Source organism: Engystomops pustulosus, chromosome 9 (assembly GCF_040894005.1).
Source record: "Engystomops pustulosus chromosome 9, aEngPut4.maternal, whole genome shotgun sequence".
In the NCBI taxonomy this organism is placed as follows: domain Eukaryota; kingdom Metazoa; phylum Chordata; class Amphibia; order Anura; family Leptodactylidae; genus Engystomops; species Engystomops pustulosus.
The window spans coordinates 86,747,293-86,891,471 of record NC_092419.1 but is presented as its reverse complement, the minus strand read 5'-3'; the positions used below and the strand labels follow the sequence as shown (position 1 = coordinate 86,891,471).

Below are 144,179 nucleotides of genomic sequence, written 5' to 3'. Positions count from 1 at the left end.
TGCCAATCGATGTCCCTTCTGTGCCCCCGTGACATTATTGTTACTAGACAGTCTTCCACTGTAGATCCTTTGTAGATTGTAAACATTAATAGATAATAATGTCTATAAAGTTTGTAGTGGGCTGTCCTTGAGTACAGCACATGGATATAGCACTGGCACATACCGCATGTGACAATACACCTTAGAGGGGTTTTTCCACAAAGAAAAGGTAGGCCCTATCCACGGTATAGGCCCTAACTTGCTGAACAGTGGGGGTCTCAGTGCCCTATCCACAGATCGTGAAAATGAGTGGTCCGTCTGACCCCTTGTCACTCCGTCAGCCTAATGGAGCAGGCGGCCGCGCATGACCGTTTTGCTCCATTAATCTCTATTAATCTCCATCTGCTCCATAGAGATTAATGGAGCAAAACGGTCATGTGCGGCCGTCTGCTCCATTAGTCTGAGGGAGCAACGAGGGGTCCGACGGAGGTACAAGGGCCTCCATCGGACCCCTCGTTTAGCTCCATTAACCTCTAATGGAGTCCCTCGTTTCCATGATCTGTGGGGGTCTCAGCACTGAGACCTCCACTGATCTACAAGTTAAGCCCTATCCCTTCTACAATATCATTATGTGTGAAATCTAATACAACACAAAATGCCCTTTGTCATGATGTCTTTATGTCAGTGGGACTTGGTGGCTTACACTTCTGTCAGCACAGAGACTTATTTACTTCCTCCATGCATCTCTCTTTGATCACACTACATACATAGGGGCAAATTTACTTACCCGGCCCATTCGCGATCCAGCGGCGCGTTCTCTGCTCTGGATTCGGGTCCGGCCGGGATTCATGAAGGCAGTTCCTCCGCCGTCCACCAGGTGGCGCTGCTGCGCTGAAAATCATCTCCACGCGCCGGAATGCACCACCTCGGACCAGGTGAAGGTAAGCGGTCACCAAGCGACACTTTTTCGGGTTTTAAATGCGGCGGTTTTTCCGAATACGTCGGGTTTTCGTTCGGCCACGCCCCCCGATTTCCGTCGCGCGCATGCCGGCGCCGATGCGCCACAATCCGATCGCGTGCGACACAATCCCGGGGCAATTCAGGTACAATCGGCGCAAATCGGAAATATTCGGGTAACACGTCGGGAAAACGCGAATCGGGCCCTTAGTAAATGACCCCCATAGAGATCTAAAAGCAACATACATGGAAGTGTCAGTGTCAGGTGCAGATAAAAAGCTGAGAAAGGTCAAGACATTAGCTTCCATTCCACCAGGACTGACAGCGTACCGTATAATTTTCATTCCTTGAATAAGAAGTTCCCAAATCCCAGGGATTTGGAAATATATTTTTCCAACTCATTCTATTATGTATGAATCATTCTTGATACAGTTGAATACATAATTTGTTTCCAAGGTAGTTTATTAAGTAAATTGTTAACACAAGAAATTGTGAAAAACAACCAAATTATATCCTATTAAATGTCAAATAAATAAGCAATATCTTATTGCTTTCAAAGACTTGGTGAAATGTCCACTCTAGTAATCCTGTAACACTTGTTTGTCTACAAAATCCATATTTGTGATGAAGGAGGTGTTTCATCTCGTGTTGTACACATAAACTTGGATTTACATGTATACTTGTAATTGTGATTCTTGCTTATACATGAGAATGATTATACAACCCCTAACTTTTCTCTTCTTGCACTTGAATCCTAATTCAGTCATATTTTGCATCAGATTTGGCAAATATCTTCCACCAAATGTTTGATCTAGTTTAAACTCAGTTTATCTGACTAACTCTAAAAAGGGCATGGCTTAAGATGCAACCATTTGCACCAGAATTAGAGAATTATAAGGAAATGCCATTAAAACAAATAAAGAGGTGCCGGTCTTGAGCTAAGTCATGACCCATGTCCTTGCCTACCTGCCTGGACTGCACTAACCCACAGGGGACAACTGGACAATAGTCCCTACTATGAGTATGTGCTTAGAATAAAGACAAAGAAAAGACAAATAAATAGACAGACAAAAACAAAGTCAGAATAACTGGGTCAAAACCGAGCCAACAGAACCAGCTGCTAGAGTGGCATCAAGAAAGTCTTCAAATACCTGATCCACCCCTATACCAGTGACGGTTATAGTAGTCACTTGATCATTGTAATTATGCCTTTTTTCTGCTATTGCTTTATTTTAACCCCTTGCTTTGTTTTTGGACTACTCTTTACCTTGCAATTCTGTACTTCCCTGCCGTCATGGTTTTTAATTAATATATCCTAACTGGTTGTATCTGTCTGTCTGCATTCTCTCTTCTGTTCTATGCACTTACTCAGTAGGGAACGTCATGTAGAGAACGTTATGTTGTTTTCCCTTCTAGGTAAGCACAAAGAGGCAGGATAGGCGTTGTGGGTAGTTTAGGACCTGCACCTAACTCTCTGCTTTGACCGCATGTTAAGGATATTTTCACACATTCCCGACTGTTTTGCCAAAACAGCATCTAAATTGGCATGGTTTTTATATGATGATTCCATGCAGATTTGTGTTATTTTTATTGTGTTTTTGAAGTGGATATCAGTGCTGCATTTTCTCACCTTTTCTTATCACCTGTTGTCTGACAAAATCAATACAATAATCCAAATCAATACAAAATTTATTTGGGGCAATTTATGCAGACTTGTGAATATTCACTTGCCCGAAGCCTTTCATGTAAAAAATGCACACAAACGTCTGCAAAGCCGAAGTAGAAAAGTGATATGGCCATTCATATTTTCATGCATCACAGGACAGTTTCTGTGCTTTGTCTATATTATATTTCCAAAATCTCATTCAATTTAATTATTGCACAACGTGTGAAGATAACTTAAGAGAACTACAAAGTGCGGCCATTAATTACGTAAGAGGCCATTACTTACGTAAGAGGAGGATTCCTAAACATTGGGGTATATTTATCGGGCTCTCTGCGCCACATCAGAGAAATAATAACGCAAATGCTTGCTTATTGCTAGCACTTGCGATTATTTACCCTAATCCTCCACCTTCACGCCAGACCTGCTGAGCGGGGCGTTATTGTCTCCAAGCATGTACACTGGCTGCAGCCGGAGGCTTTTCACATGTGAAAATTTGCCGGCTATGTTTATTTTTAAATTAAATATAAAAAAAAAAACGTTGCGTGAGACCCCACTGGATGCATCAATAGGCTTCAGCGCACGAGCGCCGGCGTATGATAACTATGCCCCATTGAGTCTGTTTTTCTACTTTTTTTTTATGATAAAAATATATTTTTATTATTTTATAACTGTGCATTGGTAATTAAAAACAACACCTATAGACAATGTGATCTATCACATCCTTCTTCGAATAATATCACATGTCATATTGTGACCCACACTGGAATCTTCCTAAGAGACCTAAATCCTAAGAAATATGAGACTATATATAGTAAAACAAAGGCTGTCCCAGGAGGATTTTATGAATGATTAATGAGTCCTGCGGCCATTATTTATGAAAAATCTATTACATGTGATGACAGCTGATGTGACATTTTGGATGATCGCAGGGAGATATGTAAAGATGCTGATTTTGCCAATTTAAGATGCATTTAATGGAACATTTTATCTGTAAAGAATAACTAACTTTTTGGAGAACTTTTCAGGATAAGCTGGCTTGTGTATGTGTATACTGGGCAAGACATGACTTGTTTCTAGCATTTTTTTTTTCAGTTTTCTCTTTTGTAAGCTACATCTGCAAATCTCAGTTCCTGAACTAATAGCTTGAGACTCACTGCTTTCATTTCTCCCACATCCTGTACACCCACAGATTAGGATATCAGGAGCATTTTATTGCTGACACAAATAAAGTCCTTATTCTGAGATACAAAAATGACTTGGCATATATAGTAAGGGTCTTCATGTTCTTCATGGCTAAAACGACTTGCATAGGTATTTAAGAAATGCGTGCACTGAGATTGTGTCGCGTGTGACCCTTTTGGGGCGCAGTTGCACTGGCCTCCATGTGATACAAATTAGGGGCCGTGTCATCGGAAGGTCCGACTGATTCGGACCGAGCGCCGTATTTATCTTACAAATTGGGGGTCATTTACTAAGGGCCCAATTCGCGTTTTTCCCGACGTGTTACCCGTATATTTCCGATTTGCGCCCATTTCCCCTGAATTGCCCCGGGATTTTGGCGCACGCGATCGGATTGTGGCGCATCGGCGCTGGCATGCACGCGATGGAAATCGGGGGGCGTGGCCAACGAAAACCCGACGGATTCGGAAAAACCGCCGCATTTTTTAAAAAAAATCTGTCACAGAGCTTGCACTTACCTTCACTCAGCCCGGCCCGGTGAACTCCAGCGCATTCCAATGCTTTTCAGCGCAGCAGCGCCACCTGGTGGGCGGCGGAGGAACTATCTTAATGAATCCCGGCCGGACCCGGATCCAGCGCAGAGAACGCGCCGCTGGATCGCGAATGGACCGGGTAAGTAAATCTGCCCCATTGTGTCAGACGACCTATATTAAAGATGCACCACAAAAAAGATGGTGAACTCTGTCGGACCAGTGCGAGGAAGCCACAGATTCGTAATTTCTGGCGCACAATCTTGTATCAGTATTTTTTTTGCACAACACTATTTGTATAGTTTTTATGTATGTGCATCCACACCACTGAATTTCTACTGAGACCAATCTCAGACTGGTTTTCGATGTGTGTCACTCTCTATCAGTGAGAGGTCTGTCCTAAGATCAACCGCAAATGTTTTAGCACTATGGAGAGTGTGTGTGTGGGGGAAAAGGGCCCAATATGTAAGGCATTGTTGGCAGGCCACAATAAGGGGGTACAATAGTGGGGTATGTAAGTTTTAGGACCACAGGGAGATTATAAAGGAGGCACAGAGAGGAAGTGCAATACAGTGGGATCCTATACCTCATGGGGGCCGCCTAAGTGAGGCATTATACAGTGTATGGGCTATGTATGGAGGTACTCTATTGTGTTTGCCCTCCTGAGGGGATTTTTTTTAGTGTGAAGGTCACTAAGGAGAGGTATTATACTGGGCGGGGCAAACAGCATGACTGAATAAATAAAGATTTGGCCCCATCTTTAGAAAATTGGCAGTTATGCACAATAGGGTTTTCCTACAACAGGTTAGAGTCTGATGTTGGGGGGTCGTGAATGAGAACCCAACTTTCACATTAGAATTGTGATCCTGTGTCACGAATTTGAATTGAAGCAACAGAAACTTCTCCCGCTAATTGAGTCCCCAAAATATCCATGGTAAAATTCATGGTGGTTGTTGACTAGAGTCTACTTCGGAGTCCGGCCACATGCACATAGTCCATGATTCAACACCCAATAAACACCCAACGTGTATTGACCACGGCTTCCCTATGCACAATGTCAACTTTACCTTCAGGAATCTGGCCACCAATAAAATGAATTTTGACATATCATCAGTGGCGTAACTAGAAGCTGATGGGCCCCAGTGCAAAGACAGTGCCAGGCCCCGACTATAATGTTTGGTTTATGGTAATAGTCTTCTCATATGGGAAATGACACTATAAGGGCCCCCTAAACCTCTTGGGCCCAGGTGCGACCGCAACCTCTGCACCCCCTCAAGTTACACCCCTGCATATCATTGGTTATCTTTAAACTATATACAGGCGGTCCCCTACTTAAGAACACTCGACTTACATACGACCCCTAGTTACAAACGGACCTCTGTATATTGGTAATTTACTGTACTTTAGTCCTAGGCTACAATAATCAGCTATAACAGTTATCACAGGAGTCTGTAATGAAGCTTTCTTGTTAATCCTGGTTCTTATGACAACCCAACATTTTTAAAATGCAATTGTCACAGAGACCAAAAAAGTTCTGGCTGGGATTACAATGATAAAATATACAGTTCCGACTTACATACAAACTCAACTTAAGAACAAACCTACAGACCCTATCTTGTATGTAACCCGGGGACTGCCTGTATTGGAATATAGCTCATAGTTAATACAGACCTTTGCAAAATGTTTACCATTTATGTTATAGTAAATCTGTATTTCCATGGCAGGTCCCATTTTTCTTTCCATTTCCTACTCTTCTAGTAAACCTACGTACTTCCTGAAAAATCCTGCCCTGCTCTAATAAATTATCCAATTGACCAAAAATATGCAGATTGTATTGTATTGTATTTGGTCTCTGGTGTATCTATAGGCTGCTTGCACTCTCCTACGCTGACCATTTGCTGTACTTAATGCTATAAAAACAGATCAGATAAGGAAATTCAGTTGTGAGCTCCACAGGGGAGAGAAACTGATAGGAGGTAATACATTTTGTTCACAGCAAAGTATAATATGTTGTCTCCATATAATTGATAAAGTATGATAAATAAGGACACTGCTGATATACTCAAGTGGGTGACGTTACAGTAGTAGTAATTTGATTGTTGTACCAGGAAGGATTATACTCAGTGGATTCATTATCTGCATCATCATGGACACAGTTATTATTAGCTTACTGTTTTAGTTGATACAGTAACTGGCCTTGGCCCAAAGGATTTTATAATAAGTGGTATGTTACACACTAATAACTAGACGTGTCATCTGGTAGAACAATATAAATCTGCAATAATTCAGTGTCACAATGTTCTAAATTGTTCTTTCAGTTCTACTCGTATGAAACTAGAATAGGTACACTAGTATGGATGTACTGGGGACCCTCTGTCACAATATACATGAGGGTCCAAGGTACATGGCTCTGTATTTGGTAAAACAGATTTAAAGGACATCTACCACCAGGATGAAGGATTGTAAACCAAGCACACTGACCTACTGGTGTGGGCCCCCTCCGGCAGGATCGGCTCTTTTTTTTAGCTTCAAAAATTATGCAAATATGCCTCAGGGACTCCAGATTCATTTAACAGCTATGGAGCCCCTTAGGCTAATTTGCATAATTCTCCATAATCCTTTTTTTTGAGAAACCAGTGCATAAGAAGCTAAAAGAAGAGCAGATTCTGCCAGAGGGGGCACACGCCAGTATGTAAGTGTGCTTGGTTTACAATCCTTTATCCTGGTGGTAGATTTCTTTAAGTTATGGCCATGTCCCCCACTTATCAGCACCACAAACTGTACAGAGTGTAGTATCTGTTCCATATTCAGTTCACTTGTATGGCCATTCTGTCTCCAGCTCTGTATACTATTTTGATCTGGGGGCCATGATAACTAAGTGGCCAACTCAAAATTATAGAAGCATAAAGAAGGGGCATGTTGTAAGCTTTTTGTATACACTATAGATGAGGGTAAAAACTTGAAAATGCAGCTCGGCATTTAGTAACCAAACTTCTCCCTGCTCCACAGAATTGGATTGAGCAAAATGGCACAGATTTACCATGCAGTCTACGCCAATTCCGGCATAGCATTTTGTTGCGATTTTGTCCGACAGAAATGTGGTGCATGCCCCTGAAATAAATGCACCAGAAAAAAATCTGGTGCACACAGTTCAGCTACTTCGGGCGCATGAAACATGTGCCACATTCATGAACACCGAGATCCGGTTTTAGTGAATGTGTCACCCACCAAACAATTGTATGGAAACTGCACATAGTGCCTTACTAATAGTATATCTGGCCCAATGTCTCTCTTGCAACATCAAATTTCAGCTTTTCAAGTATAAAATTAGCATTTCACAAAATCCTTGCATGCAGCAGGATAACCATCAAACACGTCCAATCATGGGTTTCGCACAATACTTCAAAAGTGTGAACAAAGCACAATAAAAGGCTTTTTACTTTATTCTCTGTGCTCTTCCTGTAGAAAACGGACCCCAAGGGTCGCTGATCAACGTGTGGAGGAATAAAGGAGAAATAAAATGCATGGCAGGAATGTCTGAATGGGGACCTGTTTTCCAAAGCCGAAATCTGATGCTACAAGAGAGACCTTGTGCTGAATCCAGTAGTGTGGTGTAGTGAAAAGTCTTGTTACCGGGTATCGAGCTGCATTTTCCAGTTTTGCTTTCATCTATAGTGTTCTTTAGTGCAGACTTTTGGGATCAATCCGAAAACTCCACTGAGGGGTACAAGAGGTGCTTTTACAGTATAATCGTCTATTGAGCTTAACATATAAATGGGTTTTAATGGGAGTTGTGTCGCAATAAATATTATTTGAAAATGGGTTAAAAAATGAAATATCGCCTTGCCAAAAATTCTGGCTCCCCGCAGAATGCATAGAACAGAATGTTGCAACAATTCACTTTTTAGCATACCTTCCAACTTTTGTAGCAGTGAAAAAGGGCCAAATTGTTTGCTCTAAGCCATTTGCCCTATGCCCTTTGCTCTACCCCTTTCTCCACCTCCACCAGTGTCAGCACTGGGTATACCTGGACAAGTGCCTGGGGCCCAGACCTTGCTGGGGGGGCCCATAAAAGGCTGTACATAATGAATCCATAGGGGGTGAGGGGGGCTTTATATAATATAATCATGAGGGGCTTATTTAGTATGATCAACAAGGGAATATTTTAGGGAACAGAAGTTTCTGAAGTTTCTGAGCACTGTCGCCCAGTGGCCTACTGATACCTGGAGCTGACCCTGACCTCTACACACTCCCTCTTAGTGCCCTCCATCTCCCCCTCTCTTTGTGCCTCTGCATTATCTCTGTATTCAACTGAAGATGTATATACCTCCCGCCAGGTGTGAAAGCGGGACAGAACCCAAAATTCTAGAGTGTCCCGCTAGATTTGGGAAGGTTGGGAGGTATGTTTTTACTATGTGACAGTAAAGAAGAATTATAAAGTCTAACCTAATTTAATAAATAAAAAATATTTTTAAGACGTGGGTTTGCGTATAATGTGATACTTTGGGTTTATGGAAGTAAAGTTATTTAAACCAGACCTGTGAAGCAGGAAAGTGTTATCAATGCCCTGCAGTAATTTTTTTTCTAAACTTTCTTATTTTCATGAATATACATTTTTTTAATGAATATTTTTGTTGAGTTATTTGAGCACCGACATTATATGGGCAGGTGTGTACATACGTTAGCTGCAGATTATGGAAAAAACATGAAATATCCTGATGAATATGCATGACAATGACTCAAATACTACACGAAATTACATTCTGGAGGGAAAGGGGCTCAATCTGAAGCTTAGTGTCAGCGCGGGCTTCTCCTTCCATCACAACATTGACTCCGTCCTGACCTGATTATCATAATCATAAATGATCCCCTTCCATCATCACGTGTCCCCCCCTGCTGTGACCATGGCAATGATGTGACTGGCTAATAAACAGGACGCACATAAATCAGGGCAGTCACATGTCATCTCAGAGATAAGCCCCTATATGTTATCCGTGAATAATGGGAATTTCATTTAGAGATTATTACAAGAAGAACTTGATCCCTGCATGGACAGTAGGTAAATGTAGAAAATATAAAATAATTTCCTCAAAAATTCTAATGTGTCAGTGTGAAATATAGTTTAACCATGTAATCAAGTAAATGAAAAACAGAGATAAGAAAACAATGAATTATCCAAGACTTTGGTTGTTAATAAAAAGGACCATATAGGGTAATTTATCATATGACGATGTTCCCCCTGCTGCCTGCACATGCTGGATCTGTCAGGAGACTCTAGGCTGAGCCACAGGGTTGTTCTACATCAGGTGCAATAGGTAGGTAGTGCGAAGGACTGTGGGCACGGCCTCCTTCACACCCCTCCACCCCTATAACGGGGATAATACGTGAGATTCTTGCCTGTACGTAAGAAATTGCAACTTTTTCAGGGGTTATATGCCAGAAAACTGGTGCACATTCTCTGATAAATCTCACACATTGGGGCTCATTTACTAAGGGTCCGCGGAGCGTATTTTTGTCGGTTTTCCCGACGATTTTCGTTTTGTGTTGAATTGCCCCAGGATTTTGGCGCACGTGATCGTTTTTTGGCGCATCAGCGCCGGCTTGCACGCGACAAAAATCGGGGGGCGTGGCCGTCGGACAACCAGACGGATTCAGACAACGCGCAAGATTTAACATTTAGAATCATGTCGCAAGACACGCACTTACAAGTACCAGGAATAAGAAGGTGAACTCCAGCGGAACTCGGGCGCACGACCTTAGTGAATCGCGGCAGACCCAAATCCTCTCACAACGGGATCGCGACAGGACCGGGTAAGTAAATCTGCCCCATCGTGTACAACAGGCTAAGTAATGTTTGCATTTTCTTTACATGAACTTCTGGTTTTCCTTAAAATATTCAATTACAATTTCATATAAGGTTCATGGTGCCTTTTCTTTAAAGAACAAATAATTATGCTAATGAGCCCGAGGGTCTCTGTGGGATGTTTCAAGAGACCTGTGCTATAGCTTCACAGACTGTTACAATGAGCAGAGGAGGTCTCCCCTCCCCCTGCACTTCTTTATGCTGCTAGATTACACAAGCAGAAGAATGGGGGAGAGATATTGTAACAACGAGTGAAAAAACATCACTTAGGGGCTCTGAAAACACCCCCCCCAGAGCCCATCAGACTCATTAGCATAATTTGAAAAGTTGATTTTAGAAAATAGGAGGCCAGGGATATGAATTATAAGATGATTACCATAGTCACAGTTCCTGGAGCTATGAGTAAGTGTCCCTGGTTTATCATGATGGATTTTTGTAGCAGATTTTCTTTAACCCCTAAAGGACTACACCACTTTTGTCTTTATGTTTCCATTTTTCATTCCCCTTCTTTAAAAATCTTTTTAAAACTTTTTCTTACTTGATGTAAAAAACGCATTTGCACCATTTTTTGTGGACACAGTGTTTACGGCTGGCACTGTGAACTACAAATGACACCTCTACTTTATACCTTAGGTCGATACGCTCACTATGATACCAAATTTATACAGGTTTTATTAAAATGAAAACCTTTCGTACAAAAAAGCATTCTGTTGCAGAACTGGTCAAAATGAGTGTAGGATCCTCTGCTCCTGGCTACTAAAGAACACTGGGTAGCTGCTGGTGGTCTTTAAAGCAGTAAGCACAAGAGTTCAGCAGATTGATGACAATAGGACTAAAAAGTAGAGTACAAGGGGTTATTTTAAATACTGATGCCTGTTACTTTGTTCATTAGCCTTCTTTCCTTACCTTTATGCTGTGTGGGGCTTCAAATACACTGCTCACTGAAGGAGAAAGAAGTAGACAAAAAAGGCACAGAGAAGCTGTTTTATACATTAAAGTATAGTGCAAAGTCTACTATTATCATCTGCACCATCCAGATGATATTCAGGGTTTTCCCACAAAGACAAGTTTCTTAAATATACTCAGGATAACAAAGCAACACATTCTCTACTTGTTATTAACAAAAATACAGCATTTCACAGATATAATTCCAACCTGTATCTATCAGTCATGTTATATACAATTTTGGTTGCTCCTGGATCTGACCGTAAATCTTCTATGGTTAAGCAGGGTAGATTCTTCTCATGTATAGCTTCTCCTGTCTACATGATGCAGTCTGATCTCTTCCCCTCCATTACAAAACTGGCTCACACACAGACACTCATAGGCACATTTTGCCAGCAAGCAGCAGCATACACAGACTTAATCTATGAGTTACGGGCAAGATAAGATCTTTTTTTGCAGATTAGAACCATGATGATCTAACCACAATGTCAGCAGCATATCACAGCACTAGAGGAATCATGAAGTGTCTGCTTAGAGATTAGGGGTTATAATTTGAGAACTTTTTTTCATGGGCAAACCCCTTTAAACATACGCTTTCAAAAAAGTCCCAAATGGAACCTTGGGGCTTCTATAGAAAACAATAACTGAATCAAATGACACATCATTTATGATCTAAATTATGGGCCCATATTCTTTTCTAACTTTAGATCTAATGATGGTGATGATGAGATAAATGGATGGAACACAATAGGTATAATGATTTATTCCTTAAAGGGGTATGAATATAAACATTTGATACAAAAACCCTTAATGCTTTAAATAAACTAATAGAACAAAATTCAATGGCTCACATTTATTAAAGCCCCTGCACCAGTTTTTTTTATCTGACTTTGCACATTGTTTTTAGTGGAAACTGCTTGCACATGCACTATACCCCACGTGACACAAGATTCTGCACTGAAGGGGTCATTTTGGCGCAAAGTCGGGGCATGTGCCACATTTGGTGTAGTGTCCGACAAAATTGTGTTGCACGCCCTATATTAAAGGTGCACCAAAAAAAGTTGGTGCTTTTTTTCGGGAACACTGGAGGGGGTGCCAGATTCATGAAAAACGTGTGCCAAACTTCATGAATCTGGCACCTTCTGCGCACCACCCAGGAAAACTGCACCTAGTGCAATTTTAACTGTTTTTGCTAAATGTGGGCCAATGTCATTAATCACAAAACAGAGCATAAATAGTTTGCTTTAATGATTCACCAAATTTTATGGGCTTTCTAATGCGGCTGGGGTTTCTCAATGACTGGGGTTGCTAGACAATGGGGCTCATTTACTAATGGTTCGAATCACGCACTTTCGTCGGGTTTCCCGACAATTTCAGATTTGCGCTGGATTGCCCCGGAATTTTGGCGCAAGCGATCAGATTTTGCCGCCGACTTTCACCCGACAGAAATCGTGGGGCGAGGCCGTCGGAAAAACCGCGGAATTTAAAAAACGTTTTGTGTCGCACTCACTCAAGCACTTACATGCACTGGGGAGAAGAAGGTGAACTCCAGCGGACCTTGGACCTGGTAGATATCGGACGCACAACCTTAGTGAATCCCGGCAGACCCGAATCCTTGTCGGACAACGCGCCGCAGGATCGCGACTGGACCGGGTAAGTAAATGAGCCCAAGTATCTTAATAAGGCAGTCCGTTGCCGGACACTACGTATGCGGTTTATGAGTACGGTGCTGAGAGTATATGTTGGTGTATGTGCTGCGCGATTATGAGTCTATTGGGGCCCTGATCCAAAGTTTGAATTAGGGCCCACTGGAAATTGCAGTACTACAGGTAGGTGGAATCTGGGATCGTGGACACTTCCACACTACAATCTGATGATCATCCCTAACATCAGGTTTTAAACCTGAACTCAAAATGGTTAATTCTCTCTATAGATGTCGGTTCATATTAGATCAACGGAGTGTGCACTTCACAGAGAGATAACATGTCAGGTACAGAAGATTCCTGCACATCTACCTATAGTCCGCTCTGCCAGCTCCTTTTAATTAGTGTTGGAGGTGTGATCTTGGCTCTCACAGGTAAAATCCAGGATGGAACATAAGGGTGATCTTCCCGCCCAGGTTCTTCAATTACTTAGAAATTCTAGAACACTATTTCAACTAAAAATAACAATGAATAGCAAATCTTTCCAGGAGTTACATGAGCGACAATCTATATTCACACCTATAGAAGTATATATCTAGTAATCTGCTATATGGGAGAATCTGGAGCTTTTTGGTTTGTGTCATACCGTATATACTCGTGTATAAGCCGAGTTTTTCAGCACAAAAAATGTGCTGAAAAACGTCCCCTCGGCTTATACACGAGTCAATACTTTACAAAAATAATTAAAAATGGACTAAAAAAAAAAACTTATTTACTCACCCTCCGGTGGCCCCGATGCGCAGCGCTGCTCCCCCGATGTCATCGCGGCTCGTCTTCAGGCTTCCCGGCTCCTCTTCTTGCTTCCGCGCCGTCTTCTGTCTTCTTTAACATCTTGCTGGGCGCCGCCATTGTTCTTCTCCTGTACGGTGCCTAGTATGACGTCAGCAGCGGCGCGCCATACTAGGCGCCGCACGGGAGAGAACAGTTGCGGCGCCCAACGCGATGTTAAAGAATACAGAAGACGGCGCGGAAGCAAGAAGAGGAGCCGGGATGACATCGGGGGAGCAGCGCTGCGCATCAGGGCCACCGGAGGGTGAGTAAATACGTTTTTTTTTCTAATTCTGGGCTGACTGTATACTAGTGGGGGGACGCTGTATACTACTGGGGGCATGCTGTATACTACTGGGGGGCAGGCTGGGGTGGCTGTATACTACTGGGGGCACACTGTATACAACTGGGGGCAGGCTGGGTGGCTGTATACTACTGGGGGCATGCTGTATACTGCTGGGGGGCAGGCTGGGGTGGCTGTATACTACTAGGGGCATGCTGTATACTACTGGGGGGCAGGCTGGGGTGGCTGTATACTACTGGGGGCAGGCTGGGGTGGCTGTATACTACTGGGGGCAGGCTGGGTGGCTGTATACTACTGGGGGCTGGCTGGGGTGGCTGTATACTACTGGGGGCTGGCTGGGGTGGCTGTATACTACTGGGAGCAGGCTGTATACTACTGGGGGCAGGCTGTATACTACTGGGGTGGCTGTATACTACTGGGGTGGCTGTATACTACTGGGGGCAGGCTGGGGTGGCTGTATACTACTGGGGGCTGGCTGGGGTGGCTCTATACTATTGGGGGCTGGCTGGGGTGGCTGTATACTACTGGGAGCAGTCTGGGGCAGGCTGTATACTACTGGGGGCAGGTTGTATACTACTGGGGGCAGGCTGTATACTACTGGGGGCAGGCTGTATACTACTGGGGGCAGGCTGTATACTATAGGGGGCTGGCTGGCTATATACTTGGCTGGGTCTGTGACCAATGCATTTCCCACCCTCGGCTTATACTCGAGTCAATAGGTTTTCCCAGTTTTTGGTTGTAAAATTAGGGGTCTCGGCTTATACTCGGGTCGGCTTATACTCGAGTATACACGGTAATTCATATATTAGTTTAGAGAAAACTGTAGCTATGAAAATGCAGTAGGTAGAATCAGGGTCAGCTCCAGGTTTTAGTTGGCCCCTGGGCGACAGAGCCTCAGTGGGTCCCTTTGCAGTGAACTCATGTGGCGGTATTAAAACTTCAGAGAACTAAAACAGTCCCTGTTCCCATACTAATCAACCCCTCATGGTTATCTTGTTTACAGCCCCCTCATTATTATTTTATATAAAGCCCTACTCACCCCTTATGGATTTATTAGATGCAGCCCCCCTGGCCCCATGGATTCCTTATGTACAGCCTTATATGGCCCCCCAGCAACTGGGCCCCGGCACTTGCCCAGGTATGTCCAGAGCTAGTGCGGGCCATAGGTAGAATGTTATAGAGCAGGAGAAGCTGAGGAGATTGTACATTATGTCCTATCTGCCGGCAGCATATTATAGAGCAGGAGGAGCTGAGCAGATTGTACTTAATGTCCTATCTGCAGGCAGCATGTTATAGAGCAGGAGGAGCTGAGCAGATTATACACAGTGTCCTATCTGCAGGCAGCATATTATAGAGCAGGAGAAACTGAGCAGATTACTATTGCACACAGTGTCATAGCTGCAGGCAGCATGTTACACCAAAGATTGTAGATAGTGTCCTGTCTGCAGGCAACAGGTTATAGAGCAGGAGTTACTGAGCAGGTTGTACAAAACATCCAATGCTCCTGATTTGTAACAGGACCATTATCCATCATGTACCATATATAATACAGGTTCAGAAAAGACTTTTCATCCCCCAGGACTGTCACTCCTTTAGTTATGCCCCTGACTTGGTGCTGTCTTCCGGTGTAATTATTGTATTGTATACCTGTTTTGATAGAAGCAAATGGAAATAAAAATAGGTTTAATTTTTTTTACTGGAAACCGACTCCCTGCTATGCTCTTATCTCTCATCACTGAAGTGCTCCACAGCCTGTCCCCTCCTGCCTGCTACACAGTACATTGTGTGCGCCAAGCACACTGACATACTGATGTGCGCCCCCTCTGACATGTTCTTTAAGCTTCTTATGCCCTTGTTTTCAAGAATAAAGGCTTTAAAAATTATGCAAATCAGCCTAAGGGGCTCCAGGCTTCATTAAACCCTATGGCAAGGAGGATTACACACCAGTATGTCAGTGTGCTCGATTTACAATCCTTGATCCTGGTGGTAGATTACCTTTAAGCAGCCCTCAGGACGGTTACCGAGCCTTGTCTATGCTCTGCATGATCAAAACAATATGGTGACAGCATTCAAAACGTGAACCAGACTACTGTAGCCTTGTAAAAGGTTACCATAGGGGTCAGCTCTGGGTCCTAGTATTTTATAGTATATTTATAATTGATCGGCATTTCCCAGAGATACATATTAATTACTCCAACAACTTAAACCATTCTGCTTCAGTTCTGAAACTTGGATAGCCCCCCCCCCCTCCTTTCCCTCTACAACAAAAAAAATGGGGCAGTTAGCTTTTTCGTGATCAGCAGTGCAGGAAAATGGCTAAGCTGTCTGGGCTACAGTATGTTACTATGCTTTCTGTATCCAAGAACACTGTTAGTCGCTGCAGCCTGACTATAATGCAGATCTGAAGAGAGCCTTTGTTTTAGATTTTAATGTAGATTTTTTGATACACTTTGATTTTTCATGTAGATTTGAAAACCAATTGTAAAACATGGAAGAGAATATATTATCAAAATTAAGAAGGCACAACTGATGCGAGACACTCTGCTTCCTCCTCAATTCTCCGCTGCCTTATGCTCCTCAAGCATTGATTAATAAGTACGTCACCTGCATACAGAATACCAGGACTTCTTTTAGGATAATTTAACACTTACCGTACATGGATCCATGATTTATAAGCTGTGAGCGTGTCCTGTGTAGTTATACTCTTACAGGTAGTGGACCTAAGTAAAAACAGATATAGTAGATAGTAGATAAAGTAGAACCAGAATATAAGGAAATATAATAAGACCACAACCTTGAGAGCACAGATTTGTCCGTAAAAAAAAATATCCTGCTAAAGATTTTTCGTTCTTATCTTTTATTCTGGACACTGGTCGTCTCCATTAAAGGGGTTTTCTGAGCTGTAGGTCCATATATAGATAGGTTATACCTGTCTGATTGCTAGGGTCCACACTGGGCAATCCCACTGATGAGCTACTGGGAGCTGCTTTAAGTGTTGGATGCCATACAGGGATCACAGTCCGAAGTTATTGGACACATTGGGGGTCATTTACTAAGGGCCCAATTCTGGAACGGTTAACCGAATATTTCCCTGAATTGCTCCGGGATTTTGGTGCACGCGATCGGATTGTGTCACATCGGCGCCGGCATGCACACGGCGGAAATCGGGGACGTGGCCGTACGGAAACCCAACGGATTCGGAAAAACCGACGCATTTTTAAAAAAAAGTGTCGCTGGACTTGCGCTTACCTGCACTCGGCCCGGCTTGGTGAAGATCAGTGCATTCTGATGAACTTCAGCGCAGCAGTGACACCTGGTGGACGTCAGAGGAACTACCTTAGTGAATCGCCGGAAGACCCGAATCCACCGCAGACAACGCGCCGCTGGATCGCGAATGGACCGGGTAAGTAAATCTGCCCCTATGTAGCTTCTGTGTCAGAACAGAACTCCGCTCCTATCCAAGTAAATATGGGTAGTAAACACCTGTACTGCACTCCCCAGGGACTTATCTCTACAGAGGAAGGATGTGTATGCCTTTCCGGAATGAGCACATTCCCAAAGACATAAACAGTTTGACATGGGTTTTGTTAATAGAAAAAAAAGGTGCAAACATATAGGGGTTTATTTACTAAGGGTCCGCAGATTGCATTTCCGTTGGACTGTTCATGGTATTCGGGATTTGCGCCGCTGGGATAGGTATTTAGAAGGGGATTGTGTCGCACATCATTGGATTTTGGCGCATCGGCGCTGGTTTTAATGCGACAGAAATTGGGGGCCGGGCTGTTGGACGATCCGATGGATTTGAACTTAGCGGTATTTAAGATAAAAATTGTGTTGCAACCAATGCACTTACATACAGCGGGAAGAAGATGGTGAACTCTGGCGGACCTGAGCAAGGAAGCGACACATGCAGGATATCAGGAGCACAATGTTTGTGAGTCGCAGCACAGTGCATTGCCACCTTACAATGCACTTTCGAGAACTCCTCCGGACGGGTAAGTAAATGTGCCCCATAGTGCGAATGCAGCCTGAGAGCAGCATATCATATTCGAGGGACAGGCAGTCAGCAAATACTGTTTAAGAAAGGAGCATACCATGGCAGAGAGTTTTACAATGACTGGATCTGGCTTCGGCAGAGAGTACTTTCTACTCAGACTCCACATCATCTTAGACATGAGAAGAACAACAGACTTCAGTCAGTTTTGGGCAATTCTGAGTTCAGCATGGTGTTGGAGGGGACAGCAGAAGACAATCATGCCCCCAGCTACAGTACCAATAGATATAAGATCTGCCCATGGGGGTGTCTAAATGTCTAGTATATTAGCCAAGTCTAGATTATGTACAAAAAGCTGCTCTTTCTGGAGGACCAGATGTAGATTATTATAAAGGTGGTTTAGTCGATAGTCGAGTCCAAACCTTCCATTGACCCATGGCCACCCAAACCTCCCACCAAATTTGAAACTGAGAAGGTCTATCACCCATGAAATTCTTGTACATCTGTTCATGTTCCTAATACACATGTATACAAGAGCCATTTCAAGACCTTTGAAGGTCCTACAAAGGTCATGAAACAACAGATTTATAGCAGGCAGAAGGGACTCATCCTCCATTCCCCAAGAAACTTGATTCTAGTTCCATATGTAGGAAGAGAAGTCCGTGTAGGGAAAATAATATTTATACAGCCCAGGGTCCATGGCAGTCTTAATCCGCCCCTGTGGAGGACTCAGTATTCTGTTATACAGACACAAGTGATTCCAATGGGATCTATACTGTGTGATGCTTCATTGTCCCTCTGATGTTGCTTTGGAAAAAACTAAACTCTAACTGCTGGACCCTATAGTTTACTGTACAACTGATTACTCGGGGTCCTTGGAGCTGCACACCATTAGGATACATTTATTATCCACATTTCATATAAAAATGATTGTCTAGAGAGGACAACCTGTTAAAATTCTGTACTAATTCTTAGTGAAAGGTCGTTGCCTGATTCTGGTAGAGGAGTCTTCATTGATTATTATGAACAAATACATTTTAAATAACGAATGTGTTGCCAAAAAAGAAATATTTATTATAGGTAAAATTATAAAACATTTGAAAAATACATATTATGTAATTTCTATTTTTTTATTTGAATTTCATTGCCATATGTGTTTGTCCTGTAAATTATAACAATACTAGATCAAGATCACATAATATTCTTATTTCCTATGACATCCGGTTGCATTATTCTAAATATCTTAGGTTTGATGTGAGCAGAAGGAATTTTCCTGGATGAGTCCGTGCAATTATTGATGTTGGTGCATCTAATTAACGGGTGAGGGTCTACGCGTTATTTCTTGGGCTCTGGACCCCTCTAGTGGCTTTGTGTAGATAATATTTATTGGCAAGGATATTTCATTTCTTGTCTTGCGCTGCCACACACTGGTATAGTTGGGAATAAAATAAAATAAAGGTAAAATATATCAGGAATAGAATAGATATCGAGGTCCAACTTATAATAATTGGGGGAGATTTATCAAAAGTGTCTGAGGTAAAATTGTACCAATCAGAGCTCAGCTTTCTTTTTCCCACAGCAGTTTTTAAAATGAAAGCTGAGCTGTTATTGGTTTTCCTGGGCAACTAGAACAGTTTTACCTCAGACACTTCTGATAAATCTCCCCCTATGGGGCACATTTACTAAGGGTCTGGACACCACATTTCCGTCAGGTTTCCCAACTATTTCCAATTTGCGCATTTCACAGGGGTTTTTGGCGCACGCGATCGGATTTTGGTGCAATCAGGCCGACTTTCTTGCAACACAAATCGGGGGACGTGGCCGTCGGACAACCCGACGGATTCGGACTAAGCGCGGGATTTAACATTTAAATTGTGTCACAAGACAATGCACTTACATACACCGGGAAGAAGAAGGTGAACTCCGTCGGACCTGATCGGGGAAGCGACACATGCAGGATATCGGGCGCACAATCTTTGTGAATCGCGCCAGACTTCATCTTCGTCGAACAACGCACCTCGGGGATCGCGACAGGACCGGGTAAGTAAATGTGCCCCTACTGTATGTGTTTGTATATATAAAGTTGGTCACCAAAATCTCTTCTGTAGCTTCTGCAGGAATCTGCTATCTTTAGTGCGGCCCTAGTCACATAGGCCTCTAACTCTCATGTAGGCAAAGTTGGGCCTCAAGCATTTGACTGTTTATTTAGGCTGAGAACTAGCCACACGAACAGTGGCCAACTCACAGTCTTTACGGACTTGTTTTGGAAACGGGAAAGATGAGGTGAGTGATGGTGCATGCAGGTCCTATTCTTGCCCCCATTTGCAGCATGGCCTCCAGGAGTGCACTAGCCATGAGGTGAGTTGAGCTTCTTGCCCCACTGGCTGGGGCCTTCTGCACAGAGCCAGGTATCAGGGCCCACCGGGGGATTCTCCAGTCTTCGGGTGGACCAGTCTGACTTTTTATCCACTTTCAGTAGAGCTGATCACATACATCTTAGGCTAAAGATGTGTTCACAATTTTGATTTATTGGCCAAATTTTATTTTGCTTATGTTAATGTTGTTTGTGGTAATTTGTTTTCCTTTAGCTTTGATGTGTTACCATAAGCCAGTAGTGTCTATTGATCTTTAGCCGCATCATGGCCCCGATATTAGATGGCACCATTACCGGAATGGCTTGTACTTTTGCTCCTCACTAGCTAAATAAATATATAATAACTATAGTTTAGCCAGCTAACTCCTCATTGGAGTTCTTACGTATCTTTGCACATACTCTGGAGTGTTGCCAGATTCTATGGTTAAGCTTTACCTTGCATCAATAGCTTTATTACTGTATTTTTCAGACTATAGGGCCCACAACAATCCTTTGATTTTCTCCGAAATCAAAGGTGCGCCTTATAGTCCAATGCGCCTTATACATGAACCGTACTTACAAACAAATGTTGCCTTGAACAGTGCACAGGTCTGCCACCTGCTGGTCATTCATCCTTATAATCAGGTGCGCCTTATAATCTGGGGCGCCTTATATATGAACCTGGACGTTTTAACAGGCATTTATTGATGGTGCGCCTTATAATCCGGTGCTCCTTTTAGTACGAACAATACGGTATATACAATAAGAGAACCTTGAGCAACTAGGGTTTAAAATACAATAAAACAAAAAGACCAACACAAAGGGGCACATTTACTTACCCGTCCCTGGCGCGTTCTCCGATCCAGAATGTCCGACCGGAATGCCCTGTGCCGCAATTCACTTAGATCATGCGCCCGATTTCCTGCATGTGTCGCTTCCCCACTCAGGTCCGCTGGAGTTCCCCTTCTTCTTCCCGGTGCATGTAAGTGCATTGTTTTGCGACACAATCATTTCGAATTCGACAGATCCTACGACGGCCCGCCTCCCGTTTTCTGACGCATGAAATCCGGTGCGATTGCACCAAAATCCGTTCACATGCGACACAGTTCCCTTCTAAAAAGCTGTCACAGTGGGGCAAATCCCGAAAATTTTCAAAATTCAACTAAAGTGCGATCTGGGGGACCCTTAGTATATAAGCCCCAAAGTGTCTCTTAACCTTCTAGCTTTAATGGGCTTTACACACAATCCTTTGTTTTTAATAAAATAATTGTAAAATGAGTTTTTAAATTGATGAAACCGGAAGGAAATCAATCAATAGAAGTATGTACTTTCTAACAAATATAAGTCTTAATAAATATTCTATGTTCACTTTGTTGATGCTTCCGGTCTATTTCTGATACTCTTTCTAAATTCGTTGTCCACCTCCATTCCATCCAGCCATACAATTATAATTAGTTAACATTTTCCAACATTTTTTATATGTTCTTTTACATATTTTTAAATGTTTGATTAAAATTTCCTAAGCTAAGAGACTACACTGCAATACAGAAGGAGCAGGTCTGCATCCTAATGTTAGTACTATGTCTGCTGTAGTGGTCATTTGTAGACCATGGGGCAGATTTACTTACCCGGTCCGTTCGCGATCCAGCGGCGCGTTCTCTGCGCTGGATTCGGGTCCGGCAGGGATTCATCAAAGCAGTTCCTCCGACGTCCACCAGGTGGCGCTGCTGCGCTGAAGTCCGCTGGAATGCCTCAAAATACACCGGCCTATCCAGGATGAAGGTGAGTGAAATTTTCGCGACACAATTTTTTTTTAAATGCGGCGGTTTTTCCGAATACGTCGGGTTTTCGTTCGGCCACGCCCCCCCGATTTCCGTCGCACGCATGCCGGCGCCGATGCGCCACAATCCGATCGCGTGCGCCAAAATCACGGGGCAATTCAGGTACAATCGGCGCAAATCGGAAATATTCGGGTAACACGTCGGGAAAACGCGAATCGGGCCCTTAGTAAATGACCCCCCATGTGTTTTCATCCATTGTAAATCAAACATGCCTTGAGAATGCTGTAGCTACACTGATGCAGAAACATATCTTGAACCGAGTGGTTCTGCTCAAAAAAACTATTATAAAATTCAGGACCTGTGGGAAAGCTGGATGCAGACTGATAAACACTGTCCAGACAAAACTAATTAACCTGAGCTGGATGACTCATAATCAGCACCTGGGGGATTGATTAATTCTGCCTGTCAGGGACAACACAGTGATTACAGTGTTTTCTGAAGCAGTGCATAATTAGAGTAAGAGGAGAAGCGCCGAGCAGCCACAGGAGTGACAGAGCCTTATTAACATAATTTTATAATAGTTTTTTTCAGAAAAACCACTCAGTTCAGGGATTAAACAACATATGTTTCAGTGTAGCTACAGCATTCTCGAGGTATGTTTGGGTCGAAATGCATAAAAGCAAATGATAGATTTTCTTTAAGGGCCCTTTCACATTGGCATTGATTTCTATGGGTGTTTTCATATTGACTTGTATTTTCACTGTCAGTGGTAAAAATTATGAAACATGTCCTATTTTTCACTGATGCAGATCACAGAAGGCAATAGAAGTCTATGGGTCTGCAAAAAAGCAATGTTAAACATTCAGTTTTTTTGCAGACACTGAGGTTTTTTTGGAGACAAAACGCAACAGATGTGAAACTAAAGCGGAGCATCAACATCATTTTGAAAGAGCCCTAGCAGTGATGAATTATCTCTGATCCTGGCCATTACAATGGTGGCCCAAGCGTATCACACCACCTCTACAGGGGATTGTATCTTCATTGTCGGGTATACAGAAGTATTCTCATTTGAGCATTCACACTTAATTTAATTCATCTGCCATATATATACATATTTCTTCAATTGGATGTTATTAAAAAAATTTACCCATGTGAATACAATTTCCCATAAATGCAGTTGTCCTTGGATACGACCACTCCCCACTCTGGTGGCCATTTCGTATGCAAAGACTAAACTACAGTATAAAAACTCCATGTACACACATAGAGCATATACACACATACATACAGTACCATACACAGATATAAAGCATCACATACTCTTCTTATCCCAGGGGAGTCAGAGCTACAGATCTGACTTCATGCAGCCCAGTAGCCTCTACCTCAGGAAAGAATGAAGTATAAGTGAAAGATTCCTAGTCCTGATGACCTGCTCTCCCCTCCCCCAACATTTCTTATCTGAGCTCAGCTGTGTATTGTGGAAGGTGTGCATTGTGCTATACATATTATGGTTGCATTCACACCACTTGTTCCGCTTCATATCGCTCCGTGCGCCCATTGTCGGCCTATGGGGGGCATATGTACAGCCACAAGCTTGCGGCCATGCTGTACTTTGTACAGCATAATTGGTATATAATAGTGCATATCCTCCATTCTTTACAGTGTGGAAGGTCAGGTGCCAGGCCCCCTGACACTATGGACCCTGTAGCAGCTGCAATGACTGCTACCACTCTTGTTTACTACACATTTACAAAAATCTCTCAAAGATAGTGTAACAAATGCATACAAATAATGAATAGCAATAATGGCCCAGTTATAATAAAAGTGCATAATAGCTTCACTAATGCAAAAAATGTATTCTAACGAAAAAAGGGAACCTATCACGAGCACCGCGGTGGCAGCCAAGGTAAAGGATATCCAGGAAACAGACCGAGAGTGGGATGACAGCAGGGACACAGAGGAACACTGGTAACGCTGGCACAGACTGGAGACACCACTGGACTGGAACCCTGGAAGGCACAGCAGGAAGCACGGAGGCAAACTGAAGACTAGACACAGGATGTCATCAGGAGCACATGGAGGTACCCTGGTAACACTGGAGACAGGAACACGGAGGCGTCTGGGAACGCAGGAGACAGGAACACAGGAAAGTCTGGGAACGTTAATGGGCTTTCTCCTCCACAGGAACTGCTTAGGCCTCTTGCACACTAGCGTTGCGTTTCACGTCAGGGTGCAATGCGTGAAAAACTGACGTTTTTGCTGCGTTTTTGTTTCATTTTTGTTCGCGTTTTTTTGCGTTTTCGGTGCGTTTTTCACGCACGTTTTTTTAAGTCAATGGGACTTTTTCAAAGGGACCAAGGTTCGGGAATAAAATGTTTTATTTAATTGAAAAATAATGTCTTCTGATAAGTTGCAAACATCTGCGATCTATTCTTCACTGTTCCGCGCGCGTATATTATCTCCCGACAAGTTAGCAGATGTGAAGAACATTGAAGAATAGAATAAAACCAGTGAACACAGTGAACACAGTGAACACAGGATCATTTAAGAGAAAAACACAGTGCAGAACACAGTGCAGAATAGATTACAGATGTTCGGCACATCTGCTTACTTGTCGGGAGATACGCGCGGAACGGTGCGAACAAAATAGCATGTGAAGAACAATATATATGTGTGAAGAAGACATTGCAGATGTATGGAAACATCTGCAATGTGTTCTTTACACACATATATATTGTTCTTCACATGCTATTTTGTTCGCACCGCTCCGCGCGTATCTCCCGACAAGTAAGCAGATGTGCCGAACATCTGTAATCTATTCTGCACTGTGTTCTGCACTGTGTTTTTCTCTTAAATGATCCTGTGGTCACTGTTTTCACTGTGTTCACTGGTTTTATTCTATTCTTCAATGTTCTTCATTGTGTTTTTTTAATTAAATGATCGTTCGCGAGCAGGGGAAATACTGTTATACTGGTCACCTAGCAACCCTTACGTTTAAAACGCATTGCACTCGCATTGCACTTGCAATGATTGCGAGTGCAATGCGTTCTTGATGCATCTCCATAGACTTGAATGGGGCGTGAAAATTGCGCGTGACTCGCAAAAATAGAGCATGCTGCGATTTTGACGCGCGTGCAAACGAACGCAAGCACGCGCGTTGAAAACCACGCAAATGGAGAAAGACCCATTGAATACAATGGGACAGAGTGCAATGCGAGTTCTGAGCGTCAAATGCACGCGCAGAACTCGCGCGTGAAAAACGCCAGTGGAGAAGGGGCCTTAGGGAAGCCTGGCATGGAAACCATAGGAGATCCTAGGAGAAGATCTGGCGAGGAAGGAAGGGAGGTGCCGGATTATAAAGGCCAAATTAGCGAACTCCATTCAGGAGGACACTGGCCCTTTAAGTCCTGAGAAGTCGGCGTGCACACCCTAGCAGCGGAAGCACGCGGCCTGGAGAGAAGAGGTGTGCGGCCTTTATGCCGGGACGCGAGCAGAGCCAGGAGCCTGGAGAGGGGAGTAGGGGCCGGGGGATACCGTGCAACGTAGGAGGGCGCGGCCGTGACAATGATCACTTTGAGGTAATTTAAAAATCAAACAAAAATATATACTATACGTTACAAAAAAAGTATTTTTTCCACGTTTTGTAACATTAACCCCCCCAAAAAAGTAAAAAAAAAAGTCTTTTAACACTTTTAACACTCATTTTTAGCCGTATTTGTCGTGAAAACAACGCCAAAGAATTTTTAAGGTAGCACAACAAATTGGGCAAGTTATGTCCCAATCTGTATGAAAATTTGGTAAAAATGCCCCGGTTATTAAAGTCTCGTCATTAAGGGGTTAAGGTTTCTTTAGAAAGCTTCATTGTTTACTACCAGTGGATAGAAATCTGACCATGGTCACACAGGTGCACGGCTTGTTATATCACACGGTTCTGATTACTCTGTGATATAACAAGCCGTGCACCTGTGTGACATCACATGACCAGGTATCTAATGAATCGTGCACCTGTGTGACATCACATGACCATGGACAGATTTCCATCCACTGGAAGTAAACTTAGAAGCTTTCTCTAAAATGACAGCAAGCAGAGATCAAGAAAACCGTGAGGAATTGATACAGAAAATATATTGGAGAATTGTCTAACCTTTTATCATACAAACAATAACATTAATTTGCTGAAATTGGAACAATATCTCTGTATATCTGTATATCTAGCCAAAGGCTAATGTTTTCTTCATCTGCCATGGCCCTTATCATCTTTAGGGTGGTAAGGGTCAGGTAGGGTTTAAAAGCAGAAACAAATTATTGTGGGAGAATTCGCAATTTTCATGTTATGTTTGCAGTTGTCTCCCTCTTGTGGATTGACAAGGTAATTGTTGAGAACTGCAAGTTGACAATTCGCTTCTGCCTGTATTCTGGTTCTGGTGATTAATGTGCTGGAATATTGCTGGTTAATATTGTCAGCCCACACTGAGTTTCTTCTGCCATCTTGTGGTGGCTGCCTGTATTACAGCCCAAAATATATCATCCATAGACACTTGCCCTACCTCTGTGCTCGACTGTTGCAAAACCTTATTGCATCTCTGGTGTCATCCTGTGGCCAATGTCTGTATTAAACACCAGCAAGTATACATCTGCCGCAAATGTCTTCTGTACATCGCTACTGCTTCATGTGCTCAACTCTTGTTTATTCTCCATAGCCCACATTAAACCTCTGATGCTACCCCGTCAGAGCTGCTTGTGCTTCAGAATGGAATTACACCTCCCAGCCATCCCGAATCCGGTGCTAGATTTCAGTCCTGGATTTCAGGTTCTGTCCCACTGTCCCAGGGTGGCGTAAGGTACGTCCATAGGATGCAGAATTGAATACAGTGATCATACAGAATGGGGCCACAACATAAAGGGGGAAGAGGAAAGGGGCCACAATATGAGAGGAAGGAGAAGGGGGACCACAATGTGATGGGGAGGAGAGGGACCATAATGTGAAGAAGAGGAGGACAGGGGCCACAATGTGAGGGGAAGGAGGAGGGGGCCACAGTGTGAGGGGAAGGAGGAGGGGGCCACAATGTGAAGGGGTAGGTGAAGAGGGGATGCAATGTGATGGGGAGGAGAAGGACCATAATGTGAAGAAGAGGAAAGGGGCCACAATGTGAGGGGAAGGAGGAGGGGGCCACAATGTGAGGGGAAGGAGGAGGGGGCCACAATGTGAAGGGGTAGGTGAAGAGGGGATGCAATGTGAGGGGGAGGAGAAGGACCATAATGTGAAGAAGAGGAAAGGTGCTACAATGTGAGGGGAAGGAGGAGGGGGCCACAATGTGAAGGGGTAGGTGAAGAGGGGATGCAATGTGAGGGGGAGGAGAAGGACCATAATGTGAAGAAGAGGAAAGGTGCTACAATGTGAGGGGAAGGAGGAGGGGGCCACAATGTGAGGGGAAGGAGGAGGGGGCCACAATGTGAAGGGGTAGGTGAAGAGGGGATGCAATGTAATGGGGAGGAGGAGAAGGGCCATAATGTGAAGAAGAGGAGGAAAGGGGCCACAATGTGAGGGGAAGGAGGAGGGGGCCACAATGTGAGGGGAAGGAAGAGGGGGCCAAAATGTGAAGGGGTAGGTGAAGAGGGGATGCAATGTGATAAGGAGGAGGAGAGGGACCATAATGTGAAGAAGAGGAGGAAAGTGGCCACAATGTGAAGATGAGGAAGAGGAGAGATTCCACAATATGCCACAATAGGACTCCGAATGGGAAAAAGTGGATTTGTGGTAATGGGTTAAAGAGCTACCCAAAAGAGAACCAAACTTTGGCTATGAAGAAATACTTTAAAAAAAAAATCTCCCCGCTTGGCCTATAGTTATAGGTGTTTTCATCCTTTGGATTTAATGACTCTGACTAAGTATAAGGAATGTTCATGTACCTTGGTTGAGCTACTTATTGAAAAAATCACTTTGTCAGATAGAAAAGGAGATCGATTCAGTAAAAGAGAAATGTCAGAATTCCTTGTACCCGGAGTATTACAATTTATTTATTTTGGAGGAAGAACTAATAAAATAGCATAAGAGATCCAGTTGCTAAATAGTAAACAATGTCAACATGATTTGTTCCACTTCAAGTTCTTCCCTGTTATAGAGCAGAGAATAAGTAGATAAAAATACAGCTGCCATGGACCCTGGGCTGTAGGAATATTATAGACCCTACAAGTCTGGAATCACAGCTTCTTGGGGAATGGAGGATGTGTCTCTTCTGGCTGCTTTCAATCTGCAGTTTCAGGACCTTTGGAGGACCTTAAATGGGATGGGATGTGTATTTAGAGTATGAATAGAGGTAAGACTATCTCTTGGGTCAGTATAAAATCTGGTACTGGTTTGGGTGGCCATGGGCCCCCTAGAAGGCTTGGTCCCTGGGCTACTGCCCAAACCACCTATATTATATCCCACTACTGGTGAAGAGTCTCTCAAAATCACATCATTTCGTCAACTCATAAGGGTTGTGGGTGTTCAACTGTGGAAATTGCTAAAATAAAAAAAATTAAAGGATTCATTGGCAATTATTGGTTTATTTTAATATATACATATAATTATTTTTTTTAGAATGTATGTATACACTCACCGGCCACTTTATTAGGTACACCTGTCCAACTGCTCGTTAACACTTAATTTCTAATCAGCCAATCACATGGCGGCAACTCAGTGCATTTAGGCATGTAGACATGGTCAAGACAATCTCCTGCAGTTCAAACCGAGCATCAGCATGGGGAAGAAAGGTGATTTGAGTGCCTTTGAACGTGGCATGGTTGTTGGTGCCAGAAGGGCTGGTCTGAGTATTTCAGAAACTGCTGATCTACTGGGATTTTCACGCACAACCATCTCTAGGGTTTACAGAGAATGGTCCGAAAAAGAAAAAACATCCAGTGAGCGGCAGTTCTGTGGGCGGAAATGCCTTGTTGATGCCAGAGGTCAGAGGAGAATGGGCAGACTGGTTCGAGCTGATAGAAAGGCAACAGTGACTCAAATCGCCACCCGTTACAACCAAGGTAGGCAGAAGAGCATCTCTGAAAGCACAGTACGTCGAACTTTGAGGCAGATGGGCTACAGCAGCAGAAGACCACACCGGGTGCCACTCCTTTCAGCTAAGAACAGGAAACTGAGGCTACAATTTGCACAAGCTCATCGAAATTGGACAGTAGAAGATTGGAAAAACGTTGCCTGGTCTGATGAGTCTCGATTTCTGCTGCGACATCCTGCCTTGTATCAACGGTTCAGGCTGGTGGTGGTGTCATGGTGTGGGGAATATTTTCTTGGCACTCTTTGGGCCCCTTGGTACCAATTGAGCATCGTTGCAATGCCACAGCCTACCTGAGTATTGTTGCTGACCATGTCCATCCCTTTATGACCACAATGTACCCAACATCTGAAGGCTACTTTCAGCAGGATAATGCGCCATGTCATAAAGCTGGAACCATCTCAGACTGGTTTCTTGAACATGACAATGAGGTCACTGTACTCAAATGGCCTCCACAGTCACCAGATCTCAATCCAATAGAGCATCTTTGGGATGTGGTGGAACGGGAGATTCGCATCATGGATGTGCAGCCGACAAATCTGCGGCAACTGTGTGATGCCATCATGTCATTATGGACCAAAATCTCTGAGGAATGCTTCCAGCACCTTGCTGAATCTATGCCACGAAGAATTGAGGCAGTTCTGAAGGCAAAAGGAGGTCCAACCCTATACTAGCATGGTGTACCTAATAAAGTGGCCGGTGAGTGTATATTATAGTTTATACATTGCCTTGCGAAAGTATGAACATTTCTACATTTTGCCACGTTTCAGGCTTCATATATAAAGCTATAATTCTAAAAAAGAACAAAATGTATTGAATATTTTAATCTTTTGTAAAAAATAATAAACTGAAAAGTGCAATATTATTCGGCCCCGGGATGTCGCACTTGCTTATGTGTAGATCTAAACAAAACCCTGGTGGCTGAGTTTCTAGCTGAGAAAAGGCAAACTATTTTCAACATATTGGGGCTTATTTACTAAGAGTCACACTTTCGTCGGACTGTTTTAGGGATTTGCGCAGCTTTGACAGGTATTTAACAGGGATTTGCACTCGGATTGTGTCGCACGTGATCATATTTTGCTGCAGACCCAACTTACAGACGACCCTAGTTACAAACAGACCTCTGGTAATTGGTAATTTACTGTACTTTAGCCCTAGGCTACAATAAACATCTATAACAGTTATCACAGGCGTCTGCAATTAAGCTTTATAGTTAATCCTGGTTCTTATGACAACCCAACATTTTTATAATCCAATTACCACAGAGACAAAAAAAATTGTCTGGGGTTACAATTCTAAAATATACAGTTCCGACTTACATACAAAATTCAACTTAAGAAAAAATCTGCAGAAACCTATCTTGTACGTAACCAGGGACTGCCTGTATATCATTCTATCATCCAAAAGTTTCTTGCATTCACGTGAATATAAATCAGTATCCAATATGAAAATTGATCCCCCTTTGTCTGATTGTCGTATTGTTATATGTTATATGTTATTTTTTAAATCCGTTAATGCCTTTTCTTCAACAATGGAGATATTTTTCTTGAAAGTAGAAGTTGGAACATCTTGGAATTGAGCTAGATCTTTTTCGACAAGTATTTGGAATTTGTCCATAACAGGAGCTCTAGAATTTATAGGGTAAACACTTGGATTAGGTACATGTATCATATCAGACAAATCAATAATGATGTCATCGTGTTCTGATTTTTATGGTAATGCATTTATTAAAACATTATACAGTGTATATTTTTATATACTATTTACTTAGAAAGACGGAAACTGCACTAAAAGTGCTCTGCCCGTGTGCCCGACACATTTTGTGCGCCTGAAATCATGAATCTGTCGCTTCCCTGCACCGGCCTAACAGAGTTCACCAACTTTTTTTTTAACATAGGGCATGCAACACAGTTTGCAAGTCAAATACGGTACGTGGTCCAACTGAGCATCGGAACGGCCCCTAATTTGTGTCATAGGGAGTCACACCACAGCTGCACCACAAAAGGGTCGGGTGCGACACAATAGTGGTGCAGATACCTGTGCACGCAGGTAACACTAGAAAGAGCGTGCAAAGTCCATCAGAAATGCGGCTCAAAGACCTTAGTAAATATAAGTTTTACTATATTGGTGTATACATAAGGGTAATCAAAAAGAATAGCCCTACCACTGAAGTAAAAAAGGAGCTTGCGGATATGACAAATTCCCACCAGGTGGCACCAAAGTACAATATTTCAATGAAATTGCAATTGCAATGCAAACTTTCAGCTGTGAGAAGATGCCAGAACATTGGGGCTTATTTACTAAGGGTCCGCGAACACACTCTTATCGGACTTTCCGACTTTTTCGGGTTTTGCACGGTTGTGACAGGTATTTAACAGGGAATTGTGTTGCACATGATTGGATTGTGGCGCAGCTGCACCGGCTTTCATGGGACAGAAATCGGGGGGGCGTGGCCTTCGGACGATCTGAATGATTCGGACTGAGCACAGGATTTAGCTTTCAAATTGTGTCACAAGATCAAGCACTTACATGCATCAGGAAGAAGAAGGTGAACTCCGGGGACCTGAGCGGGGAAGAGACACATGCAGGACATCGGGCGCACGATCTTAATGATTAGCGGCAGAGTGCATTATCGTCGGACAACGCACTTTCTGTGAACTCCTCAGAACGGGTAAGTAAATGTGCCCTATTGTCTGGATATGCTACAAACTGTTTAGTAGATTGGACCAGAGAATAACCTGGCCATCCTAGACTCAGGGGTGATTCTCCAGGAGGCGTCTTTAGAAAACATGTTGGTCTGTTTATTGGGTAATCCCCGTGCTGTAGATTTAAAACAGTCTCTGTGACACCCATCTGTAAAAAAAAAGTGGATATTATTTGTAGGTTAACGTTAACATATCATATGTCACAACTTTTATGGAGGCTACAGAGTGAGAAAAAGATGCATGGAGTGGAAATTCCTCCCTAAGCCTTTGGCAATGCCCCTACTCCAGCCTCACACTGTACAAATCCCCCCTTAGTGTCCCTCATCTACCCATCACATTGTGCCTCCCTCAGCTACCCCCCCCCCCACACTCCCTGTCACATTGTAGTCAATGTCTCCCCCTCATATTGTGCCCTCATCTCCCCCTAACATTGGGCCCCTGAGTCCCCCCCACCCCTCAGATTGTGCCTCACTCCCCCAGCCTCTTCTTGTTACTGCATAATTAAAAAATTGTTAAATACCCGTCACAGTGGAGCAAATCCCGAAAACTTCGAAAATCCGACAAAAGTGCGATTCGCTGACCCTTAGTAAATGAGCCAATACTGAAGCAACATCTTAAGACATCAGCCAGGAAGTTACAGCTTGTGCACAAATGAGTCTTCTATATGGACAATGATCCGAAGTTACTACCAAACTGGTTACAAAGTGGCTTAAGGATAAAAAGTCAAAATCACAAATCCCAAAGATCTCAATCGTATTGAAAATTTACAGGCAAAGCTGAAACTCTCTCTCGTTATTCCGGCATTAGGAAAATATAAATAATTTTGGTAATTCTAATTTACCTAAAAACAATGTTTTGTTTAAAATCAACAATTTTATTAAAACGAGGGTGGATTACAAGTCGTACAAGGCGTCACTGCTGATAAATTCTACATGCGTAATACAAGACATTTTAGGTATCTGTCTATGATAGTATAATATAATACAATGCTCTCAGAGAGAATTCTCAATGCCCACATAAGAACAAAGGACATATGGGTTATACATGGTTTGAGCTGTTTGAACCTCACAGTGTTCCTCTAAAAATGTTGTGCTGGGTAACAGAAATGCCACATAAGGGCAGAGAAGAAAAGCTTTCACTGCACTCACAGCAAATTGGGTCCAGGGTCCAGGTGTCAGAAACATGGCCTTGCCAATAGAGGATGTGGCAATTATTAGGAGCCAGATAACGGTGACTCCTCAGTGCAGCCAGCGTCCAAAGCCTAAGGCTGCATTTACACAAACCAAAGGGGGAAGTATGCACGGCTGCAAGCTTGCGGCTGTACATACAACCTCCATTGATGGCAGTGGCCGAACGGAGCGATACAGTGCCAGACACATGGGGCACTGTATTGTTCCGTACAGGGGGAAAAGATAAGACATGTCTATGTAGAGGGATAGGACCACCGATGCTCCTCTCCAGCATGCCAGACGTATGAATTCACCCTTAAAATGTATTCTGGATATTTCAAGTTATCCCCTATTAACAGTGCTTGGCTATCTCTGTCTGTCTCTTATACTGTACATCAATTATCCCTGTAGCTGGCAGGCACCATGTCATGATGTCATCTGCCTGCCGGCTTTAATGCTTCTTACAGCAGGAGAAAAGAGAGAAGCTGCTGCAGGGATACAGGGAAAGGTGAGTTTATGTGTTCATTGTTTTACTTTGGAAGCATTATAAAAACGGGAGCTGCTAGGGGGCAAAATAAGAAGGGAGCAGCTGTTTTGATGTGTCATTCGTGAACGAGCCGTCTCTCAGAAACAGCTTTTTTACATGAACAATGGGAGTTTGCACCCTGTAGTGGCACATGGCTCACTTAACCCCAGCTGTAGGAGGGTAACCATGCCCCCTTTAACTTGAATAATAGCATTATAAATGGTGTGGAGAGGGGTGTCTGACTGGACTGAAGTTCCCTATTATAACTTTAATTAGGAGACGTTCAGGAGCCAGAAGAGCCAGCTCTTTTTAGTGAGTGGAGCCTAATGATCCAGTTCACTACAAAGAACCAGAATTCCCATCACCGCTGGGGCAAAATAAAAGGAGAAGCTGGGGGCACAATAAGAGGGCATAGCTCCCAACAATTCCAGATTCAGCGGGATAGTCCTGGTTTTCAGCCGCTGTCCTGAGTGGTTGGGATAATGTCCCGTGCTGGCCCTCTCTGTCCCGCCTCCTCCTTGTCCTGGTTGAAGTAGGAGTCATCATGTGAGGAGGCAGCACTTCCCCTTGGCTGTCCATGCCACCTCCTCCAAGTCACATTCAGAGCCCAGGAAGAAAGTGAGACTGCTGCGAAGAAATGAGAGAAGGTAAGTAACAGTTTTTCTTTTGTTTAATACCCAAGATGGGGAGAGGAGGACAGCAGGCCACACTGCAAGATGGAGGACAGGAGTCCACAGTAAAAAAAAGAGGATGGAGGACAGGAGTCCACAGTAAGGATGATGGAGGACAGGAGGCCACACCAGAAGATGGAAGACATGGGAAGCCACAGTAAGAGTCATGATAGAGGACAGGAGGCCAAACTAGAGGATGAAGGTCAGGGGATCACAGTAAGAGAAGGATGGAGTACAGGAGTTCAGTAACAGGAGGATGGAGGAGAGGAGGCCACATTATGAAGAAGATGGAGTACAGGAGGCTAATTTATGAGAACGATGGAATGCAGGGGGTCACAGTATGAGGAGGGTGGGGGGCCACAGTATGAAGATGGAGGACAGGGGGCCACAGTATGATGAGATCCCGCTTTGCTATCCTGTAGTCCTCTCATAGTCCTCAATACTATGTGCCTTTTGGATAACTTTTGGTTCCAATACCCTCAGCTAAGCCCCTGATAATAACCTACATAACAGATGAAACATGTAGGACGAGGATAGAGCACATAATAGGGCCAGAAAATGGGATTTCCCTTCTAAAGGAAAGAGCTATTTAATTCAGGGTCAGGTTCCATATAGGAGTGAACTATGGACATTTCCTGGCACTGGGCTTCAGAACAACACTATAAACATTCCTGACTGGCCCAGCCAGAGTCCTGACCTAAACCCAACGGAGCATCTCTGGAGACTTGAAAATGGCTTCCGCCAATGTTCACCATCCAACCTGAGGGAACTGGAGAGGATCTGCAAGGAAGAGGCAGAGGATCCCCAAATCCAGGCGTGAAAAACTTGCATCATTCCCAAGAAGACTCATGGCTGTAGCTCTAGCTCCAAAGCTGCTTCTACTCAATACTAAGAAAAGGGCCTGAATACTTATCACCATGTGATATTTCAGTTTATCCTCAGGGTGTTCACCCCCTGGAAAATGTTTGGATGTAACATTTTAATGTATGATCGGGCAGCACTGACTGCAGTGGTGGATGAGTGACCCAGTGTTGGCCGGTCCGGCAGTGCACACGGTCATATGAGTGACCCCGGTGTTGGTGTGGCCAGCAGTCCACAGTCACATGAGTGACCCCGGGCCTGCAGTGCACACAGTCACATGAGTGACCCCGGTGTTGGCCGGGCCTGCAGTGCACACGGTCATATGAGTGACCCCGGTGTTGGTGTGGCCAGCAGTCCACAGTCACATGAGTGACCCCGGGCCTGCAGTGCACACAGTCACGTGAGTGACCCTGGTGTTGGCCGGGCCTGCAGTGCACACAGTCACATGAGTGACCTCGGTGTTGGCCAGGCCTGCAGTACACACAGTCACATGAGTGACCCCGGTGTTGGCCGGGCCTGCAGTGCACACAGTCACATGAGTGACCCCGGTGTTGGTGTGGCCAGCAGTCCAGTCACATGAGTGACCCCGGGCCTGCAGTGCACACAGTCACGTGAGTGACCCCGGTGTTGGCCGGGCCTGCAGTGCACACTGTCACATGAGTGACCTCGATGTTGGCCGGGCCTGCAGTGCACAGTCACATGAGTGACCCTGGTGTTGGCCGGGCCTGCAGTGCACACAGTCACATGAGTGACCCCGGTGTTGGCCGGGCCTGCAGTGCACACAGCCACATGAGTGACCCCGGTGTTGGCCGGGCCTGCAGTGCACACAGCCACATGAGTGACCCCGGTGTTGGCCGGGCCTGCAGTGCACACAGCCACATGAGTGACCCCGGTGTTGGTGTGGCCAGCAGTCCACAGTCACATGAGTGACCCCGGGCCTGCAGTGCACACAGTCACGTGAGTGACCCCGGTGTTGGCCGGGCCTGCAGTGCACACTGTCACATGAGTGACCCTGGTGTTGGCCGGGCCTGCAGTGCACACAGCCACATGAGTGACCCCGGTGTTGGCCGGGCCTGCAGTGCACACAGTCACATGAGTGACCCCGGTGTTGGCCGGGCCTGCAGTGCACACAGTCACATGAGTGACCCCGGTGTTGGCCGGGCCTGCAGTGCACACAGTCACATGAGTGACCCCGGTGTTGGCCGGGCCTGCAGTGCCCACAGCCACATGAGTGACCCCGGTGTTGGCCGGGCCTGCAGTGCACACAGCCACATGAGTGACCCCGGTGTTGGCCGGGCCTGCAGTGCACACAGCCACATGAGTGACCCCGGTGTTGGTGTGGCCAGCAGTCCACAGTCACATGAGTGACCCCGGTGTTGGTGTGGCCAGCAGTCCACAGTCACATGAGTGACCCCGGGCCTGCAGTGCACACAGTCACGTGAGTGACCCCGGTGTTGGCCGGGCCTGCAGTGCACACAGCCACATGAGTGACCCCGGTGTTGGCCGGGCCTGCAGTGCACACAGTCACATGAGTGACCCCGGTGTTGGCCGGGCCTGCAGTGCACACAGTCACATGAGTGACCCCGGTGTTGGCCGGGCCTGCAGTGCACACAGTCACATGAGTGACCCCGGTGTTGGCCGGGCCTGCAGTGCACACAGTCACATGAGTGACCCCGGTGTTGGCCGGGCCTGCAGTGCACACAGTCACATGAGTGACCCCGGTGTTGGCCGGGCCTGCAGTGCACACAGTCACATGAGTGACCCCGGTGTTGGCCGGGCCTGCAGTGCACACAGTCACATGAGTGACCCCGGTGTTGGCCGGGCCTGCAGTGCACACAGCCACATGAGTGACCCCGGTGTTGGCCGGGCCTGCAGTGCACACAGCCACATGAGTGACCCCGGTGTTGGTGTGGCCAGCAGTCCACAGTCACATGAGTGACCCCGGGCCTGCAGTGCACACAGTCACGTGAGTGACCCCGGTGTTGGCCGGGCCTGCAGTGCACACTGTCACATGAGTGACCCTGGTGTTGGCCGGGCCTGCAGTGCACACAGTCACATGAGTGACCCCGGTGTTGGCCGGGCCTGCAGTGCACAGTCACATGAGTGACCCCGGGCCCGCAGTGCACACAGTCACGTGAGTGACCCCGGTGTTGGCCGGGCCTGCAGTGCACACTGTCACATGAGTGACCCTGGTGTTGGACGGGCCTGCAGTCCACAGTCACATGAGTGACCACGGGCCTGCAGTGCACACAGTCACGTGAGTGACCCCGGTGTTGGCCGGGCCTGCAGTGCACATAGCCACATGACTGACCCCGGTGTTGGCCGGGCCTGCAGTGCACACAGCCACATGAGTGACCCCGGTGTTGGTGTGGCCAGCAGTCCACAGTCACATGAGTGACCCCGGGCCTGCAGTGCACACAGTCACATGAGTGACCCCGGTGTTGGCCGGGCCTGCAGTGCACACTGTCACATGAGTGACCCTGGTGTTGGCCGGGCCTGCAGTGCACACAGCCACATGAGTGACCCCGGTGTTGGCCGGGCCTGCAGTGCACACAGCCACATGAGTGACCCCGGTGTTGGTGTGGCCAGCAGTGCACACAGCCACATGAGTGACCCCGGTGTTGGTGTGGCCAGCAGTGCACACAGCCACATGAGTGACCCAGGTTTGGAAATTTTTTTTTTTGGGTGCAGCTGGCCCCTGGTTACAAAAAGGCCGGGGACCGCTGCATTATACATACAGATATTTATTCACAGAAAGTAGCCTTCTACAAGTCATAAAACTATTTGACAGTGTAACTATATTAAAAGGGTTGTCAGACTATTATAAAAACTTTACAGGTTGGCTGTACCTATTTATTTACAGGGGGCACGGCCCCTCCACTTTATCAACTTCCTGCAGCCTGGCACGCTTCCTGTCTCATCGCCTGATACAGCGTTGGAACAGGGGAGTGATGGAGGAGGAAAAATAAAGGGATTTATTTTTTTTTATAGCCCTCTTCAGCTCACTTGCAAAGTTTTTAAAATAGTCAGACAACCCCTTTAAGGATAATCTTTGCAAAAAACAACTGAACAGTCCTTCAGCTTGGGTTCGGGGATTTTTCTTTACTTTCTATATTATTACACATGAAGTTAATCAGGAGAAAAGTGATTTTAAGAAGTTTTTATTTTTATTATTTCATAAAACATTGCCTGGCCTTTTTTTTTTTAAATCTTGGTATAGGGGACATAAAATGGTTGTCCGCAACATAGGAATATCTACCCAATAGCAGGGGAGCGTCCTCCTGCCAGCAGGTCCTAGCCCCTGTTTGCAGCGGTGACGTCATGATCCACTCCTGACCTCAGAGATGTTTGGCATATAAGGCTGCAGCAGACATGACATCCCTGCCGCAGCCTCTGCAGCAAACAAAGACCAGAAGGTGCACGCAGGAGTATAATGCAGGGGAGAGGCAAGTATAGGATCTTTTCCACAGGATAGGGAATAGCAATCTGACAGGTGGGGGTGTGACATCTGGGACCTCCACCAGAATGTACATCTAATTGATGGAGCAGTAGGTCAACCCTGTGTTCTGCAGCTCCATTAAATACCATTAACGTTTTGGAAATTGGCGAGCACAGCGCTTGGGTATTTCCGGCACTGCCCTGAACTCTATGACAGAGCCAGAGATAACCAGGCGACCTTTGACACTAGGGCAATGAATGAAGCAGCAGGACACATACTTGACCTGCTGCTCCATTCGTACCAGAGAAGGGAAAAACAGTTATTAGTGGGGGTCCCAGCATTTGATCCCCACCAATCAGATTACTACCCTCTATTCTTTCAAGCAGGTTTTGTTCTGGAATCCCAGTCCATGTTACTGTGATCCAATAACACAAATGCTCCATTCAGGATCCAATACAGAAGAGAATCTAAAGGGATCAAAAAAGAAAACATACAATATTACCACACAGTCATACAAGTAGGAGGAGAAAGAAGAGACATACACTGTGTGGGAGGCGAGGTGAGGGGTCATAATGGGGAGTCACAGGGTGAACGTGGAGGAGAGGGAGGTGAAGGGGCCACAATTCGATTGGTGGGGGATTATAGGTGGGGAACAATTGATAAATAAAAGGGGTCATTATATGCAAGAAGTCAACAAAATAGGGTTTTACGAGTTGAGGGGCCATAGAAAAGAGGTGAGAAAGTGTGTTATAGACTGCACCCCCACAGCATGGGCCCCCCCATGTTATAGACTGCACCCCCACCACATGGAACCCCCCTGTTATAGAATGCACCCCCCACACAAGGCTTTTTTGCATATCACCCCCTTTCCACACTCACAGACTGCAGCCGCCCGCACATACTACACGCAGCTCCCAGAAGCCTCCATTAGACCCTGGAGCTGATGTGCTCACCCTGATAATCCCTCTACACACAGCACAGTGCAGCCCAATATCTCCACTACACACATACATATAGGCGAGAAACAGGAGGCTCCGCCCCTTGCCTAGATCATCTCGGTCACATGATCTGGAGTGACATGTGACCAGTGACATCACGCCTCAGCCTGGTATCTCCATTCTAGCAGCTCCCCTCAAACTTGTTTACCACTATCTCGCTGAGCCTGCTGCTGACGTCACTGGCTGGCGAGACTCCGCCCACTATCACGTGACCTGGCATGTCACTCAGTCTCTACCAAGGACTCTTCTATCACATGACCGTGTCCAAGAAAGATCATGTGACCCAGGGCAATACCATTTCCACCACCGGAGGGAGACGATTTATTTTTTCTATGTTATGAATTAATTATCAATATTGTGAGGGGCTACTGAGGGGGGCACTGGAGATAACGCGGTGCGATACGCGCGTCCATATACCAGTGTGTACACGCACAAGCAGCGCCCGGCGGTTTACACAGGAGATTCATCCTGTGGGACTTCCCTGCCGGAGACAATGTGCAGGTCTTGCAGATTTATTATCGCTATTGCCCCTTCTTTCCTGAGTCAGCCTGTTCTGTAGAGATAAATAGGTTAGAGTGCGGCTGGGCTGTGAGGAGAGGAAGAAGACGCAGCCGTACCGCAGCAGTACCGCAGCCGCCCACCACCATGACTCTGCAGCTGGAGCGCTCGGAGATCAGCCCCAGCATGAGATCCGCACTGTCAGACCTCTACCTGGAGACCCTGCTGCAGAACCGGGCGGCCACCCAGGTAAGCCCGGGGGCGCGATGCTCTGCTCAGTCTCTCGGGCGCGATGCTCTGCAGGGTGACCTTTGCCCAGCCTTATCTCCCCCTGCAGGAGCTGTAAAGGGCAGAGGTTTTGTTACAGTTGCATTTTGATGATCGGGGCTTTTGTCATTTATGGCTGATTAACCCCTGCCAGTAAAATGGTGGACAAGCAGATGAGATGGCAGGGGGTGGGTGATGACTCAGGATTTTTCAAAAAAATCCTTGTAAGTGATGTGTTACTAATGTACGTGTTACGCTGGATCCAGATGTTTCTGAACTGACACTGTACGGATCATCTTCCCGTTTTTCTACTCCGTGAAATTGGTTCTTTCTAGGATCTGAAGCACCAAGAACTATTTGGGATCCTTTCTGGCTACTCTTTCTGGTATTTTTTTGCCCCTCTCTGGACGGGAAATAGAAATCAACAGCAAATACAATCGCAGTCGCCCCTTATCTGCTCCATTAGTTGCGATGCCCCAGGGAAATCGGGAAATTTATGATCCTATACAATATCCCCAGCGTAATGCTGAGCACAGAGTTATTTTTCTCTTCTATATAGCGCTGACATATTCCACAGCGCTGTACAGAGATTGTCAATACTCACATGACCCCAGCCTTTGTTCTCTATGTAAATGAGCCTAGCAGAAGGTTTTGGGAGTGTGGGGGTAAACTTAAGTAGACAAAGGAAGGACATACAAAGCTCTTGCCCTTTGTGAGGTCAACCTGTGTGTCTGTGAAGTGATCCTGATCCTTACTACTAGTAGGAAAATTAGCCACTGCCTGTGGGCTGCCATGGTCTGTACCTCTTTAAAGAAGACCTGTCAGGTCCATTTGGAACCCTACAGCACAGGTCCGTAAGGGGCTGTAGTTAGTTAACACATGTATGAGGGCTAAAAAAAAAAAAAAAATACTTTTATACTATGAGGTACATCGGACTCACATCTGAAGACCCTGCTCCAGCGCTGCCTCTCGTGAAGCAGCAAGTGAGGCCGGGAATAACCAGTCTTCATTTTGCATGCGCCATAAATATGGCACTTGTGCAGTGAATCCGGGGTATACTACACTCAGGGGCGTAACTTGCGGGGTTGCAGAGGTTGCGGTCGCACCTGGGCCCAAGAGGTTTAGGGGCCCTTATGGTGTCACTTTCCCATATGAGAAGACTATAACTATAAACCAAACAATATAGTCAGGGGCCTGGCACAGTCTTTGCACTGGGGCCCATCAGCTTCTAATAACACCACTGACTACACCGTACAAATGCCTGCTTAAAGAAAAAAAATCTTACTGTGCAATTTGCGACACTGAACCACCAGTCCATTAGAACCTGTGGGTGGTTGTGTCCCAAATTGCCATGCCAGGTTTCCTTTAAAGAGAACTTGTCACCAGCAACCTCCCCCCTACAAACCACACACAGCACCTTCTAGATGTCTTCATACATTTTTGCACTGATGCCTCTATCCATGGGATAAGGGCCACCATAACAACTATTGTTAATGTCCTCAAAAAAGACAGGGCAGTACAGTGAACGCTGCATATACCGGACCCTATTATTATCATTGGACCCCCACTATACCAGATCCTATTATTATCATTGGACCCCCACTATACCAGATCCTATTATTATCATTGGACCCCCACTATACTGGACCCCATTATTATGATTGGACCCCCACTATACCGGATCCTATTATTATGATTGGACTCACCTCAGGTAAGTTGCAAATAAGTTTACAAACTAATTTAACATTGCAGCCATGGAAAGGGAGCATTTAGAGAGAAGGGCAAAGCTTTTTAATCCCAAGTATTTATTTGTTCTTCTGCTCCAATAATTTTCCTCTTATGTTTATAGGGATTTTCCTCCGCTACTAACGTTTTAACAGAAGAGTTTTACACCAATGGATCTGCAGGACCCGGATCTCCAGAGGAAAAGAAGAAGGTTCGGCTGGTGCAGTTTGAAAGGGAAACGGAGGAGCCCATGGTGAGCTGGGTGCACTAAGTAATAGGAGGGATCTGTTTAAGAAGTTTTAGTCTAGATCATTTATAAGGCTATAGGGCTCAATCGCATCTTCTCTGTTTCTTTAAAGGGAAAAAAATAATTTATGATGATCTTAAGAGTTCTTGCATTTTTTTTGCAAGGTGTCATTGACCTTTTACCCAATAGGGAGACTCTGGTGCTGCACCAAAAGTCTTGACTCGGCGAAACTAGGAGAAGAACATGATGAATTGCATAATAACCGGATTGCCTCACTTAGTTAATCTCTTTGTTAATAGATGTCATACACTTGGGCTGCAGTGATTCATCTTATCCACAGAGAACATGATCAGTCTCCCTGCTTAGTAGCCTTCTTCTAGTGCCCTTACAAGAGTTTCCTGTGGTATGAAGAAGTCTGTAGAATATTTGCCACACAGATTACGCAGCGCTGCACAGATCTTTCCAAAGCAGTCCCTGTCCCCATGGGGCTCACAATCTAATCAACCTATCAGTATGTTTTGGAGTGTGGGAGGAAACCGGAGGACCCGGAGGGAATATAAATTTCTATTGCACATCTTTATTAAGGAGGTTGTTCCAAGTTTAATGGTTATTCACCATCTAGGGGCCACTGTCAAGATCTTTCCTAGAGAATGAACGGGGGGGGGGGCGCAGGGCACATGGTTGACCTGCTGTTCCATTCATAAGACTGTGTAACTGGATACACATGATCAATAAGGAGCCAGCAGCCAAATCCCAACCAATCAAAACAGAAGGGTTTACATCGGGTATTGGATGGGTCGGGTGGTACATGATGCTGTGATTGCCTATTCATGGAAGCTTATTATTTACCTGTTACAGGGCATCACCCTAAAGCTGAATTCACAGCAGAAGTGCGTTGTTGCACGCATTTTACATGGCGGACTTATTCATCGGCAAGGTAATAGCTTTTTTCTTTTATTTCCTGCATTTCTTATAAGCTTTTTTTTTTTTTTTTTTTTTTTAGGTATAATAAAACCCAGTATGTTTATGTCCAGTCATAGCGAATTCATTGACTAATCCATGGTGCAGGGTCTGGAGGGAGGAACATGACTCATTCCATTGTATTCATAGAATCTGGGGTTATGCTCCTCCCTTCAGGTCCTGCACAAAGTGTAATTCACTGAGTCTGTTGTGATTGAGGTGTTCCTTTAAAATAATATTTTACATGGCACACTTCCCCCAAATCGGAAGCTTTAACCAAAGAACTCAAAAAATTAGTACCACAAACTAAATTATTACATTTGCATGTTTAAAACTGCACTGCAACAGAATGGGCAGAATTGTTGGTTACTATGGTTTACAAATGACCTGCCAAGTAGATAAATTCTCCTGTTTTTCTGTATACGGCTCCTGAGCACCTCCTTGGTAACTAACCACAATCTCTGTGTAGTCTGACCCCACGGTCATTCTTCATTTATGGCAGAAAATACAATACCTGAGGGTATGATAGCAGGGATGACTGCACAGGATTTGTTTGGCGTTACCTTGGGGATTCATGCACCTGAATAGCTGCTACAGACAATGTAATAGAAAACTTCTAATGTAGCTCATTTGCATTAGAATAAAAATTTAAATACCATATTTTTTTGACTATACGGCGCACCAGATTATAAGGCGCACCATCAATAAATGGCTGCTAAAACGTCTAGGTTCATATATAAGGCGCAACTGATTATAAGGATGAATGACCAGCAGGTGGCAGACCTGTGCACAGCTGAAGGCAGCTGTTGTCTAAGTGCAGTTCATATATAAGGCGCACTGGACTATAAGGCGCACCTTTGATTTCTGAGCAAATCAATGGATTTTGTGTTCTGTGATTTTGAAAATGTCTTTTTCTTTGATTTGAAGGATCTCTTCATGTGGGTGATGAACTTCTTGAAATCAATGGGAAAAGTGTCCAAAACCAAAGCGTGGACCACCTGCAGAGCATTCTGGTGAGGAATTCTAGAACCTTAGTTTTCTTTGTGGCATAAGGTAAAATATTTCAAGGGGTTGTCTGACTGCAAACAAAACATCAGAGATCTGTGCCAGGGCTGACGTGCTGTATGGGCACATCACGGAGCACATGACCACTTACTATTTACAGGCTGCCTGCACGAGGCTGTGGAATCTGAGAAAATCGGTTCAATTCAGAATCTGAAAAAAAAAAAAAGGCAAAACAATACTTTGTGGTTATTGCATTCCTGCTGTGTCCATAGCATGTGATCTTATCTGCTGATACATGAAGTGTTTTATTTCTGGGGTCTGTAAATGATGAAATAAGAAAGTTTACAGGTTACAGATTTCAGTTACCATCCAGTTCAGTGAAGTCACTATTTGCTTTCATCTGATGTGATACAGATGTCACCATAGATATAGAGCATCTTCTCTTTCCTTTTCTAGAAAGAAAGCAAAGGAACGGTCACCCTCAAGGTATCACCAACGCAAAGTAATCGTAAGCCCCCACTTCAGGTAACTTTTTTAACTTTTTTTTTTTCCATCTTATGGGATCTGTGGGTTTTTTGGAGGAAGATAGAGAGGTCAATAGTGCATGTTTCTAGTAGAGAACCTCATCACATGGTATGTGTGTGTGGTGGTGGGGGGGGGGGGGTTGCGACTCCTCCCTCCCTTATGCTACCTTCACGCCAAGTGGGCAGTCCAACTATAGCCTGCACCTGGTGCTGCCGCAGGTTACAGCGCAGTGCTGGAAGGGCCTGATGTAGGATTATCTGTCCGTACAGTCACACACCACATATACTAAGAGGCTGAAGTCTCTTCGTATATCGGGCACGTACAAGGCGCCATTGCTTGATTAACCGCCACCGCCCATGGTTTTTCTCCTTGTAGCTGTATCCTATTGCTAGTATAGCAGATAAAAAGGGATGTCCTCTAATCCTGGCCGGCGCTGGTACCATTTGATGAAGCATATTGCGAGCCCAGTGTTATTACTGAGAATCCTCCATCTTTAGGTTGAAAACCCAATAATATATTAATAAAATGGGGCTAGAATCTCCAGGTTGGTGGCAATGGGTGATGTGTTGCAGGGACTTTGGCAGCAGATATTTCTCACAGTATGTAAATTGTAATATTTTGTTATAAGACTATATATATATTTTTTTCCTCCAGATGTTTGTTCGAGCTCTATTTGATTATGACCCGCTTTCTGACCCGCTAATTCCATGCCGAGAGGCAGGGTTACGCTTCCGCACTGGAGACATTCTGCAAATCATAAATAAGGATGACTCCAACTGGTGGCAGGGAAAGAAACAAGGAGAAGAAAAAGCCGGTCTTGTACCTTCACCTGAACTGCAAGAGTGGTAAGGCTTGTACATAACATTGATAGTGCGGCAACACGCTCCTGTTATGCTGGGTTTATTGACTTGCCCAAAAACCTGTGCGGCAAGTATTGTGGGGCTGCCAGTCACATCAGGTTATCGCCCTATCCTCCGGATAGTGGAAATCTTGCCAATTGGTGATGGTTCCAGGAGTTGTACACCCCACAGATCATTGAAAATGGGGTAAGTGTACCCCCCAAATGAATAGAGCAGCTGGTCACACAATCACTTGTTGCTCTGTGCATATGTATGGGGGTGACTGAGATAACAGAGATGTACTCTGCTACTCCTGACTGTGCCATAGACGGTGAATAGAGTGGCAATGCACATGTCCAACCTGCTGCTCCACACATATAGGGTACAACGGACCCCGTTCTAGTGATTTGTTGGAGTCCCACCACTGAAATCCTCACAATCAGAAATTTGTACCCCCATCATGTGAGAAGGGGAAATTTGTTGCTGGATAACTCCTTTTGAAGGTTACAGAAGGGGAAAAGGTTTTTCATTGGTTCCTTTCAAATGGATAAGGCTTTTATTTTACTAGAAATATGTTGCAATCCATTTTCTAACCTACTCCTGCATAAAAGAAAATCAACCCAGGACTCTTACTCATACATCCAAGCACTGTGACTGTGGTAATCTTCTTATATTTGTAATCCATGCCTTCTAAAATTAACTTTTCAAATTATACTAAGGAGCCAGAAAGGCTCCTGGGGGTTTTACCAGAGCCCGTCTGTGCTGCAGATACATAGGCTGATACACTGTGCAAGGAGCACTTTGCCTTCCTACTGTATGTTCCCTGTTGCTGAGATTAGAAGAAGTGCAGGCAGTAAGGTGAGACTGAGAAGTGCTGCTGCAGTGTAAGGACAGCCCATGAAGCTACAGCACAGAGTGACTCTGGTAACATCCACAATAGCCCTTCAGGCTCATAAGCAAAATTGTAAAAGTTTATTTAAGGAAGGGCGCCATGGATAATAAATATAAGACAATAACCACAGTCCCGGTGCCTGCATCTATGAGTAAGTGCCCCTGGTTTATCAGGATGGATTTTGATGGTAGATTTCTCAACCTTTTTTTTTTTTTTTTTTTAATACATTCCAATGTCCTGATTTACCCTCTTTACCCCTGCTCATCTCTGTGTCTAAAACTCTAGCATAGAGCTGGGGTTGATAAGAGGTTCCTCTTTAACACTTGTTTTGACTATTCTCCTAAATGGCCTTCCAGCTTATCTTACACATTACTAAGAGGTCATCGGGGCTTCTGGAATACAATGTTCTTTTCTGGCCTACATTCCCGGGTCACATTCCTTAGCCAGGCCTGATGTAGTGGAGACATCACTAAGAAAGCTATTTACTTTGTAAAATCCCCGAAATTAACTATTCTCTCTCTCTGCTTTCTTTTAGGCGCGTTGCAAGCACCAATACAAACAACCAAATACCTCAGACCTGTAGTCCCTTCAGCAAGAAGAAAAAATGCAAGGATAAATATTTGGCAAAGCATAGTTCCAGTGAGTATACAGCGTAGTGTCTGTGGTGTCCTATGCACTATAATCAGTGTTTCTTTACATACAAAATCCATGAGATATTCTCACTGAATGTCCTTCTCTTTGCAGTTTTTGATCAGCTGGACGTGGTATCTTATGAAGAAGTGGTGTCTCTTCCTGCTTTTACCAGGAAAACCCTTGTGCTTATTGGTAAGCATTTATTAAGTTACAGTACAGGATGCCCGACTTACAGACGACCCCTAGTTACAGATGGACCCCTCTGCCCACTGTGACCTCTGGTGAAGCTCTCTGGATGTTACTATAGTCCCAGTCTGCAATGATCAGCTGTAAGGTGTCTGTAATGAAGCTTTATTGATAATCCTTGGTCCCATTACAGCACAAAAACTTTGAAAATCCAATCTTCTCTGGGACAAAAAAAAATTTAGAACTACAATTCTAAAATATACAGTTCCGACTTGCATACAAATTCAACTTAAGTACAAACTCAAGGAACCAATCTTGTACGTAACTCCGGGACTGCCTGTAGAAGGTTTCTTCACACAAGCTATCCATTCACGTACAGTTATTTCTTAATGGGAGGTAAACTTTAAAGGATTCTTTGTCACCAAGTGTAACACTAAAACCCTCCTGAACCCGTCACCCTTGGGATTGACCAATTCGTCATATACTACAATTAGTTTCTCTTCTATGTCATGTTCTGTTATATTGGATGTAGATTTGTCTCTTATTTTTCACAGGTGTCAGTGGAGTTGGACGTAGTCACATAAAAAATGTTTTGCTTACCAAATATCCTGAGAGGTTCAGCTACCCCGTACCACGTGAGTGTACTGTCATCATATCCGTCCACTAATGCAGGATTGTATAGAGCAGTCCGCCCCTCCAGACCTTCTTTCCCTTGTGCAGTAATGTCCATTGCTTTACCGAGAGGGTGAACCTGTTCTTTTAGACAATGTAGAAAAATTATTATTCTGAATATAAAATTTGCAATAGTGGATAAGAAAGAAAATGGGACAAAAGAAAGGAAGGATGGGAAAGTGTAATTTCAACAAGGAAACTAACCCTGCGACCAATGGCTGTGTCACTAAAATAAAGAAGCAGCAGCTTGGAGTGAATGCAATAAAGGGAGAACAGGGATGCCCATGGCAGATGCTTGGGATTGTAACCTCCCTCAAGGGACCCTGGAACAGGAAGCATCAAGTAGGAGCTCCAGTAGCTGCTGTCAAGTTCTGCCCGTGTTCACACAACCTCAGGATCTCTAATGACTCACAGAGTTAGCTCAAAGAAATCACACCAAGAGAAAGTATGGAGCAGCGTTGCCATGAAAGGCTAGGCACATGTGAGATGGATTATACATAAATTTCAGTGGGGCAGGACCTGGCCTTGGTTAGTTAAAGATAAGAAGTAATGTCCATAAGTTCATTGATTAGTAAATTATCACATGGGCATCGCAGAAACAAAGGCTCTGTTTTTTTCCTGGAATTGGTAGTATCGCAAATCAGCCAAAGCCCACATTCTCTTACTGCACAGGAGTGTGTTATCACACTGTCATCAATCTTCATCCACAGCATATATAAAATAAAAGCATGTTCATTAAACACATAACAATACTTCAAACTCCAATGATGATCTTGTACTGTGTAAATCTTCCCAGTCTTCTTACAGTCCCAGGGAGCCCATGATGTGATGAGTCTTGTCTGGCAAATGCTGTACTGGCCCGTGTGCCCACAGAGAGGGCTCCGAGTACCACCTGTGCCATAGGTTCACCGCTACTGATTTGGAACAATTGTGACCTATGTGCAAGACAACCAGAAAAGAGATTGGTGTGGGTTCTGGGATGACCTATCCTACTGATGTAGATGTGTCCTAGTAGGAAGTTCCTCAGGATTTCTTTTATTATAATTTTAAAAATCCAGTTATAAAAGTTATGCAAACTAGCTTGAGGCAATGTCACGCCATGACTTATGTACTGCAATCCTTTGAGGATACCTCAGCTATCACAAACTATTGGCCAGAAGCTCCCTGCAATGCTCTGTAGCCATCCTAGTAATTCTATATTATGTCTTTTTTCATTTAAGACACATCTCGTCCCCCAAAACGTGGTGAAGAAAATGGAGCAGCGTATCATTTTGTGTCTGTGGAGGAAATGAGCCAAGGGATCTCGGAGAACCAGTTTTTAGAGTTCGGCAGCTTTAGTGGATACATGTTTGGGACAAGGATCCAGACTATAAAGGATATTCACAATGAAGGAAAGGTGACTGTACTGGACATAGAGCCACAGGTAAGATGGTCACCCTTTTGTATATTGAGGGGTGGCGGAGGAAATAGTGTTTTGGGTATATAGTCATCTACAGATATTATAAGTCACATAATGTCTTCATTCCTAGACCTTGAAGATGGTTCGCACAGCAGAACTGGCTCCATTTATCGTGTTTATATCCCCCACTGATACGGACAAGGTGACTTTTCCTCTTTACTTGTGCATGACATGGCTTGGTAAAAGATTTGTTCCTAAAGTAGAATATTGTGTAACGTGAAGAACTGTATCCTATAGACCAGTGGTGGCAAACCTAATGGCACAGGTGCCAGAGGTGGCACTCATAACAATTTCTGTGGGCACCCAGGTTGTCGACCCAGGACAGAGTTCACCAGACAGGAACAAAGCCACCAAATCTTCCTGCAGTCCCAGGCAACTTAAGAGATGCTGCTCTCTGCGCCATTTTAAAGCGACACTTTATTGGCTGTTTGGAACTGCAGGAAAAGTGAGAAGGTGATGACAGAACTGCATTATCTTTGGAGGTCATCCTGCTGGACCCACTGTTCTTCCTCTACAGAGAGACCCTGGTGAGAAGCTATAATGATAGTCTGAATTAGCTCTCCTTCTTTCAACTGTATTGATTGCCTCAGGGGGCCGATACGATTGAAAGATGTGGAAGAACAGCTAGCAATTAGTTACTGCTTAAAATGCCATGTTGGCACTTCACGGAAAATACCGTATATACTCGAGTATAAGCCGAGGCCCCTTATTTTACCACCAAAAACTGGGAAAACCTATTGACTCGAGTATAAGCCGAGGGTGGGAAATGCATTGGTCACAGACCCCCCCCCCAGTATACAGCCTGCCCCCAGTAGTATACAGCCAGCCAGCCCCTAGTAGTATACAGCCAGCCCCCAGTAGTATACAGCCAGCCCAGCCTGCCCCCAGTAGTATACAGCCAGCCCAGCTTGCTCCCAGTAGTATACAGCCCAGCCCAGCTTGCCCCCAGTAGTATACAGCCCAGCCCAGCTTGCCCCCAGTAGTATACAGCCCAGCCCAGCTTGCCCCCAGTAGTATACAGCCCAGCCCAGCTTGCCCCCAGTAGTATACAGCCCAGCCCAGCTTGCCCCCAGTAGTATACAGCCCAGCCCAGCTTGCCCCCAGTAGTATACAGCCCAGCCCAGCTTGCCCCCAGTAGTATACAGCCCAGCCCAGCTTGCCCCCAGTAGTATACAGCCCAGCCCAGCTTGCCCCCAGTAGTATACAGCCCAGCCCAGCTTGCCCCCAGTAGTATACAGCCCAGCCCAGCTTGCCCCCAGTAGTATACAGCCCAGCCCAGCCTGCCCCCAGTAGTATACAGCCCAGCCCAGCTTGCCCCCAGTAGTATACAGCCCAGCCCAGCTTGCTCCCAGTAGTATACAGCCCAGCCCAGCCTGCCCCCAGTAGTATACAGCCAGCCCAGCCTGCCCCCAGTAGTATACAGCCAGCCCAGCCTGCCCCCAGTAGTATACAGCCAGCCCAGCTTGCCCCCAGTAGTATACAGCCCAGCCCAGCTTGCCCCCAGTAGTATACAGCCCAGCCCAGCTTGCCCCCAGTAGTATACAGCCCAGCCCAGCTTGCCCCCAGTAGTATACAGCCCAGCCCAGCTTGCCCCCAGTAGTATACAGCCCAGCCCAGCTTGCCCCCAGTAGTATACAGCCCAGCCCAGCTTGCCCCCAGTAGTATACAGCCCAGCCCAGCTTGCCCCCAGTAGTATACAGCCCAGCCCAGCTTGCCCCCAGTAGTATACAGCCCAGCCCAGCTTGCCCCCAGTAGTATACAGCCCAGCCCAGCTTGCCCCCAGTAGTATACAGCCCAGCCCAGCTTGCCCCCAGTAGTATACAGCCCAGCCCAGCTTGCCCCCAGTAGTATACAGCCCAGCCCAGCTTGCCCCCAGTAGTATACAGCCCAGCCCAGCTTGCCCCCAGTAGTATACAGCCCAGCCCAGCTTGCCCCCAGTAGTATACAGCCCAGCCCAGCTTGCCCCCAGTAGTATACAGCCCAGCCCAGCTTGCCCCCAGTAGTATACAGCCCAGCCCAGCTTGCCCCCAGTAGTATACAGCCCAGCCCAGCCTGCCCCCAGTAGTATACAGCCCAGCCCAGCCTGCCCCCTGTAGTATACAGCCAGCCCAGCTTGCCCCCAGTAGTATACAGCCAGCCCAGCTTGCCCCCAGTAGTATACAGCCAGCCCAGCTTGCCCCCAGTAGTATACAGCCAGCCCCATGTAGTATACAGCTTGCCCCCGGTAGTATACAGCCACCTCAGCCTACCCCCAGTAGTATACAGCCAGCCCAGCTTGCCCCCAGTAGTAAACAGCCAGCCCCATGTAGTATACAGCCACCTCAGCCTGCCCCCCAGCAGTATACAGCATGCCCCCAGTAGTATACAGCCACCTCAGCCTACCCCCAGTAGTATACAGCACTGCCCCCAGTAGTATACAGCCCAGCCCAGCCTGCCCCCAGTAGTATACAGCACTGCCCCCAGTAGTATACAGCCCAGCCCAGCCTGCCCCCAGTAGTATACAGCACTGCCCCCAGTAGTATACAGCCCAGCCCAGCCTGCCCCCAGTAGTATACAGCACTGCCCCCAGTAGTATACAGCCCAGCCCAGCCTGCCCCCAGTAGTATACAGCCTGCCCCGTGTAGTATACAGCCACCCCAGCATAAAAAAAATAAACAAACTTATATACTCGCCCTCCGGTGGCCCCGATGCGCAGCGCTGCTCCCACGATGTCCGCACTGCTTGTCTTTAGTCTTCTGTGCCCGTCTTCTTTCTTCTGCTGGGTGCTGCCATTGCTCTCTCCCGGGCCGGCGCCTAGTATGACGCACCGCTGCTGACGTCATGCTAGGCGCCGCCCGGGGGAAAAACAATGGCGGCACCGAGCAGAAGAAAGAAGACTGGCACAGAAGCCTGAAGACAAGCCGCGCAGACATCGGGGGAGCAGCGCTGCGCATCGGGGCCACCGGAGGGCGAGTATATAAGTTTTTTTTTTTTTTAAAGTAATTTTGACTGACTGACTGACTCGTGTATAAGCCGAGGGGATGTTTTTCAGCACATTTTTTGTGCTGAAAAACTCGGCTTATACACGAGTATATACGGTAAGTGGATTTTAGTTGTAGCTTGGGCACTCTGTCTGTAAAACATTCGCCATCACTGCTATACACCAATGGTTTATACAAACATGGAAAACTTTGGGATCACAAGTCTGTGTGTTGAAAGGAAAATCTTTGTTTTGTACTTGTATATAAACCTCTTAACCCCTTAACGCTCTGCGCCGTAGCTCTACGGCGCAGAGGTATAAGGAGTGTATGAAGAGGGCTCACGGGCTGAGTCCTCTTCATACAGAGGTGGGGGTTTTTGCATTTTGCACAAAACCCCCACCGCTAATAACCGCGGTCGGTGCTTGCACCGATCGCGGCTATTAACCCTCTAAACGCCGCCCGCAAAGTCGCCGCCATCTTTTTTTCGATCGCCACGCCCCCGAACGTCATCGGGGGGCGGCGATCGGTTACCATGGTAGCCTCGGGTCTTCTCTTGACACGAGGCTACATGGTTTATGCAGGTTCGTTACAATGAGCCAGTGGCTCATTGTAATGTAAGACCTGCAAAAACGCCATATATTGCAATACTGTAGTATTGCAGTATATGGTAGGAGTGATCTGATCATCTAGGGTTAATGTACCCTAGATGGTCTAAAAAATAGTGGAAAAAAAAAAGTTTAAAAAATAAAAAAAATTAATAAAATATTAAAAGTTCAAATCACCCCCCTTTCTCTAGAACGGATATAAAACATAACAAACAGTAAAAATCACAGACATATTAGGTATCGCCGCGTCCCAAAATGCCCGATCTATCAAAATATAAAAACGGTTACGGCCGGCGGTGACCTCCGAGACGGGAAATGGCGCCCAAATGTCCGAAATGCGACTTTTACACCTTTTTACATAACATAAAAAATGAAATAAAAAATGATCAAAATGTCGCACAGACCTCAAAATGGTAGCAATGAAAACGTCGCCTCATTTTGCAAAAAATGACCCCTCACACATTTCCGTGCGCCAAAGTATGAAAAAGTTATTAGCGTCAGAAGATGGCAAAAAATTTTTTTTCTTTTTTTGTACACATTCGTTTAATTTTTGAAAATGTATTAAAACACAATAAAACCTATATAAATTTGGTATCACCGCGATCGCACCGAACCAAAGAATAAAGTAGAAGTGTTATTTGGAGCGAAGAGTGAAAGTCGTAAAAACTGAGCCCACAAGAACGTGACGCACGTGCGGTTTTTTTTCAATTTTTCCACATTTGGAATTTTTTTTCAGCTTCGCAGTACACGGCATGTTAAAATAAATAACATTACGGGAAAGTAAAATTTGTTACGCACAAAATAAGCCCTCACACAGGTCTGTACACGTAAAAATGAAAAAGTTATGGATTTTTGAAGTTGGAGAGCGAGAAATTAGCCGAAAAACCCTCCGTCCTTAAGGGGTTAAAGGGGTTGTCAAAGAATTTTTTTTTCTTTAATATATATGAGGTGGGGGGTTAAAATAATGGAGATTATACTGGCACTATACTTCACGCTCCCATTCACCCACAGCACTACAGGGGCTCTCTGTATAGTAAACTAAATGTTAACCTGTAGATATTGTTCATACATTTCGCCATCACTGACGTGAAGATTTACCGTCCAAGATTCACAGTAAACACTGTCTGAAAATATAATCCAGTTACTCAGCATGTGACATACCTCTCCTTATTGGCAGAGTCAATCGGTATCGGGAATCTCACTGACGGGATAAGAAGTTGTGCAAGCCCGATCCTCAGTCCAAAAATAACACTGTCACTTTAGTATCCTAATCGGCTTCATAGATTGCAGGCTCTTGGGAGCAGGCCTCTCGCTCCTATGGCGCAATAGAAATATTTATTAGTTTCAAGACACCTTTTGAGGATGATCTGCTGGATCTTGACCAAGACCTTGCACCGTTTGGCCGTGTAGTATAATAAATAGTGTCTTTGCTGCATGTCATATGACTAGGGTGATGTCCTCTAATGTCCAGTAAGATTTGTAATGTCGATCACATGAAATCACAGCAGTCTCCATGGACTTCTACTCCTCCCCATGCCTCCATGGAGACATGCTCAGATTTCATGTGATCAGATACATACATTGCGTAAACAATGGAAATCTTACTGGGCAGAGGACCTTAGATGACATCACCCTTGGTCACATGACATAAGGTGCCCAATGATGTACAGAGCTTCCCCTCAATGTTCCACACAGCAGCATCTCCTAGCAGGGAGACCTGTCGATATATAACATATAAGTTTACAAACTAATTTTTTTTTAACATTGCAGTCGTGAAGAGGAACCATAAGAGCAATGCTTCTTAATCATAGTTTTTAATAAAGTTTTTAATTTGGGTGGGTTGATTTAAATTTCAAGTTCTATTTAAACTAGTTTATTAATCTGAATGATGATCTTTTCCCTCTTTCTGCTACACAGTCTGATGCACTCCAGAAGCTCCGTGCAGATTCCGAGGTTCTCCGGGTTCGCTATGCACAATATTTCGACCTGACCCTGGTTAACAATGATGTGGAACAAACTGTGCAAGATCTACTGGGGGCTCTCGATGCAGCGTGTGCCTCATCCCAGTGGGTCCCAGTGACTTGGGTATATTAACAGGATTACAATATAAAATATGCCAATATCCACTCCAGTATAGGGTATTATCCGTACAATATACAACAATCCTTCCAGATGTATTACTATTTGCTCCATTCAGGATCCCATTTTCTGCTATGGTGGTATATTTCTGATAAATATGCCAAAATCCGACTAGGCATGTCCCTGTTCTATACAATGACTTTAGTATTTTTATGTAATGCAGAAGTAAACATCAGAAGCGTGTTTCTGTATTTTATGTTGGAAAGTTATTATGGATGTTTTAATTTTTTTTTTAAAGAGAAAAAGAAGAACGATTGGGCCTGGGAGGGGGATGACCTGAGTTCCGCTTTGTTTGCACATAATAGTAGCCTGGTACATAAACTTCTTAGTGTGGGTCAGTTCTTGTGCTTTCCATGGATAATTCTCATCCGCCTACAGAGTAATACATTGATCATACATTGTCCTGATACCACTGTGCTTACTTCTATACGTTGCTAAATAAATGAAAATCATTACCTCCTGCATCTACTATGTAAGGCGTTGTGAAACATTGTCCCCCAATATGCTAGACCAGGTGTATTACAAAGTATACAAGTGTACATGTACTAAGGTGCCAACCCCCCACCAGAACCTATAGTAGAGAATTATATTTGTACGGCTCATTGTTGCAGGAAAGATCCATTTTATCTCAAGGAATATCTTAAGAGGTTATTGTATTGACTTGGATGTAAACCATTAAAGTATATTGAATAAAATATATCCTCCTTTCATTATTTTAGCCTTTTATTTTCTGAGTTATTTAATTATTCCATGATTAACACGGTCTACATACAACAGGGCAGTGGTGGCCAATCTGTGGCACGGGTGCCAGAGGTGGCACTTGGAGCCCTCTATATGGGCACCCTTGCCATCACCCCAGGGTAGAGTTTGGCAAACAGGACTTAAAGGGGTATTCCCATCTGGGCATTTACATTTAATTAAATTCATTTGCCATATGTAAACATTTGGCCGTATCCGAGGAAGCTGTCTCGTTTCTAAGGGACAACATGGTTACATTTATGAAAAATTGTCTTCACACAGGAACATTTTTTTTAATAACATCCAATTGAAGAAATGTTTATATATGACAGATTAATGAAACTGAATGTGAGTCCCCAGATGAGAATACCCCTTTAAGGCCTCTTGCCTTCCTTAGAAGGAAGCTACAAAGATGATCCAAACTTGTTCTCCTTCTTTCTACTGTATTGGTGTCCTTAGGTGCCTATACAATTTAAACCTGTGACGGAGCAGGTTGTCGCATTGGCACTTTGCGAAATATACGCAGGTTTTGGTTGTAGTTTGGGCACTCGGTGTCTAAAAGGTTTGCCATCACTGCAATAGGGGATGGAAATCTACAAGCAGCTAACCAGTTATGAAGGAAGGTGACCGGATCACTGTAATCTCAGACTATATTGCGGGAGCTTCTGAATTCTGCAGAATGCTGTATGCAAATCACCTGTAAGGAGTCCTGTAGGAGGAGTGTAACGCTGAGATGTCTCCTGGTTTGATATATACCATAGAGAAGGTACATGAAAAGGGATTGTCCACTATATGCACATTCCAGTAAATAATTGTGTAATAAAATTTTCAATATTTTTTTTTTTTATCTATTCATCATGGTTTCCAAGATCTCTGCTTGCTGTCATGTAACAGGAAGCTTTGTTTCCTGTAGATAAACACCGGTCCATGGTCATGTGATGTCACACAGGTGCACAGCTTGTCATAACACAGTGTAATCAAAGCTGTGTGATACTAACGAGCACCTGTGTGACATCACATGACCAGGGACCGGTGTTTATCTACAAGAAGTAAACCTAATAGCTTCCTGTAGCAGGACAGCAAGCAGAGATATGGAAAACAGAGGAATTGATACAGAAAAAGTATTGGAAAATGTATTGACTTTTCAGTACACAAACATTATAAATTATTAACTGTAATGTGCTAAAAGTGGGCAACCCCTTAAGGGCATCTACCACCAGGATGGAAGACTGTATGCAAATGAGCCTGGGGGGCTCATGAGCCCCCCAGGCTCATTTGCATACAGTCCTTCTTCCTGGTCGTAGATGCCCTTTAACGCATTGGGGCAGCTTCTGATAAAAGTAGCTTATGATGATGTACCAGCCCTCTGGGACAACCCAATGCGATTTAGCTCCACCCCTGTGACTCTTTACCGGTCATTTGAATATAGAATTTAAAGTAAATTTATTTTCTGTACAATCCTCCAGAATATAGGAGTGCATCAGTGTGGTGCTGGGTTGTGTCCCTAAATCTTCATGACAGGTACCATTATTTATGGGTGTTTTTGCTGATCCCCCTCCAGACCCACGACAGGAAACTGAATTGTGGCTGCGGTTACAATGCAATACAATAGCCAAGGAAAGAGGATTTGCTTAATGACATTGCTATTAACATAGTTTTGTAGATGCTAATGGAAACAAAAGTGTTAAGTCAACATGGTATTAGCAGGATGTAAACCCATTGGGAGAGATTCATCAAAGGTTTCTGAGGTAAAACTGTTCAAGTTGTCTGTGGAAACAAATTCGAGCTCCGCTTTAATTTTATAAACGGCTTTGGGAAAATGAAAGCTGAGCTCTGATTGGTTGCCATGGGCAAATAGAACAGTTCTGCTCTCTGAACACTTCTGATAAACCACCACCAATGTAATTGCGCAAATTCCCTCAACTAAGCTGTTGTATCAGGTTTCAAAACGCTAAGTAAACGCCATGTGTGAACACAGCCTGAGCCTTCTGATAAGGACAGGAAAATAGGAGAGGTTTCCTGTTTTCCAGCAATCTGTCAGTATACAGACAACTGGAGAGTTTCCCTGACTCCTTAGCAACAGGAAATGGCTGAACGGAGGTTAATTTCACTCCCAGTCTCCTCATAGGGACAAACACGCACTTACTAAATGCCATGAGGTGACATCTGTGGTGGATGCTTACCAGTTAGATGCACAGGTTCCTTGGCCGCTGGATAATGAAGTCAAGAAGGTTCGGGAAAGCCACGTTCAATAGCGTTGCGGTCTCTGACTAGATCTAGCTTACCTCCTACTTTTCTGCGTCTTTACCCATCTCGGCTGCTTGAGGCAGATATAAAAATAAACCAGTCTCACCCAGTTTCCATAATTACCATAAAGGGGAATAGGAGTTATAGAAATGGCAAAGCCACGTTATTATGCCACGCTATTTCTGAAACTCATTCACCTCAGATGTTTTCTCATCTCCAACTACCTCAGCGTAGTCGGGGCTATACTCATTTCACTTGTGAATGGTTGACATTGGAATAGTCCTTTAACCCCTTAAGGACCAGGCCCTTTTTCGTTTTTGCGTCTTTATTTTTCACACCCCACCTTCAAAAATCTATAACTTTTTTATTTTTCCATGTAGAGAGCTGTGTGATGGCTTGTTTTCTGCGTGACAAATTGCACTTCATAGTGATGGCATTTAATTGTCTATGCCATATACTGGGAAGCGGGAAAAAAATTCTGAATGTAGTGAAAATGGTGAAAAAACGCATTTGCGCTGTTTTCTTGTGGGCGTGGATTTTACGTCTTTCACTGTGCGCTCCAAATGACATGTCTAATTTCTTCATTGGGTCAATACGATCACATGGATACCAAATTTGCATAGGTTTTATAATGTTTTCATACATTTACAAAAATTAAAACCTCCTGTACAAAAAAAAAAATTCTTCATTTTGCCGTCTTCTTGCGCTAATAACTTTTTCATACTTTGGTGTATGGAGCTGTGGGTAGTGTCATTTTTTGCGACTTTTGATGATGTTTTCAATGCTTTTATTTTTAGAATTGTACGACCTTTTGATCACTTTTTATTGAATTTTTTATATTTTTCAAAATGGCAAAAAAATGCCATTTGCGACTTTGGGCACTATTTTCCGTTACGGGGTTAAACGCAGTAAAAAAACATTCTTATATTTTGATAGATCGGGCATTTTCGGATGCGGCGATACCTAATGTGTTTATGACTTTTACTGTTTATTTATATTTATATCAGTTCTAGGGAAAGGGGGGTGATTTGAAATTTTAGGTTTTTTTTATATAATTTTTTATTTTTTATTTTTTTTAATTAAATTTTTTTACTATTTTTCAGACTCCCTAGGGTACTTTAACCCTAGGTTGTCTGATTGATCCTACCATATACTGCCATACTACAGTATGGCAGTATATGGGGATTTTGCACACCATCTATTACAATGTGCAGATCGCACATTGTTATAGATGGCCTAAAACATGATAGCCTCGGATCATTGTGTGATCCGAGGCTGTCATGGCAACGGATCGCCGCTCCCCGATGACGTCACGGGGAGCGGTGATCGGAGCCAAGATGGCGGCGCCCACGCGCCGCCGGCTCGTTAATGCCGCCGGCAACTTTGCCGGCGGCGATGAAAGGGTTAACACCCGCGATCGGTACAAGCACCGATCGCGGGTGTTAGCGCCGGGTGCTTGCTTCATTGTGAAGCAAGCACCCGGCGTGTATGAAGAGGGCTCAGCCCGTGAACCCTCTTCATACTACCCCATGCGCAATAAAACGTACAGGTACGTCTTATTGCGCTATGGGGTTAAAGGAGTCCCTTATCTTTGGGTACTGGGGTGGGGGGGGCGCATTCACAGCATTTTCTTGGGGGATCTGTTTTCACCCTTTTTTATAAACCAAATTTATACAGGTTTATACTAAAAAAATATTTTTGTTTCACCATATTCTGACACCAATAACTTTTTCACTATTTGGTGACAGCGATACACAAGATTTTTACATTTGTATATTTTTATTTTGGCTCTAGGGAAATGGGGTGATCGGAAAAGTATTACTTTTTTTAACCCCCTCAGGGTTTTGATTGCGGATACCATATACTGTAATGCTACTGTATTGTAGAATATGGTTAATTTACTGTCATCGGTTAGTTTGCCTCTGTCACATCCATGTTACCATGATTCATTGAAGCCTTCCAGAGCCTCTCTTATTTTATGGGTGTTTAATATTTTTACGTGTTATTCACTCCTTGTATCATAATTCGCGAGAAGGTATTCGATATTGGTGCAATTACTAGAAAGTGAACAAAACACAAGATTACTGTCAATCTTCTCCGTGCAAGATCTCGCCTCATGGGGTAATGTCAGGAATCATCCCAGAACTACAGGGGTGGACAAGGTCCCCCTGATCACACCAGAACATGTCTGGCATGAGCCCCTGACCATCTGGATGATCCAGAGGAGCCATGAAAGACCAAGACAGAACTTTTGACATCAAACTCCACTCGCCAACCTCAAAAACATTGGGGGACATTTACTATGGCGTTTCCGCCAGTTTTGTGGCGCTCTCACCACATGTTCTGCTCTCAGACCTATTTATTAGCTGTCGGGGGCAGAAAAAATGACTTTTTCCGTCTGCTCCGACTCTTCTCCGAAAAGGGGCGTGGCTTTGGCGGAGTGGAAACTCAGACAGAATTAATATGTGTCACAGCCATTTTTGGGCGCTGTAAACTGGCGGAAAGTAGACCAAAAGAAAACTGGTCTAGCAGGGACTGTTGGACACATTTCTGGTGCTCGGGACAGATTTTGGTCCCAGGGACAGAAAATGGTCTCGGGGACAGAAAATGGTCTCGGCGCCAGAAATGTCTCTGCACAGCTCTACAATATTAAATGTGTATCTTCTCTCCGAGAGCTGGTCGGTAACAAAGCCAATGCAGACACCGACACTTTAAGTAAATGTCCCCCATTGTCTTAATGTGAAGGATGGGGGTGGAAACATTGTACTTTGGGGGAGGCTGTTCTGCAAAGGGGACAGAACTACAGCAGTATTGGAGGAAGGATGGACGGGACCATGTATCATCAGGTTTTTCCCAACCTCTTTCCCTAAGAACATTGAAGATGGGTTATGGCTGGGTCTTCCAGCATGACAATGACCATAAATACAAGGCCAGGGCAACTAAGGAGCTAATCCGTAAGAAATATCACAGTCCTAAAGTGATCTAGTCAGTCTCCAGACCTGAACCCAATCAGAAATCTTTGGAGGGAGCGGAAACTCAATGCAGACAGCCTTGAAATCTGATAGATCTGGAGAAGGTTATACCCGGCAAACATTCCCTATACATAAATAGGAGAGAATCAGTACCTGGAGTCCAGTGGTTACTCACCTCCCCAGCGTGGTCAGTGACCAAACCACAGGTCCACAAGTAGCTGGCAGGAGCCGAGTTGTAGATGACAGAAGCGGAGTGCAGGAATTTTCTATATGGAACGTCGGGAGCCGCAGGTGAGAAATCCTTTTAATGAACCAGAAGGCAGGGATCCTGGTTGTTTGAAGGAAATCTACCATCAAAATCCATCATGATAAACCAGGGACACTGACTCATAGATCCGGACACCGTGACTGTGGTAATCTTCTTATATTTGTTATTCATGGTCCCCTTTATCTCTACATCTTAACATTATGCTAATGACCCTGAAGAGCTCTGTGGGGTATTTCCAGAGTCCTTCAGTGTTGCAGTTTCACAGGCAGGTCACCCATTTCCCCCCGCTCCATCGGCGCTTTCCCCTCCCTCCGCCTGCTGTCATCTCACACCGTTGGAGGGTGGAAGTGCTCCAGTACAGTGTAACAGCCTTTGAAGCTACAACATGCCCCTAAAGCCCTTCTGGTTCTTTAGCATAATTTTAAAAGGAAAGAGGCCATGAATAACAAATATAAGAAGATTACCACAGTCACAGGGCCTGGCTCTATGAGTAAGTGGTTTATCATGCTTGATTTTATTGGTAGATCTCCTTTAAACACTCAAAAAATCGTACCTTTAGTCCAATCTCTAACCTGAGAAACACATGTATTTAACACATTTCATGACATCTCAGATAACATCATAATATATGCATTTTAATACTTATGTGTCACTCAGATGTCCTTCACTCCCATTATTCAGTCACTTTCCTGACACATCCTCCTGTTCTCATAATGGAAACAGAAAAAGTATTCACTGAAATTCTGCTACACTGGTGCCTCCACCACGTAACAGTAGCCGACATGGATGTTACAATTAATACTTCCCAAACTAGGTTCTTACAGTGTTGCACTGCCCTCTAGTGCCTGCCTCTAACTACCAATGCTTAAAGGATTATTCCCATTTCAGCAAATTCATTTTATTGTTTGTATTGTAAAAACAAAAAAAAAAAAAATTATACAATTTTCCAATATACTTTCTGTATCAATTCCTCACATATTTCTAAATCTCTGCTTGCTGTTCTGCTACAGAAAGCTTCTATATTTTCTAACAGTGGAGAGAAATCTGACCATGGTCACACAGGTGCTCGGCTTGTTATCACACATCTCTGATTACTCTGTGCTATAACGAGCCGTGCACCTGTGTGACCATGGTCAGATTTCTGTCCCCTGGTAGTAAACATAGAAGCTTTCAGTGAGCTGTGTGTTAGAACGACTCGCGCATCTGTGTGACATCACATGACCAAGGACTGGATTTTATCTACAGGAAGTAAACAAAGTTTCCTATTGAATGACAGCAAGCAGAGATCTAAAAAAGGAATTAATGCAGAAAGCATATGAAAAAGTTGTATAACCTTTCATTACACGATCAATATCAGATATTTCCCGAAAGTGGACATAAACTTAGATTATTGACAGAATTTATAGACCAACATCCTCAGTCATCCAAACCTTCCATTTCATCTCATCTTCAATACTTTTCTCGAGTTGGATTGCACTTCTCCTGACTTAAGCTTCTTTCCTAAAATACCCAATTTCAAGTGTGCTCTAACAGCACATGGTTTTTGGGCTTCTCCGACCTACAGGCCACTTTGGGCTTGTCGGGGCTGAGAGCAGTGGGGTGGGTGGTCGGGGCGTAAACGCTTGAACCTACCACATTTACTGTAGTCTCCACCAGAAAAATGGCAGAGACTATAGCAAAATACTCTGCCAGTCCAAACCTGGTCTACAGGTCCAAAACGGCAGAGCTTGAGGCTGAGGCTCTTAGTAGATACAGGAGCAGGACCGCCAGATGGGGGGAAAACTGGTGTTCATGACGGCAGTCATAATGAATTTTCCCCATGATGTTCAGAAAGGCCTACCGTATTTTTCCGACTATAAGGCGCACAAAAAAATCCTTTGATTTTCTCAGAAATCAAAGGTGCGCCTTTAGTCCAGTGCGCCTTATATATGAACCTACTTACAGACAACAGCTACCTGGAACCATGCACAGGTCTGCCACCTGCTGGTCATTCATCCTTATAATCCGATGTGCCTTATTTATTGATGGTGCGCCTTATAATCCGGTGAGCTTTGTGGTCCGGAAAACACGTATGATATAACCCAATTGAACTCTTCTCCATTCAGCCCCTTCTACACCTTTCCTCTGAGCTTGACCCCCTTATAACATTTAGTGGTGACCCTTATTTCCATCAAAACACCTCATAATTGCATTACTACATCTTTAATTCTAACCTACTTCCTACTACGTCACGAGTGACTAAAAAGCGAGTACGCAAGGTGGTACATTATAAAATTTTAATTTTCTACACAATATCATTTACAGTGCAACAAATTAACGTTTTAGAAAATGGAGCATTTAGCAAAAAGAAAACAACATAAAGTTAACAAAAAAGTAATATTTTTTCCCCCCGACAACACAATAAACATGCGTCGGGTTAATATAACGTTAATCCAGGAACTTCAATTTCAAGTTAAGTATTGTGCAGTTTTTAATACCCTAAAAATCGAGGTCCATAGTTTTCTATTGAGTGGTTAGCATTCAACGGCTGATAACTGCAGTACCAGACACTGGCCATAGTCTATGAAGACATCAATCCAGGCTCTCCAACTCCTGCAGCAACCTCTCCTTTTCCTCCTGTAGCTCCTGGGTGCGTTGGTGATTCTGCTGTAGTCGATCTTCAAGCCATTGTAGCAGTGGACCGCTAACTGCCGACATCTGACCACATAGATTCTTAGTGAAAACTGCAAGGAAACATGTAATACACACAAGTTACAGGCGGTCCCCTACTTAAGGACACCCGACTTACAGACGACCCCTAGTTACAAACTGACCTCTGGATGTTGGTAATTTACTGTACTTTAGCCTCAGGCTACAATAATCAGCTATAACAGTTATCACAGGTGTCTGTAATTAAGCTTTATTATTAATCCTGGTTCTTATAACAATCCATTGGCTGGTGTTACAATTATAAAATATACAGTTCTGACTTACATACAAATTCAACTTAAGGACAAACATACAGAAACTATCTTGTATGTAACCCGAGGACTGCCTGTACTGAATGTATTCTCATGCTATGAAGGACTTTGGGACACAATGAAAATCTCCAAGTATAAACTAGATGTATGTCGCTTCGTATGTTACCGAATCCCAGAATGAAAAATAATAAAGAATACCGTATGTTTCTTCGCCTTCTTAAACTATTAAGAGGCATAAAGCAATAGACATGAATGTCAAAATATTTTTCGGACTATAAGACGTACTTTGTAGGGGAAAAAAAAAAAAAGAAGAGCTAATAGATGAAAATTATTCTTACTGGTAATTGGATTTTCTGTAACCTCCACAACAGCAGCAACAGAATGGATTCCCGCCTCTTAGGCACAGGACACTATGTAGAATCCTTGGCCCCAGTTTATATCAGAGGACCTTATCAGAGGCTTCTAATAGATTCAAAAAGAAAAGAAGCAATTATCGGTAACAGTAGTTTTCATGCCACTGAAAGGAGGAGTAACAGAGGAGTAATCACCTTATGGCGGGACTAGTGCTCCATCGTTTGCAGGCAAATTCAGCCTTAGGTGTAGCACAGAAGGAGGGCAGCGTTGTTTGTGGTATTTGTATACCACTTTACGGAGAAATCCAGGTCAATGAGGGACAGATATCTGGTCTGCAAATATCTCCATGTAAGGTGGATTGCACCAGAAAAACGGTATTTCTAACACTTCTGGTGGTGGTTATTGCTAGAAGAAAAGTTTTGACTGTCAGATGTTTTAAAGAGATATTTGATATTGGTTCAAAAGGCTCTTTGGTTAAGGAGGCTAACACCATGGATAGGTCTCAAGGGGGAACAGTTGAAATCTTTGTGACGCCTTTATAAATCTTCTGATCCAAGGGTTATCTGCTAGTCTGGCATGGAGATCCTTGCCCATTAAGGGTGCTTGTTATCAACCCCTTCTGCAGGTGACGTAGGTTTGGATGAAGTAGAGGGGTCATTGGGCAAGAAGATCTTCTTCAACTGGAATTCTGCTCCAAAAGTTTCAGCAAGGTGTCATCATGATCACTTGTCTGTGTGATTTTCTGGATTTCCTTTGGATTAAGGAGAATGGCATATAGGAGGCCTCTTGGCCACTATTGTGACAGCGCATCTACCCCCTTTGGGTTGTCTTCCTTGTTCAGGGAGAAAAATGTTGATACCTACATGTTCCGTGGAGAAGAGTTCCCCATTTCTTTGTAAGGAGGAGAAAAACTTCTCCTTCCTTATACTGAATCTGCTGAGATTATCCACTTTGATGCGCCCCTTCAGATGTACTGCAGACAAAGAGAAGATATTCAAATGCCAGACTTTTCTTAGGACAGCGCTTCTGGTTCCACCCTGCTTGTTCATGTATGCCACCGAAGTGGCATTGTCCGGACTTTCACATGTTCCCTTGAATTTCGAGAAGGAACACTTTCAGCTCAGAGTCGAGAGTACCTCGCAGATCCCTCTCCATACACAGCCCTTAAGTCATCTGCAACGTCAAGACCCAAGTAGGCTGCATTATATCCTGCACAACGGCTACCATGGAGCATCATTCCATGTACCCTAAGGCACAGGAAACAACTGGGGAGTGAGGGGAAGGGACCCTCTTTTAATTCTGTTCCCCCTTTTTTCTAGAAGTTGGAGAATCCCTCCCATAAGTACCGTTAAGCAGGTGCTAGGAAAAAGTAACTGCATCTTAATAGTCCAAAGATCAGAAGGATCCAGCACCGCCAGACCCTTCTGACCCTGTCCTGGAGATCAGTTGAAGCGCTGAGAGAGTTTCACTCAGAGAGAGCAGAGCCTCTGCACGGTCCTCTCCATGCTGTGCCAACGTATCGCTACAGGACCAAGAGTGATGTCATAAGCATTGATAACATGATTTCCCTGCAAGGTCCTTAAACCCTTCGGCGTAAGAAGAAGTGTGTGTGTATGGATACATGCAGCAGTGCTGAGTGTGTTCATGGGAATGTATGTTGCAGACCAAAGTGAGTGAGAGAAAGGAGTCAACAGATTTTTTCCTTTTTTGGAGGACTAAATCTGTGGCGCGTCTTATAGTCCAAAAATAGCCTATGGACTAATATTATACTATATATATATAACCGTACTGGTATATGTAATTGAAAATCAGAATTTTACAGTACAGTAATAAAGAAATTTTCAGCAGGTAGAAAAAAAATCTTAACATGATATAAATGTTGATATGTACAGTTTTATGTACAATTTTATCCAGTTTTGTTGGACAGTTGTACAGCCTGTGCGACCCTGATGCAGATGCTCCACAGGTTACGTATAAGATAGGTTTGTACTTAACGTCAAATTTGTATGAAAGTCAGGACTGGTATCTTTTATAATTGTAACTACAGAAAAAAAAAAAAAATTTGTCCTTGTGACAATAAGAACAAGGATTATCAATAAAACTTTATTACAGACACCTTACAGCTGATCATTGCAGCCTGAAAGAAATGTAAAGCATCCAGAGACTTCAGCAGAGGTCACAGTGGGGAGTGTGGCGAGTCTGTAACTAGGGGTCGTCTGTAAGTTGGGCGTCCTTAAGTTTGGGACCATCTGTACTATATAAAATATGGTAAAATTGCAAGGGGAAGGACACAGATATTCTTTCAGTGAAACTGTAGCTTCCTTCCTAGATACCTAATGATTTTATAAGTCTCTCCCACATTGTTGTGATAACTGAAGCAAATTACAGTCACAGTAAAGTGAATGGGACGTCTATAAATGCCATCCACAAACACCATATGCTGAGTTTTTGAGTGGTTTATACAAATCAACCATTAGGTGTTTGAGCGATAGCATATTATTACTTACCAGAACCATTATGGATCTTGGTAATGGAATCCAGATGTCCCAGACTAAAGATCAAAACAAAATAAAGTTTGAGATCAATAACTCAGAAATATGCAGCAAAACTACCAACCATAGAACAAACCTTTTCTCAGAACCAATGACTGATATATTACTATTATTATAATTCTTTATACAGCCCACACAGATTACACAGCCCTACAGAGTTTGCCAAATCAGTCCTTGTCCCCAATGGGGCTCACAATCTAATCAACCGACTAGTGTGTTTTGGAGTGTGGGAGGAACTGGAGGACCCGGAGGAAACCCACCCAAACACTGAGCCACTGTGCTGCCCTTATATACTTTTATCACATACATACATATATACATATATTTCTGCCTTAGCTTACTGGGTAAAGCAAATTTTCAGTTGTGAAGTCAAAAAGAATCTGCAAGTCAGTAACGGCAGGCGATTCTTACCTGCCGATATACTCCCAAATTCACCTCTATACTAGATTAAATCAAGCAACACAAACCTAATATTACGTGTGGGTTCATATGTTCAGACTTATCCTTACAGGCAGTCCCGGGGTTACGTACAAGATAGGGTCTGGAGGTTTGTTCTTAAGTTGAATTTGTATGCAAATCGAAACTGTATATTTTATAATTGAAGTTCTAGACAATTTTTTTTCTTTTGCTCCAGTGACAATTGGAGTTTCAAAATTTTTTTCTGTAATTGGACCAAGAATTATCAATAAAGCTTCATAACAGAAACCTTACAGCTGATCATTGCAGTCTGGGACTATAATAAAGCATCCAGAGAGCTTCACCAGAGGTCACAGTGGGCAGAGGGGGTCTGTCTGTAACTATGAGTTGCCTGTAAGTCAGGTGTCCTTAAGGAGGGGACCGCCTGTATGTGTTCATGTAAATGAAAAAAAAAAGCCTATCAATGTGTTCATTAGGAGCAATAGTTGTCATATGAAGTTTGCCCACTAGATGTCAGCAGTTTACGGAAAATACTCGTGGAAAACGCCACTTGTTATATCTAGTCTGTCCACTAGAGGGCTCTGCAGGATGACAGTGTAATCTAAGGGGCACTGGAGGGCAGATATCTGACCTGTACTGAACACTTACAATATTAGTTTTGACGGATATACTATTCCATCTCTTCTCTATGCCAACCCAGCGTCATGAGGGGATGGGGGCTATTAAGTACTATGGTAGCCCCATTCCCCCATAGACGCTGGACTGCCAGTGAAACATGATGGGGGGGCTCCTTGGGTGTATTTTATCAGCAATGTGAGCCAGGGTGCTGTGCTACAATAAGAAGAGTTATTGATGGGGACTGCAGCCATACACTCCATTGCACCAATTACACCTACTGTATATTGTCAGTAGTTCTTCCCTGTGAGATATACAATAGGGCGCTCAGACCCTGAGCGATGGCCTCTGTATACTACAGTGATAGACACTGCTGTTATAGGTACTTATGTATACAACTCCTATAATATTTGTTAGCAATGTAAATAATGGGTATATTTTATACATGAAGTAGTGCCGATTAAAGGTTTGTTGTGATCCTAGCAGCACCATAGGGCAGTATTTTGTGAAATTAGTTTTCCTCTCTATGTCTAGAGATATTACCGCTCTGAGTCAGTGATATCCTCAGGGATGGATAGCCCCGGGACCTCCGAGGAGGCCATAGAGTCATAGTAAAAGGTGTGTTATACTGGTGTCGGTCTCTATATGGATTCTGACTAGCAACTAACTATTGTACGGACAGAATGAGAGCAAATTCTAACATTTCCATTTGATCAGTCACTGTGCTCCTTTGTATGGCGAGAGTAGAGCGGACAGGATCCGCACCCAACACCGTTATTATCAACTCTAAAACCCTCTAGCGGTGTCCTCAGAGGTGCCGGGGCTATCCACCCCTGAAGATGCCATTATGATTCAGATAATACAACAATAATTATTTATATTAATGATATTATATTAATATTATAATATAATCAAAAATATCTCTACGCAGAGACGCGAATGGATTAGTACATTCATCGAAACGAATGCTCAAATCTGAATCATGTTCCTCCAGTGCTCCTCATCTTACATTGTGATCCTGCAGAGACCTCTAGTGGACAGACTACATATAACAAGCAGTGTTTTATAATCACTATATTCAAACACAAAGCTGAAAGGGGTTTATCCTCCCTTCTCAGAGATGTTTAACCAAACACAGGGAGATACGATGTGAGCTCATGCAGCCTCCATATACAAACACTGTACAGGCTGGAATGTGCATCTCTAAGGGAGGGAAGAAGCTTGATTATTTTTCACAAACTAAACAGAATTTGTTAATGAAGTATATTAGAAAAATGTTCACCACATCCCCAAACACATATTTTAAAAAAAAAATCTCAGATGAAGGTTATGCTCTAACAGTGTAAAATGGGTCTCACTGTCACCTCTATTCTAATACCAATTTATCCTGTAATACTAAATATACAATACGGGCAAACTGATCCCTTTACTGCTTCTACACCTAAAGGTCCCAAGGACAATGCTTAAGAGAATTAAAAAAAAAAAAAGTTATTTCTATGGATTACTTCTATTGAAGTAAATGGAGCTGCATTAGCACCAAACTGGCCATGTTGATCTAATGGTGGTACGTCCCACGAGGACAAGATTCTTAAATATACTCAGGATAACACATAATAACATTGAAGTAGAGAATGTGTTAACAAAAATGCAGCATTTCACAGATATAATTCCAACCTGTCTCTATCAGCCCTGGGGTTTACAATTTGGTTGCCCCAGGATTCGACCGTATATCTTCTGACTATGATCAGCAGATTCCTTTAGCTTCTCTTGTATTGCAGGAGGAGGGAGAGGGGTAGGAGGCAGACAGCACTACAGACACAGGCATGCTGCTAGAAGCACACGCTGATGAACCAGGAAGTGCCTGTGTCTGTAGTGCTGTCTGCCTCCTAGAGAGGACACAGGAGCTCTACAAACAAGATAAGATCTGGATCCCAGGGGAGGGGGTGACATAGCAGTGGAGATTCTGTCGCACCGATTAGGTGAAACAACAAAGTTGAGTTTGTCGTTGTGTCTTATATACATCTCATGTTTCTGATCTGTCTCATCTATCTTTTTCTATGTGTCAGATACTAGTACACTGTTCAGAGGCGAAATTAAAGTGTACATAAACCTGCACTGATAATCTGAGCACATTGTCAGCACACAGCATCTCATAGCACTAGAGGAATCATGAAGTGTCTGCTTAGGGAGTCCCTTCCCACGCTTTGGAATCTTACACTGACCATCACTGAGTGATAGGATCTAAAAACTACAATTTTACTAGTTTTATTGCTGAGTAAGAGGTTAAAAATCATCTTTATGGTGTAAACATAACTAGGGGGTTATAATTTGAGAAGTTTCTTTCATGGGCGAACCCCTTATAAGAATGAGGTTATTGGATACCTGTGTATTCTGCGGTAAGCATCCTGCTCCTCCTGGCACAGTATTTTGGGCAGTTCCACAGCCGACTCCAGACAAACCTTTCTGATCGTGTCATGTGGGACAACATGAAGTGGTATTTCTATTCTTTCATATCTATTAAAAAAAAAAAAAAAATATGAAACATATAAATAGCAATAAAAGAAATTACAGGCATATATAGGGGTTTACTGAGCTAAAAAGCATTAGCCCCAATCTCTTGTGGGCTTTTCTTTTAAAGCTTTCACTGTGGGCTCTTAATGTCACCTATAATTTATTCGTTGGGTCGGTGCAAATTTCTATAGGTTTTAATATGTTTTGATAGATTTAAAAAAAAAAAAATGTAAGCCTTTTGTTTCACCCTATTATGACTCCAATAGCTTTTGATATTGATGGATCAAGACTTATAGGATGCTGCAATACCTAACAGGTTTATTATTTTATTTGTTAATTTTTTGGGGTTTTTTTAAGGAATAGGGGAGGGATGATTTGAACTTAATGTTTTTGGGGGTTTTTTTAAAGTTTTTTTTTTAACTTTTTTCTAGACCCTAATAGAATCTGTAAAAGAGAATGCCAACTGCAGACTCCTTTATAGATCCTTCTATGACAGAAATGGGACCTTTGCCGAGGTTCCCAGCTTTCACAGCAACTGGTTGTTGCCTCCCCCCTTCCCAATGAGGTCACATAGCCGTGCCCATGTAACACAGCCATTTAAATAGCACCAGCATTGGGTGGCGGCACTTAAGGTGTTAACCTTCGCCACTGATGGCAGCACATTTTGCGGATGTCAGCTGCAAGTATTAACTGCATAAAGTGTCTAGCTCTCGGTGTGTATCAGGGGGTCTCAGCCCATTCAATACAGACTTAACCAATTCATAACTTACAGATACGTCACAAGTCGTTACGGTGTTAAAGTTGCCAAGCGATTCCAAAGCAGGAAGACTCCTTTGAGGTTGGGGACAGACTATTCAATGTCTGCGCCAGGGTTTTTTTGACAAGCTTTAGCTTGCAGAGGTTTGAACGCCACACCGCAAACCCACAGGGTCTGCTCGACCAATCAGTGGCCTCAGCATGTCCCGATAACATAGAACAAGTTACATCACAGGACCCTCTGAGCAACTACCAATACTTGGCCCAGCAGCGTTAGTGAACAGATGGTGGAGAAGGGCAAATACACTTCGAATTCCTGGAATACTTCTTTATCAGCTACCATGTCCCATTAAACTCTTGAACTCATCAGTGCTGTCACTTAGGCCCGCTGCAGTCAAACTAACTTGGCCTTGGGAACCACACCCAGATTGCATGGACAGAGCACAATGTGTTGGACCGGAGTCCTTGCATCATACAGAAATATGATGCAAGGAGTCCCTGTCTGTTGAAAAAGTATCAGGGTGCTGCTATGCATTGCTGTGGTTTTTAGCCACCTTCTGCTGAAATTTTGTAGCGTCAATGCCAACCACAAGAGAGAATAAAGTTCAGTCTTCCGTTTACACTTTTCTTTCATGGGCCACTCTTAGCTTCGGCATTAACAAAATCTGCAACAGAAAGTGTGATGTCAGACGTGCCGCTTTGTCTGCGTTTAAAAATGCAAACAAAGCCGCACCCACCGGGGCGGCCCGTCGCATCGGTGGTTCTATGGAAACGCCTGCGATTGGGCAACGAGCAGCCGGTGTTTTGCATTAAATTAACACAGACGCAAACGCAGACAAAGCGGCACGTCTGACATCACCCTAAGGGTGCAGTCACACACTGCGTTTAACGCATGCAACAGCCAAAGAGATTTACCTAATTAATAAGCTGTTAACACTTGCGTTTACAAAACACACCAGTTTATGCATTGTTAACAGGTGTGTTAAAACATGTGTTAACATTTGCATTTTGTAAACGCAAGTGTTAACAACTGTTTACTTAGGCAAATCCCTCTTCAACTGTTGAAATGCGTTTTTAAACGCATGCCTTAAATGCGATGTGTGACTGTACCCTTAGTCTTGCTTAACTATTAAATTTCCATCCCCATCTACTGCAAACCATTGTAGGGTAGGGCTTCATGATTCTGGCTTCAGCGCCCACTGCGTGACCAAAGATAGCAGGGTTTCGTATTCATCACAGATGATGGATGTAGTCGAGTTGAAAAATAAGATAAATAACGTTTCTTTTGGTATCTGGAGCCACACTACAACATTTATTATCTGCAATAAACATTGCAATACCAGAGATTGCATGACAAGTGTTTGAGACAAATTTTCTGTGCACCCCTAGACTTTCAGGTGACTTACTCATTGCTTTTCTGTGCTTGGACGGATTGAAAACACGTGTAGAGAATACGTCCTGTCTGTGGAGGGAATAAATCAGAATGAGAAATATTGAATTAAATTAGCAAAAAATATCATCAATAAATCAGAAGATACAAGGTTACTTCTCCCTTGGTGGATAAGATCTCATTCATAACACCAAATTGTTGCAAATTTTTGTGACCAGTCATATTCCAACCACTTTTCTTTTTTTTTTTTTTTTTTTTTAAACATTTTTTATTAGTTTTACAACCATAAGAAATTTAACAGACAATATATGCCCCGTGGGCACCTATTACATCTTTTTAAGTAACAAATGAACAGAAAGCTCAAAGAATATCACTGCTTTTCCCGACATCACACTTCTTGCTCGATTAGTTCTGGACATTTGTATCTAAGTTCGATAGTTCGAAACGTAATACCATAGAAAACATAAATTGTAGGTGACTACAAAGCATATACATACACATAGAAAGGAGGATGATCTAAATGACAGGGAAGATATTATGTGTCGTATAGGTCATAGTATTGATTATTCTTCATCGACTCCTGGTTTAAACAATGTAACAATAAACATTAAAACAGTATAACGTTACATGGCCTAGAGTATTAATCAAGAAAATATCACAGGTGTAAAAGTGGGAAGGCAAGAATACAAATTATCGCTATTCGCAGATGATTTAATTCTTTCACTAACGAAACCTGAACAATCTATACCACAGGCAATGAAAACCCTACATGAGTTTGGGGAAATCTCATATTATAAAGTAAATAACTCCAAATCCCAAGCCCTCTTAGTTAATGTAAAAGCAGAAATTACCCATAAACTAAAACAAGAATTTAATTTTGACTGGCAGCCAGAGCATATAACGTACCTAGGGATAGAATTGGCTTTCCCGACAAAAAATCTATACAAATATAATTATATCCCTTTATTAAACAAAATAGACAAAGAATTAGCAGAATATTCTAAAGTTCTCCTATCCTGGTGCGGTCGTATTGCGTCCTACAAAATGATGACCCTCCCAACCACTTTTCAATTCTCCTACCATGCCACATTTATCACTAGAATCCAGTTGTTTAAGTCCGATTTTTGACAAGTGACTATTCAAAGAGTTGCAAATTTTTGACACAAAACCACTTCCGTCCCCTCCTGTTGTATAAAATTCATAGGAATCAGTTGCACAAAAATAACCTACATTTTTGGCAGACCTTAAAAAAAAATCTACCACCAGGATGAAGGATTGTAAAACCCAGTACACTGACATTACTGGTATGTGCCCCCTCTTTCAGAATCTCCTCCTATTTTAGCTTCTGAAGCCCTTGTTTTTTTTTCCAAAAAAAGTTTTAAAAATCAGCTTGTGGGGCTCTGGGCTCCATTGACATTCTAAAACTTTTTTTTGTAGAAACAAGGGCTTAAAGGGGTTTTCCTACTAACAAAAGTTAGGCCCTATCCTGTGGATATTGCTGATCAGTGGGGGTCCCAGTAACATGACCCCTACAGATTATGAAAACGAGGAGTCCCATGGGGTCCCATGTACCTCCGTCGGACCCTCGTTGCCCAGTCAGAATAACGGAGGAGACGGCCGCGCATGACCGCTCTACAAAGAGATTAATGGAGCAGAACAGTCATGCGCGGGCCATCTGCTCCATTAGTCTGACGGAGCAACGAGGGGTCTGATGGAGGTACTTGGGACCCCTTGTTTTCGTGATCTGTGTGGGTCTCATCATACGCAGTGAGCGACGAGACAGCTCGCTGCACCACATTGATTTAGTGGTTCTAACCCAAGCAGACTTACACCCTGAGGCAGGATCTGTTCTTCATTTAGCTGTTAATGGCTTATTTTTCTTATAAAAAGGACTCTCTTTTTCTGGCCGAAATATATAAATTAGGATATGAATTATATCAAAACTTACCTTCGTATTCTTGTCCTCTATGAAGCAGGAGAAGATTAATCCCACAAATCCAACGTCCATCATCTGATACATCGCCTGGGTGCGCACATCTGTAGTACAATGACACAAGAGAACACCAAATAAATAAACCTATTCCCTATTTACGTCTCTATTTCATGTATATTCATTCACTCCTCACCAACATGGGACGGCCACACAGTGATATGCGGGTGAGAGTGATACCAGCCCACAACCCTCATAGGACGTCCAGTAATCTCTGATAATCTGTGCAGAGGAGTTAAGACAGACTCGCCAGAGTGAAGAAGATTTACGATAATAATGATAATAATAATCTTTATCTATATAGCGCCATCAAATTCTGTAGCGCTTTACAATACAGCATCATCCACTTCAACGCACACAAACCACAGATATTGCAGTATTAGTAGCTCAGGTAAGTAGCATCAGGTAGTAAATATTATCATCCAGAAACATTGTCCCTCCAAATCCAGACGTCTGTACTCTGTATGGGTGCTCTCATACAGTACCATGTTTGTACAATGAATGTATTCATCTTCACAACCAATGGATCCCCAATTTATATCTGCATGGAAAGCTAAAGGAAATCTACCATCAAACTCCATCATGATAAACCAGTGACACTTACTCATAGGTCCAGGCACTGTGACTGTGGTAATCTTATATATGTAATCCATGGCTCCTTTCCTCTAAAATCAACTGTTATAATTAAAGTAATGAGTCTGAAAGGCTCTGGTGGGTGTTTCAAGAGCACCTCAGTGCTGTAACTTCACAGGCTGTTACAATGAGCACAGCATGACTCCACTTCCTCTGCACTTCCTGATGCTGCTGGATTACACAGGCAGAGGGAAGATGGAGAAGGGTTGGGGGGAGACATGTTCTGCTCATTACAACAGCCTGTCAATCTGCAGCATTGAGGGGCTCTGGTAACACGGTGAGAGCTCTTCCTTAGCATACTTAGCATAACCAGCATAAGTTGATTTTAGAAGGAAGGAGGCCATGGATGACAAATATAATAAGAAGTCATGGTGCCTGGATCTATGAGTAAGTGTCCCTGGTTTATCAGACTGGATTTTGATGGTAGATTTACCTTCACACACTACAGAAGTTTTTTTTTCTTTTTACAGGAGCCCTATCAGAGAGAAGTTGGAGCAGTCACAGAGCAGTAATTGTGGAGACTCTTTGCTTAATGACACTGCAAACACAGGTAATACAGGCGGGTTACGTACAGTATAGGTTCTGTAGGTTTGTTCTTAAGATGAATTTGTATGTAAGTCGGAACTGTATATTTTATAATTGTAGCCCCAGCCAGAATTCTTTTGGTATCTGTGACAACTGGATTTTAAAAATATTGGATTGTGATAAGAATCAGGATTAACAATAAAGCTTCATTACAGACACCTGTGATAACTGTTATAGCTGATCATTGTAGCCCAAGGCAAAAGTACAGTAAATTACCAATATCTAGAGGTCCGTTTGTAACTAGGTGTCGTCTGTAAGTCAGGTGTTCTTAAGTAGAGGACCGCCTGTAATATCATCGAACCATATTAAAGATATGTGATACATACTAACCAGCCATCGCTAATGGCAGCCTATGGATATGTTAAGAATAGGGCTTCATTCACGCAACGGTATGGGGACATATGTACGGTCGCAAGCTTGTACATACGTCCCCCATAGACTGCAATGGCCAAACGGAGCGATACGTTGTCACACGTGCATCACTGTACCCACCGTACCTGGGAAAAAGATATGATATGTCCTATCTTTCCCCATGTTACGGCCCATACGCCGTGCATTTCTATGGAGAATGGTCACCTCTCCTTCCCTCCATGGCGCCGGACGTATGCCTGCCCGGCTACGGCCCAGCGAGCATACTTTCGTGTGAATGTAGACCAAGCCCAGTTATCTAGGCACATATATGTAGGCCAAGTGGTGATGTTAACCGGCCCTTATTAATGGAACTCATCATCTGTCAGTAGTCATCTGTCTATGAAAGATTAAGGCATCCATGTTCTATGTAGAAAAATATAGACAGTAACAAGATCTATATAACTTTTTCAATAACCTATCATGTAGACATAGCAAGAGGAATCCACAGTGTATTGAAAACTACAAGCTTTTAGAGATTCTTTACCATCAGAGAAGGAGCCCATGGAAACGGATTCCCCCACAAGTTCAAAAATGGAGAATGGATGCAACACAAACCTGTGGACATTTGGAGGTAGCAGCCCTGCAGAGCTGTGTAACCATAGCTCTGTTTGCTGTTAGTACAGCAGGACTGGATTGCTATTCCAGGATTGCAGCTGGACTTGACATAGTGTTCTCAGACTTCTGTGTTGTGCGATGTTGACATTGAACTACTCCCTCCGAGTAAGCTGCTCTGAGTAAGAGCTGTGACAGTGTTGTAAAAGGTCACAGTGGAAAAGTCACTCAGAGCAGAGGGGTTTGGCGCTATACTGTAGCAATCTAACAGTACATCAAGTCCAGCAACAATCCTTAATACAATATAACCATTTTCAGTTACATAACACACAAAGGTATGGTTACACCACTTTACATGTCTGCTCTACACACTCTACAGGGTTTTTTTGGTTGTTAGCCTTCAACACACACAATTCATGTTATGTGCAGTGCACTTCTGGAGATGGCTTTAAACATTTATTGCCATTGCTAAATTAGGAAAATTTAGGAAATTGTCAATTGACTCTTAAAAGAGTTTGCCTTTGTATCCATCACATTGCCATATTTGAGGTTGGACGTGTGAGGGTACTGTATGTGCCTATAAGAAAGGATATATCGGCCTCTATAGTAGCCGCTGACAGCTGTTCAGGCGAAATCTCCACTCGATCCTTCCGCTTGTCCGACCGCCGTAAGATGATTACCGAGTGAATGTGTACAACTCTCTGAGTGTCAACCTGAAAAATATTCAACAGAATACATTATTAGTAATAGTGGTAACATGTACGGTATAGGGATTACTTGTTGTTAACTTATCATTTAGGGTATATAATAGATTGGGTCCGACAACTGAACACCCCGTCTATCAGCTGTATGAAGAGACTGCAGTACCTCTACACAGTTCTAAAGGACTGTGTGTCTGACAGACACACAGGGAGAGGGGAGCAGGAGGAGTCATAATCTCCTGCTACAGGTCCCTCCTATTTATCAGATCTCAGACATGTAAACAAAGATCCCACAAGGTGCACACAGTGATAAAGGAAGCATCAGGTATAATGAATCAATTGGTAAACATTCAGGGAATATAATTAAGGCAGTAAAGGCACATGGGCAATTTATGTTTAAGAGTGGCCAACCCCTTTAATTCTGGTGTTCGATTTTAGCTGTGTTTTGCACTGTGATTATATATTGTGGTGCACGGTCTTAATGTATTTGGCGCACCGAAGATGTACAAATAAGTGTCCAAAATAATAATAATCTTTATTTATGTAGCTTTATGCGCTTTACAAATCGTAGCGCTCCACATGCACAAAGGGTTCAAAAGTTGATTGCTTTTTGTTTGTCTTATTATGAAAAAAAGTTTCAGGAATCCAGAAGTGCAGGAAAAGTGTCAGGACTGAAAAGCTGGACCCAAATTGAGAGACACAAAAAAAACGGAGTTTCAGGAAGCAAATTGTAGCATCAACATATAAATATGGCACAACAAAAATAAAAGCTGGTGCAAAGCCAATCATAAATGCCCCCCCAGTGACCATGGTTCTAGCTGCTGTCAGGGAAGGATACTACACATACACCTTATTGTCCCCAAATGTAATACAAATTGCATGGATACACTCCCACATGGCCTCTCTCCTTCCAGTCCACAGCACCACACATTGTATAGTGGCTGTGCGTGGTATTACAGCTTATCAATATTCATCTGAATGGGACTAAGCTGCACACAGGGCATAAGACAGCCCTGCGAATCCCTGCGCTGTACTCAAATGCCGATGACACAAATTTATACAAATATTTGTATAAAAATAGATCAAAGGTTCTAAAGTCCCCAACATAGTAGCAAAGAAAACATCAGCTTGTCCCATAATACATGACACCTTTCACAGGTCCGTACACCAAGTACGAAAAACTTATTTGTTCCAAATGTGGCAAATCAAATACATTTTTTTCGTGTACAAAATGGCACAATTTTTTTTTTTTTTTTGCCTTCCAAGTGCATTGTATGATACTGAATACTTATAATTATAATGTGATTACAGCACTACAATGTGTCATTGCTCCTTATTGATGAAATAAGGAAGAGGTCCCCAGAAATTAGATCTCCACCAAAAACAGGGACATGGACAGTCCTGTCTAATACACCACAAGCCATCGGGAAAGCAGCCAATCAGCCTCCAGGTATCAGCTCTCCACCGCCAGTTGTAATGAAAGCACTGTTTTGATTGGCTCATGGCTGCAGGACATACACAGAAGCGTCTCACCTCCCCTATACACAGGCCCATAACCTCCTCTCGCTCTGTGCTCAGTGAATGAGCCACACAAACCAAGAACGCATCTCCTTCGATATGTACGGCCTGCACCGCCATCTTGCTATGTCTAGTATACCGCAGCTCTTGTGCCCAGGTTTGCGTTCCAGGAAATGTCCGTCGCACAGGCGCCATTTTTGTTGTGGTCGACAACATTGAGAAGTACAAAATTTGGTCTTCAACAAAATGGCGACCTATTACACAGTGGTAAGAAATTGCGGGGCACCTGTGCAGTTTCCTCCCACTATTTGTGTTCCTGGAGTTTTGACATTCAGTTCTATCCTTCATTCTCACAACAGGAGGGGTAGGTGAGCAGGAGGGGTAGGTGAATCTGTTTCCAGGAGGTTGTACGATATGTATTGCCATCTTGTACGATTTGTTTGTAATCCTGCAGATGCATAGATTTATATGGCTGTCAATATACAGTCATAAATTCACTACAAAACTACACTATTTTGCTAAAGGATCCTGATAACATCCACAGTCTAGAGACCTGATGCTGCGCTATAGGGTAACACTGCTGGGAGCCCCTATACCAGTGATGGCTAACCTATGGCACTGGTGCCGGAGGTGGCACTCGGAGCCCTTTCTGTGGGCACTCAGGCCATCACCAGAGATGACTCCAGGTATCTTCCTGCAGTCCCAGACAGCCCAGGACTTGCTGTGCACAGAGCTATTTTAAAGCTCTGGGACTATTTTCTGCTTTATTGGTGTCCTCAGGGTGCTTGTATCAATGAAATCTGTGACAGAGAAGGGAGTATAAATCACAAATTAAATTTCTGTGTTGGCACTTTGCGATAAATAAGCGGGTCTTTGTTGTAGTTTGGGCACTCGGCCTCTAAAAGGTTTGCCATCACTGCCCTATACCGTACATACCTCCCAACTTTTGTTGAGGCGAAAGAAAGACAAAACTGCGGCACGCGTAGCGCGGCGCGGCGATTTTTTTTACCCACAGAAGCCACACCCTAGCCCCGCCCCTAACCACACCCCCATGGCCACGACACTGCTCATACCCCCAACGCATCCACTGACACCAATGTATATATAGCAGCAATATACATATATATATATTTATATATATACACACTGGCACCAATGTATATTTATGTATATAATTGGGGGGCATATTCCACTCCCCCTAGACAACGAGCGTGTCCCCCCTAGACAACGAGCATATCCCCCCCCAGACAACGAGCATGCCCCCCCCAGACAACGAGCATGCCCCCCAGTAGACAACGAGCATGCCCCCCACTAGACGAGCATGCCCCCCCCTAGACAAGTATGCCCCCCCCCCTAGACAACGAGCATGTCCTCCCCTAGACAACGAGCATATCCCCCCCTAGACAAAGAGCATGCCCCCCCCCCCTAGACAACGAGCATGCCCCCCCCCCCCAATGGCTGCGTGCCCTTTTTTGTGTGTTTGTGTTATTTGTGTCTTCCAGGACCGTGCCTGCTGTGGACTACTTCGGATTCGAAGGATTACGTCGATGACCGACATTTCTAACAAATAAAATGGCCAACGAGGGTGTGTCTGCGTTCTTTGTTCAATTAAACTTATATTTGTTAAAAACGGTGTGATTTATGTTTTTGCGACACTCTTCATAGTTTGCCGTAGTAGTGGTGCCGGCTAGGTGACGGTGCTCATTACTAAGGGCTGGCCTTAGTGTTTGCCTTAATTTTTTTGGCAAATTCACACTAACGCCCATACCATTACCCCGGTACCCACCGCCACCAGGGGTGCCGGGAAGAGCCGGGTACAAACCAGTACCTGACCGTCTATAGACGGTCAGGTGCTGGGGCGGCTGCAGGCTGTTATTGTTGCGCTGGAATAGCCCCCTAACAGTGGCCTATCCCAGCTCAGTAATGGCAGGCTGCTGCTGCTTTTTTGTAGCTGGCTGATTTGGAAAATAGGGGGCATCCCACGCCATTTTTTCTTCAAATTTTTGACAAAAATATGCATGGGGTCCCCCCTTACAAGTGGGCTCCCAGGCTGTTTCCCTAATTTTTTTTTAAAAATGGAAAAAAACGGCATGGGGCTCCCCCTATTTTTCAAATCAGCCAGCTACAAAAAAGCAGCAGCAGCAGCCGCCATTACTGAGCTGGGATAGGCCACTGTTAGGGGGCTATTCCAGCGCAACAATAACAGCCTGCAGCCGCCCCAGCACCTCACCATCTATAGACGGTCAGGTATTGGTTTGTACCCGGCTCTTCCCGGCACCCCTGGTGGCGGTGGGTACCGGGGTAATTGTATGGGCGTTAGTGTGAATTTGCCAAAAAAATTAAGGCAAACACTAAGGCCAGCCCTTAGTAATGAGCACCGTCACCTAGCCGGCACCACTACTATGGCAAACTATGAAGAGTGTCGCAAAAAAAGAAATCACACCGTTTTTAACAAATATAAATTTAATTGAACAAAGAACGCAGACACACCCTCGTTGACCATTTTATTTGTTAGAAATGCCAGTCATCGACGTAATCCTTCGAATCCGAAGTAGTCCACAGCATGCACGGTCCTGGAAGACACAAATAACACACACTGTGGCGGATGCACTGAATTATTGTGACATGCACCCGCTCAATAAGATGTCCCCAAAATGGTATTAATTTAAGTGTCATTTCATACCGCATAAATGACACCTTAAAGAGGGCCTGTCACCCAGAAATTCGGCACTAGGACATGTTACTAAAGTAATCAGCTCCTAGTGCTAAACCAAACGCAGCGGTGTTACACAGGAACCTCTGATAACGCTAATTAACACTGCCGCGCTGTACACTACAAACGCCGGACCGCTCTCAAAGTGGCGTATTCATGAGGGGTTGGGATTGTGGGCATGACACGCGGCAGTCACCGCCGGCCTATGGAACGAGCGGGGCGGTCAGGGGTAGAGGGACTGCCCCCTCATGAATACGTCGGACCCCTTTGAGAGCGGTCTGGCGTTTCTAGGGTACAGCGCAGCAGTGTTTGTTAGTGTTATCAGAGGTTTCCGGTAACGCTATCAGTGTAGCACCGCTGCGTCTGTCTTAGCACTAGGAGTAGCTTACTTTAGTAACATCGCTGGGCGCGTTCACACGGTGCGTATTGCCTGCGTTTTCATTGCGTTTGAAATGCATTACAACAGCTGAGAGGCGATTTGCCTAATTACATTACTGTTTACGATTGTTAACGCATGCGTTGACATTGCGTTTAGAGTGCGTTCTGTAAACGGAAACTTTAACAGTAATGTAATTAGCCAAATCGCCTCCTCAGCTGTTGTAATGTGTTTCAAATGCAATAAAAACGCAGGACATAACGCACTGTGTGAACGCGCCCTCCTAGTGCTGTTTTTCAGGGTGACAGGTCCTCTTTCCACAGCTCCGCACACCAAAGTATAGAAAAATTATTGGCCTCAAAGTATGGCAAAATGAAGAATTTTTTTTCTACAAAAGATTTACATTTTTAAAAAAAAATCTAAAACACAATAATTCTTTTCAATGTTACCATTTTTAGGACAGTATGGCCTTTTAAACAATTTTTTTTACATGTTTTATATTTTTTGCGAGAAGAGCTGTTCTTTTTAGTGTCTTATTTTAGAGTGCAGAACTTTTTTTTTATCACTCTTTAGGAAATTTTTTTTTAAAGGTATTTATTAAAAATGATCTTTTTTCAGAAAGTTTTTTCCTTTTTTTCCCTGGCGTTTACCGTGCGGGTCCAGTAATGATTCTGTTTTATTATACAGATTGTTACGGACGTGGCAATACCAAATATGTGGCGGTTTTTTGTGTGTTTTATACTTTATTAAGTGTTTTTATAGGAAAGTGACATTTTAGGGGCTTATATTTTTATGTATTTATTTTTTATTTATTCTAATGTGTAGTGTTCAGTGTTTTTACATGTTTTTACTTTTCCCTACTTGAACTTGAACCAGCGATGCTCTGATACACTGTTCTACAATACTTCTTCATTGTAGAGCAGTGTAAACTGTCTGAGCATGCAGACTGGCAGGGACATCGGGCAGCCCCGGGGCACATGCCAGTCCTCGGAGCTGCCCAGAAGAGGATCGGATCCCCCGGTAAGCGGCGCGGGGGATCCGATCCATGGCGGGAACCCCCTCACATGCCGCGGTCATGCTTGACCGCGACGTGTAAGGGGTTAACACCCGCAATCGGAGTCGGCTCCGATCGTGGGTGTTAGAGCGCGGTGACATTGCGATTATTTCAGGGCTTGTACGTCACAATGCTGACATACAAGTCCTGATAGATGTCTCCTGTCACACAGCACACACAGCTACAGGTTACTGTGAGGGTCAGGCTGTGTCCTACCTCATCTCTGCTGGGGAGATGCTTCTGCTGGACGTCTGCAGCTCCTGAGGGGGGTAAGCACATCGCACAAGGTGCTCTTCTCTCTGTGCTGCCCCCTGCACCTCCACAGCTTCAGGCCGATGATTCCTCCTCACACATCACGGCAGCTCACACAGGGGGGAGGAGGAGGGGCCGTGCTGTGCTGTGCTCTTCGGTGCTGGGAGCTCAGGATCTCCAGGTGACACTTCCCCCCCTGATGTTTCCTCCTCACACATCCCGCGGCAGGGGAGGGGGGGCGGCCCGGGGGAGGAGGAGGGGTAGTGCTGTGTGCTGTGAGCTCAGACTTCACAGCCTCCGCGCTGCCTCCTCTGTCTCTGCAGCCTGTGTGTCCCGGGACCAGGAGACGGGACTCAGTCTCTTGGCCCGGGACAATGCAGAGAAAACCGTGACAACCTCTTAACCTCCCGGGGCGGCGGGACACAGCTAAAAAATCGTGACAGTCCCGCCGAAAGCGGGACGGTTGGGAGGTATGCCTATACCAGGGGTGTCAAACGCATTATCCCTGGTAGATACACATCAGCCTCGTGATTTCCCTAAAAGGGCCGAAGGTTATTACCGTACTCTATAAATGTATCTACTAGATCTGATAACTAGTTACATTTATACCGCATTACCTTCACAATCAGCCATTTCAGGACAACCACAAAGGTGAACATAGGGGCTTATTTACTAAGGTTCCTCGGATCGCACTTTCATTGGATTTCAAAATTTTCAGGATTTGCTCCGCTGCTACAGGTATTTATGTGGGGAATGTGTCACACGCAATTGAATTGTGGCACAGCAGCACTGGCTTTCATGCGACAGAAATCGGCGGACGATCCGACTGATTCGGACTGAGCGCGGGATTTAACCTTCAAATTGTTTTGCAACCAATGCACTTACGTACAACGGGAAGAAGATGGTGAACTCCGGCGGACCTGAGCTGAGAGGCAACACATGCAGGAAATCGGGCGCACGATCTTAGTGAATCGCGGCAGAGTCCATTCTTGCACATCAGGGAGCGTGGTAGGGACGGGTAAGTAAATGTGCCCCATAGTGTTAAATGAGACACCACCTTGGCCAGTATATGCCCCTACAGTAGCCCCACGTCAGCCTCATTGCTCCCACACATTTACTCATGTTTTCCTGCAGAAGACGCCATTTTCTTCTTCTTTACTCCTTTGTGTGCCGGCTCTGAAGCCAGCTGACATGATGTGAAGACATCATCACGACTACTGGCTTCAGAGCCGGCGGAGTAAAGAAGAAGAAAACTGCTGCTCCTGCGGGCAGTGAGGAAAGGTGAGTATCCTGTCCTTATACTGCGCTCCAAAGTTGGTGTACAGGCTGGATAATGCAAGGCCATGTGTTAGTCAAGTGTGCTCTATACCAAAGAGCTCTTTACAAGCACCCGTCATCTGGTGGAATATTTAAGGTCAGGGCAGAAAGACCTTGGGCATGATAGCTGTTGTGTGTGTCTATAGATCACTGGAAAAGGCTGTCTTCTCACAAACGGTCGCAGCCTGTGAATACACACCCATATGTCAGCCTGATTCCATGGAAGGGGAGTCCTTGCATTATTTAAAAATTTGATGCAAGGACATTCAGTCTGCATACTGGACTACAGTGCCGTGACTGTAACAGTTTATGCTGTGCTGCAGTCCAGCTGGCAAAGAGAAGTCCTTGCATCGTATTTTGGAATAATGCAAGGACTCCCATTCTGAAGAAGGTGTACGGTCTGTGGGATCAGGCTGAGATTCCACAGGTATAAAAGTAACATAATGTATCCAATGTCCTTCCTTACCCTATCCCCACCCCTATTCTACCCGTTAAGTTGTAAGATTTCGGGGAATGGCTCCTTTACAGGAATCATACTCAGATGTATGTAGTATTTATGTTTAAACTCAATAAAAAAAAAAGTAACATAATGTAAAAACTGACCTATAAGCCGAGTCTGCGGATCTAATAAAATAAATGTTTGTGTATAAAGGGTCCTTACTTTTACATATCATATTAAAGAGGTTGGCCACTGACCCCATGGTTCTTGTAATGTGGATGTAAGTGTGTGTGGGGTCAGGATATTATCTTATTTACTAATATGCATATATTAATAGTTCTGCACTGCTTTCTTTATATGTAAAGTGAAGGGCGGCATGGTGGCTTAGTGGTTAGCATTACAGCCTTGCAGCGCTGGGCACCTGGGTTCAAGTCCCAGGGTCAACATCTGCAAAGAGTATGTTCTCTCCGTGTTTGCCTTTGTTTCCTTCAGGTCCTTTGGTTTCCTCCCACACTCCAAAACATACTGGTAGGTTGATTAGATTGTGAGCCCCATGGGGACAGGGACTGATTTGGCAAACTCTGTGCAGCGCTTCATAATCTGTGTGCGCTATATAAATAAAGGAATTATTATTATAAGCCTTCTGTGCTTCACTTTGCATATCAAGAAAGCGGGGCAGAACATGTAGTCAATGTATTTAGTACCGTTACCATATCTATTAAACTTTCTTTTTGGCACTTTACCTCTTTCCTTCAGGTTACTGATGCCTCCAAGAAAAGATCCGTGTCAGAAGGCGGCCTGTGCAATCCAGAAATGCCTGCAGTGTACGCCGTAATAATACATTATCAACAATACATTCTGCTCCTGTCCATTCAGCATTGTAATTTATACATATTTTATATTCACAGTAAATAATTATATGGAGAACAAATGTGAGGAAGAGATTCAAGCAATGCGGAACTGTTGTTCTAAGCTGGGAACACAGGAATCCACCTGCTGCTCCGGCTTCCATGACCAGCAAGGTGATAAAAGAAGTCTGAAAGATTCATCGGTTACAGATGATGGCAAAACATTCATTAAAAGCTGATTGCTATTACTGTGGCAGAGATATTGTGAAAAGGACACTCATCTTAATTTATTTTACATGCAAAAATTTAAATAATTTCATCTTAAGTTTAGTAAATTGTTAATTTAAAAGTGATTTACCGTATTTTTCGGGCTATAAGGCGCACAAAAAAATCCTTTGATTTTCTCAGAAATCAATGGTGCGCCTTATATATGAACCGTACTTACAGACAATAGTTGCCTTGAACTGTGCACAGGTCTGCCACCTGCTGGTCATTCATGCTTATAATTTAGGTGCGCCTTATAATCCGGTGCGCCTTATAGTCGGCGTACCGAAAAATATGGTACATGGATTTTCTGGCCATAAAATATTGATAAAAATATCCTAAGATTATATCCTGCACCTTATACAGATAAGATCATCGCAATAACCTGTTCTGACCACTGCACACAGAACAGAGCTGTTTGATTTATACCGGTTATTTATACCTGTTAGAGTAAAAATTTCATTTTTATTGAACAAAACTTCCAATGATAACAGTATATTCTTCAAAATAAAAAAAAAAAAATCAAAATGCAGAGTTTCTAAACATTTTATAGGCTGTAAAGAATTGAAAATGTTCATTTGTTGAATTTGCAGCATTAGGAGGTCACATTCACTGAAATCAAAAGCAATCTCAACCTAAAACATCCTAACAGACCAAGTTACATGTAACATAGGATCCTTCTGTGATCACCGTCACAATTCTTGTATCCATTGAACTTGTGAGTTTTGGAGAGTTTTGCCTGCCAGAGCTGCTGTTTTGGTGTGAACTGCCTCCTATTCTCATAGATAATTAATGATGTTCACCTTACAGTAAAATAAACATGATAAAACTATTCTGTTAAGTACAATTAAGGAGACCCCAAACATGTACAGGTTTTCTTATGTTTTACTACTAAAGCAAATAAAACACTTTTTTACGGACACCGCACTTGCCTATGCGTCGGCATATTCGGAGAGCTATGACGTGATGTTACTACTGTAGTATGGCAGTATATGGTGGGATCAATCAGACAACCTAGGGTTAAAGTACCCTGGGGGGGGGGGGGGTCTGAAAAATAGTGATAAGAAAATAAATACAAAAAAAATAAAGATTCTAATCACCCACTTTCCCTAGAACTGATATAAATAAATAACATATATACCCGAGTATAAGCCTAGTTTTTTAGCACAAAAAAATGTGCTGAAAACCCAAACTCGGCTTATAATCGAGTAAAAAAAAAATCAAAACTCACCTTTCCGGCTTCCCCTGCTGCTGGCTATATACTGGGGCAGGGGGCTGGCTATAAACTGGGGCAGGGGGCTGCCTATATACTGGGGGATATGGGCTGGCAGGCTGTATACTATGGGGCATGGTCTGTTGGGTTATATAAATGGGGAGGCTGTGACCAATGCATTTCCCACCCTCGGCTTATACTCGAATCAATAGGTTTTCCCAGATTTTTGTGGTAAAATTAGGTGCCTTGGCTTATAGTTGGGTCGGCTTATATTCGAGTATGTACGGTAGTAGAAATCATAAACATGTTATGTATCACTGCATCCCAAAATGTCCGATCAAAATGTAATAACCGTTATTCCTGCTGTTTAACCGCCTAACAGAAAAGAGCGGCCAAAGTCAATAATGCCACTTGTTTCTTTGTGACGCTTTTTATTTTGGTGATAATTATTCGGTATGTTTGGTATTTATTTATAGAAAAAAAAAAGAAAAAATTAACTATGCAGTGTAATAAGTGAGAATTGTAAATGATGCCGATGGGTCGTCTGGTACGGCCATTATTTTCCAACGCTCAGCCTTTCGTCTAAACCCCACACCGGCACAAATCACCCATCGGGCGCTGTGCATGTGGACCTGATGCTCATGCTGAGTTCACAAATTGTGTTTATATTGGGTTAATAACACATTAAAGTGATCCTTTAACAGAATTTTACCTAATAAACCACTACCAGTATCTTGTCAAGCAGATTATTAGTAGGTTCAGGTGATAAAAGGAAACAGTTGACTGGCATCAACCTTTTAGTGTCACGATTCCTCAGAGTTCTCCCAGGCGCTTACGGCTCCAACGATCTTGCTGACTCACAAACTCGCTCCCTCCCGGGGTGCACACAGAAAGTCCAAGCACAGTATTCACGTCATGAAAAGAAAAGTAGAGTGGCACTCACCGGGGTAAAAGCAAAAAACTTTATTCGGGAGACAAGTCCAGGGCAGGGGGGATGCACGCCACGGCAAGGCGACGGGCCGTTTTGCGCACTAAGCGCTTTCTCAAGCCTCAGAATAAAGTTTTTCGCTTTTACCCCGGGGAGTGCCACTCTACTTTTCTTTTCATGACGTGAGATTATTAGTAGGGCAGCATGGTGTCTTAGTGTTTAGCATTACAGCCTTGCAGCGCTGGGATCCTGGGTTCAAGTCCCAGGGTCAACATCTGCAGAGAGTTTGTATGTTCTCTCCGTGTTTGCGTAGGTTTCCTCCGGATCCCTCACTCCAAAACATACTAGTAGGTGATTAGACAGTGAGACCCATTGGGGACAGGGACTGATTTGACAAACTCTGTGCATCGCTGCATAATCTGTGTGCACTATATAAATAATAGAATCATTATTATTATTAAGACCTTCCAGATGTTTCATGACCCAGGGTGGCTGCGTTGTCCAGAAAATGAACTTTGAAGTGAGATGTTTATTGGTGGAGAGTTTAGCATTAAAGTCATAAAATATCATAAAATGTATTGTAGCCCAGCCATTAATTTCACTAAAGGCTTCTGATCTTTGCAAGAGAGTGTAATGTATCTGGATGGTAGGCAGAGGGCGCCACAACACCTTCTAGTGTGATCCTGGTTCTGCTGGCTTAACCCTTCATTCACTCTGTTCAGAATCATTCACAGCTGTCTGAAAAATAAGCCATCTTTATAAATCCTTAACAATATATATATATACATAATGTGTTGATGGGGTTAAAAAGTTTGTTAAGTTTAACTTGACAGATAACACATTGGGGGTTATTTATTGTGATTGGCTTTTTACACCAGTTATATTATCTCCCTCCACTCCTGTCCGCAGTGAACTGACCTATTAGGCTCTCCGTAGAGGAGGACACTTCTCCACCAAGTCGGATCTGTTTAGACCAATTATGATTTTGCCAGATTGTAGCTATAGTGTCTACCAGAAAACTGATGGAGATTATAGTACATACGAGTGGTTCAGCCTGCGCAGGCGCAGTGGTTCTCGTTGCCCAGTGAAGTTGGCAGAGGGAGCTTTGGCGCATACGCAGTGCTCCCCTCAAGACACCATTGTTCCAGGGCCACGTTCACAGGCTGAATGGACATTTGAGGGGCAGGGGGGCCTGGATTATCCTTAGCACCAGAGTTCACAGAGGCTACGCCACACCCCAAGTAGCCTCTAGTTAATTACCATAAACATTAAATAAAGTTTAAAAAATAGATACAATTTAGAAAAGTATAAAAACTGGAAGAAGAAAGAGACATATTTGGGGAATCTACTGTCAGGATCTACTAAATAAATATATTCCTGGGGGTAGATTTCCTTTAAGGCCTTATGAAGATTCCCATATTTAGCAGCAGAAGCTGTGTCCAGCTCACGGCCACCATTGACTTGCATTATGAACGGCCACACTGCAGTGTACACAACATGGGTCTCATTTAAGGGTCGAACTGCGCACTTTTGTCAGACTGTGCGCCTTTTTCGTGGATCGCACAGCTTGGACAGGTATTTAACAGGTGTCTGCGGTAGGATTTTGGTGCACACGATCCTGTTTTGGCACAGCAGTTGCGCTGGCTTCCATGCGACACAATTTAGGGGGCCGTCTGACTGATTCGGACTGAGCGTGAGATTTAACTTTCAAATTGTGCCGCAAACCCATACACCACACAGTCACCAGGTGCGCATGCACCACAAAGAAGATATCAACAGATAGTGACACATGCAGGATATCGGGTGCACAATCTTAGTGAATCACGGCACAGTGCAATATCTCCGGACAACGCACTTTCTGTAAACTCCGGTGACGGGGTAAGTAAATGTGCTCCATGTCTCCCTGCACTGTGACCAAGCCACGCAGCCGCACATTATAGAGCAGTCCTGATTTGCGGCCCATATGAAGCACACGTTTGCATGTATCCTAACCCTTAATGCTCACTCAGCAGAGGATATACATTCCACGTAACAATATCACTTCTGCTATTCTCAGCCTCCTAATTCCATTCTGTGCAGCTCTTCTTCCACATGATGACAGCTGACATCAAATACTTGTTATTGTGTGAATAACGTAAAGTTAAAAATTTTCTCATATACTTTTTGTATCAGTTCCTCACAGTTTACTAGTTCTGTTTTTTCTCACAATTGCGTTGCAGATCACGTCAGAGCGCAACATGTAAAACGGCCTTTTTTGCCTGTGTTTTTTTGTCAGGAGTCCTACCGGTAAGTGTTTTTGCATTTTTCAAGCCTTTTTTGTGTTCTCAATGCATTTTTAATGCAGACAACGCGTGTGATGACTGCGGCCTCTTTTCTATGGCAAATGATCAGTGAAAAATGCATTACACTTGCGTGTGTCCCAGTGTGCAAGGCGTTTTTAATGCATCTCCATAGACTTTTAGATGCACATTAAAAGTCTGTTATATTTTTCAACTGTGCTACACTAATGGGTGCTGTCCTGATTTCTACTCTCTTTCTTAGCAATGAGGGGGTACTATGTAGAGAGGGGGGATAATACAGTAGGGGCCAGTCTGTATGGCTAGAGGGTGGATTCCAGGGTAATCACTCGGACTAGAATTCCTTATCTAATTAAGTTTCTTTATTTGATAGCTTTGTAACACGCGTTTCGAGCCCAGACCGGGCTCTTCCTCAGTTACATACAAGCATGACATAGATTTGTGCCAAAAACATAAGCTTATTAGCCACACACTTTTAATGTATGTCATGCTTGTATGTAACTGAGGAAGAGCTCGAAACGCAGATTACAAAGCTATCAAACAAGAAACCTAATTAGATAAGGAATTCTAGTTGGAGTGATTGGCGCCGTGAATACCCTGGAATCCACCCTCTAGCCATGTGATCTTCTTCATGGACACAAGCGTCAACATGAAGCCCAGGAGGGCAGCCTAAAGCAATGGAAAAAGATAAAACTGAAGCTATTCCACGTGTTGTACTGATGTACCACCAAGAAAGGTGAGCACCATTTCACTAAGAATACAAATATCTTTTTAAACCATCTGGTTTTACACATTTGGCGCCCGTATCGTCTGTTTTCTTCTTTTTTTCTTTGAATCCACATGACAGTCTGTAGGCATGTCATGTATTCTCATCTCTGATAGCCTGCAGATGGCGAACTATTAGAGATTGTGTGATCAGACCCCACAGGGATAAAGTACCCAAAAAGGCCTGAAATGATGGTAAAAAAAAAAAAAATTTTTTTTTAAATGTAAAAGTCCAATTTTCCAGTTTTTCTTTTTCATCATTTTTCCAACCATAAATATTTGAATAAAAAATTATGAAACAGTCAGTTCCAAATTGATATGAATGAAAACGTCAGCATGTTACACCTTACATAGGTCTATACATTGAAGTATGAAAGAGTTATTGACCACAGAATCTGGCAATTTTTTGTACAAAAGATTTTATTTTATTTTTTTTTTAAATCTACCAATACATAATAAAACCTATTTAAATTTGGTATCTTAGTGATCATACCAACCGAAGAATAAAGGGGAGTTGTCATTTTTTTTTTGTCAATTTCACCACACTTGGAATTTTTTTTACAGCTTTATAGTACCCTAGGGTGCCTGAAAAATAGTAAATAAATAAATAAAAAAAAAGTTTAATAAATTTTAAAAAACTAACCCCTTTTCCCTTAAACGGATATGAAAATAGACAGTAAAAATCATAAACATGTTAGATATTGCCATGTACCGAAAGACCCGATCTAACAATATATAAAAACAATTATTCCTGGAGGTGAACCTCGTAATGTCCGAATCACCACTTTTTTTTATCATTTTGCAACAAAGTGATCAAAAAGGTCTAACATTTTCACAAATGGTATCGATGTAAACATCATCACGTCCTGCAAAAAGTGACACTTTACACTAATCTATTCGCCAAAGTATGAAAAACTTATTAGCATCAGAATATCACAAAATTAAGAAGTTTTTTTGAACAAGAGGCTTTAATTTTTTTTTTATACTCAATGGGAGTATTTATAGACGCACTTGCACCACAATTCTGGTGGTGATAACTGTATCACAGTTATCAAGGATTTTAGACCATTTTTTGGCCTTTTCCCGACTTGTCTGATTAAGTGGGCGTGACCTTCACAAGGTGGGTGTGGTCTCATCAGAAAGAGGCGTGGTTTGTGGGAAATCGCCTACTAAAAGTATGTCTAAAGTAGGAACCGACAGTCTTATACTGCACCAGAATTCATCATCACAGTGATAAGTGTTTTCCAGCTAGAAACTTCCAGAACCTGAGATACATTGTTAAACACCCCCCCCCCCCAATATTCCTATATAGATTTGGTATATTAATGATCATACCAACCCAAGGAATAAATGGGAGGTGTCATTTTGAATGAAAAGTGAACGGAGTAAATACAGAGACCACAAGAAATTGGTACAGATGTGTTTTTTCACTAATTTAACCACATTTGGACTTTTTTCCCGCTTCCAAATACATGGCATGGAATATTAAAGGGATATTCCCACGAAGACAAGTTTCTTGAATATACGCAGGACAGCAAAATAACACATTCTTTAACTCAATGTTATACAAATACAGCATTTCACAGATATAAGTCCAACCTGTCTCTATCAGTCCTGGTGTACACAATTTTGGTTGCCCCTAGACCCGACCCTGGATCTTCTGAGTTTAGGGTCAGGGAAGACATCTTGCTCTTCTGTCTGACACTGAGCTTCTCTCTGCGTCTTGCCCCCACCCTTGCATTCCAGGACGAGCTCACACAGACACACACTCCCTTCCTGCCGGCACATGAGGAGAGTAAAGCTACAGACAGTAAGATCTTTATCCAGGGGGAGGCTCACCAGATGTAACAGTATGTGTTATAAGTGAGATATAGTAGAGCTGAGTATGTCACGTGTAATATGAATCTCATGGATCTCATCATCTCTCATCTCTGATCTGTCTTTTTCTATGTCAGTTACTAGTGAAAAATGATCTGTATTGTGTAAACATCACTAGGGGATTGAAATTTGAAAATTTTCTTTCATGTGCAAACCTCTTTAAACACTGTCATTGAAATGTACAATTTGTGCCCTCGCACAGCTCTGTAAACTGTAAATTACAAAGTGTATAGATTTTTGAAGACGGGGAGCAAAAAACATAATCAAAAAAACAAAAATGGACCAAAGCCACCTGGTCCCTTCAACAATCAGCTGTGGTCTACTTGTAAAAGTTTTCAAACAATACAACAAGGCTTAAGCAGCCTAAGACACTCAAAGATAATAACATGAGACAAACCCACAGCCCATAACACCCATTGTGGTTTTGGGGTTAGCAGAAACCTTGGCAAAACTGCAAAATGTAGATTTAGGGGGCATTTATCTTAGAAATTTCTATAATTGTTCCATTGACCTAAATGGCCTAAAAAGGTAGAAATCAATCATAAATTAGGCGCATGTACTTAAAACCTATATTAGCACAAAAAGTAGCAGAGAAGCCTTAACTTTAATACCCGGGGACATTACTGTCAGGAAAGTATAATAAAGTTAGGGGTGAACCTAAACTCTCCGCTGCCGGAGACGAGCTATAGAACAGCCCCCTCTCCACCCCATCCAATAGTCATATATTTTAGGTTATTTTTTTGTGGGTTCTCCATCCAGTGCCTCATACCCATGCTGACAACAGGTGTGACCAGACACTATTTATAAGCAACAGGTCCTGCTGCTTTGTAGCAGATAACTGTGCTCCCCCCCACATTTTGCTGCAGGAGGTGCGGCCTGAGGAAAGAGGCTCAACTCACCTCATGCCTAGTATACCCCTGAATACCGCTAATAAAATGTCACTAAACTGCAGTATTCCCTTATAAAAACTGTGTTGGAACTATAAATTTACCATGTCATATTATTTTTCACCCTTTGTTCTACTGATACCATACATGAGGAAAAGTATAATTACTGATATCGATATATCAATATCCTGACTTTGACTAATGCCATTATTATTTTATGATTTGAAAAAAAGTAACAAAATTTACATTGCCAAAGTCATAAGTTCAGAATAATAAAATTGTCAAGATACTGGCTGGCATTCATGTTGCTGATGTTGATCCCAGAACTCCTTATAAAGGCCTGGATATTAGTCAGTATGAACTCTTCAAAGGTAATGAAAATCAATAATTGCTATATAATAATGATTTATGTATAGAAGAATGGAACAAAAGTTCTTACCATTAAAACAGGATATTGGTGCAATATACTGATTCATTAGCAACCCAGAGAGGAGGTAATAATGTGACCGGCATCCTCACGGAAAAAGAAATCCAAAGATAAGACGTTAAACTATTGCTTTGTGTGATAGAGTGGAACAAGGTCTCTTTATATGTAATCCTATGTGAGTTTTGTTTGGAAAGACACCCAAACACATAAACTGTACCAATTCTTGTGGAGAAATGTACACTATAAAGAGTGTCGGACTGGACCATTAGAGAATCCTCCGGTGGGCCCCAGGTTCTAACACTTTATAATGAGCCCCAAAGATCTTCATTTAGAAGTGATTGAAGTAATCACTGGATATTATGATCCATTTCATATAGGAGAATTCCGATATTATAGATTATTAGATCTTTTTGATGATGCATCTTACCTAATATAATTTTTTTAATGGTATTTTATGGTTGAAGGGTGGGCCCTCAAGATCACCACCTCTGGTAGGCCCAACACATGCCAGTCCGACACTGACTAAAAAGGTTTTTCTCTATGATTTCATACAAATAAGATTGGGAATCTCATCTGAATCTATTGGGAATATATGGCATTTAAACCTAACCCTAATTATAATACCACATTCCCAAATTGCTTACATTTACACATCACCCCCTAATGTATTAATTTTTATGCATTTACCCGCTACTAAATTAACCCCTTCCCGATGCGCGCCGTACGAATACCGACGCGCGGGCCGAGCCCTCTCCATAGCCGGTGAGTCTTTGCTGCACATTGCTAGCACCGATCGTGGGTGTTTTCCCGACGATCGCATTGCCGGCGGCTTCTAAAAGATGGCGGCGCCCATCAGGGAAGTCATTGGGGAGTGTCGATCCATCGCCATGACAGCCTCGAATCTTCCAAAGACCCGAGGCTGTTTCATTATCAGCACATTGTAATAAATGAGGAGGAAAATCCCCATATTCTGCCATACTGTAGTATGGCAATATATGATAGGATCAATCAGACAACCTATGGTTAAAGTACCCTAGAAAGTCTGAAAAATAGTAAAAAGAAAAAAGAAAAAAAAGTTATTTTAATAAAAAACCCTAAAAATTTAAATCACCCCCTTTCCGTAGAACTGATATAAATATAAATAAACAGTAAAAATCATAAACACATCAGGTATTGAGGCGTATAGAAATGCCCAATCTATCAAAATATAATAACAGTTTTTCACTGCATTTAACCATGTAATCGAATATAGTGCCCAAATTTCGAAAATTACACTTTTTGGCTTTTTGAAAAATATTAAAAAATCTATAAAAAGTGATCAAAAGGTCGTACAGTCCTAAAAATGATATCATTGAAAAAGTATGAAAAAGTTATTAGCGCCAGAAGATGGCAAAATTCAAAAAAGAATTTGTACAGGAGGTTTTAATTTTTGTATGAAAACATTATGAAACCTATACAAATTTTGTATCCCCCGTGATCGTACCGACCCAAAGAATAAAGTAGACATATCATTTGGGGCGCTCAGTGAAAGCTGTAAAATCCAAGCCCACAAGAAAATGGCGCGAATGCTTTTTTTCACAATTTTCACTGCATTTGGAATTTTTTTTCCCGCTTCCCAGTACACGGAACGGAATATTCAATACGATCATTATGAAGTGCAATTTGTTACGCAGAAAACAAGCCGTCACACAGCTCTTTACGTGTATAACTAAAAAAGTTATAGATTTTTGAATCTATCAAAAACATCATAACATTTTCCTATGTCTTTTTTTTTCAACTTACAATTTTTATTAAAGTTTTTCAGTTTTATAGACAATATAGTGATAGAGAAGTAATGATTAGATCAACCCGGCCAAATATTGGACATCTGGTCAAAACTGACAAAATCCCCCATATTTCAACATAAATGTTTCACAAAATTATGATGACCTATAATATGAATTGTTTATAATAATAAATTCATCACCAAATCACCTTCAACGCCTAACATTGAAATTGCAACAATATTTAACTCGCAGTAATTTATAATTGGCGTATCTGTGTAATTGTGATTTTTGGTTTGACCCCCCAAACACATTGGGGCTCATTTACTAAGGGCCTGAATCGCTCAATTTCGATGGGTTTCCCGAAAATTACCGGTTTGCGCCGTTTTGGCCCGGGTTTTTTGGTGCACGCGTTTGGATTGTGTCGCATCGGCGCCAGGTTTCACGCAACGGAAATCGGGCGCGTGGCCGCCGGAGAACCTGACGGATTTGGAAGAAACACGGTATTTAAAACAAAAATGTGTGGCTTGACACGCACTTACATGCACCAGGAAAAGGATGGTGAACTCCGGCGGACCTCGGCGCAGCAGCGACACCTAGTGGATATTGGGTGCACGACCTTAGTGAATCCTGGCAGAACCCGAATCAACGTCGGACAACGCGCCGCGGGATCGTGAATGGACCGGGTAAGTAAATGAGCCCCATTATGACTTCAATTTGTGTCCAACTACCCTACCCCCTCCCCTACTGACCATTTTTTTACCCCTCCCTGTTTAACTAGAAAAACTGAGAAAAAAAAATCCCAGTAATGCTGAAAAGAGTTTCAATACTTTTACCTATCGTGCATGGTCAAAACTGCTGACACAGCTTCCTTCTTTCACAGGATAAACCAACTACCACTACAAAGTCAGCTCAACAACGTACACGCCGTCTCCATACAGATCTTTTACCAGTTTTTTTCCATTTTTTTCATTCTATAAGTGCGCTTATATGGCTAAATGATCATAAAAGCAGCTAGAGAAAAGAGTGGTAAAGCCCTGAATCAGCCTTCTGGTTCAACAGTTTACAGTAAATTTCCACAATTATTCTGCTTTTGTTTTGTACACCGTTCATAGCACGTAAAACAAATTCCTGGAGCATTTCCTAAACACCTACTGGTCTGGAATTTAATCTAATCCAAAAACAGCTGGAAACTGCATGATTGAGAGAAATTTTAACTGTTTGCGAGTCTGCTCGGTGTTCATCACCGTACAAATACTAATATAAACTAAAACTAGTAACCACAATTAAAGTGATGAACATTCACGGAAGATATATTTTATTATGTGCTCACATGTACTCATCGAGCATATCAACTCGGTGGGCTATTATCGTCTGGACATCTTGGCGTAGTTCCGCTATAGCGGATTTACATGCATCTTTAAACTCTGAGACTAGTGTCTGGAAGTATCAATATAAACCGGTGTGGTGTGTATGAATGATGCGTTTTTGGTGTGGATCCTCCTTTATACGATGTGATTTGCATATCTTGCTATCCTTTTCTTTACTATAGTGTCTGGAAGTATGACTTTGTAGGAAGTTGATGTACATGTGACCACAATCGGTGCTTGCGTTAACGGATTTGTGTTTGAACAGTGTTTAGAAGTAGGCGACCATGTCTGGGAAGGGCCAGAGGGACGGAAGGCCTGCGGAGTAGAGTTATATTCTGCTGCATCCATATTTGATGCTAGTGCCTTGCACTGAGGAGATTGGCGCTATGGTAGAGGGGGGGCCAGGAAGGACTGTGTACCCACTGTGACAGGCCTTGGGCTGGGTAGCAGGCATATTTGGCCCTCTGGAGGGGCCAATCAATCAGCAGCCTTGCTGCTGCACTATGGCCATCAGGCGTTTGCATAGCAGGGCTGTGTTTGTGTGGGCGACAGGTACCTGCTCCCGGTGTCCGGTCTCCTACTCCCCATGGCTGCTGAGATAAGGCCAAGTCCGGTGAGGTTTGCTGCTGAGTCAAGCCACGCGGGGTTAGAAGAGGTAGGCGAGTAGAGGTGAGGCTTCACCTGCCGAGGTGCTCACTTGTGCCATCTTGGCTGCAGAGGCTCTCATCTCCCAGAGGAGAAAATCTGCCATAATGCGCGGAGATAGGGTCTGCCGATGGTCGGGTGAGGTGCCCGCTTGTTTCTCCCTTCTCTTATTACCCATGGGTAATGGGATATCAGCCGGACTGTAGCTTAAGCGGCCAGGGTAGACGTAGTGCAGCTAGTGCTCGTCCTCTTCGGTTGATATCCAGACAGGCCCCCCTCAAAAGTAGGTTTTTAAAAAATTTTTGCAACTTTTTAGGTGCATGCATGGAAGTAAGTGTGGTCAGTTGTATTTTGATTTGCACCTAAACAGTGTCAAACTTTCTCAAAAATAAGATGCAAAACATCTGTCTTGCAAAGATACATTAGTATCAAAGATACGCTGCAATAAACACACACAACAGAAACTTCTGAACACCCAGGCGTAGGTGGGAAAAAAATATGCAAATACTCCCAAAAAGGCGCAGCAAAAATAACAAAATGTGCAAAAAGACATAAAACAAAGTCAAAATAAAGATACATGTCGCCCAATGTCTCTCTGGAATGTGTCAGGTAGGAGAGTGGTTGGGGAGAGTCAGCCCTGATACAAAATAAAATAATTGTTCCTGCCTACTTTACCACCTCTCTAGAAGGCAAGGCAGTAGAGAAAACGGTGGCGACGGGTCAGGCAACCATAGTCCATTTTGGCCGCAGGTACAGGCAAGTGTAGGTATAACCAAAGTCACTGGTAGAATGGTTCAGGACCAAGGATAGCTTCAGCTGAGCATGTAAAATATGTGTATGAGGGGCTATCTAAAATCATATGGCTGGCTAATATACATGACATAGCAAATATCAGGCAGACGAGCTTTTGAGGTCATGCTGCCTTGTTTATATAGCAGTGTGTACTTAAAGGTTGTTAAAAAGATAAGCGCTATAGCCTTATAAATATACAGGTAATTTCTGAATGACAGTTTTACACATCTCTATTAATGTCCCATGTGAGTTTTATTAATGTAGACATAACAACCGGCTTTTAAAGATATCCATTCATTTATTAGCAATACTGTCTGGAATTTTCAAAGGACTTAGTTGACTCATGCAATTAATAAATCCTTTGAAAACAAACTTATCTTATCTAATTCTGAATTATTACAGATAATTGATTTTTCAGAAAGGAAGCATAAAGTAAGCGTGATAGTATAGCAATGTATGCTGACAGTTGTATAATATTACAACCACAGTCAAGGTGGCGGCCAAATTACTCTGCACAGACTCATAGGGGGAAATTCATTAGGACTAGGGTTTTAAATGTTAGTCTTAAAATTCCCCCGCTGGCTCTATGGAGCCCCTATTTACGAAGAGGCTCCGGTCTCTTAGCAAATACAGGCACAAACCCTTCCAGTTTGGAGTTACTAGCAGGTCTGATTTGGCAGAGTTTATTCGCTGTTGGACCGCCTGCCCGCTCCCTAAACCACCATGCCCAATGTTGCCAGTAGTGGATTATAATATAGGTGGTTTGAGCGATAGCCTGGGGCCCAAGCCTTCTGGTCGGCACCTGGCCACCCAAACCACCCACCAAATATTATACTAAGTAGGGCCTTCACCCATGAAACTTTGGTACATCTGTTCCTGCTCTTAATACACTTTGAAGGTCAAATAAAAGTCCTGAAACCGCAGATTGAAAGTGGAAAGGACACATGCTCTAATCCCCTAGAAGCTGGATTCTAGTACCATATGTTGGAAGGGAATTCTTGACTTGTAGTGGATATAATATTCAGGCAGGCCAGCGCCCATGACAGTCTCAATCTGCCCCTTGAATGTGGTGTACGGTTTGGAGATTACTGGTGGAGAAGGCATAGTGAATCACCCGCACTGTCCCTTATTTTAGGCAGACAGGGTAATATGGTTCTTTTAAAAGAGGCCTGGGTATGATTGGACCTGCTCAAGTTTGCCGGCACCGATCACAGTGTCACCCTTTAGATGCTGGCAGCATCTAAAATGCCAAGGATTGTCACTCCCTGTGACATCATCCTAGAATTAAGGGTTAACATGCGCGACTGGTGACAGCAAACAATTGGTAGAGTTACAAGCAGGAGGAAGGGGGTGCGCCATTCACCTGGTCACTGGCTAAAGTCCAGGTTCAGGGACCCAAACCTGCAATGTTCCGCGCGTACATCAACCATCTGGTTCGGGCCCACTCATCACTACTACTATATAGTTTCTGTGGTTGACTATGCACTACCTTTAACCCCTTTTTGACTAGTCCTTAAAAGTTTTTAAGGACCAGGGGATTTTTAATAAATGTTGATACTTATTGGTTTAAGTGCAATACTGTAATTTGAGGCATTTTTTTTGTCTTAAAAAAACATGTTAAAGGGTCTTTTTTTCATTCTTAGTGGGTTTTTTTAGGTTAAAATTACAAATCCTGGAGAAAAATAATTTTTTGTAATGTATAGTGTATTTTTTCAGTTTTAAAATGAACTCAAAATGACCATTATAAATTAATTCCCTCGTGTGTGACGGTTGTTTTGATATATAATATGTATAGTATGGGACAAACCGGGCGACTATGGCGGTGGTTTTTATAGTGTAGTGTGGGATTTTAAAAAATTTTATAGAGAAAAATTAACGTGTATTTTTAAATATTTATTCATATTTGATGTTTGTATGTGTGCTTTCACTTTATATTTCCCCCATTAAGGTAATAAAAGACCCCTGGGGCACATTTCCATTTTTTTCTTTTTCATTTTCTTTTTCATTTTCTTTTTTACTTTCTAGCTCACATGCAACTGGGACAACTTCAAGAGCCCCAGTTACAGGGGGAAATGGCCCATTCGGGGGAAGATGTTTGGTTGCAGCTGTACTGGGTGTAATTAACCCCTGTGTGACCATTGCTTCAGCGTTATGCAGTGAGGACCAGAGAAGGCAGAAGCGGTAATAAACCTCTTCTGCCTTCTCCCTATGGCAGTGATGGCGTACCTTGACAATTGACATGACAATTTAAGCAGTAACTTATTTATCCCTGCTGTATCACAGGTTTCAATCGTATTGGTGTCCTGAGTTCACCAATACAATAGAAAGATGATGGAGAAATTTGGATTGTAGCTTCCCTCCAGGGTCCCCTGAAGAGGAAAAATCAAGGTTCCCAGAGCAGGAGCTCCAACAATAATCATAGTATCATAGTATATTAGGCTGGAAAAAGACGCAAGTCCATCAAGTTCAACCTTAAGAATTAATGAAATTTTTTTCCCCCATAACCGGTGATATTTTTTCTCTCCAGAAAGGCATCCAGGCCTCTCTTGAACATGTACATAGAGTCCGCCATAACAACCTCCTGCGGCAGAGAGTTCTACAGTCTCACTGCTCTTACAGTAAAGAACCTTTGTCTATGTTGATGGTAAAATCGCCTCTCCTCTAGGCGTAGAGGATGCCCCCTTGTCCTGGTCACAGGCCTAGGTATAAAAAGATCTTTGGAGAGATCCTTGTACTGTCCGTTCAGGTATTTGTACATTGTATTAAGGTCTACCCTCAGTCGTCTTTTTTTCTAAACTGAATAATCCCAAATTTTGTAATCTGTCATTGTATTCTAGTCCCCCCATTCCCCTGATAATCTTGGTTGCTCTCCTCTGCATCCGTTCCAGTTCTACTATGTCCTTTTTATACACTGGTGCCCAAAATGGTACACAATATTCCATGTGTGGTCTGACCAGTGATTTGTATAAGGGCAAAACTAAGTCTTTATCATGAGAATCTATTCCTCTCTTGATACATCCCATAATTTTATTCGCTTTAGCAGCAGCCACCTGGCTCTGGTCACTAAAATTAAGTTAACCATTCACCAATAATCCCCAAGCCCTTTTCAGCTCCATTTTTACCAAGTAATTGACTGTTTAGAACTGGACCGTTTTCCATGGCCCAAGTGCATAACTTTACATTTATCTAGATTAAACCTCATCAACCATTTCTCTGCCCACTCTTCAAGCTTCCACAAGTCCCTCTGTAATGCTAAACCATCAATCTCAGTATTATTTACTTTACACAGTTTAGTATCATCTGCAAATATTGAAACTTGACTGTGTAAACCCACTACAAGGTCATTAATAAAAATATTAAAAAGAAGTGGCCCCAATACTGACCCATGTGGCACTCCACTGTTAAGGCCCACCCAATCTGAGAATGTGCCATTAATGACGACCCTCTGTTTTCTATCACTAAGCCAATTACTTACCCAAATACACAGATTTTCCCCTAGTCCCAGCAGTCTTATTTTATGTACCAACCTTTTATGCGGCACGGTGTCAAATGCCTTTGAAAAGTCCAGATATTCAACATCCACAGCAACCCCCAGATCTAGTCTGGAACTTACCTCCTCGTAGAAACCAATCAGATTAGTCTGACAGGACCGATCTCTCATAAACCCATGCTGACGCTGGGTTATAAGGTTGTGCACAGTGAGATACTCCAGGATAGCATCTCTAACAAACCCCTCAAATATTTTCCCCACCACAGAAGTTAGTTTTTGATCCATGGTAACACATTTGCTTTGCACCAGTCCTGTGGAACATAACCAGTCCTCAGGGAATCTCCAAATATTAAAAATAATGGTCTGTCTATCACGGTACATAGTTAATGCAGAACCCGGGGGTGTATGCCATCTGGCCCCGGTGATTTATCTATCTTAGTGGTTGCGAGGTGGCGCCGTACCACTTCCTGGAATAAACTGTTGACATTCCAAAGAGAATTTACATCATTCCTCATCGAGTCCTCCACCAGGGGATATTCCTGGGGAAAGACTGTCAAGAAGGCGACATTCAGTAGATTGGCCCTTTCCTCATCTCCTTCCACCATGACCCCTATGTTACTCCCCAGAGGGCCCACACTCTCCGTTTTTAGTTTCTTATTATTTACATACTTGAAAAATAATTTGGGATTATTTTTGCTCTCTGTGGCAATATTTCTCTCAGTCTCTATTTTTGCGGCCTTTATCTGCTTTTTACAGGATGTACACTGTGTAGCATTGCCACTTATGAAGTCCATTGTACTAATGGAGAATACAAGAGAAATATGGAAGAAAAGAAGATTCACAGTAAAAGTAATACAAAAATACAGCAGTTACCTGCTAAAGCCCCTCAAACTTAAGTCCCTTAATCCTAAATCCCACCTTGGACACTACACACACTTAGGATCAATGCACACTCGCCAACAAGCTCGCACACTCGCCAACAAGCTCGCATACTTGCTTTTCTGAATGCTCTTAAAAAGGTTATTTGCCACAATAATCCGCTGTGTTCCCTGCAACAAGATCCGGCTGCAAACCATCAAACAAACTGACCACAGAAGTATATAAAGGCTGCTAATTAGATAGCCACACCCACTATTAATTAGGCAGCACCTTTGCTATCCTGTCTAGATAACCAACACTATAGCCCCCACACAATATACAGATTATGCAAGTAATATACCGTCAGATCTACTTGGTTGCAATAAAACTCACACAAAAGAATCAGAAAAAAAAATGTAATCTATTTGTTGCTGGATCCAAACAAAGTACCGTATATTCTCGTGTATAAGCCGAGTTTTTCAGCACAAAAAATGTGCTGAAAAACGCCCCCTCGGCTTATACACGAGTCAATATAAAGTAAAAAATACTCAAAAAATAATAAACTTATATACTCACCCTCAGGTGGCCCCGATGTGCAGCGCTGCTCCCCCAATGTCCGTGCGGCTCCTCTTCTTGCTTCTGCGCCGTCTTCTTTCTTCTGCTGGGCGCGCCATGTTTTTCCCCGGGGCCACGCCCAGTATGACGTCAGCAGCCTGAAGACGAGCCGCGTGGACATCGGGGGAGCAGCGCTGCACATCGGGGCCACTGGGGGCAAGCTATATACTACTGGGGGCAAGCTGTATACTACTGGGGGCAAGCTGTATACTACTGGGAGCAGGCTGTATACTACTGGGGGCAGGCTGTATACTACTGGGGGCAAGCTGTATACTACTGGGGGCAAGCTGTATACTACTGGGAGCAGGCTGTATACTACTGGGGGCAGGCTGTATACTACTGGGGGCTGGCAGGCTGTATACTACTGGGGGCAAGCTGTATACTACATGGGGCAGGCTGTATACTACATGGGGCAGGCTGTATACTACTGGGGACAGGCTGTATACTACTGGGGGCAAGCTGTATACTACTGGGGGCAGACTGTATACTACTGGGGGCAAGCTGTATACTACTGGGGGCAAGCTGTATACTACATGGGGCAGGCTGTATACTACGTGGGGAAGGCTGTATACTACTGGGGGCAGGCTGTATACTACTGGGGGCAAGCTGTATACTACTGGGGGCAGACTGTATACTACTGGGGGCAAGCTGTATACTGCTGGGGGCAAGCTGGGCTGGCTGTATACTGCTGGGGGCAAGCTGGGCTGGCTGTATACTATAGGGGGCTGGCTGGCTATATACTGGGGGGGGGGGTCTGTGACCAATGCATTTCCCACCCTCGGCTTATACTTGAGTCAATAGGTTTTCCCAGTTTTTGGTGGTAGAATTAGGAGTCTCGGCTTATACTTGGGTCGGCTTATACTTGAGTATATACGGTACTCCTTCTCTTAATCCTAAATCCTACTTTGGACACTGCACACACTCGCTTTTCTGAATGCTCATAAAAAGGTTATTTGCCACACTAAGCTGCTGTGTTCACTGCAACAAGATCTGGCTGCAAATCTTTCTCTACCCACACCTTCTCATTCCTCCTGTAGCCCTGGCAGCCAAGGATGTCGCTTTAAAATGGCACTGAGCATGGCAAGTCCTGGGCTGTATTGGACTGCAGGAGGAAGCCTTGAGTCCTGTCTGGCAAACTCTGTGCTGGGGTGAAGACATGGGTGCCCACAGAAAGGGCTCTGAGTGCCACCTCTGACACCCGGGCCATAGGTTTGCCACCACTGCCCTATGGTCTCTGGCTGTGTGTGACCGGATCCTGATCCCACCATTAACGCGGGAGCAGAAGAAAACAGCAAAGTTGGTGTAGACTCGAGACCTGCGTCCGCTCATGTCTAAAGTCAGTGGGCAAACAGGGACAAGGGAAGTTTTCACTGATTATCTATAAAGTGTCTCTGTTGTTGCTTTTATGTGCCTAGTTTATGTCTATCTCCAGCAGAGGGCATGATACATGGGCAGTCACATCACAACACTGCTTTTTTCACCAGTGTGAGGAACACTTGGCAGTTTTTGTAGTTATGTATTTATGTAACTAAACAACCTTGCAAAAAAGAGTGTATACACTTTGGTCTTGTATAGATCAAGTTATAGACCTAATGTTCAAAAAAAAGGGTTTAGGAACAGAAACCGATACACATTAGGTTAAGCAGGGAATCAAATATACAGTGTCGGACTGGGTTTCCTTAGGCCCACCAGAGAAAATCAATTTGGGGGGCTACTCTTCACTATCCCCCAGGAAATATACTCTAGCAGCCTCCAAATTGTGGTGTTTTCTGATGGACCTTTGGGGTTCAGTATTGGGTTGAGCTAGGGCCCACCAGAGGATCCTCTGGTACTTTGGTGGGCCAATCCAACACTGCAAATATGTATAGGGTCTTTTTATCACCCTATACACATTAGGAAGGAATCCAATCCTTGTGTTCCCAAGAGACAAATTGATGTGATTTATTTTTAAAACCTTTGGAGTAGTAATGAAGATTGCTCTCTCTTTTTCATGTCGTCTTAGGCTGGCTTCCCTTACTTTATTTTGTATACAGGTAGTCCCCAGGTTACATACAGGATAGATTCTGTAGTTTTGTTATTAATTTCAATCTGTATGTAAGTTGGAACGGGTATATTTTATAATTGTAACTCCAAATCTTTTGACAAGAAGGATTATAAATAAAACTTCAGTACAAACACCTTACAGCTGATCATTGCAGCCTGGGACTAAAGTGACAGCCAGAGAGCTTCACCAGAGGTCACGGTAGGCAGAGGTCTGTCTGTAACTAGAGGTCGTCTCTAAGTCAAGTGTCCTTAAGTCGTACATAATGATTGGTTATATTCATTCATTTTTGTGGGTTTTCTTTTTTGCTGCAGTGGATCTATGATAAGAAAACATTGGTGACTCACTACTCACTTGACACAAGAACAGTTACTAGGAAATTTACTACACATGTCATGGCTGAAGTTGCTGTCCAGAAATATTAGCTGTCTTCTTGTTTCTCGCAATAGAGTCACTAGAGTCAAATTACCAGCAGATGCGAACAGTCACAGTAGTTATCAGCAATGCTGAATTCTCCAGGGAGCCTTTCCGAAGAACATAATCTGTAGAGATAAAAAGTGTCGACATGCACCACTGCAACATGTATTTTCTAGCAAAATAATCCATGATCATCGTAAACCGATGACCGTTATACAGTGCCTCTAACTGTAGATAATCTGTCAACCAAATTTGCATATACTAAATATGAGATTTAAACAGTGGCGTAACTAGGAGACAAAAATTCAGGAAAAGATTAAAGGAAATCCGCACAGGCAACTGTTAAAAGTAAAAAATCTTCGTAGAGATTTATTGGTTACATGTTAAAAAGTGTGACATCACGATAGAAGGGGAAAAGGCAAATGGTAGGTGACGCGTTTCGGACAAAAAGTGTCCTTAGTCATACTCATGGACACTTAATCTTTTCCTCAATTTTTGTTACCTATCACCTTGGATCCAGACCAGGAGCTCTTCGTATCCAGCACGGCCACCAATCGGGACGTTTTCAACTGAAGGGCGAGCACACACAAAAAACTTTTTTTCTCTTTGTAACTAGGAGAGTCAGGGCCCCCTAGCAGGCTACTGCATGGGGCCCCCCTTCCCACTTAAAAAATATACATATTAGTATACTCACACATGCGAGTTACAATCACATATAAATACACTCATGTGCACACACAGCATATACACACACATACAGTGCCATATGCAACATACTCACGTACAGTGTATACAGACACCATATACACATCACAGATACTGCATATACACATCACAGTATATGTTATATACATGTTATGCTGGACAATGTGCAGTACAATATACATACACTCACCGGCCATTTTATTAGGTACACCTGTCCAACTGCTCATTAACAGTTAATTTCTAATCAGCCAATCACATGGCGGCTACTCAGTGCATTTAGGCATGTAGACAATCTCCTGCAGCTCAAACCGAGCATCAGTATGGGGAAGAAAGGTGATTTGAGTGCCTTTGAACGTGGCATGGTTGTTGGTGCCAGAAGGGCTGGTCTGAGTATTTCAGAAACTGCTGATCTACTGGGATTTTCACGCACAACCATCTCTAGTGTTTACAGAGAATGGTCCGAAAAAGAGAGAACATCCAGTGAGTGGCAGTTCTGTGGGCGGAAATTCCTTGTTGATGCCAGAGGTCAGAGGAGAATGGGCAGACTGGTTCGAGCTGATAGAAAGGCAACAGTGACTCAAATCGCCACCCGTTACAACCAAGGTAGGCAGAAGAGCATCTCTGAACGCACAGTACGTCGAACTTTGAGGCAGATGGGCTACAGCAGCAGAAGACCACACCGGGTGCCACTCCTTTCAGCTAAGAACAGGAAACTGAGGCTACAATTTGCACAAGCTCATCGAAATTGGACAGTAGAAGATTGGAAAAACGTTGCCTGGTCTGATGAGTCTCGATTTCTGCTGCAACATTCGGATGGTAGGGTCAGAATTTGGCGTCAACAACATGAAAGCATGGATCCATCCAGCCTTGTATCGACGGTTCAGGCTGGTGGTGGTGGTGTCATGGTGTGGGGAATATTTTCTTGGCACTCTTTGGGCCCCTTGGTACCAATTGAGCATCGTTGCAACGCCACAGCCTACCTGAGTATTGTTGCTGACCATGTCCATCCCTTTATGACCACAATGTACCCAACATCTGATGGCTACTTTCAGCAGGATAATGCGCCATGTCATAAAGCTGGAATCATCTCAGACTGGTTTCTTGAACAAGACAATGAGTTCACTGTACTCAAATGGCCTCCACAGTCACCAGATCTCAATCCAAAAGAGCAATCTGCGGCAACTGTGTGATGCCATCATGTCAATATGGACCAAAATCTCTGAGGAATGCTTCCAGCACCTTGTTGAATCTATGCCATGAAGAATTGAGGCAGTTCTGAAGGCAAAAGGGGGCCCAACCCGTTACTAGCATGGTGTACCTAATAAAGTGGCCGGTGAGTGTATAATGATGCACATCCTCCATTCTTTATTGTGTCATGTCGGATGATGGGGCCCTCCTGACACTGCGGGCCTCATAGCGGCTGCTATGGCTGCTACCGCTGTAGTTACGCCCCTGGATTTATAGCTACACAGTAAAATCAAGATATACACTTACCACTCAAAAGTTTGGGGTCACTAAGAAATCAGCTTATTTTTTAAAGAAAAGCACATTTTCTTTCAATGAAGCAAACATTAAATGAATCATAAATACTCTCTATACATTAATGTGGTAAATGACTATTCTAGCTTTAAACGTCTGGTTTTAAATGCAATATCTACATAGGTGTATATAGGCCCATTTCCAACAAACTCCACTCCAGTGGTTCAATGGTACATTTGTGCTTATATACTAATGGTCAGCGGACGCACTTTAGTTGAATATTCCGCCATTTTCTGTGACAGGTATCTAGCAGGGGATTCTGTCACACGTGATCGGATTTTGGCGCAGCTGCGCCGGCTTTTATGTGACAGAAATGGGGGGGGGCGTGCCGTTGAACAATCCGACTGATTCGGACTGAACGCTGGATTTAAAGAGGACCTGTCACCCCATTTATCGGCACTAGGAGCTGCTTACTAAAGTAAGCAGCTCCTAGTGCTCGATCGAACGCTGCATTGTTAGAGTGATAGCGTTACCGGAAACCTCCGGTAACGCTATCTAACACTGCGGCGGGGTATAGTGTAATCATCGGACAGCTTGCAAAGCTGTCTGATGTATTCATGAGGGGGTGGTCCGAGGCGCTGCCTCTTCCCCGGACCGCCCCGCTCGCTCCATAGGCCTCCGGGACCACCCCTAGTCACGCCCCAACCCCGCCCCCTCATGAATACGTCGGACGAGCTGTCCGACAATTACACTACACCCTGCAGCAGTGTTAGATAGCGTTACCGGAGGTTTCCGGTAACGCTATCACTATAACACTGCAGCGTTTGACCGAGCACTAGGAGCTGCTTACTTTAGTAAGCAGCTCCTAGTGCCGATAAATGGGGTGACAGGTCCTCTTTAACTTTCAAATTGTGTCGCAATCCTATGCACTTATATACAACAGGAAGCAGAAGGTGAACTCCGTCAGACCTGAGCGGGAAAGCGACATATGCAGGATATCGGGCTCACAATCTGGCAGAGTGCATTATTATCTGACAATGCACTTTCGGTGAACGGGCAAGTAAATGTGCCCCATTGGGGCAAATTTACTTACCCGGCCCATTCGCGATCCAGCGGCGCGTTCTCTGCTCTGGATTCGGGTCCGGCCGGGATTTAAGAAGGTAGTTCCTCCGTCATCTCATCGCGCCGGAATGCACCACCTCGGACCAGGTGAAGGTAAGCGCTCCCCAAGCGTCACTTTTTCGATTTTTAAATGCGGCATTTTTCCGAATACGTCGGGTTTTCGTTCGGCCACGCCCCCCGATTTCCGTCGCGCGCATGCCGGCGCCGATGCGCCACAATCCGATCGCGTGCGCCACAATCCCGGGGCAATTCAGGTACAATCGCCGCAAATCGGAAATATTCGGGTAACACGTTGGGAAAACACGAATCGGGCCCTTAGTAAATGACCCCCATTGTGTTTGCTAACTGTGTAAGAAGGCTAATGGATGTTTAGAAAACCCTTAAAGCCTTGTTCAAGTATGCTAGCACAGTTGAAAACAGTTTATAGAGAAGCTATAAAACTGATCTACATTTAAGCTGGTTGAGAATCTGGGGCATCACATTTGTTTGTTCTATGAAACTCTCACAATGGGCAGAAAAAAAACATTTAATGGAAAACTCAGTCTATTCTTATTCATAGAAATGAAGGCCTTTCCATAAGACAAATTGCCAAGAAACTGAAGATTTCCTACAACGGTGTGTACTACTCCCTCCAGAGGAGAGCACAAACAGGTTCTAACCAGAGTAGAAAGAAAAGTGGGAGGCCCTGCTGCACAACTAAGCTAGGAGACAAGTACATTTGAGTCTTTAGTTTGAGAAACCAACGCCTCAAGGTCCTCAGCTGGCAGCATCATCAAATAGTACCTGCCAAACACCAGTGTCAATCTCTACAGTAAAGAGGTGACTCAAGGATGCTGGTTTTTGGGTTAGTGTTGCATAGAAAAATCCATATCTAAGGAGGAGGGGGGACCCCTCCCCTCTCCATAGAAATGCATGACGTACAGTTCATACTTCTGGGAAAGATTGTACACAGGGAATGATCTGGTGCCACACGTGTGGCCATTGCAGTCTATGGGGGACGTACGATCATGTGAATAAGACTGGCTAATAAAAGGAAAAGATTTCTACTCAAACCCGAGTCTATGATGTTCCCTGAGTCACAGAGAGCGGTTGGGAAAAATTGGTTATTGTAAACACGACGGTGCAGATTTCGTTATCGGGCATGCATACACACACATACACTCAGCTGTATATATTAGATAAATGTTTCACATATAAATACATACATAGTTCAGAAATTGGATACAAATATAAATTAAATACAGGAGGTGACTATAAAAATCTGAATTAGATCCATAAACCAGTTAGGAAGAAGTCTTCTTATTTGGTGACTGGTTAAGGTGCTATTATATTCAAAAATGTGCAGAAATTTTTAGCATATACTACATACTATGAGTAAATGCTTCGGTATACTTTCATATTATTGTGGCAGTCTCCGCTAGTGCTTAGATAGATACATAAATTACTATAACTTTTTTGTATTTATGTAAGAATATTAATTATTATATCATTTATCTTGGAATTTAGATGCAGAAAAATATCCATAGACACTGGAGAGTCACACATGCAAGTGAAGAGAGGTAACACCCAAGTAAAGCATGACATGTGTGATTATGAGTGAAGGAAGAAGAGAAAAAAAGTAATATAACCATAACTTTAACAACTTATTATAAAATATAATGTTTCAAAAAATATTATAAAATTCGGAGTATAAGATGTGTGAGATACTTGTGTTCCTTTATGACTTATGCCTAACAATAAAGTGACGTTGTTATACACATGTGACAAAAGTCCATGTCAATACACTATGTGGACCGGATACACAAGGAGAGAATAACAAGTGTATATAATGTAGACTGCAGCGCCCAGCCAGTTTAAAGGACATCTACCACCACACTGACATACTGCTGTGTGCCCCCTCCGGATCTACTGTTCGTTTAACTTCTTATGCCCCGTTTTTAACAAAAAAGGCTTTTAAAATTATGCAAATGAGCCTGAGGGGCTCCAGGCTCCATAGCTGTTAATGGAGCCTGGAGCCCCTCAGACTCATTTGCATAATTTTTAAAGCCAGTTTTTCTTAAAAACAAGACTAGGAAGTTTAAAGAAGAACAGATCCTGCCAGAAGAGGCACACACCAGTATGTCAGTGTGCTTGGTTTACAATCCTTCATCCTGGTGGTAGATGCCCTATATACAGTTATCTTTGCACTTACCTTGCCCCGCAGACTCTAAGTAATAGTGGGACAGTGGAGGTGCTAACAGGTAATATACAGGTGCCTAACCTGTAGCAATATACAAAAAGGGATTGAAATAAAAACACCTGCCCTTTAGCCCAGGGCCAAGGTACAGACGAAGAAAGACACTACAAAAATGTGAAAATAATCTAGAAATGACATGAAAATATTAATTACATAAAATGTTCAACAGATACACATGGAGAATAAGTAAACTGAGAACACAGATGGATCAAGAGAGGCCAAGACAGGGCTTACTGAATGCCATATAGTTGTTAAATACTGTCCTCCACAATTGAGGCTTGAAACGGAAGAACGTAACTAAAAGTCCACCTATGGAATACCAGGCAGAGAAAGTGACTAGTTCTAAGAATGATGATCCGTGCTGAATAGTGTGAGGATAAACCAAACCCATGTTGTAGTCACATAATGTCACGTCACACGAGGAACATAAAAGCTCCTTGTTGCACAAAAGGAAGTCTGCAATAAAAGGTAATGAACTAAAGATAAGAATAGAAAGACCATGTGAATAGACAAAAGTGATCATAATTATAAAAAAAAACAACATACCTATATGCAGATATGGCACAGGTGATCCCATGTTCCCGTTTCCATCGGCCTGGACCTCCCGTTGCTGACCCCAGATTGGACTTGACCTTGCATCTCTGACACCTGCCCTGACCCTGTGCCTCAACCTGACCACGAGACTGTACCTCGACCTCGGCTGCCATCTTAGGACACAGATGGAAATTGGGTTTTCAGTAGTTGGCATCTTATGGCAATTTATAAATATTTATACTCTAATAGGGGTGTACAGGGTCGGACTGGGATACCTGGGGCCCACCAGTGAAATTGATTTTGGGGGCCCACCTACTACTACATAGAAATATTCTGGAATAAGGGAATTTATACGCACTAGCAGGGGCAGTGAAGCAACGGATAAGCTAAGCCCTTTCTCCCTGCAGGGGTGACGTCAACTCCGGGGCAATAATGTTAGGAGTGGTATAAGAATTACCACTGGTTTCAAGGGCTTTCTGCTGGCGGCCGGACTATGGTTAGGGATGTAAGTGTTCGCACTGCACACCGACCTTTCAATAAGGAAATGCTACCCTACTCTGGCATCCCGCACCACATAGACAAGTCACACCTGGCTCTCTGACCCTATAGATGTAACCGTACATACTCTGAGACCTGTCTCACACTAGAAGGTTAGTCAGTGACTACAATACTGATCTGACACAGGAAGAAGTAGCATCTAGTACCTCACAGGTGACTTGTCTTCTCCTTCACAACCAGAATCATCGTAAAATCTGGTTGCAGAATTTTCTGGCAGATGTGTTCAGCTCTGGGAAGCAGATCCGCCGCAATGCGCCCCTAAAAATACCACAATTACTTACAGTATAATGTCACCTGGATAAAACAATGTCCCACACTGTACGTATAAAGAATCTACATAAGAAACCCCTCTGTGCCCCCAGCATATCAAAAATTACATTGTTACCCCCAAATATATTACTACATTACAGTCTGTGAATAAATAATACCGTGCCTTTAAAAAGTATGGTTCCCCCCATTAATTACATAATATTTGGTTCCCCTGTGAATTATTTTAATGAATTAATTTATCTATTTAATGTCCCTTCTAATTATTTTCATACATTTCCCCTACTAAGAAATGTGTTATATAACAATCTACTTATTATTTTTATACAAAATGTACTAATACGTTTTTATACCATGTCCTAATTATAATTATACATATAATCCCCTCCAATTTATTAATGCGCATATAGCATCCCTTCAGTTATACATTTCTACAACTTGCTTCCTATTTATTTACACATAGTGGGGCACATTTACTTACCCGGCCCATTCGCGATCCAGCGGCGCGTTCTCTGCACAGGATTCGGGTCCGGCTGGGATTTAAGATGGTAGTTCCTCCGCCGTCCACCAGGTGGCGCTACAGCGCCGAAAATAATCTTAACGCCCCGGAATGCACCATCCCATAGAAGGTGAAGGTGAGCGCTCCCCAAGCGACACATTTTCGGTTTTTAAATGCGGCGGTTTTCCGAATACGTCGGGTTTTCGTTCGGCCACGCCCCCCCGATTTCTGTCGCGCGCATGCCGGCCCCGATGCGCCACAATCCGATCGCGTGCGCCAAAAACCCGGGGCAATTCATGTACAAGCAGCGCAAATCGGAAATATTCGGGTAACACGTCGGGAAAACGCGAATCGGGCCCTTAGTAAATGACCCCCAGTATCTGCACATTATTTAATTGTATTATAATATAAAGTGAATGACTTGCTGCACAGGTCGCTGGTTACTGGGAAACTCCCTGCTGACACGTTCCATCTACATATAAATAGTTTTATTTCTGTATATTGTATATACACACTGCCCCCCTTATTATACATCCCCCCCTCCACCTCCATACACACTGTCCCCCTTATTATACACCACCCCCAAGAATTTAACATTTGCCCCCCTCCAGATTTTAAATAGGCACCCTCCATACACACTGCCCCCTCCAGATTCTAGTAAGACCCCCCATACACATTGCCATCCACCCTCCAGATTCTAGTAAGACCCCCCATACATGTTACCCCCCCCCCCATACACATTAAACCCAGCTTCATATTATAGTTAGGCCCCCATACACATTAAACCTCCCCCCTTTCATATTATAGTTAGGCCCCCATACACATTAAACCCCCCTTCATATTAAAGTTAGGCCCCCCCCATACACATTAAACCCCCCTTCATAATATAGTTAGGCCCCTCCATACACATTAAATCCCCCTTCATATTATAGTTACCCCCCATACACATTAACCCCCCTTCCTATAATAGTTAGGCCCCCCCATACACATTAACCCCCTTCATATAATAGTTAGGCCCCCCATACACATTAACCCCCTTCATATAATAGTTAGGCCCCCCATACACATTAACCCCCTTCATATAATAGTTAGCCCCCCCCCATACACATTAACCCCCCTTCATATAATAGTTAGGCCCCCCATACACATTAACCCCCCCTTCATATAATAGTTAGGCCCCCATACACATTAACCCCCTTCATATAATAGTTAGCCCCCCCATACACATTAACCTCCCCTTCATATAATAGTTAGGCCCCCCCATACACATTAATCCCCCTTCATATAATAGTTAGGCCCCCCCCATACACATTAATCCCCCTTCATATAATAGTTAGGCCCCCCATACACATTAACCTCCCCTTCATATAATAGTTAGGCCCCCCATGCACATTAACCCCCCTTCATATAATAGTTAGGCCCCCCATACACATTAACCCCCCCCCCTTCATATAATAGTTAGGCCCCCATACACATTAACCCCCTTCATATAATAGTTAGGCCCCCCATACACATTAACCCCCCCCCCCTTCATATAATAGTTAGCCCCCCCATACACATTAACCCCCTTCATATAATAGTTACCCCCCCCCCCCCATACACATTAACCCCCCTTCATATAATAGTTAGCCCTCCACCTCCATCTGTTTTGCCAATAGAAAAAAAAAATGTACTCACCTCATCCTGCGTCCTGTCTCTGCTGCTGCCGTGGGACGGGGGAGAGATGCGCGCCCGCGTCGTTACGTCACGGCGCGGCCGCGCAATGACATCACGACGCGGCGCGCGCATCTAAGTTACAGTGTGACGTGCGCCGCAAAGCAGCCGGCCGCGTCACACTGACAGCTTTGACTGCAGGAATAGTACTCGTGCGGCCGTTTCAGCCGCAACGAGTACTATTGCAGCCACTGGCAGGGGCCTCCGATGGATACGAACGGAGGCCCCTGCCATAATGACCGGAGTCGGGGCCCACCGGGGAATTACCCGGCCCCCCGGCGGGCCAGACCGAGCCTGGGGGTGTATATGAAACCCGGACCAGCTGTGGGAAACATTGATGAGGATGATGCACTTCGCTTAGGTTTTATATAAATAATCCTTTCTTGAGGCCACTTTGGTGATACAGGCGGTCCCCTACTTAAGGACACCCGACTTACAGACAACCCATAGTTACAGACAGACCCCTCTGACCTCTGGTGAAGTCTCTGGATGTTATTATAGTCCCAGATTGCAATAATCAGCTTAAGGTGTCTGTAATGAAGCTTTATTGATAATCCTTGGTCCCATTACAGCAAAAAATGTTTAAACTCCAAATGTCACTGGGGCCAAAAATTTTTTTGGTCTGGGTCTACCATTATAAAATATACAGTTTCAACTTACATACAAATTTAACTTAAGAACAAACCTCCGGACCCTATCTTGTACGTAACCCGGGGACTGCCTGTACTTTGTAAATGCTGTGGTAAATGTTGCCACATTAAATGTTTTGATGCATTGTTTTCCTGACGTGTTTTAAGGAAGTGGGATCCAACTAAAGACAGAGCCTTACTCTTTAGTAAATCAGTTGATGATGTGTTGATGGAACACAGGTATTGTTGGAAATGTTTTCTAGGTTCTTGGCTGGTTTGACCAACGTAGACCTTGGATCAAGGACACATTAGAGCATATACAACACATTGTCATGGGTGCTCACGCGTGCCCCTCCATGTATGCTGGCATGGAACCCACGCTTCTTACCTGTCCCTGCTCCTGATCCCGGTCCTACGGCCGTGCGCGAAGGTCCCCGTCTACTAGGAAGCGCGCACCGCCTTCAGAAAGTTTATAGGGCCTGCACACCCTGCCGGATCTTTGTGCCTAGTGCTTCTGAGAAAGCTATTTCATGCGAATGGCTGTGTTTCTGAATTCCTGTTGTGACCCCGATTCCGTTATTGACTCTGATCCCGTGCAGCCTGTCCTGACCTACCACTATGTCACCGACTCCGATCCTGTGCTGCCTGTCTTGACCTCCTGCCTGTCCCCGACCACGAATTTGCCATACGATTCTGTACTTCGCCTTGGCCCCCACTGCAGACAAAGTCTTGCCGGTGGGTTCTGGTTAAAACCAGGTACCATTAAGACTCCGGTCCCAGGTGTCGGCTAACGTCATCGTCCGCGGTGGTACAGAGGATCCACTACCACTGATCCTGACACACATCTTGTGTTACAGTTAATATTATCTCTCAGTTTAAAAGTTTTGTCTTGGTTGGGATGATCAAATTCATTGTTGGAAATCATACAAGGGCATAAAGTACTTTCTCTACAGAGATGAGACCGTAAGAAGCATATTCTCCATCACAAAGTGGTGGTTGGACGTTGGTAGTGATCTGAAGTATGTATACCTTTCAATGTCTTAGCACTATGGGCCACCATTTGTGATGTCAATGATGTGACATACCAATCTATTGTCAATAGATAGCCTTAATTCTTTTCCCATACTCATCTGATGTCACCCCATTGCGTGTTATATGTGCTAATTTCATGCAGTATAATTGTACACAACTTTACCAAACTTCTGATGACAATTAAAGTACCTGCCCAGGGCACAAACACAAGCAGAGATTGGACCTGCTCTATATTTTGCGTCTCAAACTGGTTAGAGGTTCCAGGGGGTCATGTTGAAAGTCAAGGTAAGTTTTAATAAGTAATTAAATTTTGGTGTTTTGTTTAGTGCTATTGTCACAGGGTTTTATACATGAATAAATAGAGGAATACATCCTTACATCCATATGTAATGTAAATAGAGGAATACATCCTTACGTCCATATGTAATGTAAATAGAGGAGTACATCCTTACGTCCATATGTAAGGCAAATGAAATGAATAAAAAAAGGCTGAATGAATAAAGAACCAAAATATGAAGATAATCAAAATATTCTCTCTCTCTATACCCAATATTTTACAGTTCCCACCTAAATTCTTATCTGTAAATAGGGTTAGGGAATGTTATTGCTTTTAAACTTTGTTTGTTCATTCATCTATTTCTGTTCTGTGAAACGTGTGGGTTCACGTTTAACATTCTCCTTACTTTCCTATGTTAATTATTACTTTTATTTGGAAAACAGTTTTAGCCAAATCTACCAGCACCAGCTGCTTTCTTGACAATGTTCCCAGTGCTTAAACTATGAAGTCTATTTTATTTATTTAATTTTTACAAAACTCTTTTATGGTCACAATGTCATCTTTCTTTTTTATCTTATAAAACTGATTTATAAAATCCTAGGTTAAACATCCTCGTATTCATAAGCGAAAAGTTCATGTTTGAAGGTTAATTATCCATCAGGAAAATGTCTACTTGAATGCCAGTCTAATCAATTTTTCTTTTGAGCCCAAAATCATGCAAATATTATCTAAGAAATATTTCTAAAAAGTAGCTGACACAAATGTCTTTCCATTTCAGTTTGCTTCCAAGCCCTTGCTTTAGGCTCTCTGATCTGCTGACTTGCTATGGTCATTAACTTGAAGGGAACCTGTCACAAGTTTTTACCCCACTTAAAGGAAACCTACCACTTCTGAAGGTAGGTATTAGATGTAAACACCGGGCACCAGCTCAGGGTGAGCTGGTGCCGGAGCTTACCTTTGTTAGTGTTTTAAACCGCTATATCGCGGTTTAAACACATTTGATTTACAGCCCCGAGGTAGCTTCGGCGCTGCGCAATGCCGTGCGCGCGTGACGCCTCCGGCACCTCCTACGGAGGCGCGCGCGCACGGCCACGTGCAGCGCCGAAGCTACCTCGGGGCTGTAAATCAAAATGTGTTTAAACCGCGATATAGCGGTTTAAAACACTAACAAAGGTAAGCTCCGGCACCAGCTCAGGGTGTTTACATCTCATACCTACCTTCAGAAGTGGTAGGTTTCCTTTAACTACAAGCCCTACACAGGTAGGGTATGAAAAATCATTTCTAGAATTCCCTCTTTTATGTGAACTTTCACCATTTCGACTATATAAAACAGCTATAAAACTGAGTAAAATTATAAAGTAAGGGGGTTAAGAATGATCTTTATTGTGTAAACATCATTAGGGGATTCAAATTTGAGAACTTTCTTTCATGGGCAAACCTCTTGGTAAACGTCAGGGGCGTAACTTGAGGGGGTGCAGAGGGTGCGGTCGCAACCAGGCCCATGAGGTTTAGGGGACTTAAAGTTGTCAATTTCCCATATGAGAAGACTATTACTATAAACCATACATTATAGTCGGGGGCCTGGCACAGACTTTGCACTGGGGCCCATCAACTTCTAGTTACGCCACTGGTAAAAGTAGTACCTGCATACAACATATGTACTATGGATGAGAAGGACATAGCGATAGGAATGTAATATCACAACTTTACAAAGCATTGGTTCAGCCTCATCTGGAATATGCAGTTCAGTTCGGGGTAACAGTTCATATAGAGATGAAAATGGTACAAAAGAGCCAAATGGGGAATAAAATTTCTCACATGTAAAAATTACAGTCATTAGATTTTTTTTTAATGTGGAGAAAAAATGACCTAAGGGGACATGATTAATTTATATAAATGGTTAAAAGTTGGTCAATGTTAAATCACCTATAAAAAAAAAGTAAACTCTCTCCATTTGGATAAAAAATAGGATCAATTTCCAGAAGCGCCAAGTCGCCTTTAGTAGCAGGTAAAGGCTTTAAAAACGGCGTTGACGTCTTCATACAACAACCTAGCATTGATGCCTGTATATTTGTACTTCCCCCTCACTGTCCCCTTCCTCCACACACACATCATTACCCTCCGTCCTGTCCTTTGCCTTCCTTGGTTGAACATGTCATCTCCTGTAGAAGAAAACATATTTAACAATAGACTCCACATTTTTCATGTGATGTTGTTGCTAAACCATGTCTCAATCCACCAGTCATGCAGTTGGGACACCCAGTATCAATGGGTCAATGTTGTTAGAACGGGTAGTAAGAGCTCTGCTAATTAAAGTATCAGAGTTTCTAATGTTAAACTGTTAGTTCTGCAACATTGGCAATAACTATTGGTACTTTCAGATTTGTGTTGAAATAGCCTTTATCCTTGCCAATAATTAACTTGATAGTGTTATATTTTCAGATTGCATCAGTGCCATCTAGTTTCTGTGCACATTCTGATTAATCTTGCCTCGAGATGGTTATCTCAACTTGAAATCAAAGGTTTTTTTTATAGTAATTGGGTTTAAATATTTATTGCTAAATCATACAGGCTTAAATGGGTTTTCCCTTTAATCAAGTTAGGCCCTATCCACAGGATAGGATAGGGCTTAACTTGCTGATCGGTGGGGGTCTCAGTGATGAAACCCCCACAGATCACAAAAACGAGGGTCCTATGGGGTCCCAGGTAACTCAGAAGGACCCCTCGTCGCTTAAGAGATTAATGGAGCAGATGGCCGTGCGTGACCCTTCTGCTCTATACATCTAAATGGAGCCGACGGAAATTACCGAGCGTAGCGATATGTGGTATCATTAGCCCTGCCGGATAGTAACCATAAGAGCAGTTGCCAATGGAATTGAGGAGACTCCTGGAGAGGTAAGTCAAGTACTGCCACTTCAGGGGTGTTCACAAATGCAAAAAGGGAATCTGCTATCATTCCTGAAGTACATCCACAAAGCCGTCCGAGAGAGAACACGTCTGTAGACTCGAGATTTGTCTGCATTGGAGGAGTGACATTGGCAGGAGGAGTCAGAGAGAGCGGTGGGAGTGTAAGAAGTGCTCCAGGGGGTGGTTAATAACTTGTGAGGAGGTGACGCCCTACAATCTACTTCTGGCTCATTTGTATAATTTCAAAAGTTGGTTTTAGACCAAGCAGGTCATAAATAATAAATATAATTATACTGCCCGGAGCAAGAAGTGAGTGTCTCCGATTTATCTTGTTAAATTTTGAGTCAATTTTCTTTAAAGCGAACCTTCCATTTAAATTAATCCACCCAAAATAAATACTTCATAAGACTATGATAAAAAAAAGCATTGCCCTTATCCTTTCCATGGCTGCAATGTTAGTTTGTAAACTTATATGCAACTCTCCTGAGGTGAGTCAATTAATGATATGAATGGAGTCCTACATATTATATTTTACTCGCATTGTCCGGCCTCCTTGTTCCTGATTGACAGGTCTAATTGCTAGAACATGGAGATGCATGGAACTAGTACTTAGGGACCATCTGCCAATATTCAACTGCAGACATATACAGCTTTGTGTTAAATGTTTTACACAATGCTTTGTTGGAACAATGAGAGAGAGTCCATCAAGCCCTTCATGTCATGTGACAGGGTGATGTCATCTAAGGTTCTTCATCCACTAATAGTAACATCTACCCCATGCATGTATCTAATCACATGAAATTGGGGAATGCCTCCATGAAGGTTGGGGAGGAGTAGTAGTCCATGGCGGCATGCTGTGAGTTCATGCGATCAGATACATGCATGGGTAGATGCTAATATTACTGGGTAAAGGACCCTAGAAGACATCCCCCTGGTCACATGACATGAAGTGCCTAATAGTGAGGAGGAATAAGGCATAAGAAGGATTAAGTGGGAGAGTCTTTCTGAGCAGGGATTGCCCCTTTGATGCCAGGTTACATAACAAGTTGATTTTATGGGAATGTGAAGTAAACTTATTCTTTGCTAAAAGAAGAGTTACATTTAGTTAATAGGGGTCTATGGGAACCTGTTCCCTTTAACATGACCTAAAACACTCAAGTGATTATAAAATTACTTGCAGAACTAAAACAAATGCACTTAGAGGGGTTAAAGGATAAACACTTTCTGAAATGAATACTAAGCAGCAAAATGCAAGGGACTAGGGTACAATGCAGATTAAGTTCTAAATTCCAGAGAGAATTATATTAAATACAAAGTTATGATGTTATACCTGTTAACCTTTCCACTCTCCACATGCAGGGCCGTGACACTGGTATATACAGCAATGGCGTAGATCAAAGCTCCTGTGCTTGCCTATTATAGTGAGATGACAGTGGAATAATATAACTGTCACAATTGTCACATTATGAGATAAAGATATAAGGCAACAGTGGAAAATGTAGTCATGATAAAAGGAAAGTACAACCTCTCTGAATTTAGTGGTTCTAAATATCAGGAGAGATTTCCCAGTCTCATTACAGAAAATGCCACAAGTACAGCTTTGCCATTGCTTTCTGTATTTGTTGTCTCTGAGCAGATCTTTAGCCCACACGTCTTTATAGCATTGCTGATGCTCAGTGAGGTAAACAGCACTTCACATGGGTTGAGGTCAGGACAGTGACTGAGCCATTGCAACAACTACATTTATTTTTCTTTTCACCTATACTGTTGTCAAGTTTCTGTTGTGCTTGGGATCATTATTTAATGTCCCAGTTTTGGTCTCATCTGTCCAAAGCTTACTGTTTTAAAAGTTTTTTGCTTTGTTCAGATTCCAATTTGCAATTTTAAAGTGTTAAAATTTATTACATAAATGAATTATTAAATAAATTGTGCATGCTGTAATAATAGTAAATATTGCAATACAGTTTATCGTGGAGTTTATCTTGCAGTGAGCAGTATTTCACCATGTACAGCAGATATATATTGTATACAGCAGATATATATTGTCAAGGCTCGGATTTAGTGAACCCCCTGGGCCACTACGGATGATGACACAAGCGGATGATGACACCGCCGTAAAGCAGGTTGGTCTTGCTGCGGTGTCAAGGTACAGAGTCAGCAGAGTCAGGGACAAGCAGATGGTCAAGGCAGGCAGCAATGATGTGAGGTCAGGGACGGAGCAAGAGGTCAGGGATGGCAGCGGAGGAGCAAAGTCAAGAACAAGTCCGAGGTCACAACAGGAAATCAAAACACAAGCACAAGGCACAGGGAACAGCTTTCGCATCGGCAATAGCGCGAAGATCCAGCGGTGAATGCTGGGAGAAGCCGGCTTTTATCAGTTCCCTGGAGATGGCCAGCACCAATTAGCGGTGCGCTGGCCCTTTAAATTCTCGACTGGTGATGCACACGCCTTATGAAGCGGGTACGCGCGGCGGGCTGCCGGAGCAGGAACACGGACAGGTAAGGCACAGAGGGGAGCCGGGGGCCGCAGGGAGGCACGGGTGTGTCTGCGACCTGGAACTTGGGTTCGCGGGGACACCTGTGACATATATATACATACATTAACATGTATACATAAAAAATATTCCCCAACTTTGCCATTCATCCACCACTTCAGGCAGTAGTCCTGTTTCCTCTCCTCCCTCTCTCCCTTCATTTGATACAACAGTAAACGGTGGGAGTCCTACTCTGATTTTCTAGGTATCCCAGTATGGGACTATATTATACTTTGATTATATAAAAGACCATAATGTAATGCTAGTTATATTTAAGATATTATTGTTATTGTTGCATATGTGATAGCACAGTGGCTAGATCGCTAGTTTAGTAATAATAAGTGCTTCCTTTTATGACTTCACATTATCTGTAAAAAAAACTGTAAATGTGCCCCCATGGAAAGTGTCAGGTACAAAGGGCTTTGCACTGCACTTTAGTCAGACAGTGCATATTCTTCATGGCTAAAACGGTTTGCAGAGGTATTTAAGAAGTATCTTTGTGCGATTATGGCGCACGTGACCCTTTTGTGGTGCAGTTGCGCTAGCCTCCATCCGACACAAATTAGCGGGTGTTCTGTCAGATGGTCTGACTAATTCAGACTGTACCGGATTTAACTTTAAAATTGTGTCGCACGCCCTATGTTAAAGATGGACCACAAAATTGATGGTGAACTCTGCACAATCATGCAGCATTACATATGGATGATGCACTTTTGGTGAACTCCAGTGACTCTGTAAGTAAATGTGCCCCAATATGTTTTGTTTACTAACTGGCAAATGTTTAAAAATCTAATAAAAAGATATTTGAAAAGAAAAAGAGAATATTTCACTTGCTAATTCAGTTCTTTAAAGAGATATGTCTATCCAGCCAGTCACTAGAAACTGTATCATGGCTGCTGTGTCAGGGAAAGCCGATTTATATACACTTCTAAAAGCAGAAATAAAGAACGGGGAAAATGGACAAAGAACATTTTGTTGTGATAAATAATATGACTAAATTTACTATTATTATCTGCCCTAATATTTTATGCAACTTGGCTTAAAGTTTAGGTACTCTTTGTTCCTCCAATGCCTTTATATTGACCTAACTTACCGTAAATGTTTTAAAATTGTACCTATTCCTTTTAATGACATTTGTAATAATGCCCATCATAAGGACCCATCAGGTCCTTGCTTTTAATGCAGCTGAAAGTTCTGATCATGGGAGTTTGCCTCTTAGATACATAGAGACTGTGCTATCTATGTGCTTCATGGTGAGCGGGACCTTCAGTGAAGCATCAGTACTCTTACAGACGTGGTTGCAAAGTACCAATTTTATTTATTTCCCCAGAGCTTTCATCAGTAGATGTACATTAGGCTGTGCAAGAGGTGTGTAGCCAAAGTGTTTTTTACTTACTTATTAATACACACATCAAATAACCGCATATCAAAGTCCCTTGTGGGGTAAAGAAACTGTTAAAAATGTTTTAAAATGTTCTGTGAATGTTAGAAAAAACAAGTTAGGAAAAAAGCAAATAAAACTGTGAAATCTGGCACATAGTTGTTATTGATGCCTCTGTAAAGACCTGAGATACACAAATGTCATGGTGTTTAACCTGCAGAGAGAACATTGCTGTAAGCTCCTCATCCCATAGAATACATTTATCATATTATTTATTTCACACGGCAAGTTACTGTAACTATGCAGCGCGAAAAACAAGGACAAAGTTGCCATCGTGTGTCACTGGTGTCTCCGTGACCCATGTTCCGAGTCGCAGGCACACCGGTGCTCGCTCCGGTCCCCAGCTCCCCTCTGTACTTCCTTACCTCTCCACGCTCCTGCTCCGGATCCAGCAGGATCACCATCCCTGCCTCCTAGGACGCACGTGAACCCGGAGCTTGAAGATGTAAAGGGGCAGCGCACTGCTAATTGGTGCTGCCCATTCCCAGGAAATCTGATAAAGCCGGCCATTTCCTGCATTCCCGCCAGATCTTCGTGCTTCATGCCTCAGAGAAAGCTTGTTTCGTTGCCTAGGGCCTGTCTGCTGATTTCCCATTGTGACCCTGGTTCCATTCCTGACTTTGACTCCGTGCTGTCTTTCCTGACCTTCTGCTTTGTTCCTGACGTTGATCCTGTGCCGCCTGTCTCTACCTCCTGCCTGTCCCCGACCACGATTCTGCCTCACGACTTTGTACCACGCCCTGGCCACCACGGCAGACAAAGTTGCGCCTGTCGAGAGACCTGGTGGTACCCGGCCGCTTGGTCTGTATATGCCTTTATATGTGTCCCTGTCGTCCTCTGTTATTCCTCTGGGTAATGTGCAATACTTGTTTCTAAGCAAATACCTTGACTTGTTCTGACTAGACCTTCTATACCTCTATGCAGGATACTGTGATCTATTTATCATCTATATTTAGTTATTTGACCATCGGTGGACTTTTTCTGTGTATGTCCTGTGTCATTTTAAATGGATTTGTTTTAATTGTTCTAATAAAGTGTTATTTTATGCATACACTTTGGTTTTTGTTTCCTCTTTTTATGTGGTATTACCTGAGACCTGTAAAGTATGAGATTCAACGTTTATGTTTTTTTAATGTAATTTCATAGTCTAACCTTGAGGCAAATTTGCTGGGTCAGTTATTCCTTGGAAGATTGTCAACTGGCTTGCATCTTTTCCACTTTCCACTTCATGATGGATTTAATTTGTTCTCCAAGATCTTTGTCTTTAGTCCATGACAATATGTTAACACATTCCCAAGTGCTCCAGAGAGCAAACTGACAGAACTTTGACTTTTATAGAGGTGGTCACACTTTCTGTTGCTGATGAGTTACTAAAGGGTATTAGATTACCATCAACAGGCTCCAACTGTTTTCCCATAGAAACCGTAAAGTTGCACTTAATTATTTATACTACTTTGCCATTTTGACCCAGTGCTTAGTAAGTAGAGTTGAAAATAAAAATGAAATTACGCCTAATACATAAATATTTTCATTTTCTTATAACTGCATATCTTGGAGTACTTAGGAACTGATGATTTTGGACACCTTGGACATGAGACATGTAGACAGTGTAGAAAGTATACCAGCACTGGTGCAGTATGCTCTATTTGGCAAAATTCATGTTTGGGTGATTTCCATGCTTTGGTATTCTTTCCTTTTTTTTTGCTGTAGTATACTATGGTTGCAACAACACTAATTTTTCTTTTTCAAATGCACAATACCCTAGATATGGGGGCACATTTACTTACCCGTCCCGTCGATCCCTGCTGTGCATTGTCCGATGCGGATTCGGCCCGATTTCCTGCATCCGTCGCTTCCCCCGCTGAGGTCCGCCGGAGTTCACCTTCTTCTTCCCTATACATGTGAGTGCTGATCTTGTGACACAATTTCTTTTTTAAATTCCAGGGTTTGTCCGAATCAGTCGGGTTGTCCGGCGTCCAGGCCCCCCTATTTGTGTTGCATGCAAGCTGGCACCAATGCGCCACAATCCAATCACACGCACCAAAAACCAAGGGCACTTCAGGGCAAAACGGTAAAAAGTCGGGAAACCCGACGAAAGTGCGCTGTTCAGGCCCTTAGTAAATGTGCCCCATTTGTGTATTTCAAATAGATTTATATATAACAAAAATATTGTAAAAACAAATTTAAAATTAAGTGAATTCAATTGCATTTTTACACATTTTTGCCATCCTTATGCAACCTCAAGGCTGCCATAAATTTTTAGTGGACTGCAATCTACACACAGTGGGGCAGATTTACTTACCCGGTCCATTCGCGATCCAGCGGCGCGTTCTCTGCTCTGGATTCGGGTCCGGCCGGGATTTATGAAGGTAGTTCTTCCGCCGTCCACCAGGTGGCGCTGCTGCGCTGAAAGTCATCTCATCGCGCCGGAATGCACCACCTCGGACCAGGTGAAGGTAAGCGCTCCCCAAGCGACACTTTTTCGGTTTTTAAATGCGGCGGTTTTTCCGAATACGTCGGGTTTTCGTTCGGCCACGCCCCCCGATTTCCGGCGCGCGCATGGCGCCGCCGATGCGCCACAATCCGATCGCGTGCGCCACAATCCCGGGGCAATTCAGGTACAATCGGCGCAAATCGGAAATATTCGGGTAACACGTCGGGAAAACGCGAATCGGGCCCTTAGTAAATGACCCCCAGTTTCTTTAAAAGTTATACTCACTGGGGCACATTTACTTACCGGTCACTGGAGTTCACATAAAGTGCATAATTTGTGTTTCATGGAAGCCAGTGCAGCTGTGCCACAAAAGGGTTGCATGCACCACAATCCCAGCAAACACTTCCTTAATGCGTGTGCAAGCCGTTTTAACCTCGAAAACGGTGCACAGTCCTACAAAAGTGCATGCGCGACCCTTAGTAAATGAGGCCCACTGGGTCTATTGTTCAATTCGTCACATGACGTAAAGTGTAGCGCTTGTGACCTGATCTTGCCCACAATGCTGCAGAGCCAAACAGGTAAGACACCAAATTCCATGTTCTTCCAGTATCCCAAAAGGTGACAGTCTGAGACATATAAATAGAGCTTCGCCCAGGGTTCAGAGGCTGCCAGCTAGAAATAATCCTAAACTGTCACCCACAGCTGATTCACAGATCTCCCCCTTAACATTGTGTCCCACAGATAACCTTATTGCAGTGCATCATCCACAGATCACCCCATACCTCTGTGTCATCGGCAGATCCCCATAACAGTCCATCATCTACAAACCCATCACAACAGTGCATGATCTATGGATTATCCATAGATCCTTTCCTAACGATGAGTTATCTACAAATCCTCCATAAGTGCACCATTCACAGATCCCCCATAACTGGTCATCATGCACAGTTCCCTCATAAGTTTGTCATCCACAGATCCCCCTAAACAGTGCACAATTGACAAATTACCCCATAACAGAGCATCATCCTCCGACTCCCACCTGCTTCGGAACCCATGGAAAAAATGTTTTAATGTAACTGATAACATCTTGACCCACAACATGTCACCACTTTCTTGTAATTATTATCAATGTCATTCTTATTAGATATGGGAATAATACTGGTTACGTTGAACATCAAAACATATTTTGTCATAGTTTTTGAGTTCTTGTAAAAAAGTTAAAAGCCACCCAAGCTATTAAGTGGTGTGATGTATTGCAGAGATAGCTTGTTTAAAGAGATACTACATGGGGAATATTGTAAGGTGGAGGTGGGTTGCACAATGCCAGTAGATTTCTTTGTTGCCCTGGCAGGAGATCACAGCTCTGGGGCGGGGGTCTGTTTGATTTCTATGTTGCACAGATAACACGGTCAAGGAGCATTTTGCAAATCAATTGGTGTTGGTGAATATTTAACCCCCCAGCCAACTCCAGCTTTCTCTCAGCCTCCTCCTTTCATTCAGTCCTTACCTCCTCATTTTTAATCTCAATATAAACCGGACTCAACGTGACATTGAATGCACACAGCTGGAAGCAACTCACAGCCTTGTAATTATACGGAGCGGAATAAAATTCCTGGCAGAACTAAAGTACAACATACATGAAGGTTGCTCCGAAGAGCATGTTTTACCTGGAGAAGACTTATGCAAAAACATACATTTACTGGTGACAAGCCGAGAATAAGTAACCTGTCAGCTCATCATTGACCAGAAAAATCCCAAAAAGGAACATGACTTCGGTAGGGCTGCAGATGATGGGATACTTCATGGCAGTCCTGGGTCTGATTGGCACAGTCATTACTACGCTATTACCTGACTGGAAGGTTAGTTCTTATGTTGGGGCCAGTATTGTGACTGCCGTTGGCTTTAGTAAAGGGCTGTGGATGGAATGTGCTGTTTTTAGCACAGGTATCACCCAATGTGATATATATAATTCAATGCTGGGACTACCACAGGAAACCAAGGCTGCCCAAGCCCTCATGATCACATCTTGTGTAGTTTCCTCAGTCGCCACCCTATTCACCGTTTTTGGCATGAAATGTACTATTTTTAACCAAGATAGTCCAGGTAAAGATAAGTTGGCAATAACTGGTGGAGCTGTCTTTATTTTTGGCGGCGTTATATGTATGGTGCCCATATGCTGGAATTTGCACACTATTCTTCAAGACTTTTACAACCCATTGCTTCCTGATGCCCAGAGGTACGAACTTGGATCTGCCCTCTATCTTGGCATTGTCTCTTCAATATTCTCGGTGCTGGGTGGATCAATTCTCTGTGCCTCTTGCCCACCAAAGGAACCTGATCAAAGCTTTTACAGTAGGTATCAGAGTAAAGCTCTGATGGCAGATAAAGGACAAAAAGCTGCCAGCACGACACAGACTTCTAAGAGAGAGATGAACGGCTACAGTCTTACAGGCTATGTATAAATATATCCAGGTGGGACAAGTGGCAGTGCTCCACCTTGAAATGGGCGATACATGGGAGATTTATGCGTTAAGCTACATGGACTATGTGTGAACAACCACCAAAATAAGAAAAAAAATGTATTGCTGAAATACAGACATTTTACTGTTATATATGGACTAGGACTTGGGTGTACTGCACAATGACTTGGCTGCGTAATGTATTGGATACGCATTGTACATCATGTGGTGGAAACATTCCTGTATGGCTGAAAAATATCAGCAGCAATGAACTGTGATTATATTAAAAACTGAGATTTTTTTTCCAAAATAATCAGCGTAATATACACCCTTCAAAATAAATTTTTCCTCATTTTGCGTTTGCGTTTACGACTCCAATGTATAAAATAGAAATCACAATAAGTAAATCGCAAATCACTGTCCGTCAAGGTAGTTTTATTATTGGATGTGGTGTGTTTAGAGCAAACAATGAATGTAACAGAAGAATATAGCCGTAGATAAGGTACAGCATTACCGCACACTTCAATGTTGCTATCGGATCTATTTGCATATTTCATCAGAACCATTCGTTATATGATTTTTTTTGCTATAAATTATAGCCATGTTCATAGTTAGAGTTTAATTTATATGTGAACTGTTGTTTAAAGATGTGTTATTGTTAGCATATAATGCAGGTATATTGTATCTAGAGTGTTATACAGTATGAGGCAGATTTACGTACCCGGTCCAGTCGCGATCCAGTAGCGCGTTCACCGACGCTGATTCGGGTTCTGCCGGGATTCACTAAGGTTGTGTGCCCGATATCTACCAGGTGTCGCTGCTGCGCTGAAGTCCGCCGGAATTCACCTCCTCCGTCCCGGTTTTGCAACACAATTTTTTTTTTAAATTCAGCGTTTTTTCTGAATATGTAGGGTTTTCCAACAGCCACGCCCCCTGATTTCTGGCGCGTGAAAGCCAGCGCCGATGTGGCACAATCCGATCGTGTGCGCCAAAATCCCAGAAAAATTCTGCAGACCCTGCGGAAAAATGTGATTTGGACCCTTAGTAAATGTGCCCTTATGTGTATATAAAGATTTTGAAAAGGGAAGTCAAATTCTGCATTTACGAAAAAAACTTGTGAACTGCTTGAATGTTTGAAAGTGAAATATTTATGTCAATAAATATAGTGAATAATTTGCTATCGCACATCACTCCTTGTTTTCTTGATTAGCTTTGCAGCATAATTTTGACACAATATAATTAGACACAATATGATTATTAAATACAGTTTTGTGTTACAACCTCTTGTTCTGTACAATAAAATAACGGAATAATTAACTAAATTGCAAACAGACTAAGGTACAAATCAAGGTACAAGATATATTACGTTTGAGCATTATCTAGCAAATCGTTTCCTGTACACATAAATTATATTGAAAAAAGTATTTGTTATGCAAGATTATACAGCTCAGGCAATGGTACAACAATTTAGCAGACAAAGGCAGACTAAAGGGATAATTGTTTGGCTATTGCGGGATATTGGAAATGCACTACCTGCAGTGAACTTGCCCTTGTGGCCTGGCCTAATACAATCCCATAAAACTCACACAGACAAATACATATTTTGCTGTTTAAATCAGTTGTAACTACTGACTCCTCTCTAGGATGGTCTCTCCTGGTCTTTGTCCTATTGGACCCCGTCAGAAACAGAACTTCTCCTGTCCATGACTCATTGCTTTGCTGCAGAATCCCACCCCCATGTTTTCAGCTTCTTTCAGCACACATCCACACTGTGCTACTAAAAATATCACAGTCACTTACAGTGTTGTGTCCCCTGGATAACAACTATGTCTAACATTGTGCTCCTAAATAATGCAAATAACTATATTTTATTGATGCCCTGGGGGTAAATTGTTTTGTATATAGTGTCCCAGCAAATGTTACACACAGTTAGAGATAGGCTTAATGTTACAGTTACATACGTACATTACGAGAGTCATGCTCTTACAAGTTGCTAGATCCTCAGTTGCATTGCATACAGCACAATACAGGTTAACATGACCACTGAATACATTATTATGTAGTGCTCTCTGACTGTATATATACTTTACCCAAAAAATATATACACAGCTTCATTATATACATATACATAGTCCCTACAATTTCAATACACAAAGATATCCACACAACAATAACATTTACAGGACACCTCTGAATTAATAAACTACAGTGCCTCCCTATGAAATATGCCCTCTCATCACCCTCAAAATTATTTCGATTTTGGTACTGATCAATCCCCCATGTCTGTCAGTGATCTCTTGGCGGGCTCTTCTCCTGGGTTTGCTGTCATGCTCCTTCCACAGAGAGATACCTTTCTAGCCTTTCATTATGAGAGACATTCCATCTCATACGGTAGCCAGTTTTACTAGCTCTGATTTCATTTGTAGAATATGGACCCCAAAAATAATCCCAGATGTGGTCTGACATGGGATTTATGCATGTAGTATTAAATATTGACCCCTGCAGTGGTCTGGACTCTCGTGATAGGGATGTAATATTACCACTGTACAAGGCAATGGTTCGGCCTCACCTGGAATATGCTATCCAGAGCTGGAGAGGGTTCAACGTAGAGCCACAAAAATGATAAGGGGTATGGAGGGTCTCAGTTATGAGGAAAGATTAAAACAACAAAATTTATTTAGTCTGGAAAAGAGACGACTATGAGGGGACATGATTCATCTATATAAATATATAAATGGTCCATAGAAAAAATACGGTTGTAAGTTGTTCCAGACTAAATCAAATTAAAAGACGAGGGGGCACTGTCTCCTTCTGGAGAAAACAAGTTTTAATCACCAGAGGCGACAGGACTTTTTTACTATGAGAACTGTCACTCTGTGGAATAGCTTGCCTCAGGCGCTGGTCACAGCAGGGACAGCAGAGAGCTCCAACAAGGGTCTAGATGCCTTTTTACACCTAAATAACATTGATGGTTATGTTATATATGTTATATATGTTTCCCCTAAATCCCTTTCTCATACAATCCCTTCCCTTCCTTGGCTGAACTTGATGGACATGTGTCTTTTTTTCAACCGTATAAACTATGAAACTATGATACTATGTTACATTCTAGTCTCAAATCTTTTGCAGCCTCAAACAGGTTTTCCTCCAGGTTTGCCCTTCTTAGCTCTATGCGTCTTCCCATCAATTCTGGCCAAATGAAGCTAAGCATCTCCACAGCATGATGCTGTCTACACCACTTCATGATGGGGATGGTGTGTTCAGGGTGATGTGCAGTTTTGTTTTTTTCTCCACACATAGCATATAGGGTTTAGGCAGGGTCAGACTGGGATGCCTGCAACCCACCAATGAAAATGATTCTGGGAATTTCTAGGCAACAGGGCCGGGGGGAAATGAAGAATAATGACATACTTTTCTCTCTTCCATTGTAAGGTTCTTGGTATGTACAATGATGCTGGGGATGGTAAATAATTAGCCATGGTTTCCTCCTGGTGGCTAGGCTGTGGCTAGGGATGGAAGTGTCAGAATTTATATTACTAATTAAAGGAATCAGCCCCTCATGTTTTATGTAATGTGTGGTTAAGTGTGGGGGCAGGATATTAGTCAATTTAACAGTTTAAGGACTCCTTTGACATCCTCCTTCAGGTCCCTCTGTCCTCCCTCAGACTCCTCTGTCCATCTTCTCCAAGCTCCTCTGTCTTCCTTTAGACACAGTTTGTCCTCCTCTAGGCCCATCTGTCCTCCTCCAGGCTCCTCTGTCCTCCTACAGACCCCCCTGTCCTCCTACTCCAAGCCTCCAGTCCTCCTCCAAAATCCTCTGCCCTCCTGCTTCAGACCCTTCTGTCTTCATCCTCCAGTCCCCCAGTCCTCCTCCAGACTCTTCTGCCCTCTTCTAAAACTCCTATGTCCTCCTAAATCAAGTTCCTCTGTCCTTCTTCAGGGCTCTCTGTCCTCCTCCAAACTCCTCTGTTCTTCTCCGTCAGACCCCTCTGCCCTCCTCTTTTAGACCCCTATGTCCTCCTCCAGACTCCACTGTCCTCCTTCAGGTCCCTCTCCCCCTTCTCCAGGCTTCTTGTCCTCCTCCAGACTAGTCAATCCTCTTCCTCCTCCAAACACCTCTGTCCTCCTCCTTCAGGCCGCCTGTCCTCCCCCAGATTCCTTTGTCCTCCTTCAGGCCCCTCTGTCTTTTTCCTTCAAGCCCCCTGTCCTCTCCATGACTCCTCTGTCCTTCTTCTCCAAGTTCCTCTTTATTCTTTTAGACACCCTTTATCCTCCTCCATGCCCCTCTCTCGTCTTCCAGACCCCCCTGTCCCCTCCAGACTTCTATGTCCTCCTCCAGGGCCCTTGTCCTCCTTCAAACTCCTCTGTCCTCTTCCTCCCCCAGACTCAGGTGGCAGCCTAATCGTGTCTTATGGCGACAGAGGCACCTGCCATAAATGTTTTATTTGCACTAATATATATAGATAAAAAATTTTGGATTACACAAGGTCTCTCCGATTTATTGCCCCTGCCATAAAGCCAGGTTTCAGGGTATCCCCCGGTGGGCCAGTCTGACATTGGTTTAGGTCAAAAAACTAAATTTTGGTTTCATCTAAGGTGAGCATCTTTCCCCATGGGCTTGCTGTCTCTAGTACGAAGCTGTTTGCAAACTGGATTTTATATACCTTAACCCCTTCCCGACCCCTATTACTGTACGAATCGGATGCGGGTACATGGGGAGGGTTCACGGGCTGAGCCCTCTCCATAGTGGTAAGTCTTTGCTGCATATTGCGGCAAAATGACACCACCCACAGCTCCGTACACCAAAGTATGAAAAAGTTATTAGCGCCAGAAGATGGCAAAATCAAAAAAAAAAATTTTGTACAGGAGGTTTTAATTTTTGTAAATGTATGAAAACATTATAAAACCAATACAAATTTGATGTCCCCATGATCACACCGACCCAAAGAATAAAGTAGACATGTCATTTGGGGTGCACAGTGAAAGTGGTACAATCCAAGCCCACAAGAAAACGTTCAAATGTGTTTTTTCACCATTTTCACTGCATTTTAAAAAAATTTCCCGCTTTCCAGTACACGGTATGGAATATTCAATACCATCACTATGAAGTGCAATTTGTTACACAAAAAACAAGCCATCACACAGCTCTTTACGTGTAAAAATAAAAAAGTCATAGATTTTTCGAAGGTGGGGAGTGAAAAATGGAAATTAAAAAACAAAAAGGGCCAGGTCTTTAAAGGGTTAAAACATGGCTTTCTAGAATGACTTCCTTAAATGCCAGATTTGTCCTTTGCACACAATCTACCCTATGAACTGTGGATCTCTGCAGCTCCTCCAGAGTGACCTTGGGCCTCACGACTGCTTCTATAATTTGTGCTTTCCTAGCGCTGTCGGTTATGTGAAAGCCCATGTCTTGGTAGGTTGGCAGTTGTACCATACTCCATCCATGGATAAAGGGTTATACAATGCCCTATCTGTTGCTCAGAGAATGGGTTATTTTTTTTTTAATATAACCCTTCAATTCTCTTTGCCACTACTTTGTCTCTGAGCTGTTTGGTGTGTTCCATGGTTTTCACGATGCTGTTTGCTAGTAAATGCAGTTGTACTCTATTTACTAATTAGTTGACTTGTAAAGGGAATTGGACACTACATTTTTGTACATGGGGCATAACACATATGAAGGCCACACTTTTGAGTTTTTTTAATTTGCAAATATTTTCACAAACAGGTATAATTTTCTTATACCGTATTTTTCGGACTATAAGGCACACAAAAAATCCTTTGATTTTCTCAGAAATCAAAGGTGCGCCTTATAGTCCAGTGCGCCATATATATGAACCGTTTGGGTCGCTCTTTGACCCATGAGAACTAGGTACATATATTTGCTGTACCTTTTTAGTGTTTTTATTGTATTCTTGTCTTGTCTTGTTTTGATTATTATCTAATAAAAACTATATTTGTACATTGGTCCAGTATATGCATCCATCTTTTCTGGTGTTTATTACTTATATTTGAACCGTACTTACAGGCAACAGCTGCCTTGAACTGTGAAAAGGTCTGCCACCTGCTGGTCATTCATCCTTATAATCAGGTGGGCCTTATAATCCGGTGCGCCTTAAATATGAATCTAGACATTTAAGCAGGCATTTATTGATGGTGCGCCTTATAATCCGGTGCGCCTTATAGTCCGAAAAATATGGTACTTCAAAAATATGTGATACTTTTTGTTGTCACATAAATGACAATATTGTGGCCACCAACTGTATATTTCCAGCAAGCAGTCCATGCCCCGGAACACCCGACTTACAGGCGACCCCTAGTTACAAACGGACCTGTGGATGTTGGTATTTTACTGTACTTTATCCTTAGGCTACAATAAACAGCTATAACAGTTATTAAATGTGTCTGTAATTAAGATTTATTGTTAATCCTGGTTCTTGTGACAATCCAACATTTTTATAATCCAATTGTCACAGAGACCAAAAAAAATTTGTCTGGAGCGGCAATTATAAAATATACAGTTCCGACTTACATACAAATTCAACTTAAGAACAAACCTACAGAACCTATTTTGTACGTAACCTGGAGACTGCCTGTATAATAACAGATGTATAAAGTACATGTACTCACCCTGTACTCACCTTGTACTCACCTTGTTCTCACCTTGTACTCACCTTGTTCTCACCTTGTATTAACCTTTTTCTCACCTTGTACTAACGTTGTTCTCAACTTTGAACTCACCTTGTTCTCACCTTGTACTCACCTTGTTCTCACCTTGTACTCACCTTGTTCTCACCTTGTACTCACCTTGTTCTCACCTTGTACTCACCTTGTTCTCACCTTGTACTCACCTTGCCAAGTAAACAAAGATGATGATTTTTACTTATTTAGCTTCAATGAAGAACCATGGCTAATGAGACTCATCTGTAGGTAAATATACATTTTTGATGTTTAGTTTTTCTGAGGGACACGTATGTAGAGATTTTATACACTAAATCGCTGGTCTATAAGGTATTGTGGGTAGTTTCTTGTTTCAAATCTAGTTACACCCTCAGTAGTTACAGTCATTGAATGTGCAACACCCTCGCCAATGCAAGTGGCGAGGTAGTGCTTGCGAATGAGCCCCACAGCATGTCATCACATAACACAGGGGACATTGCAGTGGTTAATCCTGCCTGGCAAGGCAGAAGTTAAATGTAATGTGTGATGTAAAAGCATAACAACCAATCACATGTATTGCATTCTGTTTCTGTAAGCTGAGAGGTAACTGGAGGAGCAGCCACCACCTGACCAAGGAGAGTTACAAAACCCCTTGCTCAGAATGTTCTCGAGGAGTCTCTCTCAGGAGAGAGAAGAGAGCAGTCTCTCCCACAAGGGAGAAGAGACCGGTCCTGGTCAGACCTGAGGGTCTGCAGGACACCAGCTAGAGTTCTAGTCAGTCAGCACACCAGACCCAGAGCAGGAAGAGCCTAGCCCCTGCCTGAAGAGGGAAGTTAGGAATTAGTGTAGTGAGGAAAGGGGTATCATCCTACCTTTAAGGGTGATACCTGAAGCCCCTGAGAACAAGCTGAAGCATCCTACTAGGACACAGCTGCCTCCCAGCCTGCCATCTGCATCCAGGCTGGTGCTCTACTCCTGCGGCTCCCTCCAAGTACCTCTCCAGCACTCTACCAATTTGTTCACGGCATGTTGCTGAAGTTCCTGCGGTTCCAATAAAGAACTGTAAGTTGTTTTCTTCAACCTTTGCCTCCGTCTGGTCCCTGCTACTACAACTACCATCATCACCGGCACCCTGTCCACCACACAGAGACTCACACTCGGGACATTAAGGGGTTGCCCCAGGGAGATCCGCTATAGCAGCCGCTCCCTCATCATTTCTTGCCAACACCACCCTGCTGGAGACCTGCCAGGCTGTAGGACAGCCCTCCGGTTCCCCCGTACCAAGCACCGTGACACAAGCGTGCTTAGGCCGCAACCGCCAGCCACTCCGGTACCGCGGGCCCAGGCCGTCACCAGGCCTCACCTCAAGGGCTAGGCCCCGGTGGGGGATGTTGCAAGTGGCGTCACGAACAGGATATTTACTTCTGTGCCTTATTACGGCCTTAAAGACTATCCTTTATTACAAAAACTGTACTGCCTAACCCTGCTGCCATTCGAGTATAGGCCCAAGTGACTTTGTGTGTTTCTGCATTGGACTGTGTTACTGCTGCCACGTGCTGTCGAGCGCCGCTCCAGCACACAGGAGGTTAATCCCTGCACGAACTGTACCAGCTCTGCTACATCGAGATTTTACCTCAGAGAATCTGTGGCGCAGCAAGTAATTCCAGCCCGCCAAAATCTTCACTGGCGGGAAACCCAGACGACGCACCAAGCTCCACCCACGCACGAAGGGCGCGAACCCCGCCTCCTGTGGCGCAGGAAAAATTAGAGCCCGCCACAGTTCTTGGCGGGAAGAACTTGGACTCCTCCCCCTGGCGCGACGCGGACTTCCTGCCCCGTCTCAGAGAAACGCCAGAACTCATGCGGATTTTGGACAGTGAGGACTGCATCATGTGGGGTCCTCCGCTACTTCCCTCTGTGGAGCGTCCGGAGTTCTATGAGATGTTCGAGTCCATGGTCGTGGTTTCTGCACAGCCGGTCCGGAGGCCCTTTGCTGGGCATCGGCTGCACCGAGGAATGACCCGGGCCTTCGTCACCAGGAGGTACGTCCAAACGGTGACGGAGTACCAGCTGCATCCCGGGCGGATCCTCATGCCTCTCCCGGTGGCCAGGCCGATGCCCCGGGCCCACGTGGAGGCACCACGTGGTGAGGCCCCGACTCCGGTCGAGCCCGCGCCTGGGCCTATTGCCGCGGCTCCACCAGCTGCGAGGCCTGCTGTACCTGCTACTCGGCCTGCCAGCCCTGCTGAGATGGTTCCAGATCCTCCGGCTGCTCCTGCTCCTGTTCCGGCACCTGCCCGACCCACGAGGAGATCCGAGCCTGCACCGGAGCCACGGGCCCCAGCACCGGCACCTCCGCAGCCTCGAGGCCGAGGTGAGGCCACCCGCCAGCGACTCCGGGACGCTGTCTCGGAGCAACGCCGTCGTGAGAAGGAGGCTCAGCGGTATATGGCCGGCCGGTCTGCAGCTGGAGCCTGGGTGGAAAAGAACCGCACCACCGGCATGGTCCGGTACTTTGACAAGAAACGCGGCTATGGCTTCGCCACGCAGGACTACACCGGACGGGAAGTCTTTATACCCCGCCGGTCCGTCAAGAGGCCTGATCTGCCGGAGAGCCAGCACAACTTGAAGCCGGGCGAGTGCATTGAGTTCTCCCTGCAGGAGGGTCCCCGAGGACCGTGGGCGGCTGGGGTGATCCGGATCCCTGACTCAGATGAGGACCGCTACTTCCCGTACGAGGACGACGAGTGGCCGGAGTCTCCAGACACTTCCTCCTCTTCGGCTGCGAGTCCACAGGCGGTGACCCACGTGAATGCCCCATCCACGATAATCGTGAGTACGGGTCCCATTGCCATCCATGGGCCGGGCATGATACAGGGCGCCACCCCCGCTGTCTCCCCTGCTGGGAGCCTGACTAGGTCCCGTAGCTCCTCTGTGGGAGAAGACGTCCCGGCTGGCGAACCTTGTCCGGAGGTTTCGTCTAGGCCCGCATCTCCCCTTGCTGGTTACCAATGGGGTGATGACCTGGCCCCGGAAGAACCGGAGCTGGAAGGAGCCTCGGCGCTGCCGCAGGCCCCCATTTATGTACTGCTGGACCCCTCTGTGGTCCCTGGCTCAGTTGAGCCCCCGGCTGGAACAGCCGACATCCCGGGCGACAGCGCTCCTCCCCTTGAAAGGCAGGAGGATATTGCTGCACCTGCAGTACCCGCTACTGCCGCCGGGTGTCCTCAGCCGGAATCTCCTACTGCTTGGGAGATACAGGATTCCCCATTGGATCCTGAACTCAGCGATACTGAGTGACCCCTGATGGGCTGAAAGCCTTCTTCAGGTACTTTGTCCCCATGTACATATTGTATCTTTCCGTCCATTATCCCTATAGAGCCAGAGACTTTCCTGAGACTCTTACCCTTATTTATCTCAGTCAAGAGATTTCTTCAAAGGACTCTGTCCCTCTACACATAGAGGAGACCCTTTGCTTCTTTATTGCACTTTTCCCCACATCAAGGGCTGTGCCCAGAAGATGGACTTTCCTATTGGAGACCTTCTGAGAGACTGTTGCCAATCTTGAGGAAAAGTTGCCATTTATTTATTATCATTTTGCACTTAATGCCTTCTTTTTTTAGGTACGGACATTCTGTTTGCACATTCATGCCTTTCCTTTTCAGGAAAAGAGACATTTTATGCTGCTACCCTGAGTAGCCTATTTACCTCTGTAACGTTTGCAACGTTTAAAGATTTGTACCCATTGGGCTCCTAAGCCAATGTGAGCTTACAGAAAGCTTGTACTCTGTCTATACGCTAGTAGTATGCATTAACCCTTTCATAGGCTTTCCAGGTTGTAGTGTGGCTGTGTCGGACCGTCTTTTTGTATTAAACACTGATTGTTACCTTAACCCCAAACCGAGGTTTGCACATGGGGGTAGTCCGTAAACTGCGGGTCCTACGGGGACCGGGGGTGTTACATAGATAGCACCTGGATGCCACTCATTCTATGGGTAAGGACGTCAGGAGGTACTCGTGTCGCATATGCTACGGCAATGCAGATAGACACATTATATATTTGTCGCCAGGGAAGAAGTGTTTACAAAACAAATATACAGGCCTTGGTGCAAGGGGTGGATTACAGGACATGACACCACACCTTTCCTACTGTACAGTTCGGTTTAATGGCGTCAGCGACCAACTGTCATACAGCTACATTTTTGTCTTAGTCCGACACCAACCCAGGTGCCTGTCTCCAGGACCATGGGCGGTTTGTCCCTACACCTCACATAGCCTGCACTTCCCAGAAGTGTCCTTAGCCCCCTCCGTGCCCCAAGCCATCTGTAGTCGAGCCGAGGGCGGCTCTTTCAATTGCCCCCGGGGTATGCAACACCCTCGCCAATGCAAGTGGCGAGGTAGTGCTTGCGAATGAGCCCCACAGCATGTCATCACATAACACAGGGGACATTGCAGTGGTTAATCCTGCCTGGCAAGGCAGAAGTTAAATGTAATGTGTGATGTAAAAGCATAACAACCAATCACATGTATTGCATTCTGTTTCTGTAAGCTGAGAGGTAACTGGAGGAGCAGCCACCACCTGACCAAGGAGAGTTACAAAACCCCTTGCTCAGAATGTTCTCGAGGAGTCTCTCTCAGGAGAGAGAAGAGAGCAGTCTCTCCCACAAGGGAGAAGAGACCGGTCCTGGTCAGACCTGAGGGTCTGCAGGACACCAGCTAGAGTTCTAGTCAGTCAGCACACCAGACCCAGAGCAGGAAGAGCCTAGCCCCTGCCTGAAGAGGGAAGTTAGGAATTAGTGTAGTGAGGAAAGGGGTATCATCCTACCTTTAAGGGTGATACCTGAAGCCCCTGAGAACAAGCTGAAGCATCCTACTAGGACACAGCTGCCTCCCAGCCTGCCATCTGCATCCAGGCTGGTGCTCTACTCCTGCGGCTCCCTCCAAGTACCTCTCCAGCACTCTACCAATTTGTTCACGGCATGTTGCTGAAGTTCCTGCGGTTCCAATAAAGAACTGTAAGTTGTTTTCTTCAACCTTTGCCTCCGTCTGGTCCCTGCTACTACAACTACCATCATCACCGGCACCCTGTCCACCACACAGAGACTCACACTCGGGACATTAAGGGGTTGCCCCAGGGAGATCCGCTATAGCAGCCGCTCCCTCATCATTTCTTGCCAACACCACCCTGCTGGAGACCTGCCAGGCTGTAGGACAGCCCTCCGGTTCCCCCGTACCAAGCACCGTGACACAAGCGTGCTTAGGCCGCAACCGCCAGCCACTCCGGTACCGCGGGCCCAGGCCGTCACCAGGCCTCACCTCAAGGGCTAGGCCCCGGTGGGGGATGTTGCAAATGTATATAACACATATTAATTTATTTTGCCAATGATTGACTGAGGTGGTTACAATGTGACCACTGCCTGGGGTGTTGCTAGCTACATCAAAGATCTGAGGTATAAACCAAATTGCTGGATTCGGGATGTGTGGATCCACCGAAACACCACGGGAGGTGATACTAGCCGACACCTGGGACCGAAGTCTAAGTGGCACCTGGTCTTCACCAGAGCCCGGCACAAAGCGTGGTACCACAAGGTCATTCCACAGGTGCAACTAGCCCGCGGTGGCAGCCGAGGTCGAAGTATCTTAGCAGGAGACAGTCTCACAGGGTCAGGGCAGGCGGCAGAGATGCAGGGTCAAGTCCAATCCAGGGTCAGCAACGGGAGGTCCAGGCAGATGGGAACTGAAACACAGGCACACAGGACACAGGAACACAGCAACGCAGGTACACAGCAACACGGAAGAACTCTGGTAAGACAGGAACACGGGGGGACTCTGGTAACACAGGATTGTTTCCCTCATGACTATTCCTTCCCCCATGCTCTCCTGCTACTGTACGATAACAGGAAGATCTTATAAGGGAATCATACAGTATGTATGATTCCTCCTTTTGGTATATAATTCCCCCATGAATTTTCATCCCCATGAAATATCATCCCAATTACTTCAGGCTAGGGAGTTGGGACAGTAATAGTGGGGACTGCCTGGGACCAAAGAAAAAAACCCTCACCTCTATCTTCCTCCTGCCTTCTCTTCTGCGCACAGAGTAATGCGCCCAGTGTGGCAGCGTAATGACGTCACATGCTGCCCGCGCTGGGACGTTTACTTCCAGTCCCATGAGCTCCAGCCTCTGTGTGTCACTGCCTGCTTTGTCCCGGCATACAGCAGTATCGCAGCTCAGCTCCGATGCAAGTTTGCAATAGGGAACCCCCATCCTCCCATATGAATTAACACGCCAGCGGCAAATTAGTGACAGGAGGGCCCGGACCGTGGCTGTCACAGTTTATATTACCATCACCGCACACAGTGTGTAATAGCCACACTCTGGGCCCATCCCTTCCAACGGGCCCGGTCACGGTCGCACCCCCTACGTTTGTACTGGATCGATGGCTAGATTGTGTCCAAAACCTGATGTGGATCAGTTTAAACCAATTGATTTCTGTATGTATCAACCGAAGCTGATGGTTCCGCAATGTATGCCAATATGAATCACACAGTAAATTAAGAGTAAAAATTCTTTAAAAAAAAAAAAATGTATCAATAAACAAATGAGAATTAAAGTATAAGCAACACCATTCTAGATATAATAACAAATGGACTAGTTGTGATGACAATGGACAATAGTAATGATTATGTTAGTGTCTGTATAATACTCCTCATTATTATATGCATCCAAGTTATCACGCTCAGTGTAACAACTGAATGACTAATAACCAAAGTGAAAAGTGAAAGTAATTAGTAATACTATTGTAATTAGCCTAATGTCATATATACACATAGGGGGTCATTTACTAAGGGCCCGATTCGCGTTTTCCCGACGTGTTACCCGAATATTTCCGATTTGCGCCGATTTCCCTGAATTGCCCCAGGATTTTGGTGCACGCGATCGGATTGTGGCGCATCGGCGCTGGCATGCATGTGACGGAAATAGGGGGGCGTGGCCGAACAAAAACCCTACGGATTCGGAAGAACCGCCACATTTAAAAAAAAAAATCTGTCGCGGAGCTTGCACTTACCTTCACTCAGCCCGGCTCGGTGAACTCCAGCGCGTTCCGATGCTTTTCAGCGCAGCAGCGCCACCTGGTGGATGGCGGAGGAACTACCTTAATGAATCCCGGCCGGACCGGAATCCAGCGCAGAGAACGCGCCGCTGGATCGCGAATGGACCGGGTAAGTAAATCTGCCCCATAGACCGAATACAGATGGAATTATGTGAATCGATTATATAATAGTCTTCAACCTTGTATATCATATGACATGACATTGTGTTGCCATGATACAATATTTACAAAAAGGTTACAACATGCACAACTCAAAATCATACTAAAATTATATTGCTGGGTGTTGGCTAAGGAGAAGCGCCACACGTGCTAGATATAGCCCGACTGTGTGGCGGTTCTCCTCAGCTAAAAATGCAGACCTAGTTCTTACAGAAAATCAAAAACTTCCATCTCTGCATTTAATCCCCTTGGGGCTAAGGATTCAAACCAAAAAAAAGTAACCTAGATTATGGTATTAGAAATATTGAGGCACATTTACTTACCCGTCCAAGTTGCGTTCCCCGGTCCGGAATGTCCACCGGAATGCACATCTGCTGCGATCCACATAGATTGTGCGCCCGATATCCTGCATGTGTTGCTCCCCGCTCAGGTCCCCCAGAGTTCACCTTCTTCTTCCCGGTGTATGTGAGTGCTTGGCTTGCGACACAAATTTGAATGTTAAATCCCGCGCTTAGTCTGAATCTATAGGATCACCCGACGGC

At 43.8% G+C, this 144,179-nt stretch overlaps 4 protein-coding genes across 6 annotated transcripts; 3 read left to right on the top strand and 1 right to left on the bottom strand.

Annotated features, from left to right (window-relative positions):
- The first annotated feature begins 39,800 nt into the window (after window positions 1–39,800).
- On the top strand, window positions 39,801–55,771 carry MPP1 (MAGUK p55 scaffold protein 1). Its single transcript, XM_072125767.1, has 12 exons — window positions 39,801–40,193; window positions 42,061–42,189; window positions 43,042–43,120; window positions 44,071–44,156; window positions 44,605–44,673; window positions 45,328–45,518; window positions 46,940–47,043; window positions 47,149–47,229; window positions 47,778–47,858; window positions 49,116–49,318; window positions 49,425–49,496; window positions 54,837–55,771. The coding sequence occupies exons 1-12, from the start codon at window positions 40,092–40,094 to the stop codon at window positions 55,011–55,013; spliced, it is 1,374 nt and encodes a 457-aa protein (XP_071981868.1). The 5' UTR covers window positions 39,801–40,091; the 3' UTR covers window positions 55,014–55,771.
- Window positions 55,772–63,544: 7,773 nt separating this feature from the next.
- On the bottom strand, window positions 63,545–79,378 carry BRCC3 (BRCA1/BRCA2-containing complex subunit 3). 2 transcript variants are annotated; one of them, XM_072123146.1, is made up of 8 exons: window positions 79,244–79,378; window positions 77,603–77,722; window positions 74,965–75,052; window positions 74,787–74,875; window positions 72,855–72,910; window positions 70,564–70,695; window positions 67,105–67,148; window positions 63,545–64,006 (listed from the first exon to the last, which is right to left on the bottom strand). In XM_072123146.1, the coding sequence occupies exons 1-8, from the start codon at window positions 79,346–79,348 to the stop codon at window positions 63,855–63,857; spliced, it is 786 nt and encodes a 261-aa protein (XP_071979247.1). In that variant the 5' UTR covers window positions 79,349–79,378; the 3' UTR covers window positions 63,545–63,854. The 2 variants fall into 2 exon arrangements, with proteins under 2 accessions (XP_071979247.1, XP_071979248.1); XM_072123147.1 differs by lacking the exon at window positions 79,244–79,378 and adding an exon at window positions 79,020–79,115.
- A 157-nt stretch (window positions 79,379–79,535) lies between these two features.
- On the top strand, window positions 79,536–87,496 carry CMC4 (C-X9-C motif containing 4). 2 transcript variants are annotated; one of them, XM_072123149.1, is made up of 3 exons: window positions 79,536–79,609; window positions 86,136–86,203; window positions 86,288–87,496. In XM_072123149.1, the coding sequence occupies exons 2-3, from the start codon at window positions 86,143–86,145 to the stop codon at window positions 86,464–86,466; spliced, it is 240 nt and encodes a 79-aa protein (XP_071979250.1). In that variant the 5' UTR covers window positions 79,536–79,609; window positions 86,136–86,142; the 3' UTR covers window positions 86,467–87,496. The 2 variants fall into 2 exon arrangements, with proteins under 2 accessions (XP_071979250.1, XP_071979249.1); XM_072123148.1 differs by having other exon boundaries at window positions 79,538–79,592.
- A 41,244-nt stretch (window positions 87,497–128,740) lies between these two features.
- CLDN2 (claudin 2) lies at window positions 128,741–131,611 on the top strand. Its single transcript, XM_072124232.1, has one exon. The coding sequence runs from the start codon at window positions 129,011–129,013 to the stop codon at window positions 129,704–129,706; it is 696 nt and encodes a 231-aa protein (XP_071980333.1). The 5' UTR covers window positions 128,741–129,010; the 3' UTR covers window positions 129,707–131,611.
- The last annotated feature ends 12,568 nt before the right edge of the window (window positions 131,612–144,179 follow it).

Coding starts and splice junctions, on each gene's coding strand:
- MPP1 (XM_072125767.1), top strand. CDS start 40,092: ATGACTCTGCAGCTGGAGCGCTCGGAGATCAGCCCCAGCATGAGATCC. Junction 45,519..46,939: donor TCACCTGAACTGCAAGAGTG/GTAAGGCTTGTA, acceptor GCTTTCTTTTAG/GCGCGTTGCAAGCACCAATA. Junction 49,497..54,836: donor CCCCCACTGATACGGACAAG/GTGACTTTTCCT, acceptor TCTGCTACACAG/TCTGATGCACTCCAGAAGCT.
- BRCC3 (XM_072123146.1), bottom strand. CDS start 79,348: ATGGCGGTGCAGGCCGTACATATCGAAGGAGATGCGTTCTTGGTTTGT. Junction 75,053..77,602: donor CGGCTACTATAGAGGCCGAT/ATATCCTTTCTT, acceptor ACTCCTCTGCAC/AGATTATCAGAGATTACTGG. Junction 72,911..74,786: donor TAGAGGACAAGAATACGAAG/GTAAGTTTTGAT, acceptor TTCCCTCCACAG/ACAGGACGTATTCTCTACAC.
- CMC4 (XM_072123149.1), top strand. CDS start 86,143: ATGCCTCCAAGAAAAGATCCGTGTCAGAAGGCGGCCTGTGCAATCCAG. Junction 86,204..86,287: donor AATCCAGAAATGCCTGCAGT/GTACGCCGTAAT, acceptor TTATATTCACAG/TAAATAATTATATGGAGAAC.
- CLDN2 (XM_072124232.1), top strand. CDS start 129,011: ATGACTTCGGTAGGGCTGCAGATGATGGGATACTTCATGGCAGTCCTG.